Raw genomic sequence first — 109,696 nt, 5'->3', positions numbered from 1 at the left:
GATGATTGATGGAAAAATTTTCCATCAGTTTGTGTGTGTGCAATGAAATTTATGTTTACGGATTAAAAATCTAATCCTTCCAAGTTTACTTAATTTGCAATTTGATGCCTATTCACTTATTGGAAGCAGAGGCTTTTCAAGTTTCCCCTTCCCCAAATGCACATGGGTCCTGACCTGCAATAAACTGCTATTTCCAGTCCTGGTGATCTTGAGCAGAGACTGACAACTTGGGGTCTCATAAAGTCTATGTTCTTACAACTCACAAAACCCATCACTTCAGCTGTAAACTAAACCCAGTATCCGGGGGAAGGGTCATCACATCTCGCCAAGTCCTTTCTCATTTGACACTTTCCCAACTCATCAGATCAATGTAATCTTCTGTTTAAAAAAATACACTTATTTCAGCCTGTGATATATTGGTTCCTTTCTAGAGGAATTGGGGATGGCCGTCATACATGGGGAAAGGACAGAGAAAAGCGTAGCCCTCACATTTGACACTTTAACTCCCTGTTCATCCCTTAGCAAAGTGACTGCAGAGAGAATCATATCCTGACATCAGAAATGCAAAACTGTATATTTTTTTCTAAATGAGGCTCAGAAATACTTCCCTCACTTAAGTGAAACCTGTCAAATACCACTATCCTATCCTACCCTACCCTGACCACTGGGCCATTCACTACTGAAAGAGTCCTTGAGCAGGGAGAGGGCCTTTGCTCCTGGTAACACAAAAGATTTACCCATCACACCGGTTAGTTGTCTTCTGGTTGCCTGAGATCCTGGCCTGGGATCTCAAGGGATCAAGAGCTGGGGGGGGGGGGGCATGGATGGGGCAGGGGTCCCTGAGAGGCTATCAGGGAACAGGGTGGGTTGGATGGGGCAGAGGTCCTGGGGGGGGGCTGTCGGGGCAAGAAGCGGGGATGTCTGATGGGAGCGGGGACCGGCCCATGCCTGGCTATTTGGGGAGGCACAGCCTCCCCTAACTGGCCCTCCATACAATTTCAGAAGCCTGATGCAGCCCTCAGGCCAAAAAAGTTTGCCTGCCCCTGCTATAGATAATGGGGTAATCTGATGTGTATGAAGAACTGGCTTTCTCTAAAGACCAAATTTCTTTATAGCTGTTTGTTTATCCAAATTTGGATAATCAACAGAAGTTGAAAACCTCTTCCCAGCCTTCCTGTGAGACTAGCATCCACATAACCTCAAAAGTTTGTCTGGTGGTCAATGTGGGATGTCAGGTTGAAGGCCAATCGGGTTTAATGCATGAGTAATCAAGATAAGTGGAGTTTCATTTCAGATGTTAAAAGTTCTATATGATCAAAAATGGTTGAGTTTATTTTGCTAGTATTTCTCTGATCCAAATTTCCAAGTTATCTAAACTGGGGTGTTCCTTTAACAGACACCATTATACAGCCAGTACTGCCCAAAAAATGAATGTGTCTGCATGCAAAGTCAAATTTCATCTGAAAATTAGCTCAATTCTAATATAGAGATTCAAGGAAGGGGCACCACTTATTTGCATCTGGAGATGGTGGTGGCCTCATGTAACCTTGGCCATTCAAGAACCATGTTTCAGAATTCCATTGCCATGGCCTTCTGAATGGGTGACTAACGAACGGCTAGTCTATGGCCAGGCAGAAGGATGGTCTTTTGCCTGTAGCAGAAGACTGAGTGTCAGAAACCAGGGTTCTGTTCCAGCCTTTGCCTCACAACTCCTGTGTTACCGTGTGCAGGTCTCACAAACCACCTGTGCCTCCGTTTCTTCATCAGTAACAGGATAGTGCTTCCATGCTCTACCTGGCCAGTAAGGATAAACTCACTGAATTTGAGTAAAATTGAGCTGATTCTCTGATGGAAAGCACTGTCTCAGTAGAAAGTACTGTTACTGAGCACTCTGGTGCTAGGGGTCTAGGAGCTTTAGAAATATGTAATAATAAATTATTTCTCAACATCCAGTATGGGGGGTAATCTTCCTTACTTTTAAATATTTAGGAATTATGCAGTGTTAACAAGCCACTTCACCTTGACTGGTCCCTTGAAATGTGTTAACTACTTATGCTGAACAATCTTTCACCTTGTATTTAGCTGAGACCCCCTGAGTAAGTTTCTGAACCTGTTGCAAAAGTTTTGGGTAAACTTGAAAGCTTGTGTGTCTCACCAACAGAAGTTCATCCAGTAAAAGCTTTTGCTTCACCCACCTTGTGTCTCTACTCTTCTCATGACATCTGGCCTGCCTGTCCATTCTTAGGTAATGTTCCCTAGGTTTTACAATCAGATCTTAAATTTGACCTGTGCAGTGAATGAATGAATAGTAAACTGTACAATCTGAACATCTGTTCAGACTCCCTGATAGGGATTATTCCTAACTCCATTGTCAAACAGGTGCAATGACCGTTAGCAGTCTTTAGCATGTATCCTGTAACTCTTTGGGGGCAATTCAACTTATATTTTGCCGTAAATAAAACCTTAAGATCAAAAGTTCAGCAGGGTTGTCTCCTAAGATCACCTATGTATGCGATGCTGTGAAATCCTCTGCTCTAAATACAGGCCAGTTTTGAGGAAGAGTAAATGGATGTCTGAGTTGAAGAACAAAACATTTCTGAAGATTCAACAACTTCTATCTTAATATTACATGTGACAGGTTTCATTACAAATTATGGACAATTCCTGCATCAGGTTCAAGAAACCTCAGCTTGGCTTTTTTGCGGTATGCAGAAGAAGCCTGTTCTTATATTAAAAGCTAATTGTAATTTTAATTTTAAATGATAATTCAGACAGAGAAATACTGACATGATGCCTTCAGCAGAGAAATCAGCTGTGCACCATGCCAAAGAATTAGAAAGTTTATGAGAAGAGAGCCTTAAAGACAACCTTAGGGGATACCTTCTTGACCTCAATCAAATCACATTTAAGGTTATTTCCTGCTACTCTTTTGGTGCCCAGGAGGGGAGATATTGGGGAACAAAAGTATGACCAAATGATCAAAATACTGTTCCTAACCTAACAGGAGATTGTGATTAGCCATAGCAACTGCTCTCTTTAAATTTCTGAAGATGGGTGTGGGGGAACAATGTTTGCCTACTATAGCGTATATCCTAAAGACTACTAACAGATGTTGATGCTGTTTGATGTTATGGGTAGGAGCTGGATTGTGAAAGAAACAAAATTCCTTTTGGATAATACTGGCTTGTATTTAGACACCTTTCATCCAAGGATCTTTGAGCACCATGGTCCTTATAGCCCCCCTGAATGAGGTATAATTTGCATCTGTAAAAGGGGGATAATGCTATTGACCACCTTTGACAAAGCACTTTGAGATCTGTCGATGAGCAGCACCAGGGATTCTTTTTTTCAGTAGCAGAGGCCCTGGTGGGCTAAGTGCTGTATGGTAGGTTTAGTAAAACTCAGTCCCTGCCCTAAAGATATTACAAGACACACAAGACCTCCTTAGCAATGGACTGCTCACTCCTGGTCAACAGCTTCCCTTTGTCACTTGATGTTGCTTATGACTTCTTAGCAGCATCAAGCTAGTTTGCAAATAGAAAATAAAAAGGAAGATATTTCACAAGATTCCTCAGCTGTCTTTCAGGTAGACTCATTGTGAGGCTCCCGGACCTGATGAGTGAAGGTTACTAATAAAATAATAGCTAATCCTGGCAATGTATGACCTTGGCTTGAGGAGGGTGGAGATGTTGGTTACCGGGAGTTGGATGCCTATGCCAGTGTCAGCACGGCAAGTGCTCTGTAGGCCTTTTGAAGGGGCAGGGCTAACAGATTTGCCGTACGCCGTATATTTTACACCACATTTTTCACATAGTGCTTGTGACTGCTTATTTCCAGCTCATTTTAGACCCATTAGGAAAATGATTTCACTAGACCTTGCTGCTAATCTTGCATGATCAATGCTCTCTGGTATTATACAGCTTCTAAATTATCCGCTTGTCGATTTTAATCCTAGCTTGCGTCCTGGAGGATGAGGATCCATTGGCGACAGCTGAATTTTTTTATATTTACAAAATAGAGGAGGAAGAGGAAGCTGATCAAGTGATACAGAAATGTAGGAACCATCTAGTTATGCACAGATCTTGCCAAACTAGCTCAAACTGAGTCCGTCTAGTCCAGTATCCTGTCTCGGACAGGGGCCACCATCAGATGCTTCATAGGTGGGTGCAATAAACCCTGCAATAGGCAGACGTGAACTAAACTGCTTCCTTTGAAGATCTCATCTAAACCCTAATATTAGAGATTATCTTAAACATGAAACACAAGGTTGCATATCCCTTCCCCCGAAAATTGTAGTAACTATTGTAATGCTGGATAATCTTTTTATATATCTAAATGTCCAGTCCCTCTTGAAATCATGCTAAGTTTTTGATCTCAATTACTTCCTGTGACAGTGAGTGCTACAGTCTGATTACAAGTGTGGAAGAAAACCATGAATCGTGTGGACAAAACCACATAATCATGTTTTTTATTACCACTGCCCTCATCCTCGCTTCCCCAGCCCCGCTTATTGTTTGTTACTTTCACTCTTTGCTTTGTGTTTCTAATTAGAGCAGGATCTTTTGGGGCAGGGTTTGTGTGTGTATGTACAGCACCTGACACAGTGGGGGGCCTAAGCCTCAACGGGACCTTTCTGCCCTGCTGCTATACAGCTATTCATTACTACTAATACAAGTTTTGATATTGAGATTAAGGCTGAGATGTGCAAAGCAACCTGCTTCTGGGCACCAAATTCCTATTCACTCGAATATGGATTAGGTATCTAAGCCCCCCTTGCCAACTTTGGAAATCTCTGCATTTGTTCATACTCTAAGACTTTCAATGGGCAGTCAATTACCCAATCAAAATAAGAGCAAGATGTGGTGCCATATACAGTCAACACTGAAGGTCTCTTTGGCTTTTCCTGCAGTCCAGACATTCAGTACTGTACCTTTAAATGGTCTCTGCTGAGCAGGATAAGACATTCACTGATAAACTATTTCTACAGAGCACACTAATTAACCTGCTAAATGAGATTATCCCTTCTGAGCATGCATTAGAAAGCTAAATTAGCTAAAACACCATTCAAAAGAGATCCATAATTAGCCACCTGCTCTGAGGTCACCATCAATGTTTTTGATGACCTCTGCCGAAGGTCTGTTTTTGATGACCTCTGCTGTGCTTGCTCTGTGGGTTTTTTGTGGGGAGCTGGGTGGGCTCATTTCTGCTGAGATTCCATTGTCCTCACCGGGCATGCTGTGTTGTTACCAGGCCACTTCACCTTGCTGGCCTCAACGTTCTCTGGCTCAGTGAGTGTAGGAGAGGATTTACAAAGACAGAGAACGCTTAGGCCAGCAGACCGCATGCAACCAACTCGGTCCCTCGTAAAAGCTCTTACTTCCCCCACCATGTCCCCCAGACATAGTGGTGAGATTGCAAAATAAGACAGAAGTTGGTGAATGAAAATATGATCGGCTTTCTACAGCATGCGCCTGCGTCTTTGGGCTCCAAAGGTCGGAGGGCTTTGGAAATTTGGCCCTTACAGTTTACAGCCCTGATCCTGCAGCCACCGATGCTAATGGCAGACACACCGGAGACTTCACTGAGAGAAGGGTCAGATCTGACATTAGATCAAAGCCCCAGAAAAATGACTTCATCATGCTGCATGAGGCATTAAGGAAGGTGAGTAGATCAGCGTCTAGAGCACTAAGTGGGTTGGAGCACAATAGATGTAGTCTTCTAGAAGCTCCATATTTCAAAGTTTCCAAGGGCTGCAGTGTAATGAGCTTGCTCTGTCTTTGGTTGGGTGTCTTTTGGTGGCTATAAGGTAGGAGTGATAGGCAAGTAAGTACAGCAGTAGCGCACTTGGTTTCCACTGGATGCAACACGTTGCACAGGCTGGAGGTCCTGCATTTGCGGAGGTCGTTTACTATGTGCCAGATGAAGCAAGCTGTCAGAGGGCTCTGTAGTTTTCAGGCAAGAGCCTGTGATTTGAGCCCCCATCATGGCTTCTGTGGAAGAACTTCAGATTGGCTGGAAAGTTCTAAGTAGCTCTAATGAGTTACTGCAGCATGTGACATGAAAATTCTGGGCAGGTAGCTGGTGTTGAGATGGCATCTTGGTAAGAAGTCGCTAAACACATTGGCACTATCTATTTTGAAATGTACATGTATTCACCTCCAGATGCATGGTTAAGCATGCCCAACTCTCCAGTAGAAGAACGTCATATTCGTATTGCATGCTGCCATTCATTGGGCTAATGAGGGAACAAAGTCAAGCATTGGACAGGCACAGTTGTGACACTCTGCAGGAGCTGCTGTCCTCCACAGGTGCAGTGTGAGGATAGTTTGTTACATGGCTGGTTATCAAGGCTGGGCTCAGAAGAGGGGATGGAGAAGAGAATCTGAATCCGGAATTCATGGGAACTTCAAAATCGATGCTTTAAAATTGGACCATGTGTGAAGGATGGATGAAGGCATTGGGCTGGGACTCCGGTGATTTGGGGTCATTTCCCAGCTCTGCCAGGGAATATTTGGGCCCCACAACGGTGGGGAAGTCACTGAAGCTGGTCCTCCGTTCCCCCAGTGTAAAATAATATCTCATTTCTCCCTCCCTTAGTCTGCCTTCTCTGTTTAGACTGTAAGCTTTTCAGGGACCGGCCTGCCTCATTCTATTGGTCTGTCCAGCACCTCGCCCAGAAGGGCTGTAATCGCAGGGAGGGTCTGGGGGCAGTACGGTAATCCTAACGCATTTACTTTCCGTTATTGTGGTGTTAGTTAAAGACTCTCTCAATGAACTAGAGGCACACATCAGTATCTTTCTTCCAGCTGCCTGCCAGAAATATAATTTTTAATAAATTGGACTGAGCAACTAACCAGCAGCTCGTTGCTGGCTGCCAGATTAACAGCTGGCCCACAATCATTAATATTACAAAACTTCAGGAGTTCGTAATTCCCTAATCTATAAAGCTGGGCCTGCAATCTGCCAGGCCTGGCCCAGAAGCGTTTCCTGGGGTGATGCCCCCCAGCTGGGGATATTCCTCTGTAAAACTGACTTTTTTGACCAGCTGAAGAATTTGGCACGTCTGATATTTCAATGTGAGCAGCTGGACAGATCCGTGTGCTAGGGCCAGGCCAACAGATGGGTGGCAATTGTGCACGATGCTAAAGAAAGGGACGTATGCTCCTCCAAAGTACCCCAAGGGAGGGCTATGTAGTCTGATGGGAAGCTGAACTTCCACGACGTACCAGTCTTGATTCACGGTACAGAGCAGCAGATGCCTTGTGATTTATTAATGCTTAGCTGCCACGTAGCTGTTTTCAGCCATCGAGCTCAATGTGTTTTGCAGAGGCGGGCAGCATATCTTCATTTTACGGATGGGAGAAATGGAGAAGCACGGAAGTGAAGTGACTTGCCCAACGTCAGCTAACAGGCCAGGGTCAGAGCCAGGCACAGGGCCCATGACTTGTGAGTTCCTGTCCAGTGGCCCCTGCTGCTTCTCGGGAAAATCTACACAGAAAAGCTGAACTTCCCTTGCTGTCAGCCCCCTCACCCATTTACCTTGCTGGCAAAGCTGTCAGAGGAGATGCTTAGTGCATTGGCTGCCACAGCTGTGCTGCAGCATTCGTGATTCTAAGCGAGAGGGTAAACAGAGCCCCAGGCAAGTCCAAAGCCAATGACGTCATCCCTAACAAAGCTCTTTTCTAAAGGGGCTTTCTGGGCTCTGCTGCAGATGTGCACAGCCCTGTTTAGCTGCCACTACAGTCAGATGTCGGAAAAGACAAGAAAATCCAATAACCCACCTTCAGCGTCATTTTGTCATTAACCCCCCAATCCTGCCCCAGAACTGTTTGGAGAGGCGGCACGAGGAGCTTACGATTGATGTCAACGGCTCAGTAAGCAGGTATTTCTGAAGCCAGTATCGCTGACCTCTTTAAGCAACATGTGGTGTCATTCAGAAAAACGCAGCGCACTAGCGGGAGCGAGGAACCCCAAGAGGCTGCTAAACAGGAGCCCAACATCACGGATTTAGAGTCCCAAAGAAAAGCCCAGTGTTGGTGTCACAATAAAAATAAATCAGCTCTCTTTAAGAGAAAGCATGGCTTCATTATGTAGGTCTAGTGAGGCCCCCTCCAAACCCCACCCCTGAAATAAACAAATCAACCAACTAACTAAAGAAAGAAACTCACCCCTGCTCCCTAAGAGTTTTCTCCCTGAAAAGGGTAAAGTACCGGAGGCTCCAGGTTGGCTACAAAGAACGTGCCAGAAACTTCAGCTTCCACTAGGGCTGTTGCTGTTGCTTTTTTCTGGCAGGCGCGCAGAGGCGAGGTGATGGGGGGGCGGGAGGGGGAAGGACAGGGACAGCAGCCCAGCGCTGGTGCCCCAAAGAAAGAGGTGCTGGAGCTCCTCCGTTGGTGCCCTGCGGCCACTAGTCCGGGTTGACTTACTTGTGGGCAGCAAAAGCGGAGAAGCAGGGGCACTATCCTCCCGCCAGGCCTGTGCAAAGGTAAAGGATCATGGGGGGACGGGGGTGCAATGAAGTGCGGAACCTCGTCCCCCTCCCTTGGCCAGCTCTGAGCGGAAACCTGGCAACCGCCACCTCCCATCCCGGCCATGCCTGAGTCAGCAGCAGGATCCGGCCTCTCGCACAGGAGGTATCAGGCTGGGGCACCTGCCAGTGCTGCAGGCTGGGAAGGGGAGGCCCCAACATTTCCCCAGCCCTGAGTGGGGCAGCAGCAGGGAGAGGGGCTGCAGCCTGAATGCCAGGGCTTTCCATTGGTGGGGGATGCCGGGGCTCCAGCCTGTTGCCTCCTGAGTGGGCACTGGGTCCCTGGCTGCAGGGCTGCCACGTCAGGCACCCCCCGGAGAGATGGTGCAGGCTTCTGGGTCTCCCCTCAGAGCTGGCCGGGCGAGCCTGGGCCCCTTGCCCTCTCCCCCGACATTGCACCCCTATCAGAGACATCGGGCCGCCAGGCTGGCTCTCAGGAAAAGAGTGCCTTATCATAACGAGAGCAAGAAAGGACTTGGGACTAGCAGAGGAGGGGTGCCCAGAAGATGGTCCTGTCACCAGTGTGAGCAAGCCATGATGGCCTTATAAAAAGGACAGAAGTTAAAAAGCTGAAACCAACTGCCAAGGGCTTCGGCAAGATATTTGTGAAGCCTCGGAAAGGGTTAAGCTGCTAACAGCTGTGGCATGCCCTCAAGGTCAAGATTAGCCAATGAGCGTTTGCCCTAGTGCTGTGATATTGATAAATTGATTTGTCTCGGAGAACATGGGTGGTGGATGAGCTGAGTCCCTGGACTGCAGTGGAATTCTCCTTCCCTGCTCCCTGGTGAATTACTCCCTTAGTCTTCATACAAGTCCTTGACAATTTTTCAAGTCCCTGGAATACTTTTAACAGGGGACATGGTGCCCAAAGAGGCAGACGCTATGGCTGGGAAGGAGCATCCAGTGAACAAATGGCCTGCAGAGGCTGGTTCAGTGACGCCAGCGCAGATTGGCCCAATATTGTCCCTTTTGGACTCCAGCTCTGCCCCAGCAAAGATGGTGCCTTCCCCGCTGTTGTCATGAAGAGAACGGCCCAAGGGAGGCACAGGCCAGCCGTTTCTGAACGGCATCATTTCTGTTCAACTGTTTTGTGGAAATTTTGAACATCAGTTAACAAAAATGTCAGGATTTCCAGTGAAAATGTTCTTGGAAATTAAGTTCTGGAGGCTGAGCAGCAACCAGACTGAGAATCTGCCTGGGGGGGCCTAACACAGAGATTTCAGTCACTGTTCGGCTAGAGGAAAGAGCACAGTGAGACGCCCCGAGTGGGCATTGTGTGTGTATTGAGAGGTACACAGCCTGAGCCCCATGATGGAGCAAGAAACCCCCATCTTTTCCAGCCAGCCCGCAGCTGAGAAGCCCCAGTCCTCACAGCAGCCCCACAAGCCTGACTTGCCAGGCCAGTATAATTCAAGTAGAGAGAAAAGGAGTACTTGTGGCACCTTAGAGACTAACCAATTTATTTGAGCATGAACTTTCGTTAACAAATAAATTGGTTAGTCTCTAAGGTGCCACAAGTACTCCTTTTCTTTTTGCAAATACAGACTAACACGGCTGTTACTCTGAAACCTTTCAAGTAGAGTGACGCCTTCTGGCGGGACTGCTGGCTTTAGTTCTTACAGCGGCCGGCTGGCTAGCTCCTCTCTGCTCGCCCTTTCCTTGTGTGCCTTGACCATCAACTCCAAACTGAACCAGTCCAAGGCGCTTAGCCCGTTTTTTCTGAGACCTGAGCGACGGTTTTGCTGCCTGTAAAAACACAGCTTGTACTGCGGTTTGAAGGCAGACTTGGTTCTGTCTTTGGTTCCCATCAGCTGAGTCTGCACTGGTCAAATGAGCAGCGACTCCCCAGGGACGCACCTGAAGTTCTTTCGATTTGACAGGCGGCGGATGGAGCCCGCAAGGGACTTTGGCCATAGCGGACGTACAGTACCTGCCAACAGCAAATACCCTGGCGCCCACATTGATTTGGAGCTGGAAATGTATCGGCCTTGACGAGAAAGCACGGGCTGCTGGAGAACGGTCAAGAGGCATTAATGAGACGCACACGCTGTCCTGTCCCTATGCATGCTGACTCCCATTACCAGCGTGTGTGTGCAGCTGTGCTCTCTTACACGCACACGTAGTTTAAGCTCTTGCCGTCCTTTACCTCGGCATTGAGCCCTTACTAATTTTCGTGCCCCCTTTCAATGGGTTCGTGCAGCCGTGCGGCTCGTGCAAGGCGCCAGCTTGGCCACGCTGGCTCTGCTTCGGCCCCCCAGCACAGACACCAGCAGCAGGGCCTGTAGTGTCCCACTCGGCTCAGCACGGGCCTGGGGCGGGGATCGCCTGCACCAGTGAGATGAGAGTGCTGTCACCATGGCCCATTGTCCCTGGCGTCGCTTCTTGGCGTCTCCCCACGTGCCCGGCAAAAGCGGGGGGGGCGAGGGGGCACCTCAGTGCCAAATGTTGTGAACGCTGTGACGTGACTGATCTGGCACCTCGGCCAACTTGGCAATAGAGGGCTGGTGTAGTGAATAGGAAGTGGGTGGTAGCCCTTTAAAGAGTTTGGGAGCTTCCTAGGGGGGCTCCCCACCGTCCATCGCAGGCACCCCCCAGACCCGAACGAAGCAGCGGCGTTGCTCGGCCACCTGGGCGGCTTTGTGTAGGGCTGGTAAAACTGGAACTCAGCTGTGTCTGTGTGGCGTCTTCATGTGAATGCTGCACAAAGCCGCCATGGCTGGATGGCGCCCCTCAGGGGCCAGCTTGAAGAGAGAGCGGTTAGAGAAGCGGGCAGAGACGGAAGCACGTGAAAGCGTGACATCCGGCAACTAGCCCTGCTCCCAGGTGAGGCCGTCACGCGAGAACGAGCGCGACAGGCGGGAGCTACTGGCAACACTGTAATTACCAGCCACGTTATAGCACGGCCGAGACGGGGACTCTGTGGCGGGACATGCTGGGCAAACACATAGAGAGAGCCAGGCCGGAGAAGGGGGAAACAGAAGCAATGAGAGAGCGGAGCCTTGCCCAAGGTCACCCAGCAGCGCTGGGGCATGGAACCCAGGTGTCCTGACACCCAATCCAGTGCCCTCTCGACTGGTTCTCAAAGAAAATGTAACTCCTGAGCATTGGGAGCTCTTAGTCTCCTCCTCTGCCATCTCCTCCAGCCAGCCCTGCCGCTGATCATTCAGCTTGCTACTCGCAAGGCCCTGCTGATTTCAGCTGGCTCCACCTTGAGCGAAAATGCTTGACACGGAATGGAGTAACAAAAAGCACGGCCCATACCATCGAGCAGCATAATGCTAGAACAGTCCTCTGTCGCTTCTTGGCCAGCTGGGGTGGTGCACATTTTGGTGCACTGCAAAGGGGTTGGACAGGGCGACTGTTACACCTGGCTTCACCGCATAAGCAACAACCAAGTGCCTCAGCCAATCTGGCACTCCTCCCCACCCCTGCTGGCTCCCTGGCCAAAGCCCAGTCTTGCTCGCTGAGCTTCTCAGCCAAGGTCAGCCCTGCCCCAACCCGATTCTTTGTCCCAGTCTCTTTGCCAAGTGAGTCGCAGTCACCTTTGAGCTCAGACTGACTGATCTAGTGGCCCCCTCTGACCTTAAAAAAATCTATGAATCCGTCACCTCCCAACTCCCAATCTCCTGCCCGCCAGTCTCCTGGCCCAATCTCCACCCTCTCCGCCCCGCAAACTCCCGGTCTCCCACCCCAGGCTCCTTGTTCCAATCGAATTCCGCCCCGTCGCCTCTGCCGTCTGGTTCTGTGTTCAAATCAGGCAGCTTTCTCCTGCCTGCTCTGGGCGTCAGCAGAGGGAAGCACTGAGTGCCCAGCACAGACACGGTCCCTGCTCTCCGGTTCGGGGCCCAGCCTCGGCTTGGCCCACAGCCACCCACAGCTGCAAAGTCCTGCTCAGCCCCGGACAGAGTCTTCTGTGTCCAGCTGCAAAGCTGTGGGACGTTACAGCTCAGTAGTCCTTACTCCACAGCACGGGCACGCTGGAGCTTTTCAAAGGATTTTTTTTTTAAAAAAAAAACATGGGCAAAACAATCTTGTTTTTCACTCGCCTCCATCTTGGAAACAGCTGGACCATTTGGGCTGAATGTTTGCAAACCATGAGGCAGCGGCCCAGCCAGCATGGAAACATTTCAGCCCAAACAGGTGAAAATTGGCACCGTTACAAGTAACTGAAAACACAGGGTTGTCACAGGAAGTATCAGGCAACCTTACTAATAGGCAGTAGCTGCCAGCCTGGCCTAGAATACAAACCGCTGAGACAAGGGGTAATTTCCCTGTACTCATACACTTACTGTATGTGCCATGTGCTCGAAGCAGGGTACAGCCAACGGGATGTGTATGGGCAGGTAAGTGTTTCGTTCGTGGTTCATGACCACTGCTGGCTGCAGGTTAAAACCCAAGTCTAATGCGGCAGCGATGAGGCGCTAATGGCAGGAGAATGGCCGCATTACCAGGCTCTTAGCCGCTGGCTTGGGCATGGCCACTGGCCACCGGTCTGAGATGGAACGGACAGGGACTGGGAAAGAGCTCCCGAGTGGAGCCAACAATACACCTGTGAGCTCAGCTGGGGGCCTTAGAAAGGGGGCCGCCAGGGTATCAGAGTGAAAGAATGAAACGATCGTAATATGATACCGGGCACTTGGGGAGCAGCTTTCAGCCCAGGCTTTCAGTGTCATTATTGTTATCCGTTCTATTGCGATTTATGCCCGACGCGCTCCAAGCGTGGAAACAAACAAACCAACCCCCGCAGTGAATTAAGACTTGGAAGGCGCCTGGCAGGTTGGTAAATAGACGTGTTTTACAGCTGGGAACCTGAAGAGGGGAAGTGACTTGCTCTGGGTTGAAGAGGACACCCTAGTTCTAGCTACTAGACCATACTCTCTTCTAGCACACAGCATAGTCTCAAATCCCAGTCGTCTAGTCGAGACCATCGTGCGGGCGGGAGGCCAACCTGGGGCTCCAGAGCCACACGAGGATCTTCAGAAGTTAATATGCGGCTCCTTGTACAGGCCCCGACTCGACTCCAGGAATGGAGCTACAGGTGCCAACTTGCCGATGTGCCGGGGGGGTGCTCACTGCTCAACCCCTGGCTCTGCCACAGGCCCTGCCCCCACTCCACCCCTTCCCACGTCCTTCCCTGAGCCAGCCATGCCCTCGGTCCCCCCCTCCCCGGAGCCTCCTGCACACCACAAAACAGCTGACTGGAGGGGCTGCTAGTGGGCGGGAGGCACTGGGGGCAGGGCGCGGGGGAGCTGGTGGGGGGCGGCTGATGTGTTACTGTGGCTCTCTGGCAATGTCCACTGGTAAATTCTGGCTCTTTCTCAGGCTCAGGTTGGCCACCCCCCAATAGTGCCTCGACACTCGACTTTCCCACTTCTTCCACGACGGCGACACTGCGTTTAGCTGGGTGGTATTATTCTAGTTTTTGTTTCACGGTAATTAAACCAGGGACCCTGTTCATTACTTTAATGCTTAGCAGTTTAGCTACCTTGATTTTCAGAGGGGGGTTGGGGTTTTTCAATCCGCCGGCATTTCTGTTACGGCTCCGCTTCTCGTTTGACTTTGTTTAAACCTGTAACGTCGCCATTTCATTCTGCTGGCGATGGGGCTCGCTTGGCTTCATGGATGTGCCAGCAATTGGCACAGACCCACGCCGGAGACAGCCCGACGGCTCTTGCGCCAGTTGCGTGAGGGGCTCCGGGGCAAAGCCGGCAGTGGGACTAGAGTTTTGGTTGGTTGTTTAATAACTCAGCACACACTAAGCAGGCAATCTTGTGCAAGGGATCCAGCAAAGCCTGAGGAATGATCACTGTGTCTGAGCGGTACAGTAACGACTGTATTACACCGTGTTATTCTACTCGAGCATCTCTTGGGGGTCCCTGATCCCTTAGGGAGACAATTAAGGCACCAGGCTTTGGCAGAGGTAACTATGGTATCCAAACAGGAGCTGTTACTGTCAGCGGCTGTCAATAGGAGAAAGACTGGTCAAGAGCCAGCAGCATCAGCCCTTTCTGCAGAACCCGTTCTCCAGCACAGAGGGCATTGGCGCGATCAGCACAGGAGCCAGGGACACAGGCTGGCTGGCGCTCGGCTTAGCTCAGTACCAAACCTCTAAACAGCAAAATCCTCTGGGGTGGGGTGGGGGAAAAGACGGTCTCATTATCCCGCTCGGTGCTGTGTCTGAGGCAGCTGGCCTGGCTGCACATTAATAGCTTACACTGAGGATTGGCGATTGTTAACAGGGAGGAGAGCTTTAGCTGGATCCATGCTGGTAAAGGGCCACTGAGTCTCGCTGAGCCAGTGGAGGACGCATCCTTTAGGGGGGACCTGCACTTTTTTCTCCTCCCGGTTACATATTTTCTTACAAGGTAGGTGGCTGATTTGATTTGTTTATTTGAAAAGCAGCACGACAAAGGCGTTGGCAGGGCAGGGGAGAGGAATTATTCCCCCCCCCCCTCCACTCCCTCCAGGGGAAGAGATTAAATCAAAGCCGCCTTGTGTGCCTTGCTATTGATTTGCCTGCATCGCTTTGGAACAACAGCAGGGACACGCATCTGCTGCTTGCTGGCACCGGCGGGGAGCTTGCGTCTGCGGCGTGTCGGAAAAGTCTGGGGAGATGGGACGCGCCCCGTGCAACCGGCCCTTTGCAGCTGCGGCCTGGGACTCGCGTCTCAGTCTCGGTCACACTGCGTTGCCGGTCTTTTGAAAAGCCGGGGCCTTCATGCAGTCCCGCCTGGGAAGCTCTGTTGGGGGATGGGAGGGGGGGGGTGTATGTGTGTGTTTGAAGTTAGCCATGTGCGGCCTCTCGGTGATGCTCTGTTGGCATCCCTGCGGCGGGTGGAGGTTTCCGAAGGGCCCGTTGGCGTTTGCCGTCACGGTAGAGGAACGTGATTGCCAAGACGTGCTCCGCGTACCCCCGAAAGCTTGTCTTGCTCACCAGCAGACGTTGGTCCACTAAAAGCTGTTACCGCGTCACGCTCACCAGCGGGGACGTCAGTTTCAGGGCCAAAACATTATAAGCCTAATATTGTAAGCGAGACGCCGAGGCTAAGGTCATGGCAGCTCTCGCCTTTTGGCTGCCCGGGGCGAGGGTGTGTGGCGTTGAGAGGGCAGGGTCAGCTGGAGGCTAGACGTGGGGAGACAGTGAGGGGGTGTGTGTGTGTGTCCAGGGTGAGCGCACACCTCATGCTGCTGCATCCATGCAGCCCAGCTAAGACAGACCCCCCCACCCACCCCCGGGCCGTGGCCACCCTGCTGGAGAATGCAGGGTGGGGGGGGGGCTGAACATTGTGGTCGCTCCGCAGGGTTGTTTTTAGGTCTTTTGGGGCAAGGGCCACATCCATGGGGCTAGATTGCGAAGCAGAGCAGAGGCCGATGGACAAATACGACCGAGCACCGGGGCTGCTGCAGGTGAGGGGAGGAGCGGAACGGAGCTGATGGGCCTGACCCCCTACCAAACCCCGCTCTGACACCTTCCCTCCTGCCCGCTGCCCCCTCGCTCTCCTTTTAACGGAGCTCGCTGGTGCACTGACTCTTAGCCCGGGGTGGGGGTCGGGGGGTGATCTCTGCAGCCGCCCCCCTCCCCCGGCCTGGATTATTGGAACTGGCGCCAGAGGCTTTGATGCCCAGGTGCCCGCCTGCTCTAGCAGCATGAACGGTTTCTTGCAATGCTGCCAGGCTGGGCATTACATGCTGCTTTCCACACCCTGCTGGAGGCTGCCCAGAGGGACAAACCGGGACCAGGGTAGATCGAGCTGGATGGGGACCTCCCTGCCCACCTGCCTTGGCCGTTGCCCACCGCAGCTCGGCTTGACAGCAAAGTGCAGCAGGGACCCACTGGGGCCAGCCAGCCATTGGGGCTGAGGTGTTAGACAGTGGGGCCTTGCCCAGAGAAAAGTCTTAGGTCAGGTGCTTGCGGCTTCTGGCCCCTTCCTCAGACGTGAAATAGCTTGGCTTATCACGGGCTCATTGTGGCATTCGGTGCCAGGACTTCCAGGGTCTCAACTGGACTCTGTTATGGACTTGCTGGGTAACCTTAGGCCATGTCAATGCTCTGTGCCTTGATTTCCCCTGCTGTGAAATAGGGACAAGAATACTTCCTGCCTCATCTTTGCAAAGAGCTAGAGCTGACAGGCGCAGCATGAGAGCGAGACCAACATTGCAGTGTGCATGCCCTTTGGCTTCCTTCCCCCCGTTTCTATTTTCTGTGATTTTTTTTCCCTTCCTCGCTCCCCTTTAAATTCTCTTCTCTCCCCCATCCATCCCTTCCCATTCTCCTCTCAGCCTCTCCAGTCCATCACTGCTCACCTCTTGCCTCATGCCCCTTGTTCTCACCAGTGCTTCTAGCGTTAAGCACATGTCAACTGGCGTTAGCTGGCAAGGGGCAGTTGATGTTGGAAACCTGACCAGCGCTGGATGTTCAAGTAACAGGGATCGCCCTGAATCAGCTCACTATGCTGCTCAGTGGGGACAATCCTGCCAGGCCCAGTCAAGCCTATGAACCCAACTGCAACAGCCTGCAGTGAACCCTCGGTGTATATCGACCTCAAACCAAACCCCGGCCCTGACTCTGATCTCACTTACATCCGTGTAAAACAGGAGTAACTCATTGTCTTCATGGATGTTAGCCTGACCTCCACCCTTGTGCAAAGGTCAATGACTTCTTTGTGAAGGCAACATTTGTCTTGGTCCCTTTACTCAGGGACTGCGTCCCACCTGCTCACCCTTCTGACAACCTATCAGCACAGATAATGTATTCCCCCACCATCAAACAGGCTCCATTTATAGTGGCCAAGTGGTTACGTGCCACACTCGACCTAAGGGCATCATAGAATCCAAATCGCAATCAAAGCTGACCTGGTTCTCCTGGTTACTTATTTGAATGTTAATGCTTCCGGCAGCATATGCAAAGCACAAAACCTGCTAGCCCACCCTATAAAAGGAGAAGCTCTTGTGTTATTTATGCCGCTGCTTAGCTCTGACTTTGGTGGATTCGTGCAAAGGTAGGTGTGGGGCTGCTGTTGCGATGCAGAGACAAATGCAATAGCCAGTGGGCAGCAGGACAGGCCTATATGCTTCGCTGTGGGAATGACACTCTTTACAGTAAGGGCCAGATTGGGAGACGGGCAGGGTCTTTCCCGGCAGATGCACTTTGTACCTGCAAAGTTGTATTTAGAATTGAATTGCAGGAGCAACTCGGATTGTTTACACCTCTGCCCAATGCAGGGAGAAGGGCAAATATTCCATTTGATGCCTGCAGGTTCATTGGTGCAGGCAGATTGCACCGGTGAACAGGGCGACTGGGCCTCAGACCCCTGAAATTGCACCTCTACAGGTATCCCGGAGTCTGGAGTCCCCAGCTGCTGCTGGAACCTTTAATTTCGAGGTGGCAGGAGGAAATGGGAACTGGACTTGGAAAGAGCTGGTAGGGGGGAGAGTGATCAAGACGACTGAGGAAATTGGTATTTGTTAACGCGCTTTTCACCTTTAGTTCACCGGCTAAGACTCGGGTTTGGCTGGTGTTAGACAAGTTGTTCTCGTCCAGTGGCTGTTTGGTATTGCCTTGAGAGGATTTGATTTTTACCAGTAAATATTGATAAACGTCAATTTCACCACACATACTAAAGTGAGGAGAACTATACAATAGTTCCATCCATGAGGATGGAAATGTACAAAGAGGCGAGATAAGAAAAATGCTCTGAGAGAAGGTTTCAGAGTTTGATTTTTAGGATCTTTACTTTGTATATTTTGACATGTGATGTTGAGCATTTGTGGTTCAACAGTTAAAGCTTTCATTTTTGGAATCGCAGCATCCACTGTCATTAAACAATTGGCTGCCCCTCTCCAGCCCTTGTCTGACCTTCCTCCCAGAATTTCCCTCAACAGTGAAAATTCAAATAGATAAAAATCTAAACATAAAAATTGATATGATCCATCCAAATCATCACAAACAAGAATCAAATTCTGCCAAGCCCACCTGTGTGCAATGAGTTGGTCTCAGGGCAGTTCCTAGTAATATGGAGAGCTGTCCACATCACCAAACCATCACTGTGACAACTGGCACTTCATACCGCCCATGCTGGTAGAGAAATGACATATGCATATTGAACCCCACTGGAAGACGAAATAGGGGGAGCCTGCAGGTCAGGCCTGAAGCACGTTGGTAGGACAGGGTGTGAGGGATGTTTGCCCTGCAGCTGCTTGAGGCACAGCAGAGAACCAGGGCAGTCAAGCCAGCACCTTTCAGCCGCACTATCTGCGCCCAATTTAATATAAATGTAATAAGAATGTTGCTTGACTGATTGACAACACAGCAGCTAAGGGTCTGGCCCAGCGTTTGCAACCATAGCCAGATTCCGATAGCTTTACTTGTGCTGAATAGCACCTTACTCCATCCGAAGTCCCACTGACTTCAGTGAGGCTACGTGTAACGTATGACGCAGGCTAAGGGTACCAGAATCTGGCCCTTAACGTCCTAGTAGATCCAGGGGGAATCTCTGAACTATTCCTTGCATGCTCTGCAGGAAAGCAATGCTTTTTTCCCTTTGGGGCTTCAAAAGGGTCTCCTGGGCTTGTGACGCACCAGGAGAACGCTAGGTGAGGCAGACGGCCAACTAACTAACCCGCTACGTTTTATAACAACAAACTCGATAGGTTCTATCTCCTTGTTGGAATCAGGCCCCTGAGAGTCAAGGACCTGAAAGGTATTTGAGAGCCCCACTCCTATTGAAATTAATGGGAGATAGGTGTTCAAATAGCTATGAGGACCTGGGCCAAAGTGACACAGGAAGTCTGTGGCAGAACTAGGCGTAAGCACCAGGCCTACACCCTATCCACGGGACTATCTTTCTTTCAGCCTACCTGCCTTGTTAGAGATTAGACACTAGGAAGCTGTGCTCAGCTGTGTTTGCCAACAGCCAACCGTTAGAACGGCCGAGCCTGTCTCCGGTGGTTGGACCTCCTCTGTGTCCACTGGCAGATTAGCCCTATGCCCAGGGACTCCCAAACTTGGCTCGGAGATTTATCGAGCATTCTTTCCTCTGACCCAGGGCCTCTCCCCAGCTGTCTGAAAGCCCCTCACATGAAATTGGTCTTTCCTCTCATATCCAGACTTAGTGGGTATCTGCATGTGTAGCCCCAGCGACTCGCCCAAATCAGAACATTGGTGGGTCTCTCCCAGGTATCCCAGAGGAAGCCTTCCCCAGGCTCACTGAGGAAGAATGGTGTTTGGTCGGTCTCCCCTGGAAGTCACTCGTTGCATCTCTCTTAGTTAACCCTTCCCCTTCTGAATCCCAGGTTGCTTATATTCAGATGCCACGTGTAAGTGTTGTCCTAACATCCGAGACAAGTACATTTGGCTCTTCTCTGACCCCGAGACACACAATGCCAGGAGCTTCTCAGTCAGCAGGATCTGGGCCTGGTTTCATCCAGGGAAGGCAGGACTCAGAATGAAGGGGCTGTGGTTAGCAAGTACCATGTGTCCAACCCACTTTGGAGCTTAGCCCGCTGTCTGACTACTCCTGAAAGGCAGATATTTACATCAAGGCTAAATCCTTCATTTCCATCGGTCAGGAACAGCTGCCAGCTCTCCCTCCCCATGCAGCACTCAAAAAGATTTGTTAGTCAAACGATAATGCCGTCTGATGCACTATGCAAATTGCAGTGGGGAGGGGGATCAACGCGGGGGAGAATTACTTTCAAATGAACACACCAGCCCGACCTAGTTCCTTAGTGGTAGCCTCAGACTGAGCAGCAGCCATAGCAGGGACCCTTGATGCATGGGAGGGACCCCTGGTATGATGCAGTTGCATCATAGAAAGAAGAGAGTGAAGGGCAACAGCTGTCAAACGACGGTGCAGCTCTGGCCTAAGAGTTTAGAGAGGTGGAGCTGGGTGGCAGTGAAGGAGCTGCAAACAATGAGCCCCTGGTAAAGGTCTGGAAGGACATCTAAGGGCATGGCAGGAGCAGATTTGGGGGGGCGGGAAGTCAGTGCCAGGGACCACAATGAAGGGTAGCCAAAGCTCAGCTTCCTGGCATCATCACCTCACTGACCATTTGCAACCCACAGTGGTGACGACAGCCAGAGACCGTGGAGAATGCACGGTGAATATGCCGAAGGGGGGATTCTGCCTCAGCAGATCCTAATTCCCAGGTTGCGAGTTCATTTTGTTTGAACTCTTATGGCAGGGCTATGTAGGGAGCCACCATCACCGGGTAACCATTACGCCCGTTACACCCAACAGGTCCCGGGCAAAGGGGCGGGCTGCACAGAAAGCCTTGATGTGTTCTTGACAAGCCACTTCATCTGTGAACGGCAGGGCAGAGCTCTTTCCCAGAGAATAGACACACCCGTAGGAAAGCTCATTTCCAACGGCCGTCCAACACGGACGTGTTCAGCCATGAAGGGCTAGAGCGGGAGGGAACGAGCTATAACCAACGCACCTGAGGAGGAACGGGCTTTGGGAGCATTAACGAGTGCAAATTTGCCTTTGTGTTTTCAGCCCAGGTTGCTTCCACATTAGAAAGGACATTCGTTAAGACCTGCCACCATGGATGAATGGGACCTCCCGCAGTGGAAGAAGGAAGTAGACAGCCTGAAATACCAGCTGGCTTACAAGAGGGAGATGTCTTCTAAAACAATACCTGAGTGAGTCAATGCTTTCCCCTGGCCCCTTCTGGCGGCCGTTCAGTAGCCCACATGGAACGAGTTGGCGGGTCTCAGACCAAGACCTAGTGGATATACGCCCTCATCTCAAACAGGTCACTCTAACAGGCACTTTGGACCACACTGATATAAATTGGAGTAGCTCCTTTCAGGTCAATGGAGCCGTGCTGATATGCACCAGCTGAGAATCTTGCTCTCTCTGTCAGCAGCCTCAGCAGAAAGGCTAAAGATGAGATAGACTCGGAGACAAGAAAACCCCTCTAGGTGCTCCGCATAGTTGGGAGGAGTGAGGTGCATTGGCAGGCCCTGCGGGAAGCAGGCCCTGCTGCTGGCCCCACATAGGACAGCAGACTCCAGGGTCTTGAATCCAGCGCCCTTTGCCAGAAATAAATTGGCATCAAGAAGACCAGGCCAGCAGGAAAGATTTGCCCAGGATAAAGGATACGCTAGGTTAACATATGTCTGCACCTAACTTTAGTTTAGCTCTGTTTTAGCCATGATTGGGTTGGATCAGCTGTTTCTCAGTTCTTTCCCCCTGGATTAGAAAGCAAAGGACCCTTCCACTTTGGTGACCTGCTCATGAGGTGGTGGTAGCTTGCAGGGTTCCTGCTTTAGTCCATATTTAATGATGGCCATGCACCCCTCACCGCCCAGCAGGCCTGCAGATAGTGCTCCCTGCAGAGCCAGGCTGGAAGTGCACCTAGAAACATTACTTCCCCTCTCCGCACCCACAGCCTGGCTAAGTACATGTACAACAGAGTCGCTCTGCAACACTTGTGCCAAATACATGTGCAAAGGCAGGCATCTGCCGGTGCAAGAGAGAAGGAGCTGCCACTGAATTTGCATTTATCTTTGAAAATCTGCTCTGTCAGGTGCTTTTGTATTATAAAACTTATTGCACTGGGGACAACTCCATAGTGCATGTGGCAGGACCTATTCCATTCTAGGCATCTCTCCTGGCTTCTGGAAAAATTCATACGACTTAATGACTTTGTTAAGTTCCAAATCTTTGTAGTGTTGTGCAAATTCTTTTGAGAAAGGAGCCTTGCACTGTTCATTTAAGCCCTGGTAGCTCTAAGAATCCAACTCAAGACCTATCTAGATAGCAGAAGTGCCGACCCAACTGCTCCCAGACTGATGTTCCCATAGCATCAGATGCAGCTGCCTTTGCATCATCCTCTGCCCCACAGAAAGCTCCCACCCCTTCGGGCTTTGAGATTGCTCCCCACAGAGGGATGCTGAGAAATCTCTCACCTGTTACATCAGCAGCTCCAAATCCTCAAACAAACATGGAGCCTGCCCAGAAAACGAGAGAAACAACAAAGGCTGGGCTCTTTTTATTTGCCGTGGGGTTTCTGAGCTGCTATGGGGGTTAAGTCTTTATTGAAAGCTGAGATTCGCACAGACGCACCTGACTTTGGGACGGGGGCTTTAAAAACAAAATACCAAATATTGAGAAAGCCGGCAACACTGCAACCTCTAGCTGAAGTGTGGAGGGGGGCTAAATCGTTAGCAGAGATTTGAAAGTCCACACAGTCATGACCGTGCCCGGTGACTCACTTCCTGTGTGCTGCTAAGGTCGCAATCCTTCCAGGTCTCCAGTCACAAAGCCAGCTCACTGTCCTCCTTCAACACCCTCTTTAAAAATTCTCCTCTGCTGTGAAGCCTACAACAAATGTTACAGTGGTTAGACAACTGGTGTGTTGCGATCACTGCCCATCACATTGACCTATATCGTCTCATGGTTTCCTCATACTCCCCCGTCTGTCTGCATCCATTTTCTCACCTTAGTTTGTGGCACGGACTTTTATGTTGTGTTTGTACTGCACCTAATACATGGTCCTTGACTGGCGCTCCTCGGCACAATCAAATTATTAACAATCACCTTTAAGAATATAGTGAAACCTGCCCTAGAAACTCATCTGCAAAAGAAAAAAGCCAAGCCTGGTCTTTGCGGGATGAATAAATTTGCCGCAGGAACTTTGGGGCCCCTTTCAAGTGCTTGTTTATGAGACTGGCTATTGCACGTGGAGCCCCGAGTGTTGTTTCCACAAGAATAGAGACGGTGAGTGAGGTACTAATGTCAACCACCCGCTCACCTCCACCTGGTGTAGTCCCCAAATCCCCACCCCATAAGCGGCTGTAACAGCACATGACTGTCTGTCTCAGGCCTGGAACAACAGCGGGGCTGGAAGTTAGAAGGGAGGTGCTTTGCTGGATGTTTGTGAGGGGGCAGGCCCGGAACAAAACGGGGAGCTGCAAGTCAGGAAGGAGATGCAGCGGCAGAGATGCGGCCGCGGGTTCATGGACAGTGCAGGCTTACCGTGCCCCGCTCAAATCGGTACCGTCAGCACTTGAACAGTAACAGGTTTAACAGCAAAGGGCAGCAATCCAAACTCACACACCGGGCCCCGTTCTGACTGTGGGGGTCGTCTGAGCGCGCTGCGACAGTCCGGGCTGTGGGTGCTCAGGGGAGGGTCACTGCCGAATGGCTGCAGAGACAACGCTCACAAGTTTAACAGCAGCTGCTTTCAAACGCGAGCTACAAAGCCTTGGCGAAATCTGAAGCGGGCCCAGCCCTGTTTGCTGAATACTTTTCCTCACCAGGCTGTGGAGGGAGAAATACAGATTACAGGCTGATTAGTAGCTTGATTCATCTCTGAAACCTTCCAACTGTGCCCCAGAATACAGCATTCTGGACGGTCATGAATATCAGGTGAAACCAAATGGTTCTGGTACCAGTGGCATCTCCGAATGATGCATTCTGGGAGGAGGATGGCAAATCTAGCAGAGGCCAGTGGTTTCCTGCGGGATGAAAGAAATGAGAGATGTTCATTAAAATGCATTGCATTGTTAGAATCTCCTCCACAGCTTGGTGATAAAGACATTCAGCCCTGACCTGTCCTGTACACTTAAGCCTTTGTGTTTCACACTCTGGGCAGTGATCTTCCAACCTTTAGAATACACTTGCTCGTATTAAAAAAAAAAATTAATCTCCTGATGGGTAACCCATTGCACGTGTGAATGGCACAGTTCAAAGCCAAGGAGTTTTAAACCAGAGGTTCTCAAGCTGTGGTCTGCAGAAGGCTGACAGGCCACACGATGCTGACTCCTCATTTTCAGCTGCTAATGCACATTAGCAGAAATTCGGAGGACCTTAAATGCTTCAGGGCTGTTACTTTCCCGTATAATCACTGTAGCCTGGAGGTGTTAGGTGATCGTGAATGAGAGGGGACCATAGGTCCACGCCATCATGAATGGGAGTGAGGCATCCGAGAGACAATCGCGTTATTAAAATGTGACCCACGCTGTGCTGTAGCGGAGGCATGCCTTCTGGAAACAAAGTAGCTGAAAAATTATCTGCTCATTTGTCTTCTCCAATTACCCGAGTCTGGGGTCTCCTGGTCACCGGAGGGCAACGGGGGCACCAACACCACTTAAGATGGTTCCCCAAACCGCTCTGCTCCAGGTGGCAACTTTCAAAGAGCTTAAAGCTGCAAAGTTCTCTAGGATCTTTTGGGACGCAAGGCTCTTTTTACTGAAAAACGTGTACATTTGTAACTGAGCCTGTCGCTACCGCCCGTTCAGGAGGATGTGTGACCTCAGAGACCTGGGGACGTGATTTGCCTAACACTGTAGAACTCGTAACAGAAACTTTTATGCCTGTAGCATCTGCAGTTATGCCAGATCCCCATCATGAAGGCACCAGATCAGCCCGGGGGGGGGGGGGGGGGGAGCGGGTGTTCATGCACCCTTGTGCCTGATCACTGTGGGTGTGGATGTGGGAGCCACAGAATCTCAGCTCCACACACATACACAAACACACGGCAGATACGCTGCTGCTTCTATCCATAAAGGGCTGGAAGCCACCCACCTTCCCTCCCTGTGATCCCTCATAGATCTGACTATGCGAACAGGTCACATGCCCAGGGTCGGAAGCTCACGCAGAGACCTGCCACCCCACACTTCTCTGTGCTCTGCCTCCGACAGGCTACACCCTTTGGGTACGTGGGGGAGAGTAAGGAGGAGGAGGGGCGTAGTCAGCAAGACACGTGAAAGGGAAGATACACTGAAAAGTAAGAGAAGTGAAGTCAGGACAGAAAGTTGTAAGTGTAGCTGAACACGGTGCCAGGAGTCTTGGGGGCAGCTCACCCACTCAGACATCCCAAGGGCAGCCTGCTGAGACTGGGTGCGAGGGACGGAAAAAACTAAAGAGCCAAATATAGCCTCAAAATGCAAGAACCGCTGCTCACCTGCTAAGTTTCCTGCTCCCAACACCACAGAACAGCCCACAGGGCTTCGCCACCACCCTGGACAATGCTGTGTGCTGCGTCCGATTCAGCTTACTCCAACGGCAGCAACCCCACAGCACTGGGAAACTCAGAGTCTGGGAGTTGAGGGTTTAGCGTTAGAGAAGGTGGGACGGCTGGGTTCTCTTCACAGTCACACTCCTGACTCTCTGTGTAGCCGTGGGCAATCTGGTTAGCCCCTTGGTCTTTTGAGGATACTAGTATTTTACCTACCTGACAGGACGGCCGACTGAGAGATGCCATGGGGACGCTAAGTATCATTACTGCATAACGATGAAAAGAAACGTTCTAGCTCCACTTCAGCCAGAATAAGACCACGAGAAACGCACAGAGCCATTTAACTGCCCCGCCTCTCCCCTCTTCTCTGCAGGTTGATGAAGTGGATAGAAGATAGCATTCCAGAAGACCCATTTCTGAATCCAGAGCTGATGAAAAGCAACCCTTGGGTGGAAAAAGGAAAATGTACCATACTCTAATGTACCTAAATCCAACTTCACTCCCAAGCAGCCGTGGCTGACAAAATGGCTTCCTCCTGAGATATTCAAGTTTGCATTAACTCTGAATGTAAATTTTTTTTATTAGTTTCCTAATATGACTAACTGTACAAACACTATCCTCATCTTGTCTTATTATTTTTATTAGTAGAAGCGATTCTTTTTTATACTGAAAAAGCACATGCCATAAGAGTAAATTGGTAAGAGATGCAATGTATTGGAGAATGACTGATTAGCAGCATCAGAGTGGGGACTTGAAAAGCAATGTCAAACAACGGGCAGAAGGTTTCTCTTGATTAATCCTGTAGTTTTCAATTAAGCTTGAGCTTAACTATGCTTCTGTGAACCTCGCAGAGCCTTTGTAAAAGAAAAACACTTTTATAAAAAAAATTTCAATACTTTTTTGTATATTGTAGAATATACAATTTTGCAGCAAAGCCGGCGAAATACGAGAACTAAGGGTTTATAAATGAAATAAACAAAGCAATACTTCACAAATGTTCAAAAACATTTATTTTGCTTATTTATTTATTTTTTACAAACAGCTGAATAGAAACTAAAAGCCGGAAAGTTCTCATGAACCATACATGTTCTTCAGAAAGCTAAGAGTCACATTTTCCTTTCTGTTCTGTATGTATTGTTTCTTTGGTTTCATTTCTTTACATCATCACTAGAGCAAATCCTTAATGTAAATATTCCGCCTGACGGCATTCGAAACCCCTTCATTAAAGCGGAACCAAACGTCGCTCTTTCCAACAGCCTTTCCAATTTGTTTTTCAACAGAGTCGTGCTCGGACGTTTGATTAACTGATGGTAACCAGAGAAGGTTGGTGGGTGGGGAGAGAAGATACGATAATACAATTAAATCAACGGACTTAAAATGGGAAAGGCTTAAAGTTTAGGCAACAGACTCTCAAGGAAGTACCAATAAGACACTGAAAAGGACGGCACCTGCAAACATTACTGCCGGGCGTAGTGCTTACTACGAGTGCTCCCACAGTCAATTCACTACGCCACACTAAGTGCATTCAGAACTTGGTTCTTACATTCAAAGCCCCTGGTCCTACACACACGTAAGCATCTTGCATAACTTTGCAAAGCTCTGGTCCACATTTCAAAATTAGATCAATCTGGCTACGTCACTCAGGGGTGTGAGAAATGTCCCGCCCTGACCACAACCGTTCGGTCGACCTAACCGCTGGCACAGATGCAGCTAGGTGAACGGAAGAACTATTCCGTCTACATAGCTCCTGTCTCTCAGAGATGGATGAACTGCAGGGAAATTCCCTCTGTCAGTGGAGGAAGTGTCTACGCTACAACACAGCTATAGCATAGACATGCCCTAAGTAAAATTATTGCTTAAAACATTTGAAGGAGCAGAACCGCAGCCATATTTATCACTCATTAACTGGGCCTTTGGGTACTTCCATAATGAAATATCCTACCATAGCTGCTCCATGTAGGGGACTGGACTGGTGTCATGGCCCAAGTTTCTTTCCAATCCTCCCCTATACATAAATGTTGTCAGACAGTTGCAAAACACACCAAGGAAATTGCTCCCCAGCTCCATCCACCCTTTCGAGGAACCACAGTCTGTCTTATTTCAGCATTATGGAACCACAGAAGATATTGCAAAGCTTTCTACTACAGCACATGTTCCCAGTTTCCTTTCATCTCTCCTGACTAATATCATGCCTTTTCTACACATACCTGCTGATGGAGACACCTGCTTCTTAACAAGCTGGCGCCCAAAGAAGTCAGTTTCTGGCTGTGAAAAGAAATCAAAATGGTTTTAGTAGACTCCTCCTCAGCAGATCTCTGGGTACACGTTGGTTATAAAGAGACTAGTGCCAGCCCAGTACAGTTCAACATCAGATGGAATTTTTATCTAGGTACAAACACAAAATGTGACTTCGTTAAGGAAGAAAAAAGTTTACACAATTTATCAGTACAAATGTTCCCTTTTGTTATAGAAGCACAGAAATGTAGGGCTGGAAGGGACCTGGAGAGGTCATCTAGACCATTTCCTTGAACTGAGGTAGGATTAAGTATACCTAGATCACTCTATATTTCAGGCCCTTTCTTTATTCATTCAAATAGCCTGCACAAGTCCGGAAACCCAAGCAAGAAACCTTAGCATGCATGGGAACTAGAATGCAAATGATTAGAAACAAAGCGTGAAAGTGACTGGTCTGATTTCACTGAGAAATGCAGACACTGGAGGGAAAGAAAAAGCAGAAATGGTGACAAATTAAAGTTGTCTTTTTTAAAGAATTGCAGTTTTAATTGGTGCTAGTAACAGGGGGAAAAAAGGAGGGTTTTTGTTGTTGAAAATGGAAGCCATAAACACCATCCCTGTAAGAAAAAAAGAAACAGTTTACAAGGTCTCTGTATAATAAGATGGGATAAAACACCCAGATATAATCAGGTGAAATCCTGGCTCCATTGAACTCAATGGGAATTTTGCTATTGAGTTCAACGGAGCTTGGATGGCACCAGTCAAGTTCGTTTGCCTGTATAGCCTCACATAGACCACACTAGAGTATGTGCACCTGGGGACCACGGGTAGGATATTTTATGCATGCTGCACCGCCAATGCCAGTTAACACAGGCACATTTATTTAAAAACAGCAATTCAAGAGCTCGCCCCTTATTTGCAGATGAAAAGTTCAGCATAATAAAGAACGGATGTGAGCACGTGCTCCAGGATCCAGCGGGAAACACATTCTGTGTTTTATTGTTCTTGCTTCTTCATAGTCATGGGGCGGGGGGGGGGGGGGGGGGGAAAGGGGTGGAGGTCATTCCAGTCGAGGTACGTGAATCCACGACTGGTTTTGTTACAAGCAGTAGCAGTGGAAAGTGAGGGGAGGACCCTGTGGTGTGTTAGTGAGTCACACACAGCTCGGGCCTTCCCACCTCTTTCACGGTCCCTGCCCCAGGAGGGGTGAAGGAATTCCTTTGGCTTCACTGGCTCAAGGCAGCCACTGCATTATTTACAGCTGCATCAATCTGCCAGAAGGGACAGAAAGGCAGAGCAGGTCTCCAGTCCATGGCAAGGTGCTGAGGTGCCTTCAACATCCACTCAACAGCTGGAGGAGCTGAACACCTTGGGACTGGACCCAAAAGGTTCACGGTGCAGCCATGTTGCAGGACAGAGGCCAGCTTTCAGAAGCGCGCTCACTCTGTCCCAGCAGGGATTCGATGAGTTAGCCAGGCTGAGCAGAAGATGAAGGGAAACGGGATGTTCTGAAATGGAAACTCAGTTTTATCATGGATGGTAGCGACTTGCTGGATGGGACTGATCACATTTAGGCCAGCCTTCAAATTGGTGGCTTGCTGTTTCTAGCTAGATCCAGTTTCCGCAAACCTGGACAGACTGGCAATTGCTTCCCTTGCCTGTCTCTCTCCAGGCTCTGTGCATGTTAATGCTGCTGAAGGAGAGAAAACATTAAAAGCAGAGAAACACCTTGTACTAAATTTCCCCGGGGCACAGAGAACAGCCTCGGACAACCCTTTCCTCACTCCAAATGGACGAGCTTTGGAAGCAGCTGGCTTTCAGGTCCAAAGGGCCATTTCCTGGTGCCATTGTTCCCTTGAGCACAGAGATGTTGCACTGGGTGAATGGTACCAGTCATCAAGATTGGCCAGCATTCACCCCACTAGCACTGCCAGGAAACAGTCCAAGTGCCATTGCACAGACTGAGCTCTCTGCTCCGGACAACATTTCTGAATTGTGGATGGTTTCCCAATGGCCAAAAGTCTTTCATCTAGAAAAATATTTAGACCTCATTATATTATTGGGGACCCAGGATCGTGCTTTTGGGCATGCATTGCCAACAGCATGCAAGAAACGTTAATGTGGCTGTCCGCAAGGCCCTTTACTGTTGCTATTGCTTTTACATGAAGGTGCTCAGATACTACGGTGATGGACAGCAGGAGAAAACCTTAAGACAGATAGTTTGACATTTACCATTGTAGGCAGAATGACAGTAACTTGCTGCATCTTCTGATTCCTAGGGAGAGCACAAGAGCACAACTTCGGGCAGTTTCACGTTCTAAGGACTCGTCTACACGGGAACAGCCACAAAAATTAATCTGAACTAACTAAACGTGTGAATTTGAAGTGGATTAGTTAAACTGCATTACAGCCCTGTGTGGACACCGTAATTCAGAATTAAAGTGGCCTTCATTCAGTTTATCAATCTACTTCCAAAGTGAATTAAACTAAACTGAACGAAGGCCACTTTAATTCTGAACTAAAAAGAGTCCACACAGGGATTTAATGTGGTTTAACTAATCCACTTCATATTTACATTTTACTTAATTCAGATTAATTTTTCTGGATGCCTCCATGTAGACAAGCCCTCAGTCTGACCTGATCATTGCTATTTCTCTCATCAGCAACACTTACTGAGTAAAGAATGCTCCATGAAAAGTTATTAGCTCAGGCCATTGGATGCTTTCTCCATAAAAGCAAGTTCAGCAACAGAAATCTGAACTCAGATCTCTCTCTTGTCCCACCCCAAACACCCAGAAACACCCACACGGACAGAGATGTTTCTACAAGCTTAGATGCCAAGCTAAAATAAAATAGGAGGTTTCATTATTAAACTGCTACACAGGTCTGAGGCCCTAAGGCTCCAGACTTGCGGAAAAGAAAGAAACATTCAGAGCACAGAGAGAGGGGCACCAGGGTTAGGAGTTTGAAGCAACCTCTGCTGTAGAAGAGTTTCTTCACTTTATCTTGGTTGCTGCTCTTACAGGGCCTGGGGCTGCATCCCTAGATATAATGAGTTGCAACAAACGGAGCCTGGAGGCCACAAATACATGGGTCTCTGTGGCCAGCTCTGTGACTGGGAGGCTGGGGTGCAAACTTCTAGCTGGAGGGATGAGTGCGATATTTGCTGCCTGGTGATTCAGGTGCTAAGGAGCAGCAAGCAGTTCACATGGACCCAAAGGCTGCAAACAACACCACATTCTGAGGGCAGGTGCCCTTGACAGGTCTAACAAGAAGCAAAGTCTATTCTGATGCATTAGATTTTCTTTTTCCTACTGCGGTTATTCACTTACTCCCTAGTTCCTAGAATCTAGTAGATGATGACAGGTCTCCCTGTGCCTAGTGTGAATTAGCCAGGTCCTCCCGTTAGAGCCTGCAAGGTCAGAAGAATAAAAAGGAAAATGATTCCACAAACCAAGACGATTCTGAACGTATTTATGTGTTATTTTTAAAATGTGGTCTTTGGTTCTTGGTTTTATTTCACATCCTCAAAGCCAGAGAGCTTATCTTTCCTATGGCTTATACTCTCTATCTGCCATTAACTTGATATCCCTCTGGATGAGATTACTGGCATATAACGATCTACTGGATTAGAAATAACTGCAAGCATTTCTCCGGTTGGTAACAGCCACACATTCTAGGCATTGCTCCTGCATTGGAAGCTTTGCATTCCCTGTTAATTATCCAGTGGCACTGCAGGAGGGGAACTGGATGGCTCAGGAGACTGGTAGATGGATATAGAGCCTCGTCGATTCAAACCCAACCTGGCTCAAGACAACCCGGTGGGAGCCCCACTGGCTGTTTGATGGCTTGGGTGAAATGAGACGGGGCGGAGGTCACAGCTCAGTGCCCAGCAGAGAGAGGTTCACATTACTTTGACTGACGCTAACTGGGTGTCTTACTGGAAGCCTCAGAAGCGCAGTGTCCACACCCCCCAGACACCCCAATGGAAGAACCGGGGAGCTGAACCCCAAAGAATAAGCAAGTGAATCAACTGGTTGTATACAAGGTTATGGTGTATAAATATATGTCAGGCAACGTCTTTTATGGAAGCTTGCCACGTTCTGAACTCGGTGGTGATTAGGCGATCTGTATCCAGGTTAGAGTTCTGAACGTACGCGTGTACCTTTGTGTAGAAAGTTGTACTTGTGGCATCGCCTCACAACAGGGAGTGAAGCCAACAGGCGAGGAGGGACGCCGCCCAGACTAGCTGTTTACACGAAACTAACTCCAGGCACCGAGCATCCTACAACCCAGGGAAAGACAAGGGCGGATCATGAAAGTCAATGGAAAGACATTAAAACTCCAAGAAAACCAAAGAAAGGGGAGTTCCCCTCCCCACTGGGTAATCAGGAATTACCACAATGTGAGAGAGAGAAAGAAAAGAAAGAAAACAGCAACTTCTGTTAAAAGGGAAGAGGGGCTAAAGTGAAGGGGAGCCAGAAACAGAGGGCCAGCATTGAAGTAGGGTACTGCCTGTGAAATACTGGATCCCTGCTAGGCCAAGGGCACGCTGGGAAGCCGTCCAGCAGCAGTAGGTAACTTGTATGAGAAAAGGGAGTTCAGCAGATGCAGGAGTGTAAAGCCTGAGGTTGTGTCTTTATGCTGATTTTCTGTGTAACCTGCGTGTGTTGCTTTTCCTCACTAGTTCATCTCTGAACCTACGATTTTCCTGTCAAATAAATCTGCTGTTTATTTTTACCCCGAGCAGGACTCTGGTGTGCGAACTGTGTGGTCTATGTCCCAGTGCTGCTAATTCATATGATTTTGTCATGAGTCTCATGATTATTGGTTTCCTTAAAGCCCCAGCTCCTGGAGTCAGGTGGAGATGTGATGATTTCAGCCTTCGTTCTTAAAGAAAAAGTAAGTTTCTAGCCCTTGTGGTGGTGGAGAAAGCTTCAAAATGTGACCCCAGTGCACCCTCAAGGCTCAAAGCAGAAGGCAAATAAAAAGATCATCAAATCTATTATTTTTACATAATCTCATGATTTAAAGCTAGTCTTGTGATTTTTGGTGAGCCTGACTCATGGGTTTTGAGCATTTGGGATTGGCAATACGGGTGCTCCAAAGTGAATTAACTGGTGGCAGGTTTCACACCTCTGGGGGTGATGGCCCAGAGGGGAGAAGTCCAAGTGTCTGGGGGTTCAGAACTTGGGGAGACAGATCTGGGGAGACTCGGGACTGGAATCGGCTGTTGAGTCATGTTGCAAGAGGTCACTAGGCTGGTGGAAGGCAGGGTGAAACCTTGCACCTGTTGGCTGGTGCCAGAGCCCTGAGCCTACCAGCACAGCACCTGAAACAGGCAGGCAGAGAGAACCCCTGATGGCTCTGGGTGAGCCCCACCATGTCACACGGGGGTTCGCGTTACCATGATGGATGCAGCTGGTGCCCCCTGCTTGGGAGCCTCGGCACCAGATACTGCGCTGATCTGAGCAGGGAGGCAGAGACTTCACGGGAAGCTTCCCAAGGTCGCCCACCCGGCCTCCCAAAGCCTCCAACTATCTGTTTCGTAAGTCTCACACCCCTCAAACCAGTGGCAGGGTTTCCCATGTTTAGCCTTGCCCTGAAAGGTTAAGGCCCAAATCGGCAGAACTCCCTAGCATTCAATGGAGCCTCAGTGATTTACACCAGATGAGGATCTGGCTCGGAGGACTTTGACGCAGGCTCATAAACATTGCTAATGTTGCAGCTGCTGCTTTGCTTGTGCCTGGCATGTAGGTAATTCTGCCATCAATATTTAATTATACTGCTCTATGCACTATAAAAATCACTAATGCATTTAAGGGAAGCATGGTATTGAATTCCTTTGTTTTTTCAGAGCGAAAGAGAGGTTTATAAATATCCACTATTTACCTCCCCCTCTCCCTCAATGCCTTTGTGAACGGTCTATTCACTACACACAGGCAGTTGACTCCCTCTCTCCTCCCCAATACCAGCAGCATTAGGATATGAAGCCACACGCCCCCTCTTGCTGCAGAAGCCTGAGAGTAGTGGAGGAGAAAGCAGTCTGAAGTGTGGATCAGTGTGTGCTGATGTTTAATACATGGCTATGCAATCTGCATCAGAGGCACTCACACTCCAGCAACGCGGCCTGCCCTCTCAGGACGTGGGGCTTTAGTTGGGTCACAGCAGTAGCAACAGCCTCCCGGAAGATTGCTTTTTTCCTGGCTCCCAGGACGTTAAAATCCCAAAGCACATTTGGTCAGGGCAACGGATGCTAGGTTACTTAGCTACACCTCCTCTGAAACCCGACTCCTTGAGATAAACCCTCCAGTGCTCCGACCGCAGAGACGGGTCATGCATGCGGCACAAGCAGACGCAACCGCCGTGTTTGTTTCACCAAAAACATTGATATGCCTTATAAATACAGGGGCCGGATCCCCAGCTAGTGTAAATCGGCGTAGCTCCAATAAAGCCAACTGAGCAAGACTGATTTACACCAGCTAAAAATCTCACCGATCAGTGCTGAAAAGCAAAACAGAATTTGAATCAAACTAAGCGTGATCCAGTAGGCTTCTCTAAGGCCCCCATCCTCATGGTATCTTACCTTCCTAAAGCTCAGTGCAAAGTGACCATCAGCTAGGAAAAAGCTGCAGGAGCCATTTCAAGCTCCATAATAGCTTGCGCACATATCGTGGGAGGGTTATTCCCCGCTCATGGAGGAGAACTTGGTTTAGTGTTTCCTCTAAAAGAGGACATGTCTAACTATGTTACAGAGCCCGTGCCAAAGTCCTACCAAGGGGAGAGGAGCATGTTACTAGGTGGGCAACAGCGGGGAAAGTGGTTGCCTTGATATCAAAGAACAGGCCATGACCGATAGTTTTACAAATAAGAGGCAAATACAGTCACTTAAATGCCATGAAAAACTGCAGTCCAGTTAGGGTATGCTTACACTTATGCTGCTATGGCACAGACACTTACTACAGCCATGAAAGGAGTTTTTCTGCCGCTGTAGTTAATCCAACCCTGTGGGAGGCAGTAGTTAGGTCAGAGGCAAAGTTCTTCTGTCAGACCAGCTGCATCTACACTAGAGGTTAGGTTAATCGACCTACATCTCACAGGGCATGAAATTTTTCACAGCCCTGGGTGACGTAGCTTGGTTGACATAAGTTTTAGGTGTAGACCAGGCCTTCAAAAGCTATTGTAAGCGCCTCTTCAGAGTCTGTCAGCACAGGTACCCACCTTTGCTGACTGTAACCCAATGACTCATTTCATCATGGCGAACAAGCAGCTGCCAGATAAGAACAACTTTACCTGGGCCAGATTTGAACCACTGACCTCAGCGTGGGAACAGCTCCATGTGCCATTGCCTCAGGCCCTGGGCCAGGCAGCCAACCCCCTTTATCTCCTCTGTGAAAGGGCTTCCATCTCACCTTTTCATCAAAAGCAGCTTTCTTCATGATGTGCTCCAGACGCTGCTCATGGTTGCGGAGGTGGGACTTGGGCACCCCTGGCTTTGCACTTGGCTTATCTTCTGTTTCACCGAGGCTTTCTTCAGAGACCTGCAATGACGGAGGTTTACTTGGACAAGCCACACTGTATTTACAGTTCCTCCTTCTCATTTGTTCTCTTGGAGACAAACCATTGATCCTGTGAAGGTAAAAGTTGCTCTCCATGAGCAACCTCTTCCTTCTTCATTCATAAAATTCAGTATGACATGACCAGGATACTCCTTGGGAAGTGCAACAGCAGGTTAAGGAACATCCTCTGTTACAAATCTCGTTATTCCAAGGTTATAACTCAGCAATAAACATCACCGTTCACATGGGACTTGCTATGGGAAGCCTCTGCATGGGAACATTGAAGTGCTAATTTCTTGGGCAGTATCACCCTTTCAAAGGCCCCAAGTCAGCCAACCAGCTGTGCTGTGGTGGACACAGCTCTTGGGTGGGCTGCAGGTGCAACAACAATGAGAAGACAGTGCAGTCTAGTGGCTGGGGCATTGAACCAGCTGTCAAGAGACCCTAGTTCTAGTCCCTGCTCTGGCATGCTCTGCATTGACCTGCGGCCAGTTACTTCATCTTTTGTGCCCGTCCTCTCTCTCCTACCCTTTGCCTGTTTTGTCTATTTAGACTGTGAGTTCTTTGGGGTCTAGACTGTCTCTCACTATGTGTATGTGCAGCACCTAGCACAATGAGACCCAGAGCTGAGTTGGGAATTTTAGGTGCTTTTGCAATACACTGGGAGGTTATAACAAGCTTCTACCGGCCTGGGGAAAAAATAATCTAATATTAGTTTATTTTATTCCTGCCTGCCTGTTCAGCTAACACACATGCTCAGGGACCTAAGAAAGGACACAGACTGAAGATGACAAACCAGCACGGAGCGAGGATTTCAATGGGTTTATCCTTCCTTGAGAAGTGAGATAAGGGAAGTTACCAAGCAGTTTTCACATGAAACAGGACTCACTTAGGTCAGTTCTGTTTAGTGCAGCCTATTGTCAGCGCGATACAAGGGTCTACGGTGGAGGAAGAGCGCACTGCCCCAGGGGATAAGCCTCCAATTACCTTTTGGTCCCATCAGATCTACAAGGCACACTGGTGTTTTTCCTTAAGTGTCTCTCTCTTTTCTCCTGGCTGGAGACGGAATTAGAATGAGAGGGGACCTTTCAAAGGTGTGGGGGCACCTTGAACTCTCCCCAAGACTCCGTGCCCATTACCATGGCGTCTGAGCACGTAACAGCTATATCCCTCCTTAAGAGTGGTCTAGCCAGGAGACCTAAGTCCCCCCCCCCGCCAACTTCCAATAGCTCTTTGCCATCCAGTCCAGCCTTATGAAGGCAGCAGGCAAGGCTATGGCCACACCTGCCCTTGCCCACCTATGTTACAACACGAGACATCTCAAGGCTCCAGTTCTCCTCCTGCTAAGCATGCCAGACAAAACAGGCATTCCAGCTCCTCACCACGATGTCTGCGTCAGTACCGGTCTAAAACACAGGCTCGTTAACAGTTTTAGGGCCCAGTGGAGTCTGGATCATGCCCTTATTGGCCATTTCCTATTGCCGACTCCTTCCTATTTGTTCCTGGGGATCTTTCAAAAGCAGAAAGGGCAGGTAGGTGCCCATTTCCAGTGAAAGTGAGTGGATGTCAAACAGCTCCTTGTGCCTTTGGAAGTCTCTTTTTAAGGGCACATCTACACACTGCACTGTCTGCGGGACACGGGCTTGTGGACTCAGTGTTTTCAAGCCCATTTTTGAGCACTGCTTACAATTGCTAGACCTTGGTCTCACAGCCGTGCTAACACATCCAGACTGCACTAAGCAGACCTTCTGACTCAGGTCTGTGGCTTAAGCTACGTCCACACTGCAAAATGACAGGGTCTGGACCCAGGCTCTGACCCACCCCCCTAGCACGGTCGTTGGGCCTGGGTCTTGAGTGCTTGCTGACCCCAGTCAGACTGATGTATGTGTGGAAAAAAGGGGGGTGGAGCTGAAACCAGAGTCACAGCCCAGGTTTAGTGTGCAGTGTAGACATACCCTAAAGTTCTGCTTAGAGCTCAGTCCTGCCCCGCTCATACAAGTGGCATTTTCCCTGCTGGTTGTCAGACTTTTTTTACTCCACCCCCTGGGAATCAAAGTTCAGGAGAGCTAGGCTGAGACCCACTGCCTTCCTCTAAAAAAGCCTGACAGGAGATCTCAGAACACAGTTTCTGGCTTGTCTGTTTAGGCTCTTTGAAGCTGTGTGTCCATACAGCGCCTAGCACAGTGCAGCCCCGTGATGGCTGGCCCTTAGGCACCACTGTAATAAACATGACTAATAATAAAAATGACAATTTTTTAAAAAAACAAAAATCCTAATACCATGGCAATTATTTGCCATCATTTTAAGAACTCTGAACGTTTCAAGCCCAGCTTGGCCTCTTGATCACTGGCATGTGATTTCCCCGATGGCATCTTGTAAACAAGAATCCTCCAGAGATTTTTACACTATCGCTTTTCCCCAATTGCATTCCCCGAAAAACACCCTCTGCTGCGAGTCGCCGGCTCTTAAGGATTAATTATCTTGCCGAGCTGCACCAGGGGAGGCCTCTGTTGAAAGCGATCGGACTCACATGAGCCCCAATGACGCCGTTTCCGAGCCTCCCCCTCTCCCCACCCCTCCCTCCCTCGTCGCTCCATGCACACGACCCATGGCTCTCGCGATGGGGGCGGCTCCCTGTCGGAATTCTGCAGCGGCGCGAATGGCCCCCGAATGCACCAAGAGCAGAAATGGACAGGCGGGGACGTCGCTCGTTGGCAGGAGAGCACAGCACCCGTGGCCTCGGCCGGAGCGTTCCTGCCCCTAGCCAGGCAGGGAAAACCAGCGTGCGGTGCAGAACTCTAGCATTAGAGAGGGAAACAGCCGTCAGCACAGGAAACCAATTCCTGGGGCCGACGGCTATTGAGGCTGTAAGCATCTCGGGGCAAGGACCATGCCTTGTTCTGCGTTCTCTGCAGCGCTAGAAGCACTGTTGGTACTTAATATCCACCCCAGCTGTGCCTCACATCACCTCCCTCCCTCCCCTCCACATCAGTGCGACCCTTTGCTAAAGGCACATTAGCAATACCCTACAGCCCCAGCGACAGTCTGTCTGTCTGTCTGTGTACGTACACGCGCGCGCACTGCTGCCCTCTACTGCGTGGAACGTGTCAGGCCCAATTGTGGATTTACCAGGTCCCTCTCCTGGCTGAGGTTGGGAGCTGCTCTTGGTTTCAGAGGGGAAGGTGGAGAGGACCACCCAGGATGCGGCAGGCACCCGAGCAGACATGCGTGGCCAGGGGATCAGTTCTAGCTACAGAGGCAGCTGTTTCAGTGAGGGATGAAATGACCTCATGTTCCTGGCGTGCTTTGGGAGAAAGGTGAAACAGAAGGGTCCAATAATAAATAAATAACGTCATTGACTATCTACCAGCAAGCGGATGCCAGAGCATCTCTCTACACGGACAGCTGCTTCACCAACACATGCAAAAGGCAAGGAGATGGGATACATTCAGAATGACCTCAGCCATTGTTGCAGAATCACTTTTCAGCACTTTACATTTCAGTGAGTATTGATTACTGGGGTCCCAGCAGAAAGACGAGCTGTTTGGCTCGGTCAGACACAATGCTAATGTCACACGTTTCACATGGTCCAAGCCATGGACAGCCTTAAAGCTGCTGGTGCACAACATACAGATCGTTGTTGGTGGAGGGAGGTTTTAATCTAGGATTTTCACTTGCAAAAGGAAAGCTTTCGCACTGCACTTGGCTTCAGAGGAAAGTTGCCAGGCAAAGCTTCCCCCCTGATCGCTGCCATCATGGAGCAGAGACAGCTAATCCCACTGAGAGGCCAGAGCTGAGGATCTGGGCAGAGTCAGCTGGAGTTTTATAACACAAGAGAGAAGCAACTTGACCTAAGACTTTCCAAGTGGAGATACTATGCAGGGGGCTGGTTTCCAGTCATTGCCGAGCACCCTCCCTCCGAGTCTCTCCCTCCGTTAGGGCTTGCCCACCCATATAACGAGCCATCCAGAATCATTAGTCTTGGCCTCTGTGCCTAGGACAGACAGTACACTGCTCCCGCTCACACGGCCCCTATAATTTGTGCAACCTACCCCCACTCAACATGGTGCTCGGTCCCTCTTTAGCTATGCCTGGGCCACACAGAGAGCTTGATGAATCTGCCATGTTTGCTCCCCTCAAGCTTCGGGCCGTCTCCCGTTACCAGCGTCCCACTCCCACCTGGCTGGCGTTCCAGGCTTGTAGCACAGCTTCCGTCCTCCTCATCTTCTCGAGGTCGATTTCTCTTGCAATGAGCTGCTTGGCCTGGTACGTCAATGGTTTGCGAGCCGGTAGGTCCGGGAATCTACAGATGTCTTCCACGTTTCTAGGGGGAACAGATTTGGGGGAATAAATGAAACGGAGCCAGTTAATACTGGCTGGTACTGTGACAGCCTTTGGCTGCTGTTAAGAGGGAGATTTTTAGAAAGGTACAGAGTGCAGCTGGATAGTCAGCTCCCATTTATGCCTTTGAAAAATCTTACCCTCAAAATCTAGGGTCAAAGGTTCATTTACACTGATCTGCAGACTTGTGGAACTCAGCTTTGTTTCATCCTAGTCTCATTCAAAATTTAGTACTTGCTTTTCTATTATCCTTCCTTTCAGAAGAAAGCTCTATTTATTGGAAGGAAGCGTTGCCTCTTGGTCATAAGGTAGGGGGCCGGGAGACCTGGGTTCTAGCCCCAACTTTGTAACTTTCTGGGTGTGAGACTTTGGGTAAGTAACTAACTGTCTCCTTTTACCTCGGTTTCCCCATCTTTAAATCCTTACCAGCCTCCCAGGGTCGTGCTGAGGTTTAGAGGTCTGAGAAGCACTTTGAAATCACTTGGCGAAATGTGCCAGGAGTGCAGAGCAGGGTCGTTTCAATGGATTCCAAACCAGGGAGAAGTTCATACAGGTCACATACTTCTTATCGTTTGTTTTAATGTGAACGCGGCGAATGTAATGCTTGCGTGAGAAGCCACGTTGACAGCCCTGCCCTAGCCGAGCTTTGTCTAGCCACCGCACGAGCGGCAGCAGTGAAAGGACCCTTTGCCCATTGCTCTGTCGACACACTTCCACAACAGCTCAGACAGAGCCACCTCTACTAGCCAGGGTAGCAGTTGCCATGGTCAATCCAGTCCTCGGCCTGTTTGCCACCAGTGCCAACAGGGACACCCGTTAGTATTAACTGTATGGGCGAGCAGGGACTGGTCCAAGAGGCTGACCCATAGAGACCACTGACCCTGGGCAGCAGTCAGCCCAGTGACCTGGACAGTCAAAGCACTGCACTCCTAACCCACCAAATCTCCACTGTACAGGTCTATCTTCAAACAGACACCTACCTATGCATGGATTGATTTTAAGGTCAGCAGGGGCCATTACGCTCTTCTGGTCTGGCCTGGCCTGTACGTTACATAGCAACCCAGTAATGCCTGTACTGAGCATGATAAATTGGGGTTGATCCACTACGTATCTTTTCCAAAGTCAGCTAATTCTGATTCAAAGATGTCAAATGATGGAGAATCCACCACGTCCCATGGTGGCCCGATCCAATGCTTAACCACCTCTCTGTTATTTCTAGTCTGAATTTGTTTAGCTTCAACTTCCAGCCAACAGCCCTTTGTCTGTCTAATTATAGGGCCCTTTAGTAACTGATAAGTGCCTGCATGAGTGGAAGTTATCGCCAATGATCAAGTCCACCTGTCAACCTCAGTTAGGACTCACTATCCCTCATTCTCATGCTCCCATATATACAGCCCTACCGAACAGAGAGCAAAATTTGGAAGGGCTCTGACACCTGAGATGTACAAGGTCAGTACCGATAGCAAATGCATCTGATAGAAATCTTCCATTGTTGTTTGCAGTGTTGCTGTAGCCGTGTGGATCACAGGATATTAGGAAGGCAAGGTTGGGTAGGTATCTTTTATTGGATCAACTTTTGGTGGTGAAAGCTACCTGAAGAAGAGCTCTGTGTAATTCAAAAGCTTGTCTCTTACCACCAAAAGTTGATCCACTAAAAGATATTTGCCTCACGCACCTTGTGTCTCCGATAGAAATGTCAATTATTCAACATCAGAACAAGATCGCTCAGTTTTGTTCCGTCTAGTTCCAGTGCTCTGCCCATTGAGTTGTAGAAGCTAAAATAAAGCAGGTCACCTGGGTTTAAAATATTTTCTGAAGATTATTCAGTGAGAAATCCTGGATTAAAAGGATTAAGGGGAGGGATGGACTAGACAAGGAAATAGACAATGTAATAACATGTGAGACAGATTTTATTGCAGCTATTGCAACTTGGTCAAAAGGCTCTAACTTCTACAACCTATATGTCAGACATTTGCCTATTTACTACACTTTCTACCGGATCCTGCAAAATAAAGGGTGCGCATCTAATCCCGGACGAGGTAAGAACCAGCTACAAGAAGAGAGGTTTGGTCTTTCCTGGAGTTTTCTCTTGGATTCCTTACTGGCGTTTAGTACCTGATCCAAAACTCAGGGATGTCAATGGGATTGACCATCCATTTCAAAGGATTTTGGATCCTAGACCTAAATCATGCAGCACAAGTAACGTTTCGGGATTTAATAAACTCAGGAGCAGATCTAGAACACTTGCAGATAAGTCCAACAACTTTCAATGGATTTGAACAACAGATGTATTTAGAATTAACTCCCCAATGTCACAATGCAACATGAAAAAGAGAATTCAATTTCAAAAAGAGACCATTTCTAGTTCTTCATCTTGGCTGACAGGCTTCCCCAATAAATTAGCACACTGGCAAAAGATCTGCATTGTCTGATCTGCCCGTCTGAGGAACATAAAAGTGGGTTCAGAGGTAAAGCACTCCATGCTACAGCAACCTGTCAGAGCATTTCTTGTTGTATTGTCTGTCTTTTTCTTTATTAAGAAAACCCAACACTGCCGTTTGTATCAAAGTATCTCTACCCATTCCACTTGAATGGGTTTAATTAAGCATCCTTCACATAAACTGCATGGGACACCTCCTGCCCCAATTTCCTATCAAGCACTGAATCCAACAAAGGAGAGAAAAGGATTATAGCCAACTCCCATTGTTGATTTTATTGAGCTATGCTATAAACAGGCATTTGGGTTAAGCAAAGCAGGTTTATTCTGAACAGGATTTGAGCGCAGGACTTGGAGGGAAGGCCTTTTCCAGAGCAGTTAAAACATGAACACAGCCAGAGAATTTCTTAGAAACCAGATTAACCTTCTTGTATAACAATTATAAATATTTTATGTCTTCTTTGCACTTGATAATATTTCTCTTGAGAAAGAACAAAAAACACCCATGCATCAGAAGAATTCTCCGTGATTTAGAGATCAGCTTTCTGCCCAATTTGCTATTTGAAAAGGCACCCTTCTTCCAGTTTTCTCATTGGCTCTCTGCTGTCTTCAGAGACAGGCAACAAAGTCATAAAACAGACATCCGACTGAATCTGTAACTGTAGGAAAAATAAGGACTTCTAACAGAGCTTTGCTTTAAAATGTTGTGCTTGTCATTTCAAATATTCCTCTCATTTAAAAGTTTCTATGGCTTAAGATGAGGTTTAGAGAGATTTTACTATTTTAAATTAGAATGGCCACTAGCATTTTTGAGAAACAGCTGCATTGTACAGTCTTGTCTTCCCAGCAACCCATGGTCACACAGCCTAAAGTGCAAATAGAACATAACGCACCTTCATGCATTTTCCGATCGTTACGGTAACTATTACAGTACATTGCAGAATATGCCAGCAAAAGAAAACAAAGCCCAGACTCAAAACTTAAGATCCAATATCACAGCGCATGCCTGCACCAAATGCTGCTTTTCATGTCATGTGGTTTCCACACTCTGCAACATTTTCAATTAGAAGCCAAAACCAGGGACAATGGGGGAGGGGATACCATTTCACTACCACCCAAGTGTATTAAGTCAGGTCTACATTGTTTCCATACGTATGTTGTGAAATCTACATGTGCCGCTTCAAGAAAGGTGAAGGAATCACTTGAAACAAATCTAAATACCTACTGCATAGCGTAACTGCCAGCAATAAGATGCACAGAGTGAAACCTGTGCAAAATGTTTGTCCAACAACTGCTGTCTTAAATGATCACACAAAATATCCTCAGATGTACCAAGTGCAATTATAATCCGTCACTGGAAGATCCACCTCCATTAAGCTTCTCCTTTATTAGAAGGCCAATTCAAATGTTTCCAGTCCTTTGGGCTGATGCTTGAAAAAGGTTTCATTGGAATTAAATACAGTGTACGACTTAACTCCTGCTATTCCCCCCCCCCTTTTTTTTTTTTAAACTTGGAGACTATATTAGCATAAGTCTTAGCTACAGTCTGGGTCCTGTGTTATTACACTGTAATGCATCCCCAACACCTTGGATGTGTGAACTGTAATGTACGTACTTAAAACATAATATTTAAAAATTATTAGGTCTGTAGCCTGGTAACTGAATACCATTATTACTAATATTCAGCAAATAAAAATATAACAAGGGGACCGATTCATTGCTGGTGCAACCCCATTGAGATCAGTGAGACTACATCAAGTAGTAACACAAACCAAGGTGGACAGAACTCAAATCTTAGGTAAGGCTGTGAATCAACCAGCATATTTTTGGTGCAAAAAATGACTGGCTTTACTCCTGGTGCAATCAAGTAGACTCTGAACTCCTGTGTGCACGTGAACAGAGATGTCAATCACATATTAACAATAACCCTCTCTGCAAGCTTTCTGGCAACAGAAATCTTAATTCCACCTACATGGATGAGCTGCAAAGCTAAAGACACTGTCCAGCCCCATAACTCCAGTCATAGCTACACATCGTTTTTCTGGAGACCTCTACTCTAACTCCCAGTTACTCCATATTAGCCTATGGAGCTTGACACACATTTCTGGCAAATGGAATGATGCCATTTTCCTATGGTTTTGCATTGTGCGGACAAGAATTTAAATGGGGAACGGCCCTGATGCAGAGAGAAATCTCAAGGTTATTAGATACATCCCTTGTTTTTAATGCTATGAATCTCTGACTTTTTGCCTTGGGTAGAACCATCTTCAAAACTACTGTCCCCCTCTCTCACCAAAACCAGCCTCGACTTCCAGATGTACCCCCAACATTTAACCCAACACAAAAAGTTCACAGAGAAAGTCAACCATTGTCCTTGGGTCGAGTTCTCTGTTTGCAGAGTGTGGATGTTTCCAAGTGCTGGATCCCCTTTCATCTGCTTTGCGCTGACGAGATGATGTTAACTTGGCTTTGGACAAACTTGTCTTTACTGAGAAGCCAGGTTTAAAAATCACACTGCACAGAATACCATTCAGGGCGGACAATACTGCATTGTTCCTGCTCAGAACACTGCAAGCTGGAGATGACTGAAGAGGAGAGCTACGCAGAACCTCAGAGCCCAGTGCACAAAAGCCTCCTGTCCTGGGAAAGCCACTCTCAAGGAGTTTGATGTATCGAGTTTTCCTTTTCAGATCATCCCATGGCTAATAAATCAAAACTCTCTCTCTCCATCCACACCAGTTGCTTCCATCCCATCTCATCGAACAAGAGATGGAGCAGACCTGTCTCTTATCAAACCGGTCACTCACCTACAGGGACCATGTAAACCCAGCCAAGAGTAAGGAGTCTTTCACTGTCTGGCGAAGTTCAGGCCATTGTAACTACACTTCTCTGTTAAGTTCCTCACAGTCTCATCGCCGGTGGATAGCTGGAGCGTGGCGGGCAGGTAAACGAACAGATAGATCAACCCGAGAAGGAGCAGTGCAATTACCAGCGGCACTCCCCAATCCGTGATGAACAAAGTCTCGTGGCAGCGAGCCTGGAACATAGGAGCAGGGGTTCGTGCTGCATTCTATTGTTCCTTGGACAAAAGAAGAGCCACGGGCATCTTTGGTTTTTCTCTCTGCCGGCTCTTCACACCTCTGTGTTAAAAGCTGACAGGCAGCTGTTTCCCCTCCTTTAATCCGATGAAAACGAACAATCTCATGCCAGCATTAGCTTGAGTGGATGCCCAGGGAGAGAGCGAAACCTTGCGAACATCGGACAGGTGGTAGGAGGGCAAAATGCATCAGAATTGCCCACTCTCCCTTTCTGCTGTTCTCAAGAGGGAAGGAAAAAACAAGACTTCATGTGGAGAAGATAGAGGATTTGTGACACTTTAATATTTTCCTGGAAAGAGACAGCTCAGTGATGCAGAAAGAGAGTAAAACCCCATCAACAAAAGAGGGGGGTTATATTGAAAAAATGTCAGTAAGCCCCTTAGATACATAAGGGATTTGGGACAACAGGACATTTCAGCAGAATTAACCTTGGAAGTGCTTTGCAAAAAGATTTCTTGAATGAAAAGAGAGAGATAAGAGATAAAGAAGCACAAGTCCTTTCCATGGCCCGTCAGCGCCTGCATTCATTAGGTGCTTTAGAAAATCTTTATTGCTCAGTTTCAGCCATTCCCTCCACCCACTTGTCAATCACAAGTACTGCTGCTACATCTAGTTTGGGCTTTTTAAAAATTATTATTATAAAAATGATCAAAGTTGATAGCACAGGAAGCACATCAGCATGTAAATTTCATCCAACTTCTATAATTAATTCAAATATTTAAATTAACTTTCTTGAGCCATTTTCTCTCCCTGTGAAATCCTGGTCCATGCTCCCAGGGGAGTTCTGCACAACGCCAAATGAAAGGGATTTTGGCTGGGGGTTAGAGCAGAGGACCTAGGTTCTATCCCTGAATCCATCAATGACCAACTTTGTGACCATGGACAAATCATTTAACCTTGCTGTGCCTCAATTTCCCCACCTGTAAAATGGGAATAACACTTTCCCTACCTCATGGGGGAGGGGGGCTGAGGCTTAATTAACACATTATATAAACAAAAATGTGTTAATAGTATTTTTTTTTTTTTAGTACTTCTTATCAGAGGATCTGAAAGAGATTTATAGAGCGTTTCGGTGTTACTTCCATTTTACACAGAGCTAGCTACAGGGACTTGACCCCACCCAAAGATCAGTCAGTGGCAGAATTGGGAATAGATTCATAGATAAGACCAGAAGGGACCACTTTGATCATCCAGGCTCTAAATGACACAAGTAAAGTCACAGGATTCCCTGAATTAATTCTTGTTTGAAATATAATACCTTCTATGGATGTGCTTATAACCATCTATAAAAAGCTACTCATATCTGTTAGATGCTTAGAACATCTATTAATTGTTTTATAAATGGAATCCATAGAAAGTCTCCACAACACATCACAAATAACTTGCAGAAGGACACAGTTCTCACTGTGCCTCCGGCCTCTATGGGACATCAAGGTAGGCTAGTAAGCATCACTGTTTTGGGAAGATGATAAAGGCAAGCTATCCCTATTTCCATGCTTTCTTCCTCGTGGCTGTTGAGTTAACTCACCACCACTGGTCGCACTCCCCGTCAGTACCCGGCCCAAAGCCAGTGATCCAACTAGCAGACCAAATTCGGTGATGAATCCTGGTCACGTGCCATCTGAGGCACGTTGCACATATACTAAGATGACGACTGCCTTATGGGTAAGGGTGGCAGAATCAGATTTTGATTTGGCTGTAATTCTGATAGATATTAGTTGGGTTGTATTTTTAAGCATGTTTTTTATTTTTATCAGTTTTATCATTTTCTCAGTTATGTGAAATTTTGGGTTTTATCAATTTGAATATTCACTGTTGTGGGACATTAAGGCGGATGATGGAAATCAGACAATTATTTAAAGACAGCAAATGTTGACAGCGGGACTGCAGGGGCGCTCCCTGCATGGCCAAGGGGCCTGAGACACCTGGCACAAGGTGTGGAAAAGGCTAAGGTCCTGGCCCAGCAGAGCAGAGCTCCCCCAGACAGGCCTAGGACCACAACAAGAAGAATGAGCCCCTGGCCGAGGGAGAGACCACTCTGCTGCCAGACAGCTCTGAACTCCTGGCCGGGAAGTGAGTGGGTGGGTTTGAAAGGGGCTCCCTGCATGGCCAAGGGCCAGGGTACCGGACCTTGCAGGTGCTAGGTGCAGGGGAGGCTGCCCTCACAGACTATTATCAATAGTTATTTTTTTTCCCATTGATGTGTGTGTGTCAGGTGAAATCGACATTTACCAACGACTAACTGTTTCCATCAAATCCTTTCCAGCCTACGCATGGGGTTTTTTGTACAGCTCGATAAAGGAATTAAAAGTTTTCAGATCCACACCTTTCCCAGTGACCATATTCTTCCCATGGGGCTTATATCAACTCTAATTTGTCCATCATAATGCAAGCAATTCCTTCTTATTGGGGTTAAAAAACAATGAAGTCTAACAAAGGACAACTAGAATGGAATATACACTCTGGACAGCGAGATGACACTCATTAACCATCTGCTATTGAAAGCAGGGTTTCTGTTTACAGGGATTAGATACAAGCAGCTGTTCAGACCCACCCGCCTATTAAATAGTTAACTGCAAAGTATCAGCCGCTAGATTTAGAAACCTGCTGTAAAGCAGAGAGAGGGCATGACCCCGAAATACCCATGAAAGAACCTTCTACTGAAATGAAAAAAAAAAAAAAAAAGCGAGAGAAGACAAATTGGTGAAAGTTAAAAAGGATAAAACAAAGTCTGATTAGCAAGTGTGAGGGAAGTGAGGGGGTAGAAGAGCATGGGTATTGTGCGGGGAGGGGTGTGTTTAAAGTCAATAGGCAGAGAAATAAATGTGATATTTTAGCCAGTTTGCCATCTGCTCCTAACTTCTGAAATACCTGCTTTTCCCAAAGACTGCAGCCAGGAGCGAAAGCTTAGCCCAGTCCTTGAGCTTTCTTGAGTAGATTACATAACCGAGCAGATCTGTGATGCCCTCTGTCACTATTTTGATTCTTGCAATTTTTGTTCTGAATCTTGAGGGGACATTGCCGAGCATTTTATAAAGCTGGAAACTTTTTGTATTGTATGCAGAGAGCGGGAATGCAGCAAAGAAACAATCCAAGGGCTCACTGATTGCAGACATGTCCAAGGCTGTAAATATTGAAGGCTCTTGAGTATTCTTAGTTCAGCATTTTTCTGGGTAGGCTTTTAAACTTTTGGATGCAGCTTCCACTCTAAAACAGGGAAATCTTTTGGACCAACTCTGAGGGTGACACATTCAACTGAAAGGTTATTAAAAATGAATTGCCAGATTGGCTCAGAGAATCCAGTCAGTATTTTGTCTGCACCCAGGACCGGCACAAGCTGCTTCTGAGGAAGGTTTCTTTCACAGTTATGGCATAAGCTTCCCCCAGGAAAACCTGACCTCCAGTAGTCAGAGGGCTGCCTTATGCCCTGAAACATGAAAAATAAATTCTTGTTTACTTTTAACAGTTGCTATTCTCACTCTGGATATTTCTATTCGCCCTTGAAATGCCTAATACCACACTGAATCCCGCCAAGATCTTTGGCCTCACCAGTCTCTTGTGGCAATGAATACCATGGGCTAATTGCATGTGAGAGAAGAACTATTTCCTTTTATCCCCTTCGAATCTGCTGCCTTCCCATTTCACCTTCTGACCCCAGGCAATAGCAATCAAGTGTTTGTGTCACAAAGGCCTTTTGTAGCACACGATTGCTCAGCGCATACTCACGGCTCCAGTTTATAGACATACTGCCCCTCGGGAGTGCGCTGCTGGTGGTAGGTGAGGTTATAGGCCAGCATTGTACTGATCAGGTCAGCCAACTGCTGCTTCTCCTTGAGACTGTACAGCTGCGTGTTCACCTGTAAAGAAATAACCCAAACTGAGACCCCTTCACACAAGAGCTAGCTAGCTGTCACTCTAAGGTACCTATCTGGCACCCAATACCAAAGCATCTGAGCACCTATAATCGTCAGAAGCAGCATTATCCTCACCAGAGACATGGGGAAACTGAGGCACGCGGTGGCCAAGTGACTTACCCAAGGTCACACGGGAAGTCTGAAACAGCAGCCCCTGGGACCCTGGTCTCCTGCACTCACAACTGCCGTCTCACTATGCCTGCTCTGTATGTAAACACCTCTCACAGCTTCACAGAGGGGCAACAGAGAGGGTCCCAGGTCAGTCAAACCCCTTTGTGATCCAGCCTTCAATTAGGCAGCAGTTTGCAAGATTATACAAGCTAAAGAAAGACCCTCCCTCTCCTCCTCTTCCATCATGACCCCCAGCCAGGGGGCATTTCAGCAGGACGACAGAAGCAGCGGGGAGGGGAAGGGGGGGGCTCACTCAGCAAAGAGCAGGTACAGGTAACCAGTGGCACCAGAGCGATAACGCAGAACAGGCCAGAGTTTGCCATGGAAGCCCCCCCACCGGCTGACACAAAGGGATCAGCTGTACGGGGGGGCTCGAGAAAGCCAGCCCCACGGCTGGGTCTGGGATTCCATTTCAGCAGCCTGCTTCTCCCCCTTCCAGCCTGACTGATCCCATCTGGCCAAAAGAGCCTGCCTTTTCCCCAGGTTCCTAAAGGAGCTTGCCCCTGCTGGCTGAGGACTCTTCTCTAGGCAAACACAGGAAGGCTGACCTGAGCCCAGTAGCCGTAAGCAGCTGCAGCTCCTCTCAGTTCAGCAGAGGTGCGCTGGCTTGCACCAGGACTGAAAGTGGCTCCTGTCGCCATGAATGGAAGCCCTGCTGCCAGAGTGCTGTACAAGGGTGTGGGTAGAACTGGAGTGTGAAGAAGGGAAAAGGCAGCGCAAGGGCTTCAGAATAACCCCTTGCTCGCACCAAAAGTAACAGGCTCGTTATTCACACAAACTACACATTAGCCTTGGTTTCTGAGACTTCACTGAAAGACAAACAAATACACATAACTGCAGGTTGACGGATTAAACAGGTGACACTTTTCAGCAGAAATGCCAGATCTTGAAAGACATCTGAATGCAAGATCAAAGTGCTCTGAATAAATAAATGTCACATTTTAAGCAGCCCCAAGACATTGGTTAGCAATTGCTTTTGTTTCAAGTCCTCTCCTGATTATATACCCTTGTCTAGCTGCCTTACATAACTGTCCCCTTTAGCCTGAAAATACAGGAAGGTTGCCTCAGGTAAAGCTTGGACCGATGGAGTGCTGTCCCTCACATACCGACCTGTAGCAGCAACCCAGGACAACTGCTGGATGCCACTGCAGTAGGAAGCAGAACATCCAGCTCCATGAATCAGGACAAACTTTTATAAGGGTTTTGACCCTCACGGAGTGAGGGCTTGTGTCCTGATAGCCATCACGGGATCGGAAGAAGCTGCCCCTTTGGCAGATTGTTCCACAGTTATCCATTACCAGAATTCTTGCCTTTTTCTCTGCAGAGCATAGTACTGATTACCATCAGTCAGAGGACTCGCAATCAGACAGAGCCCTGGCTTGAACTGGTATATAAATGGTCATGCTCTTCCTTATTTGCACTACAGTAGCACCTAGAGGACCCCCATCAAGATCATGGCCCCACTGAGCTGGGTGTGCACAACACAGCAAGAGTGTCCCTGCCCCTACCAAATCACAGCCTAGCCACACCAGGGTGGAAGGGGAACCAGAGGCAGAGAGAGAAGAAGGGACTTGCCCAAGGTCAGAATTGGGAAGAGAACCCAGGTCTCCTAGCTCCCAGTTCTGCGCCCTGTCCATTGAATCAGTGAAAGGAATGCCCTGGTCTAAACATACACGGCACCTGGAGTGGACTCAAGCCACAGTGGAAGCTCTTTCAAGGTCAGATGCCATGTACATTGGGAAAATTCCATCTACACCAACTGACACAAGCTAGTTCTCTCTGCCCCCACTGGGAGCAGATCCCGCCGTCTCCATCCACACATTCCCTCTGGACATCCAGCGAGAGGGGGCCAGGTGCTTTACTCTTCCCCATGATCTGAGAAAGGACCTAGACCAGGTCTGGTCTATGCAACAGATTCTCCTTGCATGCCAGTTATTCCTCTCCAGAGTTTTGCTCTGGTTTGCCCACGACGAAGTTAGTGCGGCAGGAGCCGAAATGAATTTAGTGAGCGGGGAGGGAGAGGCTGAGGCGTCTTGGCCTGTCAAGTGCTGAGGGTCCTCAACTCCCAGCGATGCCCGATGGAAGTGGAGGACTAAGCACTTTGCAGGACTGAATCCTAAAATCAACAAGAAAGAGTGCCTGTCGAAATAACACACACACACACGCCTACGACCTCCTTCACCACTAGGCCATTAGCTCAAAGCTAGCCTGGCTCTGCAGTGACCAGAGGATTATCCCCTCAGATAGCTGCTTGGTGTCATCGGGTCTCAATCCGTTCCCAACAGCTGCAAGCCTACACTGTGAAACCCGCCACCCCAGCTAGTTTACTCCCCGATTGGCACCGTTAGAGTCCAAGAGGCGTATATTGGATCGGCCAGGGCTGCATTCCTGTCCCCCAGAACACATTAGGGGGAGGGGTGACTTGATCACAGTCTATACGTATCTACATGGGGAACAAATATTTAATAAGGGGCTTTTCAATCGAACAGAGAAAGGTCTAACACGATCCAATGGCTGGAAGTGGAAGCTAGACAAATTCAGACTGGAAATGAGGTGTAAATTTGTAAGAGAGAGAGTAATTAACCGTGGGAACAATTTGAATCAGAGTGGATTCTCAAGCAGGGGCAATTTTTAAACCAAGATTGGATGTTTTTCTCGAAGATCTGCTCCAGGAATTATTTTGGGGGCAGGTCTCTGGCCTGCATTATGCAGGAGATCAGACTAGATGGTCACAATGGTCCCTGCTGGACTTGGAATTTATGAATCGGAGCTGACGGGACAGTGAAAGAGAAGCTTTTGTGGCTGCTATCTGGGCTACTTCTCCACTCCCCAGAGACGTCCACTCAACAGCTTCCTTCAGCCCTCTCTTTCTTCCCTCACTTATGCGTCAGGCAGCAATGGCTGCTGCTGTGCTGTGATTTTTAATTTATCAGGGATGGATTCTTGCAACATTATTATATAGAATGTTGCAAGAATCCGTATATATATATATATAAAAAGGCAGAAAGAAAAAACAAAATTAAGCTAATAAATCCTTAGGCCCCCAACGTTGGTTTCAGCTGGTTTCCAAGGAGCCAAGCAACTCCCAACTGAGCAAACACACCCAGCGCACATCATTGTGCTGCTTTTCTGGGCTATTTTTAAACACGTTTGTGAAGGGCTGCAGAGACAATACTTAGAGTGCAGGTAACGTGCTCTTCTTCCCCTGCAGGTGCATATTAGACACTACAGTATGAAAACACACCGCAGTGACCACCTAGGATTTGCATATGTTCCCGATCAAGGCCTTTTCTAAAAACACAGCAGCCTCCAGAAAGGAACAGCCTATTGCACCAAAGACTCTGGGAAGGCAGCTTTGCTTTATTAGAATCACTACCTTTAATGGTATCAATGTCAGTTAAAGACCTTCCCCTCAAGAACATAAGGCCTTTCTGTACAGAGTGATCTAGTAGCTAGTACAGGAAGACAGGCTGCAGGGAGCCAGGATTCCTGGGTTCTGTCACCAGCTTGCTGTGTTAGCTTGGGTAAATCACAGTTTACCTCTCAGAAAAATGGGAGCTACTTAAAGTTACACACAAGCTACTTAAAGTTTTATTCCTTTGAGATGGCTGAAGGAAGACAATAAAGAAGTGCAAAATGGAACAATTTTTACTAGCAGCTTTAATGCTGATAAATCCCCAAGAGAATCCTTCGTCACTGACTGAGCTGTGCATACAGTGGACAATAAGCTACGTACCTTTCCCTGCCCATTTATTTCACAGGAAAACTCAGGATGCATGAGAACACATTTTTACTGCATCTTGACATCTGACAACCAGAATATAACCAAGCCGGAGAAGGCAGCAGCTGTGTTCAAAACAGGAGGGTGAGCAGAGATGTTTGCATGCAAAAAAAAAAAAAAAAAAAAAAAATGAAAGCCCAAACGGTATGTGTACGTTTGTGTGTAATCAAATACAAATCAGGAATGTTACTGTAGCATTCGATGCTGAAAGTGACACATGAACTGATAAAGGGCTGCCCCATCCCCTAAAGAAGGGGAGGAAGGGTTGTCACAGAGAAATGACAAAGGGAAGTTACAGATAAAGGAGATGAAAGTCCTCGTGTGTAACAGCAGAAATCTATGTCAAGAAAGAAAGCTGACGTGACAGCGTTTTTTAAAAGATCTACGTCTAATGGCAGAGCCCCAGCAGGGACCCGAAGAAGTAACAATGCATTGCACTTGCTCTTTGCTGACCTTCTGAGGCTTACAATGTGGACAATGCCATTCTGCAGATGGGGAAATGGAGGCAGAGATATTACGAGACTTGCCTGAGGTCATGCAGGGGGTCAGTGACAGAGCCTGGGATAGAAACCAGCTTTCCTCACTCCCAGGCTCTAACTGCTGGACAATATGGTCTCACCCTATTGCTCTCGCGGGCTGTGGATTATGCCAGCCACCACTTGTTCCTGTCACAACAGTGCTCCCCCACCCAGCTCGGAGCATGGAAAGCTTGTCTCCTTGATGGCATCTATCATTTCACCAGAGCCTTGGGCCACACAGACAGACTCCCAGGGACTCTCTGAAGCCAAAAGAGTTTGGTACTTGTACTCCTGAACCCAGCTCTGATGCAGGAGCACAGTCCAGGTCCCACCATTTCACTGAGCACAGCGCTCAAAGGGGTGTTCTCAGCTATAAACCTTCCTTTCCTGTTCCCTGATGGCTGCTCCTCAATCCAGACCCGCAGCACTGACTGCCACACCATGCCTGGGGATTGCCAAGCACAGGCTGGCCAGGGCAGCAAGAAGTGCCATGCTCTGTGCCCGTCTGGTGACGCAAATAGGGGACTCTGAGGAAGAGACCAAACTCCTGCTTGCTTCTGACCCAGTGAAAACCCCACGCAAATCCCTCCCAGCCAGGATTAGAAGCCACACTTGGTCCTTCCATTGCAGGATTAGCAAGCTGTTCCCCAGACTCATTTGCAGTCACTAAGGGACAATCTATCTCCCTTTGGTACTTCGGTGCCCCACCCGGCATTAATGGTAACTGGGGGCATCAGCACCTTTAATGCATTAAGCCTCACACCTCTCTTTTGAGCAGGGCAGGGCTGTGATCCCCATTTTACAGATGGGGAAGTGAGGCCCAGAGAGATTAAGTGATTTGCCCAAGGACACACAGGGCAAAGCCATCCTGTGGCAGAGCCAGGAATTGAACCTGGCTCTCCAGTGTCCCAACCTAACCCCCTATCCATAGACCACTCCCCTCCTTCTTCCTCTGGGTGAATGGTCGAACCAGCCATCAGACATGCAAAGGACATAACATGCCAGCACTTTACAGGGACCCAGGGGCTCAGCCTGAGTGTTAACTCTGGGTAGTAGAGAGCATCCCCGAGAGCCTTTAACTCTTGCCTTCAGGTGCTCTGTCCAGAAGGTGATCCTAATCTGTTGTAGCTGGGAGTGACGATCCTCCCAGAAAGGGGGAGATCTGTTCAACAGGAGAGCGTAAAGGAACGACCTCCACCTTGCAGGACTGGGCCTTCTGTCGCTGCTTGTATTTCAACCACACAAAGAGTACGGCATCCTAGCAATGCCAGTTACGAGACTTTCACCAAACCACCCTGCCTTAGCTTCCTGACCGTGGAGGACACACCTTGAACACAGGTGAGATTAACTGAGGGACGAGCACAATGAATCCGTAAAATCTTTAAACACAAAAATAACATGAAGTAGATTTCTTTCCCTGATACAAGGAGGACAGTTAATACCCAGGAGGATTAAAATAGTGAGACACGCCAAATAGGGTTGCGTCACTTTCCCCCAGGCTGGTAGGGACAGAGCCCATCGCTCTCCGGTGCCAAAGCAAAAGAGCAGCATTTGCTGACCCAAGTCAGACCCAGCCTCCGCAGCCGCCAGGGCCTGTAAGAGGGATCAGAGAGGAAAGCACTAGTGTCCCAGAATCCACTGGGTGTGCTTTGATCCCGTCCTAATACGGCAGCGTGTTCTCCTCCGGTTGCACTCACAGACCAAATCTTGCTCTATACCCCGCTTCTGCCCCCGGCCTTCTCTGTGCACGCTGCTGGTACAACAGCTTTCTCTTCAGGTCTGGCTACCGGTCTCTCCCCCTCACTGGACGGCTGCCTGTACTTCTCTGCTCCCTTCCCAGCGCTGCTGGCCTCACTCCTTTGATTTGACCTCCACAGACACCCTAATTCTTTAGGCACCGGGGACTTACCAGGACTGTTTATGTCCCACCTATGGAAGTGCAAACTGACACTCGAGTGCATAAGAACAGACGTGTGCCCCTCTCCCCAAGAGGCTGATTACCAGAGGGGCCAAGTGCTTCCAGCTCCTCCTGCCTTCAGCTATAGGCACTCAGCACTACCCCCCAGACCCCAACAGGCCAGCATCGGGACTGGGATGCCCTATCACAGCAGCCCCACTTTAAAGCTAGCCCAAAGTTTGGAGCGCTACACTCTGGGTTGGCGGGCTCAGTCCATTTCTGTTCTCTGCAATTCATACCCCATCCCTGTCTGCTGCTCGGAATTGCTCAGTGCCTTCTGGGACCCAGTTTGCGCTAGGGACACTTTCCAAAGGGACGGGTTCTCGTGCCCCGTGGACAAGCACAGGGCACTTGCCACCCACGTGGAGACATTCGCAGACACCGCCCTTCCAGGGGGTCACTCACCGGCCTGAGCTTTGGGGAGATGATGTCTAAGAGCAGACAGAGTGCCTCCAGGATGAGAGACTGAGGCCTCGCGTGGCTCCGAGAGTTAGGTGCGATCCCCGATATCATGGATGCCACGAGATTCTGCATCTGGTTCAGTTTGGTCAGAGCCTGGTTTAAGACAGAGCAGGAAACCTGTGAGCCACTGTATTGCAAACGCACTTATATCCAAAGGCAAATCACCTAGGAACCCAGGAGTCCGAGTCAAGGTCCCCTGCTCCAACGGCTGCTTCCTTCCCGCAACACAGCTATAAGCATCGCACCTATAGAAAGGAAGCCAATAAACCTCCCTCGTAGGCCCCAAACCACTGGCCCGGGCCCATCAGTCCTCGGTACTTGCCTCATACTGGCTGTTGGGATAGGCTAGTCTGGGGATGCTGGAAGCAGCAAAGAGCAAATGAAAAGCAACAGGGAGGAAGGGCAGGTATCTCATCAACTGGAAGTTCTGGCCGTGCATCACGGTGCTGCTGACTATGTCGCAGAAGCCCAGCCACTCCAGAGCCAGACACACCGCGCTGAAACTGGAATCCTTTAACTTCATGTTCAGGAAGTTGTCGTACAGGCCCTGGAAGGAACAGAGCAGAGCGACGATTACATATTGATCCTGACTAGACAGCCTGTCACCTTCATAGCTGGGAGTCAGGGTTTCAAGCATCCCACTAGTATGTAGTTAAATTGCTGCGTATCCACCTGCTGCACTATCCAGAAGTAACAGCAAATCAATCCTTGCGGCAGCTGTGTGTCAGGCAACTGACTAGGTTTTATTGATTTGTGACAACCAACGATCAGATCAGCTGCTCTTGTCCAATCCCAAGTTTTATCACAATTGGTGTATCACAATGACCGGAATTTATCATGCTTCTTATTTCTCACCCTCTGAAGGCTAAAGGCCGTGTTTTCATAACTGTGCATTTGTGCGTGTGCAGGTTAGGTGTACAATTACCATTCCTGAGTCACAATTGCAGGTACAAGCATGGTATTTGCCCATGAAAGTGTGTGGTTTTCAGCAACAGTGTTTGCAAAATTAGCATCTAAATGATTGCAGATTTGTGCAGGTACACAGTTACAAAAATAAAGGCCTATAGATCGTTAGCCAATTAGAACAGTATAGAGTTATCAGTGTTTCCATCAGCAAGTATTTGTTATACCTCCACAAAGAGTTTAAAGGGTGCCTTTGGGGTTTTTAAACTTTGGTGCCCCCTGCCACCCATCAAAGGGAACTGTAAACATTTATAATTTGTGATAGTTAATTGAAGAAGAAATCCATTCCCTGGCTAAACTTCCACACAAATGCCCTCACACAAAAACGTGATTTAATTTCACAATCAGAACGCCTGCCTTGGAAGTCTCCATTCAGCCACTGAGTTCAATCAGTAACATTCCCGAGATTAACTGAAACTCTCGCTCATGCTGCTATTAATCAAGTAGCGTCTCTGCCAAGAAAACTTTTCAGTTCACAAAGGGCACGTTGCACAGAGTAAGCAGAATATCACGGAGAAGTCAACGGAACTATACCGACTTCCACCTCAGAGTCTGGTTCACAAAATTCATCTCCCTTTTTCTGCGTAGAATAGCGACATTTTTCCTTCCCTCCGTCCACCAGGATCAGATACTGCGCCACCCCACCCCACACCGTCGAGTTCCGTCACGACACATTACACTGTAACTCCACACGGGAGCAGCTGAGTCCACCGCTTCCAAGATGCCTTGCGATATCACACTGCACATTGCCACTCTGGTGGTGTCCAGTGGTTATTTACCCTCCATGGCCGAGATTAACGACGCATAAGGCGCCATGATTCTCTCATCTACCGAGGTATCATAAGGCAGTGGCTCTCAATCAGGAGTCGGGGGCCCCCTGGGGGGGGCCGCAAGAAGGTTTCAGGGGGCCTGCCAAGGAGGGCCAAGGTTAGGCTCCCTGGGGCCCAGGGCAGAAAGCCAAAGGCCCTCTGCACAGGTCTGAAGACAAAGCCTGAGCAACGTAGTTTCCCCAGGCAATTGCCCTGCTTGCTACCCCCTAACGCCGGACCTGGCTTTTATAGGCAGAAAACCAGTTGGTGCGGCACAGGTGGGCCGTGGAGTTTTTATAGCGTGGAGAGGAAGAAGGGGGCTCTCGGAAAGGGAAAGGTTGAGAACCCCTGTCATAAGGGAACCTGGAAGTAATTTTCAGTCACCACCGTACCATAGTGAAACATGGTTTTTCCCTTCATTCCATTCCACAGCCGCTGGCTTGGCCTTATTTTAGAACGGTCAGCTGGCAACAGATGTGGTCCTATAGACTAAAACGGAGAGACCTGCCTGGTGTGATGCCAGCTATAGCTTGTGTTAGCCAGATCTCTGCCTCATAACCTGGGTGGAAAACACCTTGGGGGGGTTGGAGGCAACAGCACCTGGCTTTCCTGCTGAAACTGCTGTACCTGAGTGAGCTTCTCTTGCTCCCCAGAAGAGGTGGCGAGATGCAGGATGTGATGGAACCTTTGGGTGGATGCATTAAGACCAGCTCTTCCCCCCGACATGTTTAACAGGTCAGCATCAGCTCCCAGGAAGATCTGATTTGGCAAGGAAGGGTCCATTCCAATCCTCTGTCTGGGGAGAGAGAAAGGAGGGAGCATGGGTGAATAATAAACCCCATCTCCCCTGAAGAAAGGGTGGTGTGGTCCAAAGAGAGAGATTAGCAGAGTACACTCAGGCTTTTCAGAATGGCTTTAGCATTGCCCTCCATCCAAGTTACAACCAACACTGGAGATGGCACAAGAGAACGCAAGAATACAGGGTACCCAAGAGCATCCTCAAATGAAGCCCTCCATGCTGCAGGATATGAATTATGGCCTATGCACTGTAATGGAGATTTCAGATTTCTCCATTGCAAGCAAATGCACATAGCTACTCGTTTCTGTAGCCATCGTGGTACCTGAATCCCCCTCCTCCGCCATACTGAACAAATGAGAGTCCGTTTCCTATGCTACCCTGCTCTCTCCATGGTGGAGACATAACCAGCACTCTTTACCTCTGAACCTTTGGAAGCTGGAAGATCTCCTGCCAGATGGAGAAGAGCCCCTTGTTCTGGTCCTTCAAGCCAATCTTCATTGTCTGCACCATCCTCATGCTGAGCTCTTTCTTGCCTCGGCCATGAAGGAACTGGAGAAACAACCAAGAAATCTGATTATAGCCAATGCGATGAAGAATGTGAGGGAGGGTTGCTGCTGAAGAGGAAGGAAATTAGGGGGAAGGCAGAAAGAGGCTTTCAGTGCCATTTGACCATTCATCCTTCCACGCTTGTGCTGATAAAAATGGGAGTTAATGGCACCCGAATCTGACTTTACATACTCTGTCGATAGGGTGATGCTAAGTTGGGATCCCAGAAAAGGGGGAGATCTGCTTAACAGGAGAGCTGAAAGAAATTAAGTAGAGCAGACTGCATGGACATTTCAAGGGCCCAGTGATGGGATACAGAGCTTTTCCTCTAAACTGCCAGCTGGAATCCAGCCCCGTGTCAAGAGCCACAGAGTCAAGACCACCCAGAGGCCTGTGGGAAGTGACAGCTCTGCTGTACCTGCAAGGTGTTTATACATGAGCGGATGTCATTCTCGGTCTTCTCACACAGCACTGTGAGCGCCCCTGTATCCGCCTTCATGCCCTGCTTGACGGCAATCTACAGAAAAGGGAGTTAGTGCGTTAGCTCCCTGTATGACACAGAGAAATAATCCCGGGCAGAAAGGCGCTTCGGGTGTACACTGACCTCGTATAGTCTCTGCACCAGCCGGGAGGGTGCAGTCTGAGGAAAATTTAAGAGGAAAGCTTGCTGTCTCAGCTGCCTCAGAGAGGGGACATACCTGCCAAAGGGAAACACAGAGGCCTTTAAGGATAACCCTTAGGGAGGAGGAAAACCAAGCAAAATAATGGGCCTCTAGCTACCGCCCAGGCCTAACTCCTCTCTTCAGTGGAAGTTTGGTCCATAAGGGGCGCAGGCCGCTCTATTGTAGGCCCTAGCGTACGTTTACACATACTGGGTTAAAAGGGTCCTGGGTAGCTGAGGGTTTGTAACGCACACGAACAGATGACTTTGTGATTTAAGAAAAGCTAGTAAGAATGAGGTTTAAAAGGTGCCTTCTCTGGGGAGGTTTGATAACAAGTCACTAAGTTGGCTTGGGAATGCTATGGTGGGCAGATGCTGCTCACAAGGGCGTGCTGGGACCAGAAATGTGCCAGCCTCTTTCCCGAACAGGGCTACAGTTGTAATTTAGCCAGAGGAGAAAGAAACAGTTGAATGATTAGAGAGAGAAAGAAGGGGGGGGGGGGGGGGAATTGCTTTCACATAACGAATCAGTGTCTTCACCAGAGGTCCCCAAAGTGTGGGGCGCGTCCCGCAAGGGGGGCACAGACGAACATAGAATCATAGACTATCAAGGTTGGAAGGGACCTCAGGAGGTCATCTAGTCCAAAGCCCTGCTCAAAGCAGGACCAATCCCCAATTTTTGCCCCAGATCCCTAAATGGCCCCCTCAAGGATTGAACTCTCAACCCTGGGTGTAGCAGGACAATGCTCAAACCACTGAGCTATCCCTCCCCCCAGGGGTGCGTGGCAGGGCCTGGGCCAGCCCCCATGGGGGTGGGGAGGGAGCGCCACCCAGCTCCCAGCTCTGCTCCAGTCCTGCCCTCAGCTGCGTCCCCCAGCTCCAGTGCCCGGCGCCATCCCCAACCTCAGTGTGGCTCTGTTCCTGGCTTGGGGCCGAGGCTAGGGTAAGGCCAGGAGCAGAGCCACACCTGGCCAAAGGCCTGGCTGCCAGCCCCCACCGCAGCCCAGCTGCGGCTCCACTCCTGTTCCTGCCCACCCAGAGTGACCAAACAGCAAGTGTGAAAAATCGGTCCAGGGGCTGGGGGTAATAGACACCTATATAAGAAAATACCCTGAATATCAGGACAGTCCCTATAAAATCAGGACATCTTGTCAGCCTACACCCACCCACAGCTGCAACCCCAGCTTCGGCCCCCTTACCCCTATCCACCCACCAGCCCCTTCCAGATGTGGCCCCATTCCCGGCCCAGCAGGGGTGCGTGGACCAGGGTAAGGGGGCACCCTCCAAAAAGTTTGGATACCACTGGTCTTCACATTCACACCACACAAACCACGTACTCAGTGTGGTTTGCAGAGAAGGAAGCAAAGCATTCAGAAGTAAAGCGAAACACCGCCATTCTTTATTCTAGACCCAGCCTTCCGCAAGGCATGGAGCAGCCAGCAACCCCAGCTGGTTGGTTCTGGTTTTATGCCTGATCCTATCTTCAATTTCCTGACCCAGAGTGAAAGGCCTAAATGAAAGATACTAACTGGTCATTGCAAATGCAGATGATTGGCCTTAATAAGATGCCGCCTTCCCTTCTCCTTTTTCTGCCACCTGCTCCACCAGGGTTAGCTGCCGGCTCAGTCTCCGTGTCCTTACGGTTGATGATGCTTAGCAGCACATTAATAGAAGCCTTGAAGAATTGGGTGTGGGAAAGAAGGGAAAAAAGAGCGAATGTTAGTTATTGAGGGATGCAGGAAAGAGTTAATACAACTGAGCGAATTCCCAGCGATGGGGGAAAGGTGGGGGGTGAGTCAGGATGCTCGACTCCAGTGCTGCTGGGTGGGGCACTGCTCAGCTGGATCTCTCTTCTGCAGGGTCTTCTGCCCAAGATCAAGCACAGAACTGATGTTAGCATGAAATCTGTCCCTTACTGGGGGACTCTATGCTGGCATCGCTGGGGGGGCGGGCACTGCAATCCAATCTCTGAGCTCTAGGTCCTGTATGTATCCTCTCCCCAAGACACCCAAGCGTACCGAATGGTTTTTTTTGGAAGGCAGCTGACCAGCACACAGCCCAGTTAAAGGCTTCACCCCATTCTACAACTGAACTCTATCGCTCCCATTTCCGACTTGCTTAGAACCCTCTCGACCTCTTCCGCATTACACGCGGCACGCGTTGCAGCCATGAGTCGCCACCCAAGGAGTCAGGCTTTGACATCTCATTGGTCCTAGCCAAGGGAGAAGCCAGGCTAAGTTCTTCTCTCTCAAAAAGTTACTGACCAGTCTGGACTTGCAAAGGAGAGCGATGGTGATGAAACACACCTGCAGCAAACCACTAAGGGTCAGATTTTTAAAGTATTAAAGTGTCTAGTGAGTTTTTCCAAAAGCCTCTAGCCAGTAACTCCCACAGATTTCAGTGGGTGCCAAGCAAGTAGGTGTTTTTGAAAATGTCACTGCGTGCCTAGATACCTTTCAAAATCTGGCTCTAAGAGTCCCGGTCATTTTCCTGCTCCCCCAATACAGAAGAACAAGTGACGAGGAAACGGTAGGATCTCCCCAGCTATGAAACCCAAGGTTCCCCCCCCCCCCCCCCAAGTCATGGGGCTTACAGTTGGCGCACCGTCTATCTCATCAATGATCAGGCAGTTTGGCTTCTCACTGGCCCCCAGCACAGATTTCATTTGAGTAGCAGCGTCAATCCGCGTTTTGAATATGTCTGGGCTGCGGTCATCACTGAAACAAAAGCCGTTTGGAGACATTTATACCCTCTTGAGTTTATTCGGCCTTGAAGATCTCCTGCCAGGATAGACTGGAAGGCCAGGCAGGAGAACCGACTCACCTGGCATTCATTTCAACTGCATTGTATCCCGCTTGCTTGGCAATAACGTGGGCCAGCGTGGTCTTCCCCAAACCCGGTGGGCCACACAGCAGCGCCACCTACAGCAGAGAGTGGGAATGCAGAGCAATGCACACCGTGTGCCCAGCACAGGAGACCGTCGCTCGATACCAAACAAGGTCTATGTTGCAAAGGGTCAAAGCTCTACAGCCTGAAAACTGCTCTGTCTTCAAAGCTGCCCCGTCTTCTACCTCTCAAGACTCCACGAACTTCTTGGCATTCAGATCCTATGGTGCTTTATACAGCAACACTAGCCCAGTATCCTGATCAAATCCCAGTTTGGGTCATTGTAACCTTGCCTATTTAATTCCTGCCATTTCAATGAAATTCTTCTTCACTTCCTGTCCTAAATGATCCTGTGGTACTGCTATTAAACAACAGCCTCTGTCCACCGTAGCAGTGGCTGCACTGATTGCTATAGCTATGTATTTTACATACCTAAGTCTGGCCAAGTTATAAAAGCAAATGAAAACAGTTCACTTATTCAAAGCGATGGGAGAATCCATTAATGGAACACATAAGGCAACCTTAACTATAGGCATCAGTGCCAGCAATATGTATGATGGTATATTTAAGTTTGTAGAGTGCTTTGAGATCCCTTCAGGGTGACACATTCTGCATAAGTGGTTAAGATCCCAGCAATGTATTTACTTAAAACAATCTTTGCCATAACCTTAATTTGTATCCCTTAATTTGCTGTTTAATCCAGCAGAGGAGATGTATGCAGTGCTATTCCGCTGTTGAGTATCTATTCTTGTTTTCCCTTCAAAATCCATTTATGGGACAGAGCTAAGCTGACCAAATCATAAGCCAAATGTATGATTTTAACCTCCTATGATGTATTTGTGCAGCGCTGCCCTCTGCTGGAAGGAATCGTGCCTGCTTAAGGGTACATAATGTCACCTCTAGTGGAGGGGATTTTCAGAAGACAAGCTTGAACTACAGGACAAGCACAAGTATGCGCCCAGCTGCAGCTGCCTGTGCTTGGAACAGTCTCCTTTCACTCCAGCCGCTATCCCACTTTTTAAACTTGCAAGATGCAAGCGCAAGCAGAAGTTGACAGGAAAACCCCAAGAATTCACTTAAATTCTAAAAAGTAAATCCAAATTTCTCAGGGTTGTGCTGGAAGAGGAGGGGCCAAGCTGCTAATATGCACCTTGTATTTGGGTCTCTTGTGGTGATCCAGCTCAGCTTCCAGAATCTCTTCTGTGAATTGTGCCTTACTTCTCCATTTGTTCTGCTGGTCCTTGGGCTGTTTGAATGGAGGGCGAGCGTCAACACTCGGCTTGGCTTTCTTCACGGGTTTTTCCCTTCCGAAGACCAGCACGTCCCACAGCTTCAGCCACTTCAGAAGGCAGCGATTTGTGTACTGAATGACAGAGGAGGAAAGGGGGAAGGATAAATAATCAAAGGAGCTTGAAGGATCTGCCTGAGCAGAAAATGAGAAGCAGACGAGTGCAAGAGAGCCTCCCATGTACAGAGCTGAAAGTATCCTCCCCTGTAGCTTAAAAAGCTACCGTTTATGGACCGCAAAGATCTCGGTTGGGAGGTTCTTTTCCATGTGCACACATGAAACAACCAACGAGCTGAGCAGATCAGACTCGAGCCTTCAGGAGGCAGTAGGGATTTCTCCCCACCCCAGCCTCAGCCCCTCAATAAACACACAATTGGGTGTCCCAATACATGGATATAATTAACTAAATCAGGCATTTGACATTTTAGTCTTCTTGACTGGAAGGTGCCATTTGGGTTAGAGGCAGCAGCACCATCTAGCGGGCCCAGCACTGGATTAGGAATCAGGAGACCTGTGTTGTATGCGCAGCTCTGCCATTGGCCTGCTAGGTGACCTAGACATGTCCCTTCCCACCTCTCTGCCTGTTTTCCCTCCCCCCCTTTGTCTCGCTTGGCCATTTAAATGTTAGGTTGTTTGGGGCAGGGACCATCTCTCACTATATGTATGAGCAGCACCCAGCACAATGGGGCCCTGATCTCAGCTGGGGTTTCCAGGAGCTGCGATAACACAAACAACAATAATTTGGCACCAGAAACCCCCAGGATTAAAGAACTATCATAAAAAAAAACCCCATCAGGTCTACTTTATATAGAGATCTTACATCATCACTGAGCAGCTCCGTGTAGTGTCTAGGAGTGAATCTGTCGACCCACAGGCAGTGCAGCACAGATTCCTCCTCATCGTCAGCACCATCCATTTCCTCGTTAGGCTCCTGGGTCTCATTTCCAGCCTCTCCAAGGAGGGGACTGCAAGGAACAAGGCAGAGATTAAAAACCTCAGAGCACAAAGTGCCCACCCATGAGAGCCTGTACTAGAGTCAAAGGAAAGATCAGGCAATAGTCATCATCTATAAATATAAACACTAGCCTAGGTACAAAACATCCAACACCAAAAGGACAGAAGAGATCCTAAATCCAGCTAACTTAATCCAGTTAGAGAAATCCACCTGAGCAGTTAGTTCTCCCTTCACCGCATTTCTCTAACTGCCCCAGGTCATGGGCTACATGCTAGCCCACTGAGCAACTTCTACCTATTCAGTGTTGAGGTTTTTCGAAAGATCACAGACTGCACTGGATAAATAGAAGTGATGGGGCTTGGGTATTTTTTAGGGCTGTCAATTAATGACAGTTAACTCACACAATTAACTCAAAAAAATTAATCGCGATTAATAGCCGTTTTAATCGCACTGTTAAACAATAGAATACCAACTGAAACTTATTAAATATTTTTATGTTTTTCTACTTTTTCATATATATTGTATTCTGTGTTGTAACTGAAATCAAAGTGTATAATATTTTTGACTATAAATATTTGCACTGTAAAAATGAGAAACAAAGGAAATAGTATTTTTCAATTCACCTCATACAAGTGCTGTTGTGCAATCTCTTTGTTGTGAAAGTGCAACTTACAAATGTAGATTTTTTTTTGTTACATAACTGCACTCAAAAACAAAACAATGTAAAACTTCAGAGCCTACAAGTCCACTCAGTCCTACTTCTTGTTCAGCCAATCGCTAAGACAAACAAGTTCGTCTACAGTTACAGGAGATAATGCTGCCCTCTTCTTATTTACAATGTCACCAGAAAGTGAGAACAGGCATTTGCATGGCACTTTTGTAGCACGGGTTTCCAGCAGCGGTCACACCATCGCCAAGCACAGAGGTAAAATAACCTCTCGACTTGTCCTGGAGATTCCCCTGCTGATGCATCCCAGAATCACATTAGCTCTTTTGGTCACAGTATCACACTGGGAGCTCATGTTCAGCTGGTTCTCCACCCCCACCCCCACCCCCAAATTATTTTCAGAGTCACTGCTGCCCTGGATACAGTCCCCAATCCCATAGGTATGGCCTACGTTCTTTGTTCCTAGATGGATTCATGTACATACAGCCATACTAAAACGCATATTGTGTGCACGCACCCAGCTTACCAAGCAATCCAGATCGCTCTGTATCAATGACCTGCCTTCTTCATTGTTTACCACTCCCCCAATTTTTGAGTCATCTGCAGTTATCGGTGATGATTTTATGTTTCCTTCCAGGTCATTGATAAAAATCTTGACTAGCATAGGGCCAAGAATACATGCCTGCTGGACCCTACTGGAAACATTATTACAGTAACACCTGGAGGCCTCATCTGAGATCAGGGTCCCACTGCGCTAGCTGCTGTACATATATGTAGTAAGAGACCATCCCTGCCTCAAAGAGCTCACAGTCTATATAGACATGAGAGGCAAACAGCAAGCGAAAAAGGATGATCATGTTACAGATGGGGAACTAAGGCATGGTGTGATTAAGTGACATGCCCAAGGAAATCTGCGGCAGAGCTGGAAATTGTACCCAGATCTCCCGAGTTCCAGTTCATGTCTTGGACCACAAGGCCATTCTTCGACCTAAAGAAACCCTCTAGAGCAGGCTCCAATGAGCAGGAAGCATCAGTGGCTGAATCCCAACAGAAGCCTCATCGTGGTGACGGAAGCGGCACCAGAGAGCGACGTGTGAGAACCCTGGCAGTAGATGCTAGAAGGACAGAAGGAGAATTGCCAAAATGACCCACCTGTTTAATATTTCGGTCAGCCGCTCCGATGCCTCCAAAACCCGCCTCCGACGCTTAAAAACAAACAGGGGTGCGATGGGGGTCAGAAATGCTCTAATACATGGCTGGTGACTTAGCAGGGATTTCATAACTAATGCTCTTTGCCTGGCAGGGTGGCAAGGAGGTTATGCCATGATGACTATTTTGCTTTAGTCCAAGAATTAAAATCCATATATTAAAATACGTCACTTCCCCGGTGGGCATTCTCCAGACCTGGCTGTTCAGGGACACGATATTTGAGGCCATGTTTTCGAAAGGTCTCCATCTGTGCTTGCAATAAAACAATCTGTGTGCGTCTGGTGGGTCCTTTGGTGCAAGTATGAATGAGGCCGAGCACTCAAACACTGACTGCATGCTCCTCAAGAAGGCCATCTGGCCAATTCTGAAGAACCAGGTTTTCTGATCTACCATATACAAAAAAAGCTAGTTTACAGAGTGCTACCCTCTCCTAGCTCATTTTGATCTCAGTGTTCTATCCACACAAGAAAGAAAAATGAATCATGTAAATTTGTTGCTGGATATAATCTATATGGTCCCTCTGGGGTCGGTACATTCACATCCTGAGGGTGTTTACACTGAAGCAGGACCACCTGTTACAATCTGGTCAATTGTCTTGGTAGCTGAAACAGCCAAGAGCTTTTCTGACACTGAGGTGAAAGTGACCAACGAAACCTTGGATCACCAGTGATGGACACAGACTGGCCATCCAGCTAGACCGTCTTAAAGACCTAGCTAGAAATCAGTTTGCATGGCGCTCGTTCTGCAAGGAGACTACATTCCTTAAGGATCTGCTTTTTGATGGTAATCTATATGGAGCCATGCCTGGAAACCAAACATTTCATATGGGAAAGGAAGGAGAAGGGTTAGTCCAACAGAACAGACTCAAAGGGAAGCGGGGGAAGCCATCTCACACATTATTTGAGTCATGTTAAGTGGGCAAAGCACTTAAGAATACAGGGAATAAATTGACTAGGGGTGACATTTTCCAAAGCATGTAAGCGACTACATCCCATTTTGAAAAGTGACTTAGGAATTTAGGAGACTAATTCTCATTGAAAGCCAACAGGACTTTGGCTGTAAGTCACTTACGTTCTTCTGGAAATGTTACCACAGTCTTTTTCCATCTCTAACTTCTACCATCAAAAGGGAAGCAAGCAGCAGATCAGAAAAATACACCTGCTGGCGATACTTTAGAACATCCGGAACTTTGATTTTCAGGTGTGTCTGCTAATTCTGGGTACCCAGCTTGACACACTGATAGCTTAATTCTTTCATAGGTTCCACAAACTACAGTCAGAACTGCAGGAGCTTAAGCTGTATGGAAACTAAAGATCGAGGCACCCAGAATTAACAAACACTTGAAGATTCAGGTCGTTGATGCCTGACCCTAGAAATATCAATTGCTAGCTGAGAGAAAGAGCTAGAAATAGGAATTGGGTACCATACCTCTTCAGACACTTGCTCCTTTAGGTAGGAAAAAGGAACCCCCAGTAAATGAAGTGGTCTTTGTGCGTTCCAGCCCAGAGAGTTGGGGAGCTGTAAAGATCAGAGACTGCACTAGTATTTACAAAGCACAGGTTCATATTTCACCCTTAGCAAGAGACTCTAGAGTTACTCGGCTTCCATCACTGCATTGGAGGCCACAGAACAACCTAACCAACCCAGTCCCCAGTTGCCAGATCTTACCTTCACTCCAATTCTGGAGTGATCTTCCTTCAGAACCATGAAGACTCTGGTGCCATCAGCGGAAGTCACATTGACATAGTCCTCCAGGATGGGCGGGCGCTTGAGAACCCGTTTCGGGTCCTTTTTAGGGGGTGGCGTCACGCACAGCGGAACCATGTCGCTCACTTCCATGCTATCCGGGCTCAGGAACTTTGGACTCCTTTAAGACAGGGACACAAGAGAAAGTGCCCATGAAATCACATTCCCAGCAGGCTAAACTCAATGTACCAAAACATTCAAATCTAATACACCCCAAATCAGATTTCATGGGCCTTTCTAGGTCACCAGAAAATGGCAACAAATACAAGCAGGAAAACGCTGTGCAAACTTCCACCCAACAAAGCTCGGTCATCCACACAAAGCCTGTCATGCAGCATTCCCAGCTATTCTAGCACTGGGCGCCCTCCACACGGCTCTGCCAACGTACCTACGTGCTGGTCTTCAGCACTTTGTAGTCTCGTCACCCGCACAGCTTCTGTCCTGATATTACAGTCCCCCCCATACCCTACCCTCAACCTTGACTCCCCGCATATCCTGTTAGTCCAGTCCTGCTCTTCCTGCCCTGTCAAAGTCCCTGAACCTGACCTCAAGCTCCTGCCAGGCCCAAGCAAGGCACTCAAATGTCACTGCAATGAGTATGGTATGAAAGTTTAGATAGCGAGGGGTCTCTCTGGAGCAGAAACCACCTGCGCTGTTGTGTGAAGTGGAAACAAAAAGGGACTAGGATAAAGCCACCCAACTCGTTTTCCCTTGTAACCTAAATGGACATCTGACCCCAAGCTTCCAACGACCTTTAGTTTACTGCACAAGTTTAGCTCCAAGATTTAAAATTACTGACTGCCAAGGGCCTTCCTCACAACAGTGACAAAATAACGAGAAAAGGATCCAAATCCTGTTAACCTGGCACTCTGTGGTTTGGAGCAGTCCCCCGGGGAAGGAGGCGGGGTAATGTCGTCCTGGGGGAAATCAGGAGAGGCCAATTTGTCCTCCGCACCAAAATTCAGCTTCTTAACGGCTTCAAGTCTTCGTCGCTTTGGCTTAGGAGCTGTTAGACACAAAGTGAAGTGGGGGAGGGAATGCCGATCAAAGCAGGGTATTTACAGAGAGCTAATACAACTCCTTTCATCCAAAGATCTCAATGCACTTTGTAAGCATTCGTGAATGGCGCTTCACATCCCCTTGTATCCCCTTTTAACAGATGGACAACTGAGAAACAGTAAGGCAAACTGACTTGCCCAAAGAGTCAACAACAGAGACAAGAACAGACACCGGAAGTCCGAGTTTCCAAGATTGTCCTGCCAAGACACACACACAAATGTTTCCTGAATTACAGAGATCCCATAAAGTAAATTTTTCAGCGCAAGGCTACACGGTTCTGGCCTGCTCAGGGCCCACCTTTGAGACACCCTGGGAAATGAACTTCAGGTGCCTCAAAGAGGAACGTGGGCTTGGGAGACGGGTGGGAGGTGTCTGCTTTACCCTCTAGGTAAGAGCAAACATGGCAAGCTGGCCAATCCAGCGTCATGCCAATAGTCTGAGCTGCAAAGGGAATCAGCTGCTACGAAGGGCATTTAGGTGGAGGCAAAGGGAAGCACAAAAGGGCCTTGGCCTACAGGTATATAAAGCTAACCAAAGAGCATTTCCAAAACGTACTGAGCACAGCAGGAGGCTGGCGAGGGGGCAAGCTCCCCGAACACTCCTCCTCCTCCTCGGATTCATGCAGAATATGCTCTAGATGCCGCTTCCTTGGGTTAGCCTCCCCAGCGCTCTCCGCGGCTTTTGTCTGGTGTTGAGAGTCCTTTTCCTGGCCTGGCTTGCAATTTAGAGCAGCAGAGTCCTTAACCCCATCCCCGGCTGTGATGGCTTCTTCAAATGTCTGCTTTCTGCTCCGGAGCTGGGAGACTTTCGGGGCCAACAGCTGAGATGGGACATCTGAAAGGGATATTTTAAAAAAAACGACAGTGATATGAGGTGACGCCTCTGCATGGGGGGGAAGCAGCCATGAATAAGCCTGATTTTAGCAAAGGAGATGCCAAACCAGACTGCAACACCGGCCAGCCAGCAGGCATAGCACCAAACTAGTCCTTTAGCCCAGCTGAGCGTGAACAGGTTTCTTTTAATATCCAGGTGGGTTCCGTCTACATTTGCTAGTCAAGCCAAGTTCCAGGTCCGTCCAGCTAGAAGCAAGTTTAGACATGGTTGCTTGCCCCAGGGAGATGGAACCTAAGTATTGGTGATTGTATTAAGAAATGTACCACACGCGTTTTTATCACGTAAAACCCTCAGATAAAATTCACTGTTACTCAAGTTTAAAACTTGCAGGGAGACTAGTCAACATCCAAGACCAACACTATGTACAAGCAAAAAAAAAAAAAAACCAAGGAGGACCTGTGGCAGCTTAGGGACTAACAAATTTCTTTGGGTATAAGCTTTCGGGGGCTAAAACCCACTTCACTGCATTCGATAAGGTGGGTTGTAGCCCACAAAAGCTTATGCCCGAAGAAATTTGTTAGTCCCTAAGGTGCCAAAAGTACTCCTCGGTTTTTTTGCTGATACAGACTAACACGGCTACCCCTCTGAAACCTGTCACTATGCACAAGGGCATTAGGTAACCGCCACAGTATGATAAACCCCTTCCTGATGGACTGGCTGCTGGACCAAGGCTGAATCTCCTGATAACAGTAGGCAGCCCCGGCTTTGCCATCCTGAACTCAGCTCTGCCAGGGGCCGGAGGGGGCCCCACCTCTCTCGCCCCGCAGATCTTGCCATGCCAGTGCAAGCATGACGGCAACACGCTACAAACAAACCAGCAGCTGGTTTCGGACACACACAGCGCCACCCACCTTCCATCTCTGCCAGCACCTCCAGCTCGTCCGCAAACTGCTGGTCGAACTCATCTTCGATGCCATACAGCTCCGGCTCCTCCATGAGCCCGGCCCCGAGCTGAGCTCCACTCCCCCAGCCTTGCACCGCCGACCGCCCGGGCTCCTCTTGCAGCTGCAAGCCGGGCTCGCGCGCCTCGCATGCCCTTCCGGGTAACGTTCCATCCCGCCGCCTCGCGAGCCGCTGATTGGCTGCCTCGCCCTCCGCGCGCCGCGGCCCGGCTCGTGCCGCTCCCGGCTGGAAACAATGTAGCCGCGGCGCCTTTCCGCCAGCCCAGGGCGCAGGGCAGCAGCTGCCTCGGCAGGTCGGTCGCGCTCGGTGCATTTCGGGGGTGCGTTGGAAGCAGGTTTTCGCTGCTGGGGGACCCCCCCCGGGCCAGCGCAAAAAGGCGGGGGAGGGGTTTGCACGAATGTCCTCATTTCTCTCCCCTGCAGGGACCCTCGCCCCTTCGCTTTTGCTGGTTTTGCAGCTGGAGCCGCTGTCTCAAGAAGAAGTTGCCCAGGAGGCCCGCTGAGTCCTGGCTGGGGGCGGCAGAGGACGCACTGACTAGGCTCAGGGCACGTTATCCTTCAATCGGCCTCATCGTACATTAAAATAAGCGCCCCTCGCCGGCGCTCCTGCCTTTAGGAGGGGTCAGTGGCAAGAAGCGGTGGATGAAGGGGGTTGTTACCTGTGGGGTACCCACAACGGGATGTGGGTACCAACAACACCTGGGGCCTGCATCCCTTTTTTTCTCCTGATGTGCATCATTGGATGCTGACTGCTACCAAAGCAAGCCTCATTTTTGACAGGCGCTCAGACTACCCAGGAGAATATACCGTATAGTGTAGGGGACAATCTTGTATTGTGCCCTGGAGGTGCTGGATGGGTTCGCGGGTAGAATCGTTTCCGTTTTCAGTCATTCAGCCTGAACGGCAGGTGGTTTATTTTGTATCTAAAAATCAGTGGCGGTGAAGGAGCACAATGCATGTTGTGTTCCCGTCACACTGGTTTCTGACATTAAATGCACACTGTCCAATTTAAAATCATCCACTGTTTACAGACCATTCTTTGCCTATATTACTGACAACACGGATTCAGGTACCAGCAGTTTCTGTAGTTCAAAGACATCGCCTGAGGTTGTAACGGAAAGGATTTTAAAAATCCAAGTTACCTTTCACTCTTGATGGCTTGTGTTTACATTTTGCATTGCTCACAGCTTGATCAGTGAAGTGACTTTCACTTTTGTATTTAGGGCTGCAGTTTTTCAGTTTCAGCCAATGCAGGGCTATAAACAGATCGTATGTATATCTTTCAAAATGGCTTTTCCCCATGGATTATACATTTTTTAATGGCACAGTAACATTTCTCTTGGGTTTTGTAGAAGCTTTGTTTTACAGCATCTAAATTTTGGGCCTAGTCTGAGTTGACTGCATCCTTTCAATCATGGCCAGTGCAAAAGCCTGTCTGAAATTTAGCAAGTGCAGTGTATCTGCCCCCCACGTAAATCCCCCACGTAAATCCCACAGGGTGCGCTCGTTATTATAAATTATTTGTATTGTGGTAGTACCTAGGAGCCGCAGCCATGGACAAGGACCCCGTTGTGTTAGGCGCTATACAACCGCATTGTGACTCCTAAATGTTGCATAGAGAGTAGAAGTGAGAGGGTTCACTGCCCTTTGTACACAGCTGGAAGTGGGGAAACCATGAACATCACCACATCGCTGTACATCCCACAACAGGTGGGTGTGCTCACTATTATTAATTACCTGTGTTATGATCGTGCCTCAGTCAGGGTCCCATTGTCATCGTTGCTGTATTAACACAATAAAAGACAGTCCCGGCCCCAAGGAGTCTTTCTATGAGAAAACACATCAAGGGGGCGTGACAAACAATCGAAGAGGGTGGATGAAGGGAGGTGTGGAGCTTTCAACAGCTGGAGTGCGACAATGCTTCTGCACCGTGTCACAGAAGTCCAGTGTATGTTTGATGGATTTTGATGCTTTTTGCTTTGTTTTGAAGGATTTTATAAACGAAAGAGCACGCTCCCAAGGTTGAACGCTTACTTCCCTTCAAAGGGCCATGGAGCCGGGCAGCATTGATAACTTGTCCATCCTGTACCAGAGCTCTGACTTCATTGTGGTCAACAAGCACTGGGATGTTCGCATCGACAGCAAGATGTGGTATGAGAAGCTGACCCTGCAGAGCCAGCTGAAGTACCGTTTCCCAGAGCTGGCTGACCCAGACACGTATTATGGCTTCAGGTAAGTGAGCACGGAAGGGCAACGTTCATCTCAGCTCGACAGAGATGTTATCCCAATGCTCTAAATGCACGTCCTCTCCGAGACAGCTGAGATGTTCCAGGAACATGAGCTTGCAAGACTAGGACGCAGAAAGCCAGGGATGAAACAGTCACAGGCCAGGGCAATCGACTTTAAAATGAGCTACCAGAGCAGATTCGTCTGAACCAAAACCTGGCCACCTTCAGAACATGCGACCGTGCCCCACTGTAATGGAAGCCAAGAAAGCAAGGAGAAGGGGAAAGAGGGAGAAGGTAAAGCTAGAATCACTCCTGAAACCTGGGACCGGCAAAGAGCAGAATCCATCACACACAGACAGTGCTTGGTGGATCTAAATTATCCACTGGAGCCCAGATCCTCAATGGTATTTAGGCACGTAACTCCCACTGAAATCATTAGAAATCATTTGAGGATAAAGGCCTAAGTACTGAGATCCTGACTGCAAACTGCTCTAGGTGGGCTGACTGCTGGGACATTCGGAATCCCTTTCCCTTATCAGTGGAAAGCCTCCATCCTCTGAGCAGCTTGCCCTAGATACTGCGATAATAGGCACTACAGAAAAACCAAACTGAGAATTAAAAGCACTTACAATTAATATAGATAAATAAGGTACAAGACGTCCCATTGAAGTGGTGCTCTACTAGCAATGAGGATTATCTGTAACTATTTCAGTAAAAGAAAATTCAAGTTGCCAGTGTCCCTTTAAGAATGGGCTGTCTTGAGAGTATGCTGAGCACTTACATAAGGCTTTGCATCTTCAGAGCTGGGCAGATCTGGACTACAGGCTCTTGGTGTGGGCCTGGGCTTGGGCCAAGATCCAGCATGTACTTAGATGTGCCCCAGCACCATAGATTAGCCTTTTAGGGTGGGATTTTCAAAGTAGCCTATGGGAGTTAGGCACCCAAACTCAGTGCCCTGTATTTAAACCATTACACCAGACTCCTGCTGTATGGGTGACAGAGCCAGCTGTGGCTTTTCAGAATCCCATGGAGGGTGTTTCTGACCCTCCCTTGCACTATCTATCTCTCCTAGGTTTTGCCACCAGCTAGACTTTTCCACCAGTGGGGCCCTCTGCGTTGCTCTCAATAAAGCGGCTGCCGGTAGCGCGTACAAGTGTTTTAAGGAACGGATGGTGAGCAAGGCCTACCTCGCTCTGGTAAGCGTAGCCCGCTCTGTCATGGTCCACGTCCTCTCGGCCACCATTCATTGCATCCTGCCCTTTTAATGGCAGTGTTACTCCCCGAGGCGTATAAACCGGTAGTGTGTCCTCAGCCGTTTTTGGTTAAGGTTGGGATTCCGAAGGCACATCTGGCTCACAGCTGTTCAGCAGCAGCACTGGTGATTAAGAGCTAGAACTAAACCAGAATGTCATATGTCCTGGTGATGAGATTGGAGCTTGCTCACAGAGGAGCCGTCTTAAAACCTGGCCCACACTGAGGATGTAAAATCCAGCATTGCCCAGGAGAGTAGGTGGTTTAGAGGATTTGCAATAGGACATAGATCCTTTCCTCCCTAATCCAACAATTTCAGTCCAGCCCATCTTGGTAGTTACTGCCAAGTCATTACCTTCTGACAACCGTGGTCTTACCAGTGGGTCTCAATAGAGTAAACCACTCCATCAGCAGTCCCCGGGGTGGTACTCTGACCAGGCAAGCGAAGGATCGAATGGACTGGAGTCTGATCACTGATAGAAGTGATCTGTACCAGCCGTTGGTGAGATGATACGTTATCCGCACTGGCAATGTGCATGCTGTACCGTTCCTGCATGTGGAGAAGAGCGTCTTCCAGGTCTGCCAATTTGGCACCTTTCACTGGCACCAAATAAGGAAATCCCTGTAGTATTGTGAGGGTCTGGACTTGCTGGTAATTGGCTGAATACTGGGCATGCCAAAAGAAAACAGATCCACAAAGCTTTAAAGGTAACCCAGGGGTGAAGGTTTCATGCATTAGTCAAGCAGTTTGGTAGTTCCATTGTTTCTACCTAGCTTGATTCACCGAACAATAGGTAAACCCTGATTGTACTGTTTGCTTCATATCTGAGGAGATTTAAGTACTTCCCTCCATGGGCAGCTCTACAGTAAAACCTTTGGCATGATTAAATCAGCATTGAAAATCAGTCGGTATAAATATGCCAGTAATCTTTTGATGACATAACTCTGCAGAGATCACAAGGATTTGGTTTTGAAGCAATCTTGAGTGAAGGCAGCCGCTTTGGGGTGGGGGGAATACTCCAAGATTATTTAATTCCTTAAATACAAGGATTCCTTCATCTTAGTAGCTGAGGATAAACGTGTGTGATTTCCAGTGGTCTTGTGTGTTACTCCCTTTTGAACTTCAGTTTTCATGAAATGTTTCTAATCTCTTTAATAACAATGGCGAGCACAGTTGAAAAAAGATGGTAATTAGTGCTTACATCCTGACTCACCAGAGCATTTAAGCACGTGTTTAACTTAGAAGTCGATGTGATTTAACCATATGCTTAAAATATGAATAGAGACTAGGGAGCCTGGAGTGAAAGAAATGCCATAGAGAGATCAGCTCCAGTGCACCTGTGTAATAACAGTGTATGCAATGTCACTTTCCCACTATTGGCTGTTGTTAGCCCCAGACGTTTCAGAGACAACTGTTGTGTGAATATAGTTTTGTGCTTATAGATATGAGCTGAGGGGAATCCTCTGCCTAGCAATCTGGCCAAGTTATTAATTCAAAGCCAGTTGCAGACAAACGGCTTATTATCAGTGACATTTGGATGGTATCTCAGGAGAAAACGAACATGCGTTGAGTAAATGTCACTTGGCATTGCTTCTGAGACAGAATCAATTTGTCCAGCAGAACTGAGGGATGTCAAGCATGTCCTCAGAGAGGCATCTTAGGAAGTACTATTGGTGTGTCTAGAGGTAATTATTGATACCCACTGTTAGTGTTGCAGGTGTTAGGAAGCACTAGTGCAAAAGTCTCTATGATAACCCACCCAAGATTTTATATCTGTGTGTGTGTGTGTACATGGCTATATTAGTATTGCTTCCAGAGTGGGTATTCTTTGTGTGAATCACATGTCTGAACTCTATTTTCTGTGTCGTATTAACAGTTGGATGCTGCCGCCATTGACATTTAGAATCGAGTACTCCGGGTCTGATGCTGAAAGTGACAGCACACAGTAGACGCATTGGAGTCCAGTGGGCTCTACAGAGATGCAGTGGTCTGCGTGCGCGCTGTCAGTTCCAGGATCGAAACCTTAGATCGTAAGTTCTTTGGTGCTGGGACTTTGCCGCCTTCTGTGAGAGCATGATTTTTTGTGTCAAGTTTCTGTTTTCTTGAGGGAAGAGTTGTGCCCAGAGTTGATGGCTCAGAAGAGGTTTCAATTGTTAAATTGCAATTTATTTCTGGGTTTTGTTTTTTCCAGTGGCCTGGAATTGTTCTGAGCTGAGTTTCAGGGGTTGGTTTGTCCCCTTAACTAACTAACTAACTCTTCTGTGCTGCAGGTCAGGGGCCACGTGAGTGAAAGCAGAATGACGATCCGTTATGCCATAGGGAAGAACACGACAGAGGGAATGACCCACATGATGTGTATTGAAGGGACAGAAGGTAAGCCTGCTCATAGATCAGACCCTGTGTCCTTTCCTTGCACTGTTATCTTGGTGGTTTGTCTCATGAGACTGGCAGCTGTGATGGATATGGCTGAACTCCTATTTCCCATCTTGTTTTAGGCTGTGAAAATCCAAAGCCTTGCCAGTCAGAGCTAAGCGTCCTCGAGCATGGTTCATATAGTGGTGACCCGGCAACTAAAGTGCTTCTACAACCACTGACGGGTAAGTGCTGGAGGGCTGAGGCAACCCCAGCATGGCACTGTTTCTTATGTTAGAGGGAGCCAGGCCTTAGGGCCTTGACTAGGGTGCAGAGCTGTTTTGCTGACTCACCCTGACAGTGGCGCTGGGTGTGTCTCATCAGCGAAAATATTGAGAATCTCTCTGAGGCAAGAGAGCTAGAGGGAAGGAGCAGGATGTCCTTCAGGGAGAAACCCCAGTCATCTGGCATTTGCAGTCCTGGGCCTTGTCTCTACTGTTGTGATTTGGTTCTGCACTGTGGACCAGAAGCATTTAGGGGCTAGAATGAGATGAAAGTCAAACTCATTGTCAGTCATGACCTAAATTGGGTCTTGAGCCCAGGTCTCCAAAAGTCAAAGAGTATGATGCATTCTCTCCCAACATCAGGGGCATCAAGAGCCAGGGATTCAATGTCAGCGTTTGAACTCTGTGCCCTTTACTCTTTCATTCCTGTGTTGCATTTAGGCCGGACACACCAGCTCCGGGTCCACTGCAGTGCCGCTGGACACCCCATAGTGGGAGACTTCACGTACAGCTTTAAGAAGGACAGTAACCCGTACAGAATGATGCTCCATGCCTACTACCTGCGGATCCCTACCAGGAAGGAACTGATTGAGGTGAATGCTCCTGACCCCTTTCTGACCTCTCTGGATAGCAACTGGGTCCCTCACCACACTGTGCACCGACTGGACGAGATGCTCCAGGAATTGAAGGACAAGACTATCCGGGTAGAGGAAGAGGAGAGGAACCATGAAGCATTGCTTCGTAGAGGAGGAGAAGAGATGCCGAGCAAAGCCAAGAGCCTGGAGACAGAGGAAGAACGAGCCAAGTGTGAGCAGTGGTTGGCAGAGTGGGCCTTGGCATGAGATGCTGCTCTTGCTGTGCATTTCAAACCCAATATTCCATTTCTCACTGTGGGACGTGACAGACAATCCCCCCGCCCATCCCAGGACCCAACACCACCTTCACGTCAGCACGTTTTTATGCCGAGCTATCTTAGAATGAATCCTCCAAGGGTTCGTTTCCGGGACTGAGATTTGACTTATTTTAGCATCAAGTAGGATTTTGTTTATTGCGAGTCAAGCTCCACCCCACCACGGGATGCACATTCTCCTTGTTCTGCAACTCAGCTACGGGATTTGAATGGCGTGCACCATACCAGAAATGAGGCAGAAGCCCCAGTGGCCTGCAACTCTGTATTAACGCTAAACTGCTGGGAGGGGTTCAGCAGAGCTGATCCATTTTAGGGCGCTCGTGCAGGGAACGGTGGAGCGCCTTTCAAACCTGTAGTACTAAACCATTGCCAGGATACAATCAATTTAAAGGGAATCAGTAATGGAGACGAGAAGGTGTGGACCTTACGCCTTTCTGGGTGGAATCTTTGGATCTGCTTTCACTTCCTCGTTCCTGCCTACTGATCATGTCCACTCACTGAGTCCTGTTAGCTATTGCTGTCTTCCAGTGCAGGGTATGAGGAAGTATCCTGCAGCATTTTGCATTGATCCCACTAAAAGGATGAGAGTCCTGCCAACCGGCCATGTGCTTTGCCAACGTGGGTAAACCCCAGTGAAACAGAGCATCTGGGAGGGTCCTCTTATTGGAGGGTAGGACTCACTACCTTTCCCAAGTCTGCATTTAGACCACTTTTATTCTTAAAAGGTTTTAAATTGATGAATACTAATGAATTTTAAACTTTCTAAGGAAATTTGACACTGAATACAGTCCTTGAACAGTTCTGCAGTGCTGTCGGTCTCAGATATTTGTAACATCACACTTCTAGTACACCGGCACCAGTAGCGGATTAAAAATAGCCAATGCCCCAAAAAGTTTCCCTACAGGTGGTAAGATTTTATTACATACTTTACTTATATGCTCCTTTTCTAAGAGCCCGCTCTTGCCTGCACATGTCACTCCTGCTGTGACTAAAAATTGGCATTCCAGGCAATTCTCAGCAGACAAGCACAATCCTAAGTAAATTCATGAGAATCACCTTGTTCTTCTATTGCCTGTGACAGGGTACTGCCTAAAAAGAAAAGGAGGACTTGTGACACCTTAGAGACTAACGAATTTATTTGAGCATAAGCTTTCGTGAGCTACAGCTCACTTCATCCACAGTATGCATCCGATGAAGTGAGCTGTAGCTCACGAAAGCTTATGCTCAAATAAATTGGTTAGTCTCTAAGGTGCCACAAGTACTCCTGTTCTTTTTGCAGATACAGACTAACACGGCTGCTACTCTGAAAAGGGGACTGCCTGGCTTTCATCACTAGATGGTGCCTTAGGCAGTCTCAGGTATCACAGACCATTTGTTTAAATTGTCTTAGGACTTCAGCAGTGAGACTAGAGGAAAAACACACAAAACTAAAGGAATGTTAAGGGGCTGGTGAACACAAACCATAGCAAGGAAGGCTGGGACTCAGGGTCTCTGTTTTGGGAGAGTCAAGAGTTGAAGGGAAGCCTTAACCGAGAATTTCCTTGCTTTGCAAATCTAATTCAAATCTTCAGTGTTGCTGTACTTGCCATTTTTGTGTTTTAATTTTTTTCCTTCGGCTTTTAACGGTAGTTTTAAAATAATGGAATAAAACTGTAATGGAATTCTGTGAGACAGTGAGACAGAGATTATTGGGACAATAAACAACAATCACCCATTCAGTTCTATTGTGACCTGTGTATCTTACCTATTTACGTAGCACAAGTCACCTTAGTATCTAAGCACTGAGCTGTCACATCAGTGCATGCCTTTAGGGTCCCTTAATCCCCAGTCTATTGTGGATCTGATAGTGCACACTGTTTCAGTGTTGTTATAGCCGTGCTGATCCTAGGATATTAGAGAGGCAAGGTGGGTGAGGGAATATCTTTTATTGGACCAATTTCTGTTGGTGAAAGAGATGAGCTTTTGAGCTTCTACAGAGCTTTTCTTAAGGTCAGAGTAAAAGAGATTCCCTCACCCACCTTGCCTGTTCCCCCAGATGACAAATCTACTGGGAGAGGTGAAAAGAACTTCACTGCTTTCCAGGGGACATGGAAACATAAATGTTCTGTTGGGTCACTTAAATCATCCTTAGTTTTTGCCCCTCAGAATGGCTCTGGCCACCTATTTCCATGGACGCCATTTGATACATCCTCAGTATAGTCTCAGCTGCCAATGTAATGCACGCAGGCTCGCTTGTTTCCAGCATTGTAGCTGGTATGTTCTCCTTCTGGAGAACACCTAGCTCAGACTGACACACCCATCGGGAGGAGGATTTGTGTCTTAGAGAATGACGTCTCATTGCACCAGTGGATGCATGTGTGTACCTGCAGCTTCCAGTAGCTGTATGGAATTGCTATGAAGTGGGTCTTTGAGATAACAGTTCATCATCCAAGCTTTGGATGCACTGATAGGAGAATCTTCCTGTTTGGCACTTTATTGCTTGACATTTTGTGTGTGTGTCGTAGAGTTAGGGCCAGTTAATACCCGGTGGGTCATTATTTTTCATGGTTCTTCCCTACACTGTTCCCACTCACATCTGAAGCAGTGATCAGGTGATCAATGAATGTGAATTGACGCTGAGGGACATTTGTTAGGAGCAAAGCATTCAGCAAATTTTAGTAGCTACAGGAAGCAGAGACTCTAGCTTGGTTTGCTTTAGAATCGGACCGTCCCCATTGAGTATCCTAGTTCAGCTGCTGGTATTTTGCCAGGCAGGCAGAGGCTCATCCAGTAGAGAACATATCTCTTGCTCCAGAGACTGCTGGAGATTGTGTTAGTCAAAAGATGTGACATGCATCAGTTGGCTGAGGCATGATCTTGGGAAGCAATTCACGGAATAGCATTAGCACTGGCTCAGGGCAGTCCTGATTATCAGCATTACTGGCTGGAGGTTACGTATCACAGCTATGCAGGCTAATGGTAGCTGCCTGTTTGGAGGCAGACAGAATGTTTGTGGAAGTAGAGGACCAGGGATGAGAAGTTCTGTGGACAAAACCTCTAAGACTCTTACCAATAATGGTCCCAGTCTCACCTATCTTTGTCACACATATGCACAGTGATGAGGGAAGCGTAGGGAGTGGAGCCTGTTGGGAAGTAGCCTGATGAGATTCCTTAAACTGTAAGCCAATGATTAGCACCAATATACTGAGTAAGTGACTTCCCTGATCAGTGTGGGAAGGTGAAATTCACTGTGGTGGAGAGATCACACAGAAAGTCCTGGCAACACTTATGCCCTTATCATAGGGCCTTGTGCAGGGCACGTACACTGTGGTGAATTGTACCCCATAAGAGATATAGAAAGTGTCTTCCAGCTGAGATATGCTCAGCATCAATCCTACCAGCTCAGCAGCGGTGTGTGTGGTGGGGGCCGTTTGGCTCACATTGGAGTGTGGCTGCCCGTTGGCCATGAAGATCTCAATTTGTCTTCGCTGTGGTGACCCATAACTCACACTCTCCCCCACCCATACACGCAAAGAGGAAAGTAAGCCATTGTACGGGGAACCTCACTGGTTAGGTGAGCACACCCTAGTGTTTGTTCACCGGTTGACGGACAAAACTTGTCCCAAATATTTAAAGTCTTGAAAACATTCCATTCAGAACCCTGTGGACCAAATGTTGGTGCAAAGACCACAGCATCCCCTGTTTGTTCTGCACGCCTGGGAGGGTTTAGACTTTATGTATTGCACTTTTATCCAGTGTTGCAGGAATCAGAGATGAATATTTTTTTCCTGAAATTTTATGAATTGTGGATTGAGAAATATATTTTGCAGTAACGCTTTTACACTGCTTCCACCGTTGAACTCCATTGTACAGTGTTTGCTCTCCTTTAGCTCCTCATCTGTGTTTATCATGTGGTAGAGATTTGACGGTTACTTCCCTTGGGTAATTTGCTAGGAGCCCTAGGTCGATCTATTTATATATTTATAATGTGGCGTGGGTAGTTTTGGTGGGAGTGTTTTGTGACATTTTGTAAACCTTGGGATAATCCTTGTTGTTCATTGTTAATGCATTTGTGGACATTTCTGTAATAAACCACTAAGTGTGCACCGTGCTTGTACCAATGGCCTGTTCAATTCACACAAACAGGGTGTTGCATGAAAAGGATGCTGCCATATTAAAAAAATAAATAGCCAGTGTCCTTAGCCCCTTAAATTAAGGCAAAGCTTTCTGCACTGCTCCTCCCGGTATCCTGACGAGGAATTATCTTCATTCTACAAACGCTACTAGACAAATTTCCTTTTCTTTGGTAAAGGAACAGACTCCATGGAACACCAAGGAGGGTCAAGTGAGTAGGTTCAATTCCATGCTCCCCCACTGGTTGCCTGTGTGAACTTGGGGTGAGTACGTTGTCGCTCTGTGGCTCAGTTCCCCACCTGAGTAAGAGTAGCAGTACTATCCTTCCTTACAGGGGAGTTGTGAGGATGCATTCATTACAGTGGGGAGGCCTCCAATGATGAGGGTCAGATAAGGACCGTAGGGAGATAAACCATTCCCTCCATGGTGATCTTGGAGGGAAATGTAAGAATGAAGCATAGTTTAAAGGGGTGCTTTGTTCATTGCAGCCCAGTTACTGTCTCCATAATCTTCCCTAGTTACTCTCTTACCAGTATTCATGGCCTAAATCTGACTCTCCTCCCACATCCCCTCCACACACACTAGCTGAAACCAGATACCCCCATATCATGTACACAGAGCGAGACTTTTGACTGTCTTTGTGATTTGCCTAACCCGGTCGCCTAGACTCAGGCCAGCGACAGGCAGGGAAGTAACATGCTCTCCCCGACCTGCTCTTGAGCGTCATGGGTTCTTTGTAGGTGGAGCTGGAGGGTGAATCTAGCCCATCAAACTTCATGTTCTCCTTGTTCAGACACGAGCTCGGATGAGTCACCGTGCATCTAGGATGCTACTTCCATGCGTCAGAACAGAGGGTCGGCCCCTTGCTCTGAGTGAGGGAGCAGCAGGAATGTTCTTGCTCTCTGTGCACCACCCTCATTGCATTGCATCGCCCAGGCCTCTCCTAACACTCAGAATGTGACCTCAGCAGTCTGAAATGTGACCTCAGCAGTCTGAGCCCAACCTTGTTGTCCTCCTTGCAACAGCAGGTCCCTCCTAGTTCTCCAGCCCTCTCCATACAGGAGCTTGGCCTGCATTCGCTTGAACCAATCAATAAGTGGTTTGGCTTTGAAATTTCCAAACAACGTTTGATCCCGTCTACACTGAGCAGCCAAAGCATGTTCAAACCGAGGTTCCCTCGAGTGGTTTAGAAGCTGGTTTTGATGCTAGTGGAGATACAATAGTAAGTGACAGGAGATTCTCACACACAGACAGACACACACTGCGCAATTAAACCCCATGCAACCAGCTGCAGGGCCGTGTTCAGCCTAGTGACCGTGGAAGGCAGAGCAATTGTTTGCCGTATCAAGGAAGGCCAGACAAGCCAGGAGGGGCTTTAAGGAGGAATGAGCACATACTGGCCAGGCTGGAATTTCTTGACTCTCCCATCTGCTCACATTAACCCAGCAAACCTGCTATGAAAACACAGGCTTTAGTTCAGATCAGTCACTCAAGGGAAATCCCACCAGCTTGCTGGTGCTAAGCTTTTAAAGGCCCTCCTGGTCAGCAGCGACGGGAGCGTGGAAGATGGACAAAGGGACTTCACCATTAAAGAGCTTTTAGTAAATTGCAATGAGAAAAAGCCAGACATGGCACTCAGGGTGGTGAAAAATGGCCCTAAGCATTTAACAAGAAGATCCCAGTGCATTGCTTTCCCACCCCCTCACCAGATGGGAAGCGCTGGGTGCAAAGATGCCAGCTGTGATTTTTGGTTTCTTTGATGGATTTACATTGTACCTCATGCTCACAATACTGTTCAGATTCTTAATGCCTAGAGCCCTGCAAATCTGTGGATATCTGTGGACCATGTCCGTGGATCGTGGACGAATTTAGGTTCAAATTTACACGCAGGGCTCTATTAATGCCCCCCAGTCACTAGATGATGATCGAATCTCCCATCCGCATCTGCCTTTAAAAAACTGCTCTCTTTTTTTAATTGAGAAGAGGGGTAGGGGTTGGGAGTTGATTATTCTTCAGAGCTAATCAGTCCTTGGCCTCTTTGCTGATTCCGTCAGCATGGGGGACAAATGACAAGGGGGCTTTTAGTAACCTGGCAACATGTCCCTTGGAAATTGGACTGAGACTTTTCCAGCTCGTTTCACACAGGCTGCCTAAGGGCAGTCAGATGGTAGCAGGGTATTTCCAGTCATGTTTGGGGGTGGAACCAGACACCTATCAGTGAAAGGCCTCAAAATCCCTTTGGTGGCCATATGTGGAACTTTCCACTAGTTGGTTTCATGGAATCTTTACCTTATAGACCATATATTATCAGTGGAGTGGTTGGTGAAATTTTTCACAGGGAAGTGAAAAAACAAGAGGCTCCTTTTGATGCAATATTTCAACAAGAAATGTGACTCTGAATTCCATGAGGAGGAGGAGAAGGGGTTTGTCTCCCTCGACTTAGAGCCTAGGCTGGGGAGCCCAGAACTCCTGAGTCCTATGTTTAGAGCTGCCATTGCCTAGGGTTCTGAATACATTGCACATACACAGCATTTTATAGCACTATTGAGTTAAGCCTCACAATGGCTCTGTGAAGCTGTCAAATAATGGCCCTCCGTTTTACCGATGGGGAAACTGAGTCTCAGAGAAAGTAAGTGATACAGTATCAGGTCAACATCAGAACCAGGATTAGAGCCCAGAGCAAGAGATTAAATTGGACGCATCAGTTGTCCTCTCTGAGTTATCTGCTCAGCTCTGTCTACAGGGGCCATTTCGGTCTCAAACATCTGCAGTTCAACCCTTTCTCGCACTTGCCTTTCCCAGGCAGGAATGGGCCATAGCTCTAAACCCTACAGGGCAAATACCCTTCTGGGGTAACTCTACTGAAGTCAATGGAGTTACAGCAGTGGAGAAATTGGCCCTTATTTAGTAACCTGCCGCACAGGTGAAACTCACTGTCTTGGGGCATCTCCGAAGAGTCCACTCAGCCCACATCTCCTTAATAGGTGCAGCTGTTTGGAAGCTTACCTCTGGATTTGTTACATATGCAGCCATCAGGCTCTTCCTCAATGTCTAGCACTCTCTGTTCATGAGAGGCTGACTCCTTGTTCGCTAATAACCTTTCATATTATTACTGTAAAAAATGGACTTCACTGTAGGCAGAAGTGTCCCACTGACCATACCAGCATTTTAATATTCTCCTAACCCAAATGAGACCGACGTACCTTTGGATTTAAACATACTAACCATCTGTTGGGGGCACAGAGGTGGTGATTGGCACACTGGAAATTCCATAGGTAGCTAGATAGATAGGTGAGAGGTTTGTTTTACTTGTGCTCAGCTAGTTCAGGGAGGAAATTGCCAACAGGGATGTTATTCATAATGCCCGTTTTCATAAGTAATGCTTTTGGTACATCACAGGTTCTTTATTCAGGGGAAAGTGGCCTTAAGGAGTGTAGTTTCCTGGGTTTAATTCATATTGCTCAGGGTTCTGGCAGGTTTCACAGACCACTTTGTGATGGAAGTCTTGATTAGGCATCTTCTAACAGGTGATCTATACGAGCAGGAGAAGCAGCTGGGATAAAATAGGACCCGGGCCCAGAACCTTTCCCTACAATCCAAACCCAACCTCTTTCGGGGGTTGATTACATTTTCTATTCCCCCTACCCTGACCCCTTACTTTCCATTTTCACCCTCCATTTGCTTTTCCCCATTGACCCACATAAAGGGGCACTCATCTTTAGAAGGGTCTTCAGCATTTGGCTGATGGTGTACATGGCAGGGCAAGTGTTTCCTTGTTAAGAATGCTGTGTTTATGCTGACTGATGTCTACTCAATATCATGCACACTTTAAGCCCCTGCCATGTAAGCAATGAGCTGTCAAGGTCCCCGTGTTGTGTTCTCATTCCCAATATTAGACCTGACCTCGGGTTGCAAGCCTTAGGCAGTCGAAGGCCTTTTCCTGTAGATAATATCACATCAAACAGGTTTCTGTAGCCTAATCATTCTGCCAGGCAGCTATCTTTGCAGTAGATCATTCTAAAATAGAAACCAGAAACGTAAATGCTGGTATTGACTAACATGCTGCTTCGGGGGAACCAGTTGGGCAGGTTTGATGTCCCTTGCCTGGGAGATATTCAGCAGAGAGACAAGAAGCTGTACAATGAGAGCAGCACCCTCCGGCTTAATGGGGCTGTGCTTCGAATTTTACCTTGGAGAGACAGATCACAGAATCATAGAAACGTAGGACTGGAAGGGACCTCGAGAGGTCATCTAGTCCAATTCCCCGCACCCATGGCAGGACTAAGTATTACGTAGACTATCCCTGACAGGTGTTTGTGTAACCTTCTCTTAAAAATCTCCAGTGATGGAGATTCCACAACCTCCCTGGGCAATTTATTCCAGTGCCTAACCACCCTAACAGGAAGTTTCTCCTAATGTCCAACCTAAACTGCCCTTGCTGCAATTTAAGCCCATTGCTTCTTGTCATAGCCTCAGAGGTTAAAGAGAATAATTTTCTCTCCCTCCTCCTTCCTGAAATGTGATGCCCAGAACTGGACACAATACTCTAGCTGAGGCCTTATTAGTGCAGAGTACAGCGGAAGAATTACTTCTCCTGTCTTGCTTACAACACTCCTGCTAATACAGCCCAGAATGATATTTCCTTTTTTTTTTGCAACAGGATTACACCATTGACTCATATTGAGCTTGAGATCCACTATGACCCCCAGATCCCTTTCCGCAGTGCTCCTTCCTAGGCAGTCATTTCCCATTTTGTACAATGTGCAACGGATTGTTCCTTCCTAAGTGGAGTACTTTGCATTTGTCCTTATCATGGTCTCTGCTAGGAGCTGTCTGGTAATGAGAGAAGGAGAGCTGAAATAATAACCTGCTCATCTTTTCCAGTAACAGGGCAGAAAAAAAGAAACCAGACCTCCTTAGCCTCAATAAAGACCAAGCCTGTTGACCCACCGGAGAACACTGTGGTGTCTATGTTTCTCAAATGTGGCCATCAGGGGCTTTTCTTGCAGCCACAGACTCATGGGTAATTATTGGGGGGTGGGGGAAGCAGCAGTCCCTCCTCCGCAGTTGCCAGCAGGGGTTGATTCCTGCCCCCTTCTGGAGCCATGAACACTGTGGGACCAGGCAACGAGTGTGAGTTCCCCACCTTCCGGGGGGCGGTGGGGTTTGGGCTTTGGGCCTCAGCCCTGGGGTGGTGGGCAGCAGGCTCTGGCCATGTGGTGGCAGGCTACGTCCCCCAGCCTCAAGGCTTCAGGCTCTGGCCCTGGGCTCACCCCCCCCCCATGACACCCCTGGCCCCTACTGCCTCTTCCAGACCCCAGCCATGCAGCAGGACCCCAGGCTCCAACCCCAGACTCACCCCCTCCATTGCCCTGACCCCTGCTGCCTCCTCTGCCTCCCCCCATCGCATTCCCCCTCACCCCTGGCCCTCCTGCCTCGTTATCCACCTTCCCATCCATGGTTTAATTTGCCCCCCAGCTTGCCAGGGATGAGTAAGTCTGCTGAGAAAAGCGATATTAACAAATATGCAAATATTTTCACAGTAGCAGACTTACTAGCTAGCAAGTCTAAAAAAACCCAACCAAAAAGCAAAGCATCTTATTTGTGTTTCTATTCTGTTTAGGTCCAGTAAAGAATAAAGACAACTCTGTATTATTTTATTATTGAGTCTGCAAAAAAACCCCTACATAAATAAATTACAATGATTTGGACATGGATAGGGACATATTTATTTTTTCCCCTAAAGTTAGTTAAGTATTTTAGGAAGGATTGTCAGAGTGGCCACCAGTGAGAGTTGGTGGTCGCAGTCTGAGGCCACCAAAACATTTGTCGTGAGAACCCCTAGTGTAAGATCCAGACATAGAATTGACTCATCTGTCTCAGGCTGGCTGGGGCTAGGATGCTCTCACCCTATGGGGAGAGGGCACTGGGACCATCAGCCCAAGGCCATAACACTCGAGTAACCCCATTAGCTGCGTAGCAGGTTCATGGGCTTTTCTTATCCCCAAGGAGGGATTCCTCCCCATACCAAATCAGTGAGTAGATAACGTGCACAAGAGTTGACAGAGACATGGACCCCTCCCTTAAACTTTCAGAATACAGAGCTAGTTGTGTGTAGAAATTCCCAAGCAAACTATTTTGGTTGATCTGGATTTAAGCTCGAAAATCGGTGCCATGGTTATTCAATTAAAAATACGAGAATTCAAATCTTGCAATGATGACAAAAAGCACAAGTTGGAGAGCCAGGGAATTCAAGTGAAGGCTGCTAAGGAACTGCGCGCCCATCCCATTTCCATTGCTTTTAATTCCATTTGCAAATAGAGCTGGGATTATGGGACCAGATCCTCAGGACTTCAGCAGAGCTACACCACCTTCCACCAGCAGAGGAGCTGACCCCTCGTGCCCACAAACTGTTCACAAAGGGTGATGCCACCGAAAACAACATAGGAAGATACTGTGATTCACCCATCAGTTCTCTGTGGTTAAAAGGAGCCAGAGGCACCTCACAACTGTGAGCCCCCCCTTCCCCCCACTTTTTCTTTCACTTTCCAGTATTTACATTAACGCAAAAACTGATTAAAATCAGGAGAAGGCTGCCAAACTCAATGGCTAGGAAGAGTCATTATTATTACTTTCTTATTCATAATTGTTTCTGCTGGGCTAACCTCATTGTCTTTGGTGGGAGTTTTGCCTGAGTAAATGCTAAGGACAAAATGAAGGTTTAAGGGGTGACTTGTTTAAAATCTACAACTATCTACATGGGCAACAAATATTTAATAATGGGCTCTTCAGTCTAGCAGAGAAAGGTATAACATGATCCAATGGCTGGAAGTTGAATCTAGACAAATTCAGACTGGAAATAAGGTGTACATTTTTAACAGTGAGAATAATTAACCACTGGAACAATTTACCAAGGGGCATGGTGGATTCTCCATCACTGACCATTTTTAATTGTCAGATGTGTTTCTAAAAGATCTGCTCTAGGAATTATTTGGGGGAAGTTTTATGGCTTGCATTATACAGCAAGTTAGACTACTAGATGATCACAGTGGTATCTCCTGGCCTTAGGATCTATGAATCTATGACCCCCTGGCTCTGGCTCATTATTATAATTATCATTATTATATTTTATGAATAGGTTGTTTTATTGAGACATATTCTCCATCAGGCTGCAGCAAAATGTGCAGCAGTCCAGAACGAATTTTCCTCTTTCACGGGATGAATTTGCAGCTGGACCTGCCAGGAACATAGATTCCCAAGGGACTGTGATCCAAACAAATCCCTGGGGGCCTGGGATGGCCTGAGTGAAGGATTGTCAGTCTGCCCCTCCACACCCTTCCTCAGCTTCTGTATTTCAGCTGTAAGCCCCTTTTTCTTTATCCAGTGGAGGATGGGCCAGCTCATTCCAATGGTCAGGCCATGGGAGAGGCTCATCTCCCCTCCCCGCCATGCAACCATTTTCTATTTATAATCATTTGTTGTCTGTAACACCTCCTGAAAAGCAGACACCACAGGGACTCACTGGTAACAAAGAATGATGGCTCAGGTTGCCTTAGCATGGGGTAGGGATTCTGTATTTGTCCTGTCCGAACACTTTGCTTCCAGCCAGTTTTTAGCTTTACAAGCCATCACATTTTTATGGGCCTTTTAAATTGCTCCCACACTTTCACCTTGACATGCAAATCTGGTAATTGTATGTCTAACAAGCAGATCTTTGTAAACAGCTGCAGGTTTTGATCATGCAGAGGGAGGGTGCACAGACTGGGAGGCCTAGCTGAAAATTTGACCCTTTTTTTTAACACGGTGACTTCAGTCTAGTGAACTAATAATCCAGATCAGAGATTGTGGGACACATTCTGATCTCAGTTACACTGATGGAGTAACTGCGTATTCACACTAGTGTAAATGAGCTCAGAGTCCAGCCTGGGATGCAAGTCCACTCCAGAATATGTAGTCTACTCCAGAATTGAAGTAGGAACTCTTGGTGAGCAGACTATGAGAATGGAGACTATATGCTGCCTGCAATCTGGAAAGAGTTTCCATTGACTTCAAGGACAGTTTTGATTTAGTAGGGAAAGCAGGACTGGGCCCTTTATCATCTGCTGAAATGTTTCATGAAGGAATTAATTCACTCTCAAGGAAGTTCAAACTAACAGTTTTTTTAAAGGATCTTTTTCAAAGCACCATTTGAGAAACTGCCTCTTGTCCCACCCCCTACCTGAGAGCAACATCCCCCACCCTGGAGCGATAAGACCAGGACAGACCTGTTCCTTAACATTACTCATCCCAGGGACACCAGGCACTAGCAGAAGCTGGGTTTTCAGCTCTTCTGGTAACAGGTGGGTGAACATCTTTATTTGGGTTAAAGAAATTTCACTCTAATAAAAGCAGGAGAAAACAAATGCTCGGAGTGGAGCAATGATGAAAATGAAACGATATTGACTTTATAGCCAATAGTACCATGGAGTGGTTAGAATGTAATGAGACTTAGCTGAAAGTTTACTAATTGTGGCTCGTTTCAGAGGGGTAGCAATGAAATAATTACGCTGTGGAATATGTGAACAACCTATTGATCTGACCTCTAGCTTTTTATTTTCTACTAGCCATTTCTAGTTGATCTGATTGCTCTCTGGCTCTAGCTGGGGTAAAGAGGAAATGTGCCACCTAACTGGTCTCAGTCTGGTTTTATACAGATATAATTGTAAGGACTACAGTTGAGTTACTCCTGATCTGTCATTTAGATTCAGAGCCAGTGGTACCTAAGAATATGTGGTAACCTTACAAATATCAAATCAGAGTAGTGATCAATATTTCTGTTTAGTACATGAGGAATGCTAATTAGAGACGATGAGCAGGGTTCTGCTCTCAGCTTCACAGGTGCATTGCCCTGTGATTGCTAGCAGAATTTGTCCCGTTACTTCTAAAGCGGTAAAATGGGAAATCCGGAGGTGCTGGAACCTCTGGTGCTGGGGGTGCTGCTGCACCCCCTGGTGTGAGGTGGTTTCCATTATATCCAGGGTTTACAGTTTGGTTCAATGGCTCTCAGCACCCCCACTATACGCATTGTTCCAGCACCACTGGGGAAATCACACCTTTGACACAGTTCTGTATTTGCAATGTTAATTTTTATTCAGGTGACTGATTATCTGACAAAGAAAATTCCAGGGATGAGACACTGAGTCTTCTTGTGTGTTAGGAAAACAGGGAGGGCCAGAGATTTAGCTGGTCTAAATTGGTACAGGTCCACTGAGTTCAATGGAGCATCTGGCTTGGATCTCTTTAGCGAGGTTCATAGTGTAACTGTTGAAAACAACCCCACGTGCTTAACCTGTTTGTGGTGTTTGGCTGGAATTCTTGGGCTTTCTTGCTGTGTGCTAAAATCAGAATGACTTTTTGGGGGCCATGACAAACACCTCTGGTATGGTTTGGAAAGCTCTGAAAGGCAGAGGCTCTTGCAGCTGAGTGAGTGGGCAGGAATGCATGAACTCCACTGAAAGACAGTGTAATCCTATCCCATCTCACAGACCACCCTTTAACAAGCCAGAGAGTCCTTCTGAGCCTCTTCAGTGGAACCAGTGAGACAGGTGACAGGAGTGTCTACGGGCATGGAAAAACGCTACTCTGAGGAGAGATTGAAAAGACTTGGATTGCTTACCAGAAAAGGGAGACATGTAAGAGGTGACACGATGAAAGTATATACAATAACAAATGGTTCAGAATGGTTGGGAGCTTCTGTTCTCCCTGGCTCATAATACACATGAGCAAGGGTCAGATTCAAATCTGATAAAAGGAAATGCTTTTTCACTCAACTTGTAAGTAGACTGTGGAACTCACTGCCACAGGAAGTCACTGAGGCCAAAACCTAGCATGATTCCAAGAGGGATTGGACACTGATATGGATAACAAGACTATCTAGAGTTAGAAGAGATAATGCTATTATTAATTCTTATTATTATTATTATTCTTTTTGGAAGGGATATGAAACCTTAAGTAGCATTCTACCATGGGCACTCAGACTGGCTTCCTGGTGCCTCCTCAAGCAATAGTGTCTCTTGTTTTGTGGGTTTCTTATTGACAGCCTTCATTTGCCTACTGGCCTCAGAATGTTTTTTATTGTACAAAACACCAGCACCTGGTCACATTTCTACGGTCTAATATTGCTGCTTATCTGTGTGCTGAAATAACAGTACAGATGGCTCTGAAACCCAGTTGGAATCGAATTGGTGATTGATCAAATAACCCGGCTGTGAACATGGCATTTGAATGGCTCGCAGCCTTCTTCTGCAGTGCGTGCACATTTATAATAGTCTTTGGAGTTGCTAAAGTCACACTGCAGATATGCTCCTCTTCACTGAATGTCTTTGCATCCTCATTCACTGCCCATAATGCTGCCCTTATCTTCCGGGGTTAGCTGCAGTGCAAAGAGGTTCTGTTTCCCAGCCTGTTGCACCATTGCCCATAGGCTGGGCATTTTTCTTTCTGCCCTTTGTGTTGCTTTCCACCATGTACACACCAGACCCTGATGCCTGCGTTCTTGGCCAGTCTGTCTCTCTCCTCTTTCTGGGTTCGTTTAGCTTGAGCCCGTGTACTTGTTCTGCACTAGTGGCCATCGTTTTAATCCTTTCCCGCCCAGACAGTTCAGGTGCTCTTGCTATTTGGAGGCATTTCTCTAGGGTTAGATCTGATTGTCTCAACAATCTGTCCCATAAGCTGGAATCACATGTTCCACAAATGATCCTGTCTCCAGTTAGGGAATTTTTTAGGGCTCCAAAGTTACATGTGGATGCCGGAGTTCTCGGCTCCGTGATGGAAGAATCTATTTTCTCTTCTGCTTCTTGGTTTTGGGTAAAGAAATAGTATCTCTCTACAATCTCATTCTGTTCAGTACTCATCAAACACTTTTATCAGCTGTTTCCGTGTTTTAGGTATTATTCCTGGCAACATGGTCTCCCTCACTTCTCATCTTTTCTCCCCAGTAACGTAAAAAAGTTTTACTTTTGTTTTTTGTTGTTATCCCCCACAGTCTGATATGTATCCAGATCCAGTTCTTGCTTCCACGGCATCCATGCGTGCACAAGATTTTTGCCGGGAAATCCAGCATTCCTGGTGTTTTGCATCCCTCCATGCTGCCTGCTTGCTCTATTTCTAGGTGCTGCTTTGTCTTCCTGTTAATTACACCCTCTTCCTTGCTATGGGTCTCTCTAGCCTGCTCTGACCATGTTTCATCTACTATGTCCTGAGGTAATTATATGAGAAGTCTCCACATTTCTAAACTAAACTGCCTCTTTATTAAGAGTATGCATTGTAGTTGCAGCCATGTCGGTCCCAGGATATTAGAGAAAGAACGATTTACAGAAGTGCTGCAGCTGTAGCTGGCATTCCAGCCATGTGCTCACCGACTGACTTCCTCGTGCATCCTCCAAACTCTTCCCTCCTGCAATCTGTGCTCCTCCTTCCAAATTCCATACAGGTTGCTATATGTGTGACAGAGAGAGAGAGAGAGAGAGAGAGAGAGAGAGAGAGAGGATGTGAGTCTGGTTCCCAGCTCAAAGGGATTATTTTTTAACTACTCTTTGCATGATTCACCACCCAGCTTTCCTCACTTAACACACAAGGCACAGGGACGTTTTCTCCATTTATATCCAAGGGGACCAAGTAGGTTTGAAAGATGGTGCTGCTATCAAGCAAAAGCAGGCAAAGGGTATGTAAAGTCGGGGTAATATCTAACAGGAGCGAGTCCTTGTCGTTCCTGTTGCCATCTCAAAGACATGCACTAGCTCAGCTAGTAATTATAGGCTTGATGCAGAAATCACTGAGTGAAATCCTGAACCCTGTGTTATACAGCAAGTCAGTCTGTGTCATCATAAGGTCCCTTCTAGCTTTAAAATCTATGAATTGAGTATTTTATTTTATTTCTATCTAAATAACCTTTGTCTTGAGGGGCCAGATTAACCAGTGTACTCTGGCTGCTTTGCAGCCCTCCAGTTATACAGGGTTTACATCTGTGTTGTACTATCAGAGCAGCACAAAGCAATCAAAGTGTACCAGTGACTCCAGCCACAATACCAGAGTGCTCATACTATGTCTACATAACCACAGGTTTCTTATCTCATCCTACTTACTACATTCCCTCTGTACTACATTCTTACACAGCCTGGTTGGGTCTTGTCTTAGACTGTAAACTGTTTGAGGCATGGACTGTCTCTTCCTCTATGTTTCCACAATACCAGCTCACCGCAGTATAAATTATAATCATTTTGAAAGGCTCAGACTAGAGTTGTGCAAACCTTTTGGAAAGAAAACAGCACAAAAATGTCAGAACCTGCCTGGTTTTTGGTTGAGTTACCATCCGTAACTTGCTCAGGGTCTCAGGTTCATTCAAGGTTTCCCGGAGGCTCACACAAAAGCCAGTTGTCTGAGAGACTGAGCTGCTACAAGCTACAAAATATCTCACAATATTTGTTTTGCAGATTTTGAATTCAAATTGTTCCGACTTCATTTTGCACAAATTCCCTCCTTCCCTGTTTTGGCAGAGCAGACAAAAGGCCGAGTTTCTCATAGAAACCCCATGAAAACACAAATGATCACATCTGCAATGGGAAGGCCACCAACTTCACTCAAAAAACAATCCCATTTTTGCCTGCAACAGACCCACTTTGCCTTGAAAAATCTCCACATTGTCTGCGTTCCTACCAAAATATGAAAACTTCTGATTTCAAATTCTTTTGCATTTTGTTACCAATATTCCACATGCTCCCACCTGGGCAGATTTATGGCTTGGATAGAACACAGGGAAAACCTGAGTTCAGCTGAGCGGTCCTTTGAGTTCCAGCACTTGTGTGAATCCCAGATTCAAATCAGGAGCCGTGAAGCCCTGGAATCAATGATTGTGCCCTGCTTTCTGTCTCTCGGATATATCAGTCATCACTGGGTGTTTGACCTTAAGCCAGAAGATTTAAGGCAGCAAATGACTTGCATTACCTCGTTATTGCCAGTTACTTTAGGGGTCATGCCACTGACTGCACAGACTCAGTATTCCAGCCTCTTTCTGCCTCCAAGGGCTTGATCCAATTCTGAATGACATCAATAGAAAGACACTTTAGGATCAGGCCCTAAATGGGGGGGGATCAAACACATCTTGCTTATTATGCCTGGTTAACAGCAGAAAGGATCTTTCTCAAGGATCCTCTCTGAGAATGGGGCACTGAACAGCAGCCAGGCCAGATAGACTCTCATCTGACGCCAAAAGAATGTCACCCTTTAGCACTTTAATATTGTCCAGGCTGTCACACCAGTGAAGGCCTTGGGAGACTCCAGCCTCATTCTCTCTTCCCTACCGCACCAAAAGCTTGACACAGTGTTCACGCTGACTTGCTTTTCGTATGAAAGGCGTGCTGGTTTTCTTTCTGGTAGGTCATACTCACTGAGTGGAGCGAATGGGTCTGATTCTGCACTCCTACGGCACTGTGGCTCCATCGGTTTCGGTGGAGTTCCTCTTGGTACGCTGGTGTAGAGGATTCAGAGCAGCAGCCGTGTTAGTCTGTATCCGCAAAAAGAACAGGAGGACTTGTGGCACCTTAGAGACTCACCAGTTTATTTGAGCATAAGCTTTCGGGAGCTACAGCTCACTTCAGAATCAGGGCCATGTGGTGAAGCTGGGTGCTCAGCAGTAAGTCGGCACTGCCTGTTACTCCCTTCCTGGAGGTGGGTGGCCCCACTTCCCACTCCACCATGCCAGCCAGCAGCGCTGAGTCAATGCAGGGAATGGGGTGGGAATTTGTAGCTGGTATAGGCCAGTTGCAAATTACCATTGCCTAGAGCAAGGGGAAAGCAAGACGTGAACTGTGGATGCTGGAGACCCAATTTCTTAGTTGGAGATTCTCCTGGGGCAGCACAACAGTGCACCACCTAACTTACAGGCTGGGTCCTTGTGCTACAGTCTACGGGTGTGATTTATTGCTGGTGGCAGGTTTGTTCTAAGGCACTAATGTGTCTGGGGTATCATCAGCTCCTTTGTAAGACGAAAAGAAAAGGAGAACGTGTGGCTACGGTTGCATCCGAAGAAGTGAGCTGTAGCTCCCGAAAGCTTATGTTCAAATAAATTTGTTTGTCTCTAAGGTGCCACAAGTCCTCCTGTTCTTTTTGCAAATACAGACTAACACGGCTGCTACTTTGTAAGATGAATTACTTTTATGTAAAGCAAATGGATTTTGGCCTTGGTTTTGCACATATTCTCCGGCTAAGGTATGAGACACAAATCCGCTGTCAGTAGCGTTGCTAGTTGACACAATACGTGCAATTCCACATGAATGCTGCATCCCTCTCACGGGAATTAACCTGACAGAGAGCTGCGGTGGGACAGCAGCTTAGTTAATACATGCTTTGTGTATATTCTGTTTTCCAGATCTAATTTGAGGACAAAGACATTTCACAGCCAAGATGAGCTGCATTTCCTACATCTTGGCTTTTGCCCTTTGCCTGGGTGAGTTTACTTGTTTTCTCAATGTATAATCAGTGCATCCATTCACTAGAGCAAACTGTCAGAAGAGCAGGCTCTCAAACATGGATTTAAATAGTATGTCTTCCACTTTATTCCACACAGCCTTAAGTTACAATGGCTTTTAATCTACAAATCCACATTGCTCCCAAGTTCACTGAAACTGCCAAGGAGTTCTATCTAAAGGCTTGATCCAATACCCTAGTGAAGTCCAGGGGCATCTTTCCATTGACTAAATGGGCACTGGATAGGAAATATATTGCACTGTTCACACTCCTCCAGAGAAGAGTATACTCACATTGTCCCTATATACACTCAGCTCACTCTCTTTTCATCTGGCCAACATGCAATCAATGGATGGGTTAGATTATTTGCGTCCTGCTTCCTTGAAAGTGACTGAATGCATCCAGTGAAGTGAGCTGTAGCTCACAAAAGCTTATGCTCAAATAAATTTGTTAGTCTCTAAGGTGCCCCAAGTCCTCCTTTTCTTTTTGCAGATACAGACTAACACGGCTGCTACTCTGAAACCTGTCATATAGCCTTCTAGGTTGCAGAATTTTTAGAATATGCTCTTTTGATCCTTCAAATAGTATTCGCCTGAGTATACTAACTGTATTAGCTTATCAAAATGACTTATCAATAAGGAGGTGAAGAAAAGACTCCTTGTCACAGACTATAAATTAAGGGATGCTTTACAAGACTCCTCTGATAGTTGTAGAATTTTTATTTGATCTTGTTTCCATAACTATGGGCTATTTTTAACATTATTCCAATTTGCTGCAGGATTGTCAATGGACCCGGTGAAAGCTGCATCAGTAAGTTGTTTTGCCATCTGCTTAAATATCATCAAGACACTAATACCGCTCCTAAGGAATGCTAACAATGAGGTATTTCAAGTAGCTCAGCAAATCCTACCAGGTAGTCCAATGCGAGATTAGCAAAGACCTCCAAAAGAAGGGTGAAAATAGGGCAATAAGAAATGAGGATGATAAGATGTTGAAACTGGCCCATGCAATAGAAACCAAGGATAATACTAGGGCTATAAAAATGAGAAGGAAAAGAGCTGTATTGGACCTGACTTTTTACAAAAATGGAGGTACATAAATGAACATCCAATTGCACATCTAAAATAGGTGCAGTTATGGTGAGAGCATTATTATTATTGTTATTATTATCATCTATGTGTATTACCATGGTGTCACTGAGCCCTAATCATGGACCAACAACCACATTGTGCTAGGCACTTTACTAAAGTAGACCGTGTGTAATTATCTAATTTGCATATGCAATCATAGCAATTGCATGAAAAAACAAACACTTATTTTGCACAGATATTTGCATCCTGAATAAAAATCAAGCCTACTAGTTCGTCTTGTGCCTCTCTTGTGGGTTCACGTCCTACAGCATATTCTATTTCTAAGTAAGTGGAGTGAGGGGCAAGATCGATTAGGTTAATGGATGTGTCATGGCTGAGGAAGGCCATGTGTAGGTGACAGTTAGTCCTGTATAGAGCCTGATCCTGGGTCTGGCCGAGTGCCAACCAATTCAGCACCCAAGGAGGACAGAAAAAGTAACTTTATGCCACCTTTGCAGCTCCCCACTCCTGCATCTTGGCTTCTGTTTGGCCCTTGTTGTAACTTTGAACAGTCTCAGAGCTGCTGTGATTTTTTCTCAGCTGTCCACAACCTCAAGAGGCCATTCCAGCTGTTGTAGAATGCTGGTAGCAGTGACATTCCGGCCACACCGCTCATGTCAGAGACAGCAGCTTCCCAATCCCCCCGCCCCACCCCGGCACTGCGCCGGTGTCACAGAGGGGCGGTAACAGCCCAGAACATCCAGCCCACAGTCTGTGAAATGACTTGCCCTCTTGAAGGAGGAAAGAAGTTCTACAATATAAGATACTCTTGGTATTATATTAAGATATGGTATTGTAACCATAATAAAGTCTGCGGTAGGACCAAGTCAATCGCTCACGCAATAAGTAAAAGATTAAATTTCTTTGTGTGCCTTTTTTTCCCTTCCCGCTCTAGTGTTCTGCGCCTGGCATTCAGATAAACGGTACGTGATTGCCCTGTACAATCTGTCATTGTATTTTGTGATAAGCCTTAAGGTTTGTTGTGGGGAGAAAAGATTGTTAATTTTTTCTTTTTCTTCCTCTTTTATCAGCAACAGAAGTTTGCGAGAACATAACCAGGTATTTGCAGAAATTAACTGGAAAAATCTTTTTTGGAAGCATAGTTTGGCTGTTGCATACTTTCCCAGAGTAGGTTCAAAATCAGTGTAATCAGAGGTGGGAGGAGATTATCTTCCTGCCCCTACACTTTGGAATCATAGAAAGGTCCATAATCAACCCCTATTTTAAAGGTTCAGCTCTGGATTATGGTAACTATCAAATTGGAAACCAATCTTCAGTGGTGAAAGTAATTAAGGGATTTACTGGTACGCAGGGCCAGGGTCCAGAGCAGGGGGGCGGGGCCCCAACCAGAAGGGGTGGGGCCTTTAAATCCCTAGGCCCTTTAAATCAGAGCCAGAGTTTTGGGGCTGCCAGCGCTACCCTGGGGCTCCTGCAGCAGGGCTATGGCCGAGGGCCCTTTTAAGGGTGTGGGGAGGGGATAGCTCAGTGGTTTGAGCATTGGCCTGCTGAACCCATGGTTGTGAGTTCAATCCTTGAGGGGGCCATTTAGGGATCTGGGGCAAAAAAAAAAAAAAAAAAAAATCAGGGATTGTGCCTGCTTTGAGCAGGGGGTTGGACTTGATGACCTCCTGAGGTCCCTTCCAACCCTGATATTCTATGATTCTATGAAATTGCCAGCCTGGGGAAGCTGCCCCCTGCCAGTACGGTCGACTCTTGCCTGTATGCCATACCATACAGTACCGGTTTACTTTCACTTCTGCCAGTCTGGCTCATTGAGTGCTCAGGGTTAGATGGGAGGACTATGATTGGATGAACCATCTCAGGATGAACCAGCCCAAGGCTAGATAAAATCCAGGTTCATCACATTGGTGAAGAACTTGTTTGCAAAGGCTGATTAAATGAGTCCTTCCAGCATCACCAAGGTCTGATGTATTGACATTAGACTTGGAGAAGGCTAACAGGCAGATTCAAGATGCAATAAGTGGGTGCAACTCCCATTAAAGTCTCTGAGCCATATTTAGTGGTGACCTAAACAGAGTGGTAAGTTACACACTGGGTGTAAATTGGTCAGAATATGGACTTGCACCAATTTGACAAATTGAGTGTAACTTGCATGCCAAGTGGAGGTAAGAGGAAAAACAACAAACAGGGGATTGTGAGTGGAAACAGGATCTTCTCCCCACACTGTAGTATCCCCAATACTGCTAAGGTCACATTCAGCTCTACCCTAATGGCACCAGATACAACCACAGACCACAGTGGGAGCTGCACCTGCTTATGCCAAAGGTGAATTTGTTCAACCAGACTGGGACAAGTTATGCCACTCTGCCACTTACAGCCTTTCTCTGACCAGTTTACACCCAATGTGTATCCTATATTAGTATTTAGAAAACATGTATTGAAAGATTCTCTGCACACACTGATACTTTGCCATTGATTTCAACGGAAGCTGAACTCACATACCATATGTTCTGAGCTGAAAAAGAAGCAGCTCATTATCCAGTCACTAAAGACACTGAATTAGCATTCGTTTCACTCTTGTGTTTGCTCTTATGGAGTACATTGCAGTTTCTTCCTCTCTTTTCACAGTAATGATGTTGGAGGGTCCTCAAATTTCACTCATTTAATCTGTGACAATGTGAGTATCACAAAGTGCTAGTCAAGAGGTTGCAAATGTCCTTTCTATTCCATTCTACCTTATTTCACTGCAAAGTTAACATCTTGCTAGCTTCCATAATGTCAAACTGGTTGAGTTTGCTAGGACGTTATGGGCATTGATAACAAGGAAATGATCATTCTAAGAGTCACAATCCCCTGCTTGGTCCACCCCCTGCTCCTAGGGGAGGGTCTTTAACAGAACTTTTCCCTCCATACTGGCCAATGTACTGGTGGGGCAGATACAAGGCTACCCACAATTGCACTTCACCTCACGCACCTGAGCAGAAGGAGTGGGGAGTAGCAGCCTCATGGAAGTGACTTGGGGTGCCCATAAGCCATACAAGGGATCTAGGAGAGGCCATGCTCTCCCTTACTTTCCCAGAGTAGTAGCATAAATTTAGGTAATAGCCATACCAGAACCATGCCAGGTAGAGGGTGTAAATACCTTCACAGGCAGAAAATACCTGGTACTAAAGGGCTCTTTAGTCTAGCGGAGCAAGACATAAGAAGAACCAATGGCTGGAAGCTGAAACCAGACAAATTCCAAGAAGAAATAAGGCATAGTTTTTTTAACAGCGAGAGTGATTAATCACTGGAACAAATTAGCAAGGGAAGTGGTGGTGTCTTAAAATCAAGAATGGATCCTTTTCTGAAGATTTACCTTAGTTAAACACAAGTTAATGGGCTCAATACAGGGATAACTGAGTGACCAGTGAGGGTCTGTCAGACAGAAGGTCAGAGTAGATTATCAAATGGTCCTTTCTGGCCTTAAACTCTATGAATAACTTGGGGTTAGTTGCTTTCATGTCAAGCAGGAAGTGATGTCGTCATTTTGGAGAAATTATGCAGGAAATGAGAAAGAAAGAAAGAAAGAAAGAAAGAAAGAAAGAAAAATATTTATTGTCTAGGTCAATGGATTTGTTTCTTCTCCAGCTACACAACTTGTCAACATGGAACAGTTCCTTTATCAGAGAAGCATTTGAGTTCCTGCTGAGGAAAGATGTTGATTTACAGCTAAGTGTTCTGAAGCTCCTTGTCAGCAAAGTGAACGGGAAAGAGCTGGAAGAAGCATTGGAAGAATTTAATGACAAGGTAAAATAGCACCTTGAGTTAGGATCCATGAAGAAAGTGCAGGAGTTGTTTAAAGCACACTTCTTACTGTAGCACTTTGAGAAAGAACATTGCCTTCTCCCTCCTTTCTTGCCCTTGTGTTTTTGTTCTGTGTTAGCTGTTAAACTACAGAGACTTTTCTTATATACAACTCTCTACAGAGTCCCAATATTTTGTTACCTGAATTGTCGGAAAGCAGCCGTCACTATAACAGCATGCAGTGCAGTCCAGAGAATGCATGTAACCCAAGACTGTGAGCCAGGACTCTTAGGTTGTGTTCCTCTCCCTGACTTGCTTTCTGGTTTGGGACAAATCTCTTGTTTCTCTGTGTCCCATTTTATGCATCTGTAAAGTAAGGGATAAAATGTTGCCCTCTCTCACGAGGTGTGGGGAGCTGTCAGTAAAGCGGGTGGAATAGAAAGAAAATATTTTGGCAGATAGATAAGCCAACTTCAGCTCACAAATAGTTTCCGAGCAAAAAAAATAGCTACATTCATAACTAGTATTACTAGTGACAAATAGTTTGTCCATCTCTGCTTGTGAGGCCTAAAGAATTAGCATTTGTGCAACTCTTCGGGATCCCTGGCTGACTGGGGCTATAGCCGTGTGATATACAGGATGCTGATTGTTACACAGTCTCAGAGATAAAATATTTATGCTGCAGGTTGTTAACTCCTCACTGATCCCATCAAAATGGAAAGGCTTTGCACTGGAGGCATTATGGGATGGGAAGCTGAGAAACGAAGAGCTTTATGATGAGACAGAGTTTGTGGGGCCATGGTTCCAGAAGAGGCTAAGGCCCTTTTTAGCTGCAGTCTCTATCGACATACTCCAGTGCCTTCAGAACGAGACCTTGGGATGCGTGCAGTATCAGGCAATGTATGTTTCACTGGTTATAGCTAGTATCATTAGTAAACATCTCCCGTCTCCCAACTCTCTGTGTTAGAAATGGATCCGTGATCTGGATTCAATTTAAATAGTGTTCCTGAAAGCCTGATCTTATGAGGGACTGAGTGCTGTCTGCTGCCGTTTATATCAATGGGAGCTAGAAGCACTTAGCACCACGTAGTAAGTGCTGAACATCATGCTGGATCAGGACCTGAGTTTGACACCTTCCATGGTTATGGATGCAGGATAGATAGATAGATAGATAGATAGATAGATAGATAGATAGGAGTGTATGGGGATTCTGTAACTATATAGATGATGGATACCTTAGATTTTGTAACATCTGCTTCTTTGATGAGAGAGTCGGAGAGATTAATCAGGGAAAAACAGAGAGAATGACGTTAGGAAAGGTGGAATGAGAGATACAGTAAGACAGTGGTTCAGAGCCTGGTGTGTGGGCATGATACCCACAGTGGGAGAGCAGCATGTACTAATCATGTGTACAACATTCACAGCCAGGTGAGGAGATTCTGTGACCCCCTCCTTTAAGTGGAATTTATGATAAACAGCCATATTGAGACAAAAGACTGGGAGGCAAAAAGCTGAATGGGACATCTTGCCTGTGATAACTAATCATCTCTCTCTCTCTCTCTCTCTCTGATGTATCATTCCCTATTCCAGAGTTAAAGGCCTGGATCTGGAATTTAAAAAGATGAGCCACAGTACCCAAGAGGAAGTCTATGGTGCATTCCAGCTTCCTTACCTGAAAGGGTTAAACGTTGCAGGTAAGGGAACCCATGATGGCTCCAGGCAAACCTGACATATCGCTGGCTGTTTTCAGGAGTTTTTAATGGTGGTTTGGCTCTGACACTTGGAGTGCCAGGCAGACAGTGATTCCTGCTGGAGAGCTCAGTTTATCCAGAGAGCTGCCTGGCAAAGGGGCTGCGAATACCCTGGAATACAAGCATGGGCAGCCCAAAAACCACTACATTTTTCAATGCTGGCTTAGGCCTTGGATATTTTTGCTGAAGCCCCTTCAAGTTTGGTTGAAGGGTGCTGGGGCCGGGGAGTTTTAGCACCTCCTGCCTGCAAATCACGGCCTGTTGAATAGCCTCACAGCGTCTGATCTCATGGCAATGTCTGGGGAAGCGTCCTTTCTTCAGCATCACGTTTCATTTGAGCTGCTGCAGGTGCCCCCACGGCTGTCCGCTGTTCTCTTGCAGGATCCGCATGCGTTGATGGCCTTAACACCAGCACTGCTTGGCTAAGGGTCAACTTTAGAAACTTCAGCAGACATGCTGCATATCACGACTTGCTCTCTCTGAACTCCAGATTTAATGGCGTAAGTAGCCGCTATGATTATTCCAGCATATAGAGACAGGCGCAGTTATATTTTGGGGGTAGGACTCTGTTCTAAATGAGTTGCTGGCTTCAGGCTACTTCCGAGTCAGACAGGTGCTAATAATTAGAAATCTCGTTGTCACTGCCAGCCCTGAGCGGCTCCCTGGTTGGGGGTCCCAGCAGAGAAGTTAGTGCTTGATTGTGCCATGAAGAATGAACTACTCTGTGAGTGGTTCCTGTGGCCGATGGCTGAAACACATCGATATCAGCGAGTGTGGGGGACGCTTACCCTGTCACTGTCCATGTGGTGCCTGTTATGTGGATAAATACAAGGCTTGAGCCTGTAGACCTGTCATTGTATCAACCGCTCTGCAGAAAATCAACTCAACCCCACCCTTCACCAGCATGGGGGCGTTTCTGAAAACTAGAGCAACGTGTGTTTTGCCTTGAGTCACTAAAATTGCTGCTCTGAGCATCCTTCCTACCTAAAGCAGATGTTTCATTCCTGTTCCTTCTCCTTTCACTCTGCCTCTTTCTTAGCTTGATGTGCTCAGTAGTTTGACAGTGAAGCAGCGTGCGCAGTTATCAGCGACCCAAGGGACCTTGCTGACCCCCGAAGATGTTCAGAAACTGATGAGTTTTGTGACCACCTCCACAGTAACCGAGTACATCGATGAATTGAACAGACAGGTCAGGCTGGTGAGAGTCATTCCAGTGTCCAGGGCCATAGCCGGCCACTGGAAGAATTGTCATTGAAGGCAGGAGGAACTTTTGTGCAAAACTCCATGGCAGGATTCATAGCCCTGATAGGCTCAACTTCCTCCAAAATGTGGGTGTGTAGGTATAATATGGTATCTGTTCCGCCTGCCCATCCATAGGTGACACATTCCCTCCTTCTCCGTAAGGAACATGTGGATCTGGGGAGGGAAGATGAGCCTTGGGATGGGGCACTGCAGCTGGGAGGAATTTGGGACCGGGAGAACTGTGCTTTTATTTTCAAAGTAGTGTGTGTCTCCATTGGGAATCTGGGTGAGGGTGTGAGGATGGGAGTGGAAAAGAGGCTGAGGAGGAATCTAAAAGCAAGCCATGCTCTCCAAAGTCTCAAGAAACTAGAGACCCATTGGAATGAGATAATCAGCTCCCTTCCCAGCGGCTTCGAATCCAAGACACCTTGGGCCACATCTTTCGCTGGTGTCCTGCATAGCTCCTTCGACTTCAGCTGCGCTATGTCAGTTTATATCAGCTGAGGCTCTTCCCCCAAACAGCTCGCTATTTCTTGTTCCCTTTGCTCCAGGCCAGCGTGAGTCTGAAGGGGGCCATCAGAACCACGCTGCTACAGCACGTCCTAGCTGCAGCCCGGCCAATATTTCAGAAGGCAGATGATGCTGAATTCGTGCACTGGATGGATCCTCGCCTTGCAGGCTTGATCTCAGGACTGAACAGCACCCATGTCCCACTCGTTTTTGACCATTTGGAATCTCGAAACTGCTCTGCCATCAACGCTGTGTAGGAGCTATTTCCTTCCCCTGTTTAGCATAGGACTGGCTCAGACGATTATCATTGTCAATTAAAGCTGTCTGGAAAATGTTACTCCCCCCTTCCCCCATGGAAAGGTTTGATCTTTCAGAAAAACATCCTCGGCCAAACCCTGACACACTTTAACTCTGGAAAGCTGCTGCAGTGCCTCGTGGGAGCTGTAGTTCAAGTGCCTCACACTCCCATTTTCCTCTCTACGCCAGGCTCCCTGGTTGGACGACATCCCCGCTGATGCCCCTTGGATTGCCCTCTTGATGAGCCGCTGTGGTACATCATGGGTATCCTTGGTCATCGCGTAGACAATGATTCCTCAAAAACCCCAGTTTTCTGTCAGAAAAACAGTTTTGACACAAAACTTTTGACCACCTCTATTATCAATACTTCTCATGTGCAGAGCACCTTTCAGACGAGGCCCTCAAGCAGCACCTTACAAAGATGAGTGGCTATTATGATTCTTATTTTTCAGAGGGAGAAACAGATGCAGCGAGGCAGTGACAGAGCTAAGCATAAAACTCTGGAGCCCTGACTCCTGTTCGTATGAGCTAACCAGTACATCATTTCACATCCTCTGTTGATTATATGCTTATTATTTCTTACTGAGCTGCCCACTGCTAGGTGCAGGTATATAGGGACATAGTTCCTGTCATGAAGAGCTGTTACATGGTTTTGATTTGTTTTTTTACGGGGGAAGGGGGCTATATTAAATTGTATAGATTACACTGAAGCCAGATCTACGGGTAATGAAAGTAGTTTATTTCTGTGAACTCTGCACGGCTGCTAAAGTACAGTAGTGTTAATAATACAAGGTCTGTGCATTAGAATATTGTGATGATGGTGTTATATTATGGACACAAGCAACTGGTGGATTCTAGCCTGGATCAAATGCACTGGCTGTTCCAGACAGTTGCTGTGTAGAGATGTGCATCTTTTGAATCTCCATCCAACCCCCTTGCCCCCCCCACCCCCATTCCTGAAAGCATGAGCAGGTTCAGGGTTCCCTGTTTCCAAGAGGCCTTCCTAATTTTTCATCTCCATCGCCCATGAAATATACAAGCAGATTGTCATATCTATATTTTTGGTCCATGCAAACAATGGCTAGCCTTAATCTGTCCCAGGGTCCAAACCTCTGGCTCCTGGTGGAATTTCCCAGCCAAGTCACTGGGCTTTGTCCCTGTGCCAACCCAGCTGGAGAAAAGCCTCCCAAGAATACACTGTACCTGAGCTGAGTTTACCTGGGCTCCCATCCAAATCTCACTGAGGTCAATTCAGACTCTTGATGGAAACTTCAACAGGAGTTTGATTAGGGTTTTGAGTACCAGGAGGGGGTTGCTAAGCTGCTTAACTGGAATGAGTTATGTGATGTATCTGCTGTGTTACAGAGTAACTGTGCTTAATAACTCCATCACCGACTTCAGCAACACCACGCGACAGAGCATTTACCACAGGATACTGAACATGACCGCCGGTAAGGAGCATTGGTCATGAAAATGTTTCTCTAAACCATTGAGTTGCTTTGACAAAACGTTAGCCTTTCATCGTAGCTGTGCGCACGCAGAATGTGTTTGGTAGCGCTGCTGTTGTGAACTGGTTCATTCCACTGCTCTGAGCCCCACTCCCACGCATTGTTTGTAAGCCACTGTCCTTTTCCCTCTGGTTTTGTCAGGTTCCTCCCTACGGTGCTACGCCACAAACACTAGCTTCGCCATATATCTCAGAGAGACGTTTCAGGGCTTTGCTGCTTTTCTGAATCTGAGAGATCTCGCCTCAGTCATTCCAGCATCTGAAATCCAAAAGGTACTGGAATCGTTAGGAAATGTGTTCGCGGTCTTGCTACAACCCCCGTTTACACACACAGCCCACCTGAACAATATTGTGAATTTGTACACGTATTCAGACCATGGTCTCCACATTTATTTTTTGCCTAATGCAGGAGAGGGGCATTCTGCTTCCTGACGTACCTCCTTTTTGGGGAGACATTCTTTCAGAGTTTCTCTAGTCCAATTGCCAGTGGCACGTCTCTCTCTCTCTCTCTCTCGTATTTACAGGGGACCAATCACAGTAGTATCTGAGCCAACTGCCCCATTCCACTCTTCTGTTCATCATTGACCTAAGTCTAGTGAAGTCTCTTGAAAGTTTCTAACGCGCTTTAACACAGCCTGTTGTCACACAGGTGAAATAAGAGGCTGGCCTTGGAAAGTTCTACTTGTACTCACATTGGGGCGGTTCAAGTGATCTCTCCTATGAGTAAAGTTTGCAGAGCTGGACCCTAAATGGATAGATCTGAGACTGGTTCCTAGTGGACAAGTTGTCCAGTCCACATTACCAAAACCACCACTTCAGGTGGCACTAATTGACTCCACCGCTGACAATCTCAGCAGAGAGGCCAAGGGCTGACTGGCCACTGAGTCTGACCTCCATTTTCATTGCTAGGGGTGATCCATTCCAGTTCAGAGTTGGGCCCATTGGCGGCAGAGAGCAGAGGGACGTTACCAGCTCTCTGGCTTATACCCATTCTGTACACGAACAGGCTTCAGGCTTGTCAGTCCAGCACCCATCACTCATACAACATTTACAGCAAACAGTTTCTTTTGTCTAAGAGTTGCTACCATCACCTTTCTCCAGCCTCATCCTTATTTCTTCATCCCAGATTGTGAATACAATGGCCCCAGCTGCACTGGCTGATTTGTTATCCAGCTCTGACTTTCTCAATGACAACAACTTCCTGACTGTTCTTCTGAAGAACTATAAAAGGAGAGGGGCCTTCATTGACCTGTTTAACAAGAGGAGCATTGTGGTAGGTCAGATATTTGCTTCTCTCTTTCCGTAAATCCAAATGAACCTCCATATTGTAATGGGTTTTGCACAGAAACACTCCACCAGTGACCTGAATGAACAGGGGTCCAAATCAAGAGAATTCCGTGAGTTCCACAGGCAGCGAAGGGATACTGAAAATTTGTCCTGACACGGCAAGTACCAAAAATCAGGAAACTCTTTGCCTTTGGGTTGTATTGGATCTTGCAGAGCATTCTTGGAAGTTGACAGTATTTTATTGGGTTTTATAAAAGAAAGATGATGAACTATGAAAGATCCCATCTGAGGGACTCTGAGCCTTCTGCAAGGTAGTGTGGATGACTCCCTGCCTTGCAGGATCAGCTCCTAATTTGTTTCATAATGTAGGTAATATTGTAACTGGGGCTGTGCAAAATTAAAATATCTAGCTCTTGTATAACACTTTTCATCAGTGGCTCTCAAAGCGCATCATAAGCTTTAATGTATGTATCCTCACAACATCCTTGTGGGGGGGGGAGAAGTATTATTCCCATTTTGCTGATGGGAAACTGAGGCACAGAGAAGGCTAAGTGACCTACCCAAGGTCACACGGGAAGTCTGCGGCAGATCAGGGGATTGAACCCACCCACGCCTCCCAAATCCTGGGCTAGTGCCCTAACCGCTGGACCTTCCTTCCACCTTTAGTGTAAAGAGAGACACTTTCTTCCTGGGCATAACTAAGCAACAGTATGTGCCTCTATCAGTCCCAGAATTCTTTATAACAGTGAGGCCAGTTAGACAGGGGAGTCACTTTCCCAAGGGAGTTAGAGGAGTAGAGGTCACTGGGGATATCCAAGGTGAGATGAATAAGTTAGTGATAATAATTAATCATAAATAATACTTTCCCTTTTGTCCGAGTCTCTCAAAGTGCTTACTCTAGATGGGGAGCTAAGACCTCAATACTGCATTTGGATCCACCTTGGAGAGATCATGGCTCCAAAGAATTAAGGCCTAAATCTCTGACTGCTATCCAAAAATACTGACTGATCCCAATATGTCCTTTTTCAGCCATCCCAGCTGTGAATCCAGCAGGTGCTCAGATATTACAGTGATGTTTTGATCAGTACAAGAACCTAGATAGACTGAAGTGTGGTAGGACCCTAGAAGTTAGAAACGGGAAAGACCTATTAGCTCATCCCTCCTCATGGGGATGAACAAGCTAGAACCTCCAGAAAGGGGCTGATGCTGATACTAAATGTACATCAATACGA

The 109,696-nt window shown here is 47.5% G+C and overlaps 3 protein-coding genes across 7 annotated transcripts; 2 read left to right on the top strand and 1 right to left on the bottom strand.

Moving 5' to 3' along the window:
* Nucleotides 1-21,072: 21,072 nt before the first annotated feature.
* On the top strand, nucleotides 21,073-26,288 carry GNG13 (G protein subunit gamma 13). The gene is made up of 2 exons (XM_077828820.1): nucleotides 21,073-21,170; nucleotides 25,869-26,288. The coding sequence occupies exons 1-2, from the start codon at nucleotides 21,073-21,075 to the stop codon at nucleotides 25,972-25,974; spliced, it is 204 nt and encodes a 67-aa protein (XP_077684946.1). The 3' UTR covers nucleotides 25,975-26,288.
* A 185-nt stretch (nucleotides 26,289-26,473) lies between these two features.
* On the bottom strand, nucleotides 26,474-71,430 carry CHTF18 (chromosome transmission fidelity factor 18). Of its 4 annotated transcripts, XM_077828113.1 has the most exons (22): nucleotides 71,302-71,430; nucleotides 70,112-70,390; nucleotides 69,359-69,503; nucleotides 68,420-68,618; nucleotides 68,180-68,269; nucleotides 66,695-66,747; nucleotides 64,741-64,885; nucleotides 63,783-63,995; nucleotides 62,570-62,667; nucleotides 62,340-62,463; nucleotides 61,276-61,421; nucleotides 59,690-59,783; nucleotides 59,504-59,602; nucleotides 58,958-59,088; nucleotides 58,368-58,536; nucleotides 56,291-56,515; nucleotides 55,912-56,061; nucleotides 48,892-49,022; nucleotides 39,469-39,613; nucleotides 35,143-35,271; nucleotides 27,703-27,760; nucleotides 26,477-26,799 (listed from the first exon to the last, which is right to left on the bottom strand). In XM_077828113.1, exons 1-22 carry the CDS (start codon nucleotides 71,384-71,386, stop codon nucleotides 26,663-26,665), a joined length of 3,045 nt encoding a protein of 1,014 aa, XP_077684239.1. In that variant the 5' UTR covers nucleotides 71,387-71,430; the 3' UTR covers nucleotides 26,477-26,662. The 4 variants fall into 4 exon arrangements, with proteins under 4 accessions (XP_077684240.1, XP_077684239.1, XP_077684244.1 ...); XM_077828114.1 differs by lacking the exon at nucleotides 27,703-27,760 and having other exon boundaries at nucleotides 26,474-26,799; XM_077828118.1 differs by lacking the exons at nucleotides 69,359-69,503; nucleotides 71,302-71,430 and having other exon boundaries at nucleotides 26,479-26,799; nucleotides 70,112-70,219.
* Nucleotides 71,431-71,573: 143 nt separating this feature from the next.
* Nucleotides 71,574-79,516, top strand: RPUSD1 (RNA pseudouridine synthase domain containing 1). Of its 2 annotated transcripts, none has more exons than XM_077828981.1 (6): nucleotides 71,574-71,645; nucleotides 73,343-73,584; nucleotides 74,653-74,776; nucleotides 77,103-77,205; nucleotides 77,328-77,429; nucleotides 77,910-79,516. In XM_077828981.1, exons 2-6 carry the CDS (start codon nucleotides 73,403-73,405, stop codon nucleotides 78,308-78,310), a joined length of 912 nt encoding a protein of 303 aa, XP_077685107.1. In that variant the 5' UTR covers nucleotides 71,574-71,645; nucleotides 73,343-73,402; the 3' UTR covers nucleotides 78,311-79,516. The 2 variants fall into 2 exon arrangements, with proteins under 2 accessions (XP_077685107.1, XP_077685106.1); XM_077828980.1 differs by lacking the exon at nucleotides 71,574-71,645 and adding an exon at nucleotides 72,871-73,062.
* The last annotated feature ends 30,180 nt before the right edge of the window (nucleotides 79,517-109,696 follow it).

Source organism: Eretmochelys imbricata, chromosome 10, assembly GCF_965152235.1.
Source record: "Eretmochelys imbricata isolate rEreImb1 chromosome 10, rEreImb1.hap1, whole genome shotgun sequence".
NCBI lineage: Eukaryota > Metazoa > Chordata > Testudines > Cheloniidae > Eretmochelys > Eretmochelys imbricata.
This window is presented reverse-complemented; position numbering and strand designations above follow the sequence as displayed.

What these genes read in the sequence shown, in the direction of transcription:
- CHTF18 (XM_077828113.1), bottom strand. Translation starts at nt 71,386, where the DNA reads ATGGAGGAGCCGGAGCTGTATGGCATCGAAGATGAGTTCGACCAGCAG. An exon ending in TGGTGCAGAGACTATACGAG is followed by an intron (nt 59,603 to 59,689) that starts GTCAGTGTACAC and finishes CCTTTTCTGTAG; the next exon opens with ATTGCCGTCAAGCAGGGCAT. An exon ending in CAGCTTCCAAAGGTTCAGAG is followed by an intron (nt 58,537 to 58,957) that starts GTAAAGAGTGCT and finishes CTCTCTCCCCAG; the next exon opens with ACAGAGGATTGGAATGGACC.
- RPUSD1 (XM_077828981.1), top strand. Translation starts at nt 73,403, where the DNA reads ATGGAGCCGGGCAGCATTGATAACTTGTCCATCCTGTACCAGAGCTCT. An exon ending in GTGTATTGAAGGGACAGAAG is followed by an intron (nt 77,206 to 77,327) that starts GTAAGCCTGCTC and finishes ATCTTGTTTTAG; the next exon opens with GCTGTGAAAATCCAAAGCCT. An exon ending in GCTTCTACAACCACTGACGG is followed by an intron (nt 77,430 to 77,909) that starts GTAAGTGCTGGA and finishes TGTTGCATTTAG; the next exon opens with GCCGGACACACCAGCTCCGG.
- GNG13 (XM_077828820.1), top strand. Translation starts at nt 21,073, where the DNA reads ATGGATGAATGGGACCTCCCGCAGTGGAAGAAGGAAGTAGACAGCCTG. An exon ending in TCTTCTAAAACAATACCTGA is followed by an intron (nt 21,171 to 25,868) that starts GTGAGTCAATGC and finishes TCTTCTCTGCAG; the next exon opens with GTTGATGAAGTGGATAGAAG.